Source organism: Pristiophorus japonicus, chromosome 22 (genome assembly GCF_044704955.1).
Source record: "Pristiophorus japonicus isolate sPriJap1 chromosome 22, sPriJap1.hap1, whole genome shotgun sequence".
In the NCBI taxonomy this organism is placed as follows: domain Eukaryota; kingdom Metazoa; phylum Chordata; class Chondrichthyes; family Pristiophoridae; genus Pristiophorus; species Pristiophorus japonicus.
Window position 1 is genome coordinate 7,492,079 of NC_091998.1, and position 137,231 is coordinate 7,629,309.

At 46.3% G+C, this 137,231-nt stretch overlaps 4 protein-coding genes across 6 annotated transcripts in view; 1 reads left to right on the forward strand and 3 right to left on the reverse strand.

Annotated features, from left to right (window-relative positions):
- cdh23 (cadherin-related 23) overlaps positions 1 to 17,352 on the forward strand; it is a 211,165-nt gene extending 193,813 nt beyond the window's left edge. The window contains exons 32-37 of the mRNA XM_070865557.1: positions 1,425 to 1,465; positions 4,794 to 4,854; positions 6,910 to 7,039; positions 7,706 to 7,828; positions 8,524 to 8,628; positions 16,635 to 17,352. Coding sequence (XP_070721658.1) covers positions 1,425 to 1,465; positions 4,794 to 4,854; positions 6,910 to 7,039; positions 7,706 to 7,828; positions 8,524 to 8,628; positions 16,635 to 16,958 — 784 coding nt within the window. The 3' untranslated portion in view covers positions 16,959 to 17,352. The remainder of the gene's footprint in view (positions 1 to 1,424; positions 1,466 to 4,793; positions 4,855 to 6,909; positions 7,040 to 7,705; positions 7,829 to 8,523; positions 8,629 to 16,634) is intronic.
- An 11,326-nt stretch (positions 17,353 to 28,678) lies between these two features.
- LOC139235167 (calcium-binding mitochondrial carrier protein SCaMC-2-like) lies at positions 28,679 to 69,043 on the reverse strand. The gene is made up of 13 exons (XM_070866386.1): positions 69,028 to 69,043; positions 67,547 to 67,641; positions 66,677 to 66,758; positions 63,131 to 63,321; positions 57,959 to 58,061; positions 54,925 to 55,012; positions 51,740 to 51,851; positions 50,414 to 50,569; positions 46,758 to 46,910; positions 39,709 to 39,813; positions 36,547 to 36,714; positions 29,982 to 30,132; positions 28,679 to 28,863 (listed from the first exon to the last, which is right to left on the reverse strand). The coding sequence occupies exons 1-13, from the start codon at positions 69,041 to 69,043 to the stop codon at positions 28,679 to 28,681; spliced, it is 1,605 nt and encodes a 534-aa protein (XP_070722487.1).
- Positions 69,044 to 78,013: 8,970 nt separating this feature from the next.
- bloc1s2 (biogenesis of lysosomal organelles complex-1, subunit 2) lies at positions 78,014 to 86,160 on the reverse strand. Its single transcript, XM_070865558.1, has 5 exons — positions 86,042 to 86,160; positions 83,296 to 83,412; positions 81,043 to 81,162; positions 79,829 to 79,933; positions 78,014 to 78,604 (listed from the first exon to the last, which is right to left on the reverse strand). Exons 1-5 carry the CDS (start codon positions 86,130 to 86,132, stop codon positions 78,573 to 78,575), a joined length of 465 nt encoding a protein of 154 aa, XP_070721659.1. The 5' UTR covers positions 86,133 to 86,160; the 3' UTR covers positions 78,014 to 78,572.
- Positions 86,161 to 89,991: 3,831 nt separating this feature from the next.
- Positions 89,992 to 121,621, reverse strand: LOC139234830 (heterogeneous nuclear ribonucleoprotein D-like). 3 transcript variants are annotated; one of them, XM_070865560.1, is made up of 8 exons: positions 121,287 to 121,619; positions 105,000 to 105,168; positions 98,326 to 98,484; positions 97,530 to 97,661; positions 97,225 to 97,309; positions 95,392 to 95,559; positions 92,559 to 92,670; positions 89,992 to 90,380 (listed from the first exon to the last, which is right to left on the reverse strand). In XM_070865560.1, the coding sequence occupies exons 1-7, from the start codon at positions 121,571 to 121,573 to the stop codon at positions 92,594 to 92,596; spliced, it is 1,077 nt and encodes a 358-aa protein (XP_070721661.1). In that variant the 5' UTR covers positions 121,574 to 121,619; the 3' UTR covers positions 89,992 to 90,380; positions 92,559 to 92,593. The 3 variants fall into 3 exon arrangements, with proteins under 3 accessions (XP_070721661.1, XP_070721660.1, XP_070721663.1); XM_070865559.1 differs by having other exon boundaries at positions 97,216 to 97,309; positions 121,287 to 121,618; XM_070865562.1 differs by lacking the exon at positions 92,559 to 92,670 and having other exon boundaries at positions 97,216 to 97,309; positions 121,287 to 121,621.
- Positions 121,622 to 137,231: the final 15,610 nt, after the last annotated feature.

Here is a 137,231-nt window from a genome sequence, read left to right on the forward strand (position 1 = left end):
TTAAACCTTTGCTAATAAACCAACTAGTTCTTAATAGCACTGTATTGCTATGAATTCTTAAGCAAAGAACCCATGAAGAAATCCCTCCCAAAAACCACAAGGCGGAGACCATAGTGACCCATGATGCATCAGCGGTGGAAGGCAATGACTAGTCCTCAATTCTCATTTCCTTCGTCTCCTCCTCACCCAGAATGCAGTTTCTCTGTTCGACTGGAGACTTGCCCTCTTGGTTAAAATGGTGAAGCAAATACAGCCCCTGGTTATACACCCCGCCCAATCTTCCTCCATCGATGTCAGCGGAAAGGATTCCCCCGCCAAAGTTAAAAGTCCCTTCTTGGCATTTTACGCGAGTGTGTACAACTGTGCGGCGGTGGAATGAGCTTCTGTTACTGTGACAGCAAAAAGACCCAGTTCAAAGGGCGGAATAGTTCCTGGCAACGCTTCTGAGTGGAGCTTGTGCCCATGAAATTTAAACTGTTTTATCTGCGTCACGTAGAGTATGCCTCCAGGATAAGTTGAATAAAACAAACTTTTTTTCCTTTAAGCGTGGAAAAAAACAAGTAACACAATCCCACATGACCTGCATCCTCAATGACCCACAGATCACGTCTCCTGTAGGGAGGGTCTCCATTCAGCTCAGAGGCAGTGGGGGCCCATCCCACAAACTGCACCTGTGTTGAAAGCTGCTTTTACACTGGGTTTAGTACACTGCCGGGGTCCGAGGAGGCAGCAACCCCAGAGTAAACTTGTCAGATTCCCCTCGGTGGGCCGCTGGGAAGAATCGGTCCAAAAACACACGGGTCTTCCTGGCGGTGGGCATCAGCGAATCCGGCAAGTTTACGCTGGGGTCAGGAGTGCGACACTAAATGTCTGTAAACCCCTCTCGGCCCCCCCCCCCCCCCCCCACTTTAGTTGAGCAATTTAGCTTCATCTGTAACACAAAGCAGTTGAGTGCGTCTACGTTAGGAGAATGTCAAGGGCAGGACATCGAGTTTGTTCCTCCATCTCATCCAGACCAGCGTCCAACTGCACTTTGAACTCAACTGATGCCTTTGACCGGATTATTCTACGTTGACAGAGTATTAAAAATATTTGTTGCCCTTTGTGAGGAAGAAGAAATCTAAGATCTGTTTTGAATTTACTTTTTACAAAATTTATCCTCTCATTCTACTAATCTGACTCACCTCAAAGTGATATTCTGGCATTTTAGTAGTTCCATATCTCAATGCGATTCCTCGGAATCTGGACTTGAAGCACTTCTCTAATATCTCTTCACAGCTCATCTCCTTTACACTTGCAGTCAACAGGTCCTGCTCTTTTCTGTGCCCTCCCCAGTGTGTGTATGTCCCGCTTTTGAATGTGGTGATAAGAATTGCGCACTCTATTCCAAATACTGAAAATGTCTCTCTGTTCGTTGTCAACAGACACAAAAGAAAGTTGAAAGCGATTGTAGCAGGCTCCACCGGTAAGTACTGCACTCAGAGAATTGTCAGTGTCTTGAAGCACATTACACGTAAAAAGATTGGCTCAGGTAGGTAACACTCTAACTTCGGAGTCAGGAGGTTGAGGGTTCAAGCCCCACTGTAGACTTGAGCACATAATCCAGTCTGACACTTAAGTGCTGTTCTAAAGGAGTGTTGCATGGTCAAAGGTGCCCTCTTTTGGGTTAGGATTACAAAGGATATATAGCCCAGCCAGTCCATGCCGGCATTTATGCTGCACTCCTCCCATCTTTCCTCACCCAACTCTCAGCATAACCCTCTATTCCCTTCTCCCTCATATGTTTATCCAGCCTCCCCTTAAATGCATCTTACACTATTCGCCTCAACCACTCCCTATAGTAGCGAGTTCCACATTCTCACCATTCTCTGGGTAGAGGTTCCTTCTGAAATCCCTATTTGATTTCTTGGCGACTATCTTATATTGATGGTCTCTAGTTTTATGTACCTGCACTTACAGTTTCAAGGAGCGGTTTGATTGAGCCCCTCGGTTTCTCCGCTCTCTCCACCCTTCTACTCATAGTCTTTGTTTTTCCTTTCACAATGCATCACCTTACATGTCTCTGCATAAAGTGTATTTGCCCCTTGTCCCATTCTGCTAACCAGTCTATTCCCTCATGAAGACTTTTACCGTCCTCCTTGTGTGCCACCAGTAAATTTCAGTATCATGCTCACTGCTCAAGACCAAATCATCTGTACATAAATTGGGAATAAAAGTGGACCCACTGATTCCTGGGATACATTACTGTCAAACCTTTGTCAATCTGAGAAACTCTAACCCTGTTTTCTATCCTGCAGAGGGTTATCAATGTTAGTACGAGATCCTGTCCGTCTGCCCTCTCGGGTGGATGTAAAAGATCCCATGGCCCCATTCAAAGAAGAGCAGGGAGTCATCCCAGTGTCCTGGCCAACGTTCCTTACTCGATCCACACCACAAACAAACAGATAATCTGGTCATTCATTCACTTGTCGTCTGTGGGACCTTGCTTTGTGCAAATTTGCTGCCGCATTTTCCTTCAACAGGCCATTGCTGGTCAAGCACATTGCCGCTGGCAGAGGATATGATAAAAGCAAATTCCTTCTCTTCCTTTCCACATTTTGTAGGGTATTGATAGAAGGCTTCAACAGATGGGTTCGTCAAACAGGTCCTGGTTTCCACATTTAGACACAAAGGGGTAGAGTTTCTGCTTTAGGGCCAATATTGTGCTCGTATTTCAAGGTGAAGTTATGGTTCAAGTTTCCACTCAAACATAAAAACTTCTGTTAACCAGTGCAATCGGGCAGTGTAATCGGGCAGTGTAATCGGGAGTGGTAATGTGGTACAGATTGATTAGTACAACTGAAAATGGGTTTCTCACAAAAAAAAAAGTGCTTTGAATCAGAGGGGCTGAAATTGACGTCCGCCCGAAACGGTGTTGACCGACCGTTTTTGAAGTCCTCTGGCTGCGGCAATAGATGCGGCATCCTATCTGGAGAAATTGGCGGCCTATCTGGAGAAATTCAGCTCCTGGAACGTTTTTTTCCAAGCAGGGCGCAAGTGGCTTCATCATGTGCGAGGGGGGGGGGAGGCGGAGCGAGCGTCTCTAGCAGGGCGCAAGTGGCTTCATCATGTGCGGGGGGGGGGGGTGGTGGAGCGAGCGTCTCTAGCAGGGCGCAAGTGGCTTCATCATGTGCGGGGGGGGGAGGCGGAGCGAGCGTCTCTAGCAGGGCGCAAGTGGGGCGGGACAGAGTCTCCGCTGCTGTCAGTCATCCGCGCTGATGGTGTCTTTGCGCTGGCGCGTCACCACGTCTCCCCCCTTCGGTTATCGAGGAGAGCCGCTGCGAGCTCTGCATCTTTTTCAGTTCGGCCCACCGGGCCACCAGGGTGGGTTTTGGCCGGGCCAGCGGCCTGGCAACCAAGATGAACACTCGAGCACCACTCCCATGGCTGCCGATTTCAGAGGCTTTTGGGACCCAGAGTGTCCAGTCCACCACCTGTGAGTAACCCGGTTGTAAGTAAGAGTAAATGACTTTGAAAATAAACTATACAGAACCATTTATAGACGGGGTGCTAGAAATAAGCTGCAAATTCTGTGAACAGCAATTAAACTCTTGAGTGACCTTATCCTGTGCTTCCTTAATAGCAATTGGACTTTTGAGACCTTAAAGAGACACTGCTCCATCTTAGCAGCAGATTAATACATAGTGTATTGCATGGTATAACATTGCTGTCCTTATAAAACAGCTAATCTTCTGGATTACCGTGAGCAACCCCTTGGGAGGATCCGCTATTTCTGCATTAAAACCCTCGTCAGTGTAATGATCATGGGCATTACTTGATTGGTATCCATCCCACATTTCCCTCCCCTCCCAATGGCACTTCTTGATCACTGGTCTGTGTTTGAGTTGTTGCTCCATTGCCAGCGGCTATGTTGAATGACCCATTGGCAGACTACTATCCACGGTTACCATAGTGACCATTGTAGCACCTTGGTCCAGGCCAACATCCCCAGCATTGAAGCACTGACCACACTTGATCAGCTCCGCTGGGCGGGTCACATTGTTCGCATGCCAGACACGAGACTCCCAAAGCAAGCGCTCTACTCGGAACTCCTTCATGGCAAACGAGCCAAAGGTGGGCAGTGGGAACATTACAAGGACACTCTCAAAGCCTCCCTGATAAAGTGCAACACCCCCAGCGACACCTGGGAGTCCCTGGCCAAAGACCACCCTAAGAGGAGGAAGTGCATTCAGGAGGGCGCTGAGTTCGAGTCTCGTCGCCGAGAGTGTGCAGAAATCAAGTGCAGGCAGCAGAATGAGCGTGCGGCAAACCTGTCCCACCCACCCCTTCCCTCAACAACTATTTGTCCCACCTGCGACAGAGACTGTGGTTCTCGTATTGGACTGTACAGTCACCTAAGAACTCATTTTTAGAGTGGAAGCAAGTCTTCCTCAATTCTTAGGGACTGCCTATGACAATGATGTATCACCTTGTTTAATGTAGCTTGGTTCCACTCTGTTTAACTGGACCATCTTGTTTGATATTTTGCTCGTTACATAGTTTTTCAGTTGAACTCATTTTCCGTTTTATTCAGCGTATCTGTTTGTATTCATGCCATTTCTCCCTCCTCATGACACTCTGGCCACGATGTCCCTCGTGATGTCTATCAACCATTTTCCGTTTCTTCCTCATTGTCTCTGTGCCCGACAGCCTGAAGGATCTAGACCCGAACGCAGCAGTGTACAAATCGCATGCTGACACGTTGAAACACAGCAGGCCTTGGATTCTGATGATGTGCTTGTTTTTCTGCGCAGGTAACCAAGGGTTTATGGACATACTGGACATGCCCAACACCAACAAGTACTCGTTTGAAGGGTAAGTCACGTGGAAGTTTGGCCCAGGTCAAGGGATTGATTCAGTGATGAGGAGGCCACAAGTGACTTGGGGCAGTTGTGGGACAAGCGGCTAAAATCCTAGGTACTTGCAGTGGATTTGTAATCCCAGTCAGTTTCTCTCCTTGCCGACCTTTTCATTCTGATCAGCAACGGGTTTCAGAATGCCATTGGGATCGGAGAGGAATTTTACAAGTTTTTTTCCCCCCCAATTGTCCTTTTAGATCAGGTTTTTGGCCTCTCCCAGGAGATGTGGGTAGGCAGTGTCTCAATCGTGATGCATAAGGTGTCACAATTGTATGCGATAGCCTGAATGGACCAGCTGATCTTTTACTGTCCAACATTTCTGTATGTTCTCCACTTAGCCCATCCTATAGTTGAAGAAAAGTAATTTGCAGGGCTACAGGGAAAGGGCAAGGGAGTGGGACTAGCTGAGAGTTGGCATGGGCTGAATGCTGTAACCATTCTAAGATTCTATAAAGTTGCTTTTGCATTGCTAACCGTAAAATGATTCTGATGCAACAGTAACTAGTGGGGTGCTACAGGGATCGGTGCTGGGGCCTCAACTATTTACAATCTATATTAATGACTTGGATGAAGGGACCAAGTGTAATGTAGCCAAGTTTGCTGATGATACAAAGATGGGTGGGAAAGCAAATTGTGAGGAGGACACAAATAATTAGCAAAGGGATATAGACAGGCTAAGTGAATGGCCAAACATTTGGCAGATGGAGTATAATGTGGGAAATGTGAGGTTTTCCATTTTAGCAGAAAAAAATAGAAAAGCAAATTATAATTTAAATGGAGAAAAATTGAAAAGTGCTGTAGTACAGAGGGACCTGGGGGCCCTTGTGCATGAAAGACAAAAAGTTAGTATAGTACAGAAAATAATCAGGAAGGCAAATGGAATGTTGGCCTTTATTGCAAGGGGGATACAGTATAAAAGCAGAGAAGTCCTGCTACAACTGGACAGGGTATTGGTGACGCCACACCTGGAGTACTGCATGCAGTTTTGGTTTCCGTATTTAAGGAAGGATATACTTGCATTGGAGGTTATTCATAGGTTCACTAGGTTGATTCCGGAGATCAGGGGGTTGACTTCTGAAGATAGGTTGAGTAGGTTGGGCCTATACTCATTGGAGTTCAGAAGAATGAGAGGTGATCTTATTGAAACATATGATAATGAGGGGGCTCGACAAGGTGGATGCAGAGAGGATAATTCCACTCATAAGGGAAACTAAAACTAGAGGACTAAAACTAAGTCTCAGAATTGAGAGGAGTAGGAATTTCTTCTCTCAGAGGGTTGTAAATCTGTGGAATTCTCTGCCCCAGAGAGCTGTGGAGGCTGGGTCATTGAATATATTTAAGGTGGACAGATTTTTGAGCAATAAGGGAGTCAAGGGTTATGGGTAGCGGGCAGAGAAGTGGAGCTGAGTCCATAATCAAATCAGCAATGATCTTATTGAATGACGGAGCAGGCTCGAGGGGCCAAATTCTATTTCTGCTCCAATTTCTTATGTTCTCATGCTGATGACACCAGAATCCTAGGACTTTGGGAGATATCTTCCCCCAAAAGTGACCAAAATAATTCTACCCTCAATGTAGTCTACTTGGTACTGAATTTCAGTAAGCCATTTGAAATTTTCCCTCTCTGGTTGAGGAGGATGAGGATAGGTTGAGCCTATATTCACTGGAGTTCAGAAGAATGAGGGGGTGATCTTATCGAAACATATAAGATAATGAGGGGGCTCGATGAGGTATATGATGAACTTACATTTATATTGCGCCTTTCACAGGAGCGTAAATTAAACAAAACCCGACACCGAGCCACATAAACTGGGTCAAAGAGGTAGGTTTTAAGGAGCGTCTTGAAGGAGGAAAGGTTTAGGGAGGAAATTTGAGAGCTTAGGGCCTGGGCACGGCTGCCAATGGTGGGGAGGTACTGGAGAGTGTATAGGGCTTTAATACCATTTATGGGAGAGTTTCCTGCTGTACACGAGGCACCAGTTACATTCACGGTGCATATGTCTTCTTGCAGGGCCAACCCAGTCTGGCTCGATCCTTTCTGCAGGAACCTGGAGCTCGCGGCTCAGGCTGAGCATGAAGACGACCTGCCAGAGAACCTCAGCGACATCACCGACCTCTGGAACAGTCCAGCCAGGACCCATGTACGTTCACTTGCCACAATTTGTCGTCTGATGTCCCCTTGTGCTGCTTGTTCGTCACCAACCTTCTCCCAAAGTGTCGTTGCAGTGAGTGCTTAGGAGAGCGAGGGCTTAGAGGTCCCTTGAGGATGGACCTACCCTGCAGGAATCTCTGACAAAGAAAAATAATTCCGTTATCTTATTCCAGTTGGCTGTGCATGATCTAAGACCCTGATTTCGTTTGGAAAGGATACAATTTAAAGGTGGGGGGGGGGGGGGAACTTTTATGCCTTCCCGCCCAGCGGGATGGGGGGTGGGAGGAGCATTGGGCCTTTAAATGGAGCGCCACTGCCTCGTTCCTGCTGGCATCCCGTGGACCACAATTTTAGCCAATGGCTCGTTAGCCTGTCGGCAGCAAGTGGGAGTCTCATACATTCTGAGCAGGATGGACAGGATAGATGCCGGGAGAATGTTAATCATGGAGCCCGGTCAACCCACAGAGACCAGTTCCTGAAGGGTGGTGCATGGATGTCACTCTCCTAAAACTGAGTCCCGACTTTGAAGGAAAGTGCTTGCAGCAGTCATGTTGCGTTACCAGTCAACATAGCGTTTACCAGAATAACAACCAGACCTCGCGTCAGATCACTATATCACCTCTGATAACTTACAATTGCAACCATTCCTTTGCAGGGTACATTTGGCCGTGAGCCACCCACCTCCAAGCCGGAAGACGATCGATACTTGCGTGCGGCCATACAGGAGTATGACAGCATTGCAAAATTGGGACAGATCATGCGAGAAGGTCCCATTAAGGTATGTTTTAATCCGCCTCCTGTTATTTTAAGTGCTTGTAAACCATTGCAATGTGTTGAAAAAGATGATTCTATAAGATGGGTCAGGCATGTTGGGGGCAGAATGAAAATCCTATTTGCTGTGGTAATTAATATTTTAGTAAAAATTTGGAAAAATGTAAACACATATTAGCGTAAATAAGGAGAAACTGTTTCCAGTGGCAGAAGGGTCGGTAACCAGGGAATTTTGCCAATGCAAGGTAATTGGCAACAGAACCAGAGGCGGCAGGACAATAAAATTTAAGCAACGAATTTTGTGATCTGGAATGCGGTGCCTGAAAGGGCAATGGATGCAGATTCAATAGTAACTTTCAAATGGGGAATTGGATAATTATTTGAAGTAGAAAAAAAATTGTGGGGGACAGAGCAGGGGGTGAAGTTGGGACTAATTGGATGACACTTTCGAATAGCCGGCACAGGCACAATGAGCAGAAAGGCCTCCTGCTGTGCTGTATTATTCTATTAAATGGTCAAGCTTTCTGAGAAGACTAGATTTCATAATGAAGCCTCCTCTAATTAGCTTCACAATGAGTGTTGTGATATTTACACGGGATTCGGACCCCAGTTGAACAGCAAGATAGGGAGACTGTCGCAGCGAGAGTGTAGCCGAGCTCTCGAGCACCGATGTGTGTTTCACCTGCTGTGCATTACCCCAAGGGCTCCCTCTTGAAGGTGGTTCTGGATGACTACCTGCGGCTGAAGAAGCTGTTTGCAGCTCGGCTGGCTCACAAGTCCACCGGGGATCAGTCGTCTGTGCTGGAGGTATACCTGGTGTGAAAACCAGCCGGTGTGCAGTGTGGTGTGTCACTCTTTTCTTTGATTGCCTGGGAGTGAAAACTGGGTGCGGTGAGTTCATGAGGCTTGCGTTGTGAATCATGGTCCGGCTGGAGGAGAGCACAAGGCACTAATCTAATTGAAAGGTGCAAATTACATCCTCATAAATCGTTCTTTGCATCTGCCACCTCCTTCCGAACTCCCCCAGGATTAGATTGCAGCCTCGAACCTTTACGTGAATCCGTTCTCCTTCAGATTACACCCTTGCAGTTCGCTGCAGCTATCCTTGGTTCATTGTGCAAAGCTCATAAATTCACTGTTTCTTAAAAAAATATGATGCTAACTTTGATTCACTGTCGAGGCTTGTGAATGTGAAATGCCAGTGTGCTCCCCATCTTAGTATCACACCAAATCATTGACTGATGATATGCTCGTTCTGTAGCTCCTTTGAGAAACTGTCTACAGTTGAACGATTCCTTTTTGTGACACAGAATTTCACTGTGGTTACAAACCACAAACGTATCCAATCAATGTCTTCGGGATCAATGTCAAGACATGAGCTGCATGTGCTAATGTTAATATCGAGCACTGCTTGCAGAAAGTGGACGTTATTGCATTAGTTAGTGTACACAGCAACTGACAATTATAGTAAATACATTTATTGCCCATTCACATGGGACCATTATTACACACACCACACGCTATTTGTGTAAGTCATGTTTTTAAGGGATAAATAAGACAATGTAGCATTGCTCGCTGCCTTGTGAAATAAGTGGATCAAGATATTTGCCGTGCAACTAAACTTGAATATTAGCATGTTGCCCTCAACACATTCGTATGAAATTCTTTGGTCCACTATTTTATTGGAGGTGTTAATGTCAGAGGAAAGCAGGCACTGCACGTTCACACAATACTAACAGATTGTAACTCGGAGCGCAATTCTGGCTGGGATTTTCCCACTGGCCACAGGTAGCGGTTAAAATCGCCGGGCCTCATTTAAATGCTACCGATTCACTTCTCACCCGGACCCGGCAAGAAGTGGGGGCACACAGCACAGGGAATCTAGAACTAGGTGCCGCCCATTTAAAACGGGGATGGGGAGGAATTTCTTCTCAGAGGGTCGTGAATCTTCGGAATTCTCTGCCCCAGACAGCTGTGGAGGCTGGATCATTGAATATATTTAAAGTGGAGACAGATAGAAACAGAAAATAGGTGCAGTAGTAGGCCATTCGGCCCTTCGAGCCTGCACCACCATTCAATATGATCATGGCTGATCATGCAACTTCAGTATCCCATTCCTGCCTTCTCTCCATACCCCTTGATCCCTTTAGCCATGAGGGCCACATCTTACTTCTTTTTGAATATATTTAGCGAACTGGCCTCAACAACTTTCTGTGGTAGAGAATTCCACAGGTTCACCACTCTCTGGGTGAAGAAGTTTCTCCTCATCTTAAATGGCTTACCCCTTATCCTTAGACTGTGACTCCTGGTTCTGGACTTCCCCAACATCGGGAACATTCTTCCTGCATCTAACCTGTCCAATCCAGTCAGAAATCTATATGTTTCTATAAGATCCCCTCTCATTCTTCTAATCTCCAGTGAATATTAGCCTAGTCGATCCAGTCCTACTTCATATGTCAGTCCTGCCCTCCCGGAAATCAGTCTGGTGAACCTTCGCTGCACTCCCTCAATAGCAAGAATGTCCTTCCTCAGATTCGGAGACCAAAACTGCACACAATATTCAAGGTGTGGCCTCACCAAGGCCCCGCACAACTGCAGCAAGACCTCCCTGCTCCCATACTCAAATCGAGGGTTATGGGAAGCGGGCAGGGAAGTGGAGTTGTGGTCATGATCTTATTGAATGGCGGAGCAGGCTCGAGGGGCCAAATGGCCGATTCCTGTTCCTATTTCTTATGTTTTTATAAGGCGACACTTGGCTCATTCCTCCCCCCCCCCCCCGCCCCCCACCCCATTTCCATGTAAGTGGCGTATGGGTGGGGGAGTTCAGGAGCGTCCCATGGGAGAGAAACCCAGGATAGGAGCGCTCGAGAGGAAACTCCTTCCTCCTTCCCTCCTGTCACTGACCTGCCGCCCCCCTCTAGCACTGGACGGAATGCCCTCCGGGCCCTATTGACGTAACACAACCCCGATTCGCTTAAATCCATGACGCTCCCATCTCATTTTCACGGTGACCACATCCTATTACTATCGGAGACTATCAGTAAGTGTCGCGACTCAAGTGGGTAAGTAAATCCAGTATGGGTAGGATTAAGATCAGCCCCACCTGTTGTGCATCTACTTTCAGTTTGTTACTTTTCCTTTCAGTACCAGCCCATCTCTCGGTCTCAATCCTGCTCAGAACTCGCTGTCTTTTACAACTTTACTCAGCGCAGTAGTTGGACCGTGCCACAACTATCACATAAACAAACGGACTGTTAGAAAATAAGCATTTTCTTATTAAACCAATGGTCATATATTAAATAATCGCCTTACTATTCCTCCCATGTTTCCTGCATGGCTAGAGGTACAAAATATAATGTTCCTTACTTTCCAAAGCATAATTGTACTTTTATTAAAGGGTACAGAGCCGCAGACTTTTGTCCCCTCCCACAGGCTCTTACCAAAGTCATAAAGTACATCTTCTGTGGCCATAACTGCGATAAGAACCTAACATAAGAATTAGGAGCAGGTGTCGGCCATTTGGCCCCTTGAGCCATTCAATAAGATCATGGCTGATCTTCTATCTCAACTCCACTTACCTGCACTGTCCCCATATCCCTTAATATTCAAAAATCGATCTCTATCTTGAATATACTCAATGACTGAGTCTCCACAGCCCTCTGGGGTAGAGAATTCCAAAGATTCACCACCCTCTGAGTGAAGAAGTTTCTCCTCATCTCAGTCCTAAATGGCCGACCCATTATTCTGAGACTGTGACCCCTGGTTCTAGACTCCCCAGCCAGGGGAAACATCCTCCCTGCATCTACCCTGTCAAGCCCTGTAAGAATTTTGTATGTTTCAATGAGATCACCTCTCATTCTTCTAAACACTAGAGAATATAGGCCCAATCTACTCAATCTCTCCTCATAGGACAATCCCCCCATCCCCGATGCATCATCACCCTCTGCCCTCTCAGCAACTTTGACACATTCCTCTCCTCTGTTGTTCACTGCCCTTGGGATTGCCCTTCAATGGTTCAACTCTTCCCAATGTAACCATAGCATCTTTAACAATGGCTCCTCTTCTCACCCTATATCATCCGTGGAGTCCGACAAGAGGCCATCCTTGGCTCTCTTTCCTCCAGCTGCTCTTCCACGTGAGCTGACACTGGTGTGGTGGTGACGTACAGCTCTGACTGTCCCACCAGCTCTCTCGGCCCCCGCCAGTGTCTCTGTGCCATCAGACTGCTTTCCGACATGAAGTCTTGGAGGAGCCTCAGCTTCCTCCAGTTAAACGTTGAGAAGATCAAGCCAACGGTTTCGGCCTGCGCTACCAACTCTATTTCCCCCTCCACCTCCCCACCCCCTGTCTCAGGCTGACACAGACTGTATGCAGCCCCCGCGTCCTGTAGCTGAGCCTCCAGCTCCACAGCCCTCTCCACCACAAAATCTGTGTACTCGCAAGCACTGTTCCTATCATTTCCTTTACAGTGCCAGTCGTGGCTCAGTGGGCGGCGCTCTCGCCTCTGAGTCAGAAGGCTGTGGGTTCAAGGCCTACTCCAGAGACTTGAGCACAAAAATCCAGGCTGACACTCCCAGTGCAGTGCTGAGGGAGTGCTGCACTGTCGAGGTGTCGTCTTTCGGATGAGACGCTAAACCGAGGTTCCGTCTGCTCTCTCAGGTGGTCATAAAAGATCCCACGGCACTATTTTGAAGAGCAGCGGGGGAGTTATCCCCGGTGTCCTGGGGCCAATCTATATCCCTCAATCAACATCACAAAAACAGATTATCTGGTCATTATCACATTGGCGCTTGCTTCTGAGAGGCAAGGCATACACGTTAATTAGCCTTAGAGGGGAATTTTTGTACATTACATCTGCTACGAGGAGGCAGCCGCCCACCACCTCCTTAACTTCGGTGATGGTGAAGTGGCCTCCCCGCAGCAGAATGCCCAGGCCTGAGGACCGGCAGTCGTTGCCTCCTGACCATACGGATGGTCCATGGGCCCACCATCGTGACCACTGCCGGTAACTGCTGAAGTGCAGCAGACCGCACTCCTGCAGGAACAGCAGGTCTGCTTTGACCTTGGCGAGATACCCCAAGGTGGAAACACATCGCGTCGTGGATTTTACGCCATGCACGTTAATAGATGCAATTTTTAAATCCATATTTATGTTACAGGTTACAGCAGAAGGGGGAGAGGGAAGAAATCAAAAACTGGCGGCCCATTTCGCTGCTCAATGCGGACTACAAGATCCTGTCAAAGGTCATCGTCAACAGGGTCAAGTCTGCTCTTGAGCTGGTGATTCACCCGGACCAGACCTGCGCTGTCCCCGGCAGGAAGATCTTTGATAGCCTGGTGCTACTCAGGGATACGATCGTCTACGTGCGGGACAGGGGGATGGACACCTGCTTAATCAGCTTAGACCAGGATAAGGCCTTTGACAGGATATCGCACACGTACCTGATGGACGTGCTCTCCAAAATGGTGTTTGGGGAAGGTATCCGCAATTGGATCCAACTGCTCTACAGAGACATCAGTAGCGCAGTTCTAAACAACGGGTGGGAAACCGAAAGCTTTCCGATCAGATCTGGAGTCAGGCAAGGCTGTCCCCTCTCGTCTGTCTATTTCAAAGAAGAGCAGGGAGTTATCCCCGGTGTCCTGGGGCCAATATTTATCCCTCAATCAACATAACAAAAACAGATTATCTGGTCATTATCACATTGCTGTTTGTGGGAGCTTGCTGGGCGCAAATTTGCCACATTACAACAGTGACTTAATTGGTTGTAAAGCACTTTGAGACGTCCAGTGGTCGTGAAAGGCGCTATACAAGTCTTTCTTTTCTGTGCAGCCCACACACAGCAATGTGATAAAGACCAAATAATCTGTTTTAGTGATGTTGATTGAGGGATAAATATTGGCCAGGACACCGGGGATAACTCCCCTGCTCATCTTCGAAATAGTGCCATGGGATCTTTTAGGTCAACCTGAGAGAGCAGACGGGGTCTCGGTTTAATGTCTCATCCGAATGACGGCACCTCCGACAATACAGCGCTCCCTCAGTACTGCACTGGGAGTGTCAGCCTGGATTTTTAAAGGGGCTGCGCGGACCATTCAAAATACCGTGCATCGCGGTTTTTGTATTGAAAAGCTGGCCAGCTGGCTGAGCGGGTTCCCTACGGCCCTGCATGGCCGCATAGCTTACCAGGAACATTGCTCGCAACTCCTCACTAGTGTTGGTGTGTACATTCCACAATTTCATCATTTATTCAGACACCGCAAGTACTATCTGCATGAAACTCTGAAGGTGATAAGATAACCGTTATTGGATTCCATGTTCTCAAAACAAATCGCGGTAAACAGACCTGAGACTGTAAATTAAAATGCCATAAATCCCATCTTCAGTAAACCTCTCAGGTATATTGGCTCAGAGATTTTTATTATCAGAAAGAAAGCCATTAGACAAATGCTTGTGCAGATTAGGTTAAATACAAAACAATCTCCATTAACTCACATTTCATGAATAACTGTTAACATCGTCATTATTGAAGCATTAATGCATTTTAGTCGTAAATTGCATCTTACTTTTTCAATGATCAGTTTATATATTTAAATGGCCTGAAAAGGTAATATATTCATTAATTCATTTTAGCTTATTCAATTATTCTGAAATCTGATTTAATACGGCTTCAATGTAGTGTAAAATCAGAACTAACAGTAATATTCCCATTTTAGTGTTGATCTTTCAGTTTAAAAAAAAGTTCTGCAAATCCATCATTGGGTGAAGAAACGAGTTGGGATACATTTATAGTAAACTCTAGCATCACAGTACAGCCTTTCCCATGATACTGCAGGTGCAGTATAACTCTGGGCAGGAGTGGAACGAGACCCTTGAAGGAAGCAGGTAGCACAATCGTCTCTGAGTCAGAAGGTTGTGGGTTCAAGTCCCACTCCAGGGACTTGAGCACATAAAAAATCTAGGCCAACACTCCCAGTGCAGTGCTGAGGGAGTGCTGCACTGTCAGAGGTGCCAGAAAAGTCTGTCTTTTCTTTTTTGCCATGGCAATAAAGAATGAACGAACTTGCATTTATTTAATGCCTTTTAAAACCTCCCCAAACACTTCAAAAAAAGAAAGTATTTAATTGGCTGTGAAGTGTCAAGATCCCACAAACAGCGGTAAGATGAATCACCAGATATTCTGGGGGTTATTTTTGAAGGTGTATAACGTCGGCTAAGACACCAGGAGAACTCCCTTGCTCCTCTTCGAATAGTGCCATGGGATCTTTCAACTTCAGCTGAGAAAGCAGACGGGACCCTCGGTTTAATGTCTCATCCGAAACATCAGGCTGGATTACATGCTCAGGTCTGCCGCTTGGGGCTTGACCCTGCGGTCTTCTGACTGGGAGCTTACTTGAACGTAGCTAGTGCAGAAATCCAGGCTGACACTTCAGTACAGTGCTGAGGGAGTGCTGCACTGTCGAAGGTGCCGTCTTTCGGATGAGACGTTAAACCAAGTCTGCCCTCTCAGATGACGTAAAAGATCCCACGTTACTATTTCGAAGAAGAGCAGGGGGCATTATCCCCGGTGTCCTGGCCAATATTTATCCCTCAAACAACATAACAAAACCAGATTATCTGGTCATCAAATTGCTGTTTGTGGGAGTTGCTGTGCACAAATTGGTTATCACCTCTCAGTTCTGGTATCAACGAACGCAGTGACTGAGAACATCTGTCTGGATTATTCTGAATGTCCCCCTGAATACAATCTTTTTGGGGCTCTCTCCAATGCCTCTCTACTGTTCCTGTAATATGGAGACCAGAGCTGTTCACAGTACTCCCAAGTGTGGTCTAATCAAGGTTCAATACAAATCTAACATAACTTCCCTGCTTTTCAATTCTATCCCTCTAGAAGTGAAGTCCAGTGCTTGGTTTGTATTTTTATGGCCTTAGTGCATGCCACCTTCAGTGATTTGTGTATCTGTATCCTTAGATCACTTTGCTCCTCTACCCCATTCAGACTCTCATTATCCAATCAGTGTGTGGCCTCCTTAACTCTTCCGACTAAAATGTACCACCACACGTATATTGAAAGCAGGAAACCTACCAGCAGTGTGAACCTGGGAGGCTGGTCATTGATGTCGTGTCCCAGGAGGACACGAACCTGCTGCAGGGTGAGGTCAGTGCTGGGGTCAAAAACCCGGCTGTGCCTCCAGTTCCGGTTGCCTTGACGATGATGTTGTAGAACGGTTTGGTTTCTCGGTCCAGGTCCCCGATCAACATTAATGCTTTTATGGATGTAGCTATTTGCACTAGCGAATGCTCTGATAGGCTCTCCGTGATCACATGACCTGATTGGTCCCCGTGGAGGATAAGCCACAGTCAGAAGTTTCTCTGGAATGTGTAATTGGAACTGAACAGCCCAAGTTCTGACTGACTTTACAAAGTCAGTAATTCGAGCCATTCTGACCCCAGACAGGACACAGCTCCCTCCCCCATCCCAGCACAAGTTCCTGACGCCCCGTCATAGATGGAGCATTGTGTGTGGGGTCACAGATTGTTTGGTGAGTGTCATGACTTCCAGATTTCATCCGCTCCAATGATGTCCCGAGAAATTGGGTGTGGGTGTAAAGGGGGTTGGAAGGACGTAATCCGTCTTCCCTAAGTTTCCCCTCTCCCCTCCGATCCCCTCTCCCGACCCCCCCCCCTCTCCCAGTCTCTTCCTCTCTTCCCCCCCCCCCCCACAGTCTCTCTCTCACTTCTTCCCCACCCCCCAATGGTCTCTCTCTGATTATTTTCTTCCCCTTCTCCCCCCCCCCCCCCCTCCCCACTGCAGCTGATTCCCAGCGACATGGAGGACGATGACGAGAAGCCCCCGAGCCGAGGAACACTGCGGTTCAAGCACCGGCACCCGGTGGAGCTCAAAGGGCCCGACGGCATCCACGTGGTGCACGGCAGCACCGGCACCTTGCTGGCCTCCGACCTCAACAGCCTGCCCGAGGACGACCAGAGGGTGCTGGTCAGGTCGCTGGAGACACTGAACACGGACAGCGGCAGCTACACGGACAGGAACGCCAGGACTGAGTCAGCAAAGTCCACCCCGCTGCACAAGGCGAAAGAAAGGCTGATGGACATCCCGCTGGAGATCACCGAGCTTTGACAGCGAGGCCAGTGTGTCGACCTTATAACACAAACGACCGACTGGGCTGAAGCTTAGCGGCACAGGAGTCGGTGACTGCAATGTTACCGTCGCGGGAAGCCTTCAGTACAGACAATGCTCTTTTTGGTCAAATAATGTACTCGGCTTCCGAAACAAACCACTGCCAGGGCCCCGAATGATTTTACTCCTGCACAACGGAAGATGTATGGAATTGTCCAGATGAATAAATGTGACAGAAACACCCATGTGTAAACAGACACCATCATCAGCTTGAACTCAGAAAGTGATATCCGTGCGTGTGTACCTGCGTGTGTGAAAACGTGTTCTGCAACCCCCATTTGTAGTTTATAATTTCAACAACTTGGTTATTAAAGAGATGAGGAATATTAACAAACATTCCAGTTGCAAAAAAAACGCTCAGTACTCAAAATGGGTTAATCGACGCCACTTCATTTCAGCGATCGTATAATTAACATTACAGACACAAAGGGCTAGACTTTCCATTATTGTGCAGATCGCCCAAAAATGGGCGTTATTTCCAGCGTTGGCGTTTATTTGAGACTGCCGATTATCGCCCATTTTCAAAACCCTTAGTTTCCACTTTATAAAATGGACGTTAAGTGGGTGGCAGCGATGCAAAATTTATGGAAAGTCTAGCCCCATGGCACTCTCTTTACTTCTTTCAACTGGCTTAAATAACACACACACGGGCCAAAGATCCAACGTGAGAGAGATACCCGACTCTGAACCAGGTATTACGAAACATACAAAAACACCATCGTCGTGACTCAACATTTCCTGCCCACCGCCTCAGAGCCATGCACTCTCCTGGGAGAGGCCACAAAACCCCCCACACCATCACGGGAAAGAAAGAATCTGGAATATCCGCCGTCCCAGCCAAGAACCAGTCCAGTTCCCTCTTCAAGGTGTGTCAGCACCCACTGCAAACACATTGCAGAAACTCTCGAGAGTAGACAAGCCGTCTATCATCTTGCCTAGTCCTGCTGCTGTGTAGGTTAAACACATGTTCCTGGTCCTCCCCAATCTGTCAAACTGAAATAATCCATCAATTGGCACACAAAGCATCCCTTTCATTATTTTCATACAATCATAGAAATTTACAGCACGGAAGGAGGCTATTTCAGCCCATTGTGTCTGCACCGGCCTAATCCCACTTTCCAGCTCTTGGATATGCACTTGAAGTGCCGTAACCTGCAGGTCTCGGCACTTCAAGTTCACATCCAAGTACTTTTTAAATGTGGTGAGGGTTCCTGTCTCTACCACCCTTTCAGACAGTGAGTTCCAGACTCCCACCACCCTCTGGGTGAAGACATTTCTCCTCATTTCAGTTTTAGTTTTAAATGGGTGGCCCCTTACTCTGAGACTATGTCCTCTAGTTTTAGTTTCCCCTATGAGTGGAAATATCCTCTCTGCATCCACCTTGACGAGCCCCCTCATTATCTTATTTGTTTCAATAAGATAACCTCTCATTCTTCTGAACCCCTATGAATAGAGGCCCAACCTATCCTCATAAGTCAACTCCCTCATCTCCGGAATCAACCTAGTGAACCTTCTCTAAACAGCCTCCAATGCAAGTATATCCTTTCTTAAAAACGGACACCAAAACTCTACGCAGTACTCCAGGTGTGGCCTCACCAATACCTTGTACAGTTGTAGCAGGATTTCTCTGTTTTTATACTCTATCCCCCTTGCAATAAAGGCCAACATTCCATTTGCCTTCCTGATTACTTGCTGTACCTGCATACGAACTATCCAATTTTTCCTCATAGCCAATATTCTCCAGTTCAGGCAACATCCTCGTAAATCTCCTCTGTACCCTCTCAAGTGCAATCACATCTTTCCTGTAATGTGGTGACCAGAACTACATGCAGTACTCTAGCTGTGGCCTAACTAGTGTTTTATATAGTTCAAGCATAACCTCCCTGCTCTTGTATTCTATGCCTTGGCTAATAAAGGCAAGTATTCCGTATGTCTTAACCACCTTATCTACCTGGCCTGCTACCTTCAGGGATCTGTAGACATGCACTCCAAGGCCCATTTGTTCCTTCCTCTGCACTTCTCAGTTAATGTGTATTCCCTTGTCCTGCTGGCCCTCCCCAAATGCGTTACCTCACACTTCTCCGGACTGAATTCTATTTGCCACTGTTCTGCCTAGTAAGTCTCCGCAACGTCTATGCTAAATACACCCAGCTCTTTCAACCTATGGTTCTTTAAGCTAGGAATCGATCTTGTAAGCTCTCTTCTGGACCGTTTCCAAGGCCACAATATCAGCCACCGTGTGAGGGGATCAATACTGGATGCAGTCTAACCAGCAACCTGTACAGTGACAATGGTGCCCCGATTTGTACTGATGGTTCTATCAGTATAACCCAGTACCCTGTTTGCTTTGGCTACAGCCTCTCTGCATTGGTCATGAACCTCAACTGATCTATGCACAGCAACACCGCGATCCTTTACTCTCTTCAACTGCTTTCACTACCATTCCCTGTAAATTATAAATATATTCTGTGTTGGTCTTTCCTACATGCATCAATTACACTGCAATTATCTAGATTAAATGCCATTTGTTGCAAATCTAAATCTTGTTGCAGAAGATTGCACTTCTCTACTATCGCAACACGCACAAATATTCATTTCAGCAAATTTACTGACCAGGTCATTAATAAAAACAGCAATCAGTAATGGGCCAAGGACCGATTCCTGGGGTCACCACAAGTAACTTGCCTCCAAGCTGATCCATAACCGTTGACTACAACTTTTTTCCTGCATGATTGGAGCCAGTTCCCAATATAGCGCATTAAAGTCCCGCTGACAAAAGATGTTATTTTCTTTAGTAACCGCGTGAGTACCTTTGCGATGGCTTGCCGAAAATCCAGGTGAACAATGTCAATGGGATTCTCATCGTCCTGGTAACTGCTTCAAAAAAAACTCAATCACATTTGTAAAACACAACATTCTTTTCCACAGATATTATGGAGTATCTTACATACATATTCAGAAAGTGCTCCTAAATAGCAGAGTTACTGAATTGTGACAAAAATTTACAATGGGACACGGCCCTGTCACTGAAGGCAGCGTTGTTTACATAAATACTATACGCAACGTGTAGTGAAACGGCCCAAAAGATGCCTCACGAAGTGTGAAGACAGAAGTTTATACCGAACCAAAAAAGGAGACATTAGGGCAGGTGACCAAAAGCTTGGTCAAAGAGGAAGGTTTTAAGGAGCATCTTGAAGGAGGAGCAAGAGGTTTAAGTACGGAATTTGAGAGCTTACACCCAATAAAGTAAGAGTCAAATCTTTTTTAAAAAAAAGATCTTTTGAGCTTCACCGGAGCTCTGAAATGATTGTGTAATTTCAAGACTAACATTTTGTAAATAAGTTTTTTTTTTAAATAGATGTGTGAAAATGTACAGACCTGCAAATGTGAAAATTGCATATGTGCATGATCTGCTCGAGTGCCAAGATGAGAGAGTGAGATTAATTGGGACACTGAACCTTGAATTTTGTTTCGTTTGCCTAACCACAAACAAATTGTTTGAATTGTGCATCATGGTGCAGATTCATTTTACCTCGACCTAGATTTATATAATTATTCTTTGCCACAGGCCCTGCGTGAAGGTGAAATTAGGTCAGAGGCCAGGAACTGTCGTTTTAAGCTGCTGTGCTGCTGGGAATGGGACGAGATAGCCATTGATGTCTTTCTGCTTTCAGTCTTTACCAACTTATGGTTCAGGTAAACCATGTCTTGTATGGGTGGCAAAGATGTCATAGCAGTTATTATAGAGGAACAGACAAGTTGCCCCGGTGCCCTGGCCATCATTTCATCGTCAACCAACACGACCAAACACACCAGTCACTCCGCTACAAAACAGACTTCATTGCGTTAAGCACTTTGGGAAGATTAGACATTTTGAGGGGCTAGATAAATTAATAGCATTGCATTGCAAGAAACCCCTGGTGAGAAGCATTGCTGTTACTGAAGCGCTGCTTAGCAATAGGATCGATGGTGGACAAAATTCCACAGATCTCCATCTACTAGGGCTCAACAGGCCCCTCCATCCAGCCTTCCGAGTGTAAGTGGTAGAAGCAGAGTCGACAATTTCTGTAACTCTTTTGGCAACGTTAGTGAATTAAAAATACCAATAAACTATTTATTTTGAAGTAGTGCTACAGATTTGCCTTTTCTATAGCACTATCTTATAAATCTCTGCAGCTGGGGAATTTAAATTCATTGAATTAATTTCGAATAAAAAGCTAGTGTTAGTAATGGTGACTATCTGAAAATCCATCTGAAATCTGCTGTCCTTACCTGGTCTGTCCTATACGTGAGTCCAGACACAGAAATGTGGTTAACTCTTAACTAGAATCATAGAAATTTACAGCACGGAAGGAGGCCATTTTGGCCCATCTTGTCCACGCCGGCTGACAAAGAGCTATCCAGCCTAATCCCACTTTCCAGCTCTTGGTCCGTAGCCCTGTAGGTTACGGCACTTCAAGTGCATATCCAGTGCACTTTTTAAAACGTGGTGAGGGTTTCTGTCTCTACCACCCTTTCAGGCAGTGAGTTCCAGACCCCCACCACCCTCTGGGTGGAGAAAATTCCCCTCAACTCCCCTCTAATCCTCGTGCCAATTACTTTAAGTCTATGCGCTCTGGTTGTTGACGCCTCTGCTAAGGGCAATAGGTCCTTCCTGTCCACTCTATCCACCCTCATAATTTTATACACCTCAATGAGGTCTCCCCTCAGCCTCCTCTGTCACATAGAAACATAGACATAGAAACATAGAAAATAGGTGCAGGAGTAGGCCATTCGGCCCTTCTAGCCTGCACCGCCATTCAAATGAGTTCATGGCTGAACATGCAACTTCAGTACCCCATTCCTGCTTTCTCACCATACCCCTTGATTCCCCTAGTAGTAAGGACTTCATCTAACTCCTTTTTGAATATATTTAGTGAATTGGCCTCAACAATTTTCTGTGGTAGAGAATTCCACAGGTTCACCACTCTCTGGGTGAAGAAATTCCTCCTCATCTCGGTCCTAAATGGCTTCCCCCTTATCCTTAGAAAACAATAATTCCTCACAGCTAAAATTCTCCAGTCCAGGCAACATCTCCCCTCTGAAGTGACCTAGCAAGCCACTCAGTACCAAACCGCTACAAAGCACACGGACTGCAGAGGTTCAAGAAGGCGGCTCACCACCATCTTCTCGAGCATAATTCGGGATGGGCAATAAATGCCGGCCTTGCCAGCGATGCCCACATCCCGTGAATAAATTTTTAAAAACGTCGTCACTTCTCAGTTCTTGTCTTTCAGAGGCCAGTTTTTTGTCCCAGTCTCCACCCTTAACTTCTCTAACACGAGGGATCAGTCTTGTGGCTCAGAGCATGGAGCCTAGCAAACAAGGGAAATTAAGGATGGTGTTAAATCCAAGGAAGAGGCATATAAATTGGCCAGAAAAAACAGCAAACCTGAGGACTGAGAGAAATTTAGAGTTCAGCAGAGGAGGACATAGGGTTTAATTAGGAGGGGGAAAATAGAGTACGAGAGGAAGCTTGCCGGGAACATAAAAACTGACTGCAAAAGCTTCTATAGATATGTGAAGAGAAAAAGATTATTGAAGACAAATGTAGGTCCCTTGCAGTCAGATTCAGGTGAATTTATAATGGGGAACAAAGAAATGGCAGACCAGTTGAACAAATACTTTGGTTCTGTCTTCACGAAGGAAGACACAAATAACTTTCCGGAAATAATAGGGGACCGAGGGTCTAGTGAGAAGGAGGAACTGAAGGAAATCCTTATTAGACGGGAAATTGGGTTCTGGAAATTGATGGGATTAAAGGTCGATAAATCCCCAGGGCCTGATGGTCTGCATCCCAGAGTACTTAAGGAAGTGGCCCTAGAAATAGTGGATGCATTGGTGATCATTTTCCAACAGTCTATCGACTCTGGATCAGTTCCTATGGACTGGAGGGTAGCTAATGTAACACCACTTTTTTAAAAAGCAGGGAGAGAGAAAATGGGTAATTATAGACTGGTTAGCCTGACATCAGTAGTGGGGAAAATGTTGGAATCATTTATTAAAGATGAAATAGCAGCGCATTTGGAAAGCAGTGACAGGATCGGTCCAAGTCAGCATGGATTTATGAAAGGGAAATCATGCTTGACAAATCTTCTGGAATTTTTTGAGGATGTAACTAGTAGAGTGGACAAGGGAGAACCAGTGGATCTGGTGTATTTGGACTTTCAAAAAGCTTTTGACAAGGTCCCACATAAGAGATTGGTGTGCAAAATAAAAGCAGATGCTATTGGGGGTAATGTATTGACGTGGATAGAGAACTTGTTGGCAGACAGGAAGCAAAGAGTCGGGATAAACAGATCCTTTTCAGAATGGCAGGCAATGACTAGTTGGATGCCGCAGGACTCAGTGCTGGGACCCCAGCTATTTACAATATACATTAATGATTTAAATGAAGGAATTGAGTGTAATATCTCCAAGTTTGCAGATGACACTAAACTGGGTGGTGGTGTGAGCTGTGAGGAGGACGCTAAGAGGCTGCACGGTGACTTGGACAGGTTAGGTGAGTGGGCAAATGCATGGCAGATGCAGTATAATGTGGATAAATGTGAGGTTATCCACTTTGGGAGCAAAAACACGAAGGCAGAATATTATCTGATTGGCGGCAGATTAGGAAAAGGGGAGGTGCAACGACTCCTGGGTGTCATGGTACATCAGTCATTGAAAGTTGGTATGCAGGTACAGCAGGCGGTGAAGGCGGCAAATGGTATGTTGGCCTTCATAGCTAGGGGATTTGAGTATAGGAGCAGGGAGGTCTTACTGCAGTTGTACAGGGCCTTGGTGAGGCCTCACCTGGAATATTGTGTTCAGTTTTGGTCTCCTAATCTGAGGAAGGACTTTCTTGCCATTGAGGGAGTTCAGCGAAGGTTCACCAGACTGATTCCTGGGATGGCAGGACTGACATATGAGGAGAGACTGGATCGTCTGGGCCTGTATTCACTGGCGTTTAGAAGGATGAGAGGGAATCTCATAGAAACATGTAAAATTTTGCCTGGACTGGACAGGTTAGATGCGGGAAGAATGTTCCCGATGTTGGGGAAGTCCAGAACCAGGGGACACAGTCTATGGATAAGGGGTAAGCCATTTAGGACCGAGATGAGGAGAAACTTCTTCACTCAGAGAGTTGTTAACCTGTGGAATTCCCGACCGCAGAGAGTTGTTGATGCCAGGTCATTGGATATATTCAAGAGGGAGTTAGATATGGCCCTTACAGCTAAAGGGATCAAGGGGTATGGAGAGAAAGCAGGAATGGGATACTGAGGTGAATGATCAGCCATGATCTTATTGGTACAGGCTCGAAGAGCCGAATGGCCTACTCCTGCACCTATTTTCTATGTTTCTATGTAACTCTTACTTGAAGTATGAGTGTCAGAAGATCGCTTTCTGCTGCAAGGTGCACTCATTGGTCCTCTTTCCTGCTCCTCTTGTTCTGGAGAAACTTAAATGAAAATGCTTCAGTGTTCTGATTCTATTTCAGATTTACAGCATCCGCAGTATTTTGAATTTGCAATAGTGTGAAGTTTAAAAAAAAATTAGTTGCTTCTCATTCAGAATTTGATGGGGGAGAAATTGGTTTAAGCGCTTTTCGGTTGCAACACGTGGTCGTAAATACGGCCCCAAAATCGGCCTCTTTATTAATCTTTAATCTATAATCATAATAGTCAGTTTTTCTCTGACCTTTGTCCTGGGGCGGGGCTCTGGGGTGGGGGAAATGAGGGGAGAGAGGTGGGGGAGAGAGGGAAGGGAGGGAGGGAAGGAGGGAGGGAGGGAAGGAGAGAGGGAGGGAAGGATATTCTATCGATGAGAGAAGGGAGGGAGAGGAGAGAGGGGGGAGAGAGGGAGGGAAGGAGAGAGAGGGAGGGAGTGAAGGACAGAGAGAGGGAGGGAAGGTCATTCTATAGCGTTGATTCTATAGATGAAGATGATGATAACAGCCTAAACAAGTACTGTTGCAATAAAAATACTAATTTGACCGCAAATATTTTGCGGGTCTCTGCTAGTTTCAAATTGAATATATTTAAGGTGGCGACAGATGGATTTTTGAATGATAAGGGAGTCAAGGGTTTTGGGGAGCGGGCAGGGAAGTGGAGCTGAGTCCATGATCAGATCAGCCATGATCTTATTGAATGGCGGAGCAGACTCGAGGGGCCGAATGGCCGACTCCTGCTCCTATTTCTTACGTTCATGCCCCTGCCAATGACATTGCTCTGTCCTTTGGAGCAGTGTTTTTGGCACCAGACAATCTGACCATTGAGGCAGCGAACAGGTTAAACAGACAATACAACTTACATTACAGACTCATGGAATGAAAAGCTTGAGAGTGTTTAGGTAGATTACACCCGATTCCCAGTGAATGAGGGTCTGCCATACAAATTACATACTATTCAGCACAAATTAGAAAGACTTGCATTTAGCGAGCGTCTTTCATGACCTTAGGACTCCCAAAAGCGCTTTACAGCCAATGAAGTAATTTTGAAGTGTAGTCACTGTTGTATTGTAGGAAACGCGGCAGCCAATTTGTGCACAGCAAGCTCCCACAAACAGCAGATAATCTTGTTTTTTTTGTGATGTTAATTTCGGGATAAATATTGAACAGGACATCAGCGAGAACGCTGCTCTTTTTAAACATAATGCCACAGGATCTTTTACGTCCACCTGAGAGAGCAGACGGGGCCTCGGTTTAACGTCTCATCCGAAAGACAGCACCTCCGACAGTGCAGCACTCCCTCAGCACTGCACTTGCGAGTCAGCCTAGATTGGGACTTGAACCTTCAACCTTCTGTCTCAGAGGCAGGAGTGCTCCTCCAAATCTCACAAGGAAAGTCACTCCCATCCCTGCCCCAGACCCCGTTCCTCAACAAACTTTCCTTCCCACAACACCCTCCTCAAACTTCCTACCTACCCTTTACCTGTACCCCTTCCTCGCCCAATTTAGGCAGAGAGTGGGCCGGAGCTATAGAAATTAGGTTGGGGATTTAACTTACCCTGGGCCTGAAATTTAGGCCGGTGAGCGCATTTCACTCCACTGCCCGTCCAAAATCCCATCCGGGTTCAAATTGACCCCTCAATTTCTCCAGACATTCCCAAATTTCAGAAATTGGCACGAGGCAATCGGACTACTGAGGCATAGAAGAGAATAAACACCCTACAACTTACACAGAATCCTATGTATTGATAAGAATATTAGCATAACATGAAGCCATCTTGTGGGGAAAGGTGGTACTGTTGGTTATTTACAGCACATTCGGCCCAACAAAAACTTGCATTTATATAGCGCCTTTCACTACCACTGGACGTCCCAAAGCGCTTTACAGCCAATTAAGTAATTTTGAAGTGCAGTCACTGTTGTAATGTAGGAAACACAGCAGCCAACTTACGCACAGCAAGCTCCCATAAACAGCAACATGATAATGACCAGATAATCTGTTATGTTGATTCAAGGATAAATATTGGACAGGATACCAGGGATAACTCACCTGCTCTTCTTCGAAACTGTGCCGTGGGATCTTTTACATCCACTTGAGGGGGCAGACGGGGCCTCGGTTTAACGTCTCATCCGAAAGACGGCATCTCCGACAGTGCAGCACTCAGCTTAGATTTTTGTGCTCAAGTCCCTGGAGTGGGACTCGAACCCACAACCTTCTGACTCAGAGGCGAGAGTGCTGCTGACTGAGCCACAGGTTGACACTTATACAGGTGCGTGCTTATACAAAAGCAAAACACTGCGGATGCTGGTAATAAAAACAGAAAGTGCTGGAAGCACTCAGCGGGTCGGGCAGCATCTGTGGAGAGAGAAACAGAGTTAACGTTTCGGGTAGATGAGCTTTCGTCAGAACTGTCACATTCTAATGATAGGGCCTCAACCTGCATGGTGCGTGTTTATGCTCCACACGAGCCTCCTCCAACCCCTCTTCATCTAACCCCGTCAACATATCCTTCCATTCCTTTCTCCCTCGCTTGCTTATCTAGCTTCCCCTTAAATGTATTCTTTCACTTTTCACTAGCATTTATTCGATTGATTGCTGAAGTGCAGGCTGCTAATGGCGTCTAAAGCTGCTTTCACAGTGCAGAGGTGCGGCCGATGGGGCCATTCCATGGTATTAATATCTTCCCCGTGCGGGGTTGGGGAGTGTGGGGGGGCGTAATTATGGCATTTAATGGTGAGTCTGTGAATGTGCTCGCAGATAGAGGGAGCCAGTTTGAGGGAAAGCAAACGAGGAGCCTTGACCTCGCACTGATCCAGCAACAGCAGTGTCCGTCCGCTGTCCGCCTGGCGCCCGGCTGTACAAAGGGAGAGCGCACTGATCGGAGGCCACACTCAGTGCGGACTACACAAGCGCCTTGCAATTTCGCTCTTCCGTCTGCAATGATCGGAGGTCCTGACCCTCTTTACCTTCCTCATGCATCGGTCTGTTTCCACCAATTCAGAGGAACTGATGGCAAAATCATTTCCCCACACCCCCCCACAAAGGGATCGAGATCGAAAGGCTTACCCAACCACAGCTTCCAGAAGAAGTTTCTTTTTTAAAAAGTAGATTTAAAAAGTGGGTTTCACACCAGTGATCCTGTAGTATCGGGTTCGATCAGCTGTGTGCTGCCGTAAAGGGAACTGACTAATCAAGACAAATGGCTGCAGATACTAAACAAACAAGCAATTTGTAATTACACAGCGCCTTTACTGCAGTAAAACGTCCCACGGTGCTTCACAGCAGCGTAATCAGACAAAATTTGACACCGAACCACATAAGGACATAATGGGACAGGGGACCAAAAGCTTGGTCAAACAGGTAGGTTTTCAGGAGCATAAAATTATGAGGGGGCTTGACAAGGTGGATGCAGAGAGGATGTTTCACTGATAGGGGAGACTAGAACTAGAGGGCATAACCTTAGAATAAGGGGTCGCCCATTTAAAACTGGATGAGGAGGAATTTCTTCTCTCAGAGGGTTGTAAATCTGTGGAATTCTCTGCCTCAGAGAGCTGTGGAAGCCGGGACATTGAATAAATTTAAGACAGAGATAGACAGTTTCTTAACCGATAAGGGAATAAGGGGTTATGTGGAGCGGGCAGGGAAGTGGAGCTGAGTCCATGATCGGATCAGCCATGATCGTATTAAATGGCGGAGCAGGCTCGAGGGGCCGTATGGCCTACTCCTGCTCCTATTTCTTATGTTCTTATTTTAAAAGGAGGAGAGAGAGGAGGAAAGGGAGGGAGTTCCAGAGCTTAGGGCCTTGGCAGCTGAAGGCACAACCGCCAATGGTGTAGCGATGAAAATCGGGGATGCTCAAGTGGGCAGAACTGGAGGAGCGTAGAGAGAGCGAGCGAGGGTGGGTGGGCACGGGGAATCATTTACAATCTGCTTCGATTGTCCCTCACGCCCGCCCCTCCAGCAGGTTATCTGTTCCTTGGTCCCTTTCCCCCTCCACTATGAATTTAGCACATCAGCGCGCGATTAATACAGAAACAACTCCGGCGTAAATAAACTGTTTCCAAACAGCGAAAAGAAATTAGCAGTTTGTTCATTTATTTTTAACCATTTTTTTAATATAATAAAATGTGCTGAGCAAGAGACGAACCGGAGAGTAGCGCAGTGGCCTTTTTATGGGGTGTCACTTGGCAGTCCTTAGTGGGAGGGGAGGCCCAGGTGCACCTTCAGGTATTCGTACAGCGTGTAGCCGATGCAGACAGATGGAACGGCTTTGATCAAGTTGGCAGTAAATCCGCGGTAGAAGCCGAGAATGCCCTCCTGGGTGAGAATTTGCCTGGCGTATTCCCTCATCAGTGGCTTTTTCAGTCCCTTTGCAACGACTAACAATACAAAAGAAAAAAGTCAGCATATGCAAGGTAGTGAAAGAACATAAGAAATAGGAGCAGTAGTAGGCGATTCGGCCCCTCGAGCCTGCTCTGCCATTCAATGAGATCATGGCTGATCTTCTACCTCAACTCCACTTTCCCGCCCGATCCCCATATCCCTGGATTCCCTTAATATTCAAAAATCTATCGATCTCTGTCTTGAATATACTCAACGACTGAGCCTCCACAGCCCTCTGGGGCAGAGAATTCCAAAGATTCACCACCCTCTGAGTGAAGACATTTCTCCTCATCTCAGTCCTAAATGGCCGAGCCCTTATTCTGAGACTGTGACCCCTGGTTCTAGACTCCCCAGCCAGGGGGAAACAACCTCCTTGCATCTACCCTGTCAAGCCCTGTAAGAATTTTGTATGTTTCAATGCAATCACCTCTCATTCTTCTAAACTATGGAGAATATAGGCCCAGTCTACTCAACCTCTCATAGGTCAATCCCCATCCCAGGAATCAGTCTGGTGAACCTTTGTTGCACTCCCTCTAATGCAAGTATATCTTTCCTTAGGTAAGGAGACCAAAATTGTACACAACACTCCAGGAGCGGTCTCACTAGGGCCCTATAAAATTGCAGTGACATCTTTACTCTTATACTCAAATCCTCTTGTAATAAAGGTGCTATATAAATGCAAGTCTTTTTTAACAAGTACTCATCATCATCATAGGTGTCCCTCGAACGAGCATGACTTGCTTCTACAAGAGTTCACAGATGTTTCAATGAAGGGCCCGATGTTCCAGTCCTGAACTCCAGTTGAAGGGGTGGAAGATATCTGTGGGTGGATTTTTTTAACATGTGGTGACTGTTGCACATCAACCACACGGGGCTCGACAGAGCTCGGCCTTTATCCAGTGGCAAGGGTTAACCAGGATGACTGGAGACCTGCTCTGCTGCACGGACCTAGTGCGCACACATATCGCACAGTGTGGGCTGGGCCCGTGCTGCCCCTGGGCCCTCGGCTCTTCTGGGCCCCGCACCCTCATTTGCCGCACCTCCGCCCAAGTACTAAATACCAATCCAATGGCCGGCCCCATAGTTAAAAGGTATTGCTCGCTGACCCGCTCACCCTCCGCCTGCATGCGAGTGTGTAACAGCATCAGTGGGTAGCTGGCCAACTGCCCAAATACATTGGACATAGCAGCGCTGCCCACCACCATCCAGGTGCTGGGTGCTTCGTTTCCTGCCGCGTATTGCTGTATCCACAAGTTCTTCAGGGTCTGAAAGGACAAAATTAGAACTCTCACAAAAACAGCATTCATGGGCACAAAAAGCAAATTGTACAAGTAAGGAAAACTAAATATGTACTTTATACAAGGCAGTAATGTACAAGTAAACATACAACTTAGTGTTCCAGCAGGGGAATTGGTTTAATTGTAGATAATCTGTTATAAAAAGTGTTATACACAACAATTTGGTTTTATATTGTGCCTTTCACAAAGTGAAACATCCCAAGGCATTACCAAACAAAATTTGACACCGAGCCACATAAGGAGATATTAGGACAGGGCTTGGTCAAAGAAGTAGGTTTTAAGGAGTGTCTTAAAGGAGGAGAGAGAGGCGGAGAGGTTTAGGCAGGGAGTTCCAGAGCTTGGAGCCCAGGCAACAGAAAGCACGGCCACAAATGGTGGAGCAATTAAATTCAGGGATGCTCAAGAGGGCAGAATTAGAGGAGTGCAGATATCTTGGGGTTTTGGAAATGGAGGAGATTACAGAGATAGGGAGGGGCCAGGGCCAAGGAGGGATTTGAAAACAAGAATGGTCAATGCTGGTGTTTATGCTCCACATGAGCCTCCTCCCACCCCTCTTCATCTAGCAATATAACCCATTCTTTTCTCCCTCATGTGCTTCTCTAACTTCCCCTTGAATATATCATCTTCCCCTTAAATGCATAAATAGTGATGATATACTGAAGGTTTAATGCCCCTTTACAGGTCAGCCAAAATGTTATTAACGAATGAAAGTACAGACACATGCAGAATTCAAATCGGCTTTCCAGGTAGAAAATAAATTTCTTTGCAACTTGTCACGCTCCTCCTGTGCTATGTGGGAAATCAGGGACACTTCCAGTGTCCCTGACTACTATATGTGCAGGAAGTGTGTCCAGCTGCAGCTCCTGTCAGTCCGCATTGCGGCACTGGAGCTGCGCATGATTTCACTCTGGAGCATCCGCGATGCTGTGGATGTCGTGAATAGCACGTTTAGTGAGTTGGTCACACCGCAGGTAAAGGTTACAAAAGCACTTAGGAAATAGGTGACCATCAGGAAGAGCAAGGAAAGGAAGGTAGTGCAGGGGTCCCCTGCGGTCATCTCCTTCCAAAACAGATATACCACTTTGGACACTGATGGGGTAGATGGCTCATCAGGGGTAGGGAGCAGCAGCCAGGATCATGTCACCATGGGTGGCTCTGCTGCACAGGACGGCAGGAAAAAGAGTGGGAGAGCTATAGTGGTAGGGGATTCTGTTGTAAGGGAAATTACAGGACTCCAGGATGGTATGTTGCCTCCCTGGTGCAAGGGTCAAGGATGTCTCGGAGCGGCTGCAGGGCATTCTGGAGGGGGAGGGTGAACAGCCAGTTGTCGTGCATATAGGTACCAACAATATAGGTAAAAAGCGGGATGAGGTCCTACAGGCTGAATTTAGGGAGCTAGGAGTTAAATTAAAAAGTAGGACCTCAAAGGTAGTAATCTCAGGATTGCTACCAGTGCCACGTGCTAATCAGAGTAGGAATTGCAGGATCGTTAAGATGAATACGTGACTTGAGGAATGGTGCAAGAGGGAGGGATTCAAATTCCTGGGACACTGGAACCGGTTTTGAGAGAGGGGGGACCAGTACAAACCGGATGGTCTGCATCTGGGCAGGACCGGAACTGATGTTCTAGGGGGAGAGTTTGCTAGTGCTGTTGGGGAGGGTTTAAACTAATATGGCAGGGGGATGGGAATCTATGCAGGAAGACAGAGGGAAGTAAAATGGGGGAAGAAGAAAAAGGTAGAAAGGAGATAAGTAAAAGTGGAGGGAAGAGAAATCAAAGGTAAAAGTCAAAAAGGGCCACATTACAACATCATTCTAAAAGGACAAAGAGTGTTAAAAAAAACAAGCCTGAAGGTTCTTTGTCTCAATGCTAGGCGCATTTGTAATAAGATGGATGAATTAACTGCGCAGACAGCTGTTAACGAATATGATGTAATTGGGATTACGGAGACATGGCTCCAGGGTAACCAAGGCTGGGAACTCAACATCCAGGGGTATTCAATATTCAGGAAGGATAGACAGAAAGGAAAAGGAGGTGAGGTAGCGTTGCTGGTTAAAGAGGAGATTAACGCAATTGTAAGGAAGGACATTAGCTTGGATGATGTGGAATCTGTATGGGTAGAGCTACGGAACACCAAAGGGCAGAAAACGCTAGTGGGAGTTGTGTACAGACCACCAAACAGTAGTAGTGAGGTTGGGGACAGCATCAAACAAGAAATTAGGGATGCGTGCAATAAAGGTACAGCAGTTATCATGAGTGATTTTAATCTACATATAGATTGGGCTAACCAAACTGGTAGCAATACGGTGGAGGAGGATTTCCTGGAGTGTATAAGGGATGGTTTTCTAGACCAGTATGTCGAGGAACCAACTAGAGAGCTGGCCATCGTAGACTGGGTGTTGTGTAATGGGAGAGGATTAATTAGCAATCTTGTTGTGCGAGGCCCCTTGGGGAAGAGTGACCATAATATGGTAGAATTCTTCATTACGATAGAGATGACACAGTTAAGTCAGAGACTAGGGTCCTGAACTTAAAAAAAGGTAAATTCAATGGTATGAGACGTGAATTGGCTAGGATAGACTGGCGAATGATACTGAAAGGGTTGACGGTGGATAGGCAATGGCAGACATTTATAGATCACATGGATGAACTTCAACAATTGTACATCCCTGTCTGGCGTAAAAATAAAACGGGGAAGGTGGCTCAACCGTGGCTAACAAGGGAAATTAGGGATCGTGTTAAATCCAAGGAAGAGGCATATAAATTGGCCAGAAAAAGCAGCAAACCTGAGGACTGGGAGAAATTTAGAATTCGCATATCTATAGAAGCAAAAGCTTCTATAGATATGCGAAGAGAAAAAGATTAGTGAAGACAAAATGTAGGTCTCTTGCAGTCAGAATCAGGTGAATTTATAATGGGGAACAAAGAAATGGCAGACCAACTGAACAAATACTTTGGTTCTGTCTTCACTAAAGAAGACACAAATATCCTTCCGGAAATACTAGGGGATCGAGGATCTAGCGAGAAGGGGGAACTGAGGGAAATCCTTATTAGTCAGGAAATTGTGTTAGGGAAATTGATGCGATTGAAGGCCGATAAATCCCCAGGGCCTGATAGTCTGCATCCCAGAGTACTTAAGGAAGTGGCCCTAGAAATAGTGGATGCATTGGTGATCATTTTTCAACATTCTATAGACTCGGGATCAGTTCCTATGGATTGGAGGGTAGCTAATGTAACCCCACTTTTTAAAAAAGGAGGGAGAGCGAAAACAGGGAATTATAGACCAGTTAGCCTGACATCGGTGGTGGGGAAAATGTTGGAATCAATTATTAAAGATGTAAGAGCAGCGCATTTGGAAAACAGTGACAGGATCGGTCCAAGTCAGCATGGATTTATGAAAGGGAAATCATGCTTGACAAATCTTCTAGAATTTTTTTGAAGATGTATTCGTAGAGTGGACAAGGGAGAACCAGTGGATCTGGTGTATTTGGACTTTCAAAAGGCTTTTGACAAGGTCCCACACAAGAGATTAGTGTGCAAAATTAAAGCACATGGTATTGGGGGTAATGTACTGACGTGGATAGAGAACTGGTTGGCAAAAAGGAAGCAAAGAGTAGGAATAAACGGGTCCTTTTCAGAATGGCAGGCAGTGATTAGTGGGGTACCGCAAGGTTCAGTGCTGGAACCCCAGCAATTTACAATATACATTAATGATTTGGACGAAGGAATTAAAAGTAATATCTCCAAGTTTGCAGATGGCACTAAGCTGAGTGGCAGTGTGAGCTGTGAGGAGGATGCAACGAGGCTACAGGGTGACTTGGACAGGTTAGGTGAGTGGGCAAATGCATGGCAGATGCAGTATAATGTAGATAAATGTGAGGTTATCCACTTTGGTGGCAAAAACAGGAAGGCAGAATATTATCTGAATAGTGGCTGATTAGGAAAAGGGGAGGTGCAATGAGACCTGGGTGTTATGGTTCATCAGTCATTGAAAGTTGGCATGCAGGTGCAGCAGGCGGTGAAGGAGGCAAATGGCATGCCGGGCTTCATAGCGAGAGGAATTGCGTATAGGAGCAGGGAGGTCTTACTGCAGTTGTACAGGGCCTTGGTGAGGCTACACCTGGAATATTGTGTACAGTTTTGATCTCCTAATCTGAGGAAGGACAGTCTTGCTATTGAGGGAGTGCAGTGAAGGTTCACCAGATTGATTCCCGAGATGGCAGGATTGACGTATGAAGAAAGACTGGATCGACTGGGCTTATATTCACAGGAATTTAGAAGAATGAGAGGGGATCTCATAGAAACATATAAAATTCTGACGGGATTGGACAGGTTAGATGCAGGAAGAATGTTCTCAATGTTGGGGAAGTCCAGAACCAGGGGTCACAGTCTAAGGATAAGGGGTAAGCCATTTAGGATCGAGATGAGGAAAAACTTCTTCACTCAGAGAATTGTGAACCTGTGGAATTCTCTACCACAGAAAGTTGTTGAGGCCAGTTCGTTAGATATATTCAAAAGGGAGTTAAATGTGTCCCTTACGGCTAAAGTGATCAAGGGGTATTAGATGTGGCCCTTACGGCTAAAGTGATCAAGGGGTATGGAGAGAAAGCAGGAACGGGGTACTAAAGTTGCATGATCAGCCATGATCATATTGAATGATGGTGCAGGCTCGAAGGGCTGAACGGCCTACTCCTGCATCTATTTTCTATGTCACCGTGAGTCAACTACCTAATCAGAGCTAGGATGTGGGTTACATACCGAAAGCCTGCAAATAACTGCGCGTAATATCAGCGGAAGAACACTTAACACCATAAATGAGATTCCTTTATCCTATGTTAACAAAGTAGATCAAAGCACCGCACTTTAGGAAGGATGTGAAGGCCTTAGAGAGGGTGCAATAAAGATTTAAGGGAATGATTCGAGGAATGTGGAACTTTATGGATAGACTGGAGAAGCTGAACATAAGAAATAGGAGTAGGAGTAGGTAATACGGACCCTCGAGCCTGCTCCGCCATTTAATACGATCATGGCTGATCCGATCATGGACACAGGTCCACTTCCCCACCTGCTCCCCATAACCCCTTATTTCCTTGGCATTGTTCTCCTTGGAATGGAGAAGATTGAGAGATTTGATAGAGGTGTTCAAACTCATGAGGGGTCTGGCCAGAGTGGATAGAGAGAGAAACTGCTCCCTTTGGCAGAAGGGTTGAGAACCAGAGCACACAGATTTAAGGTGATGGGCAAAAGAACTAAAGGTGACACAAGGAAAACGTTTTTACGCGAGGAGTGGTTAAGATCTGAAATGCACTACCTGAAAAGGGTGGCGGAGGCAGACTCTATTTTATCTTTCAAAGGGAGTAGGATGAGCATCTGAAGGAAAAACACTGCAGGGCTACGGGGAAAGGGCGGGGGAGTGTGTCTCGCTGAGAGTCGGCTCGGGCTCGACGGGCCGAATAGCCCTTCTTCCGTGCTGTAACCGTTCTGTGATTCTAGACAGCATGTGGAGACCAGCATGTGGACTTTGTTATACAGTATTCCAGGTGAGTTTTCCCTCGTGAAATAACACCAACCTCATGGAAGGTAAACTAATGGAGATTTTTTTCTTCGGTGAACTTGCCAATGTTGCATTCTTACAAATATTGCACAAAATGCCATGAACTCTGCCCTTCGCCACAGAATACCCAACGTTTGACCTGCTCTAGCAGCCACGTCATTTATGTGGCCGGGTCAGTTGAATTTCTGACCAATGTTGACCCCCAGGATGTTGCTGGCAGGGGATTGGGCGATAGCAATGCCACTGAATGTCAAGGGGAAGTGGCTAGACTCACATTGGAGAAGGTAATTTCCTGGCACTTGTGTGGCGCGAATGTTACTTGCCACTTATCAGCCCAAGCCTGGATATCATCCAGGCCTTGCTGCATGCAGATATGGACTGCTTCATTATCAGGAATTGCGAATGCAATCGTCAGTAAACAGCCCCGCGATTCGAAGAAAATTAGGGACGTTCTCCCCAGTGTCTTGGCCAATATTTAGCCTTCAACCAACATGTCTAAAATAGATTATCTGCTCATTTATCTCGTTGCCGTTAGTGCAACCTTGCCGAACACAAATTTACCGCTGTGTTTCCCTACCTTACAGCAGTGGCTAAACTTCAGAAAGTACTTATCTGGCTGCAAAGAGCTTTGGGGCATCATGAAAAGCACAAAATAAATGGAACTTCATTCTTTTTTTCAATGGTTAACTCAACCGGTCCAATCTGTTTCTCCTCTAATATACCTCGTGACATTTTCTGTGTTAAAGGCACTTATATAAATGCAAGTTGTTGCTCGTTTACTCTTTCGCACCTCCCCCCCCGCAAAAAAACCCACATCAACACTAACCTCATACATAGCCAGGTCTATACCAGCATAGGGGATGATCCCCAGGATATTTGGCACATAGCCCCTGTAGAAGGTGGAAATTCCTTCATATATGAATATATCCCTGACATGGGCGTAGAGTTCTCTCGGGTCTCCTGTCTTCCGCAACATCATTCTTGTTTTCAACATCTGTCAGATGAAAAACCAATTGCAGAGTCATTCATTCCAATGGCGCACGTTATTCAGGTATGTTTCATCATCAGTTTAGCCGTGAGCGCCAGGGTTCAAACAAGGGCACTGCCACTGGTGAGCAGTCAACTCTCCCTCATACCTCACTGAAGTTCAGTGACCAGGTACAGTGTTCACTGGTTCTGTCACCAAGTCTCAAATCTTCCACCAAGCTCATGGTCTACAGGGCTGTAAGTAATACCCGCCCTCCTGTATGGCTCAGAGGCATGGACCATATACAGTAGACACCTCAAACCACTGGAGAAACACCACCAACGATGTCTACACAAGATCCTGCAAATTCCCTGAGAGGACAGACGCCCCAACCTTAGCGTCCTCGACCAGGCCAACATCCCCAGCATTGAAGCACTGACCACACTCGACCAGCTCTGCTGAGCGGGCCACATTGTTCGCATGCCTGACACAAGACTCCCAAAGCAAGCGCTCTACTCGGAACTCCTTCACGGCAAATGAGCCCAAGGTGGGCAGAGGAAACGTTGCAAGGACACCCTCAAAACCTCCTTGATAAAATGCAACATCCCCACCGACACCTGGGAATCCCTGGCCAAAGACCGCCCTAAGTGGAGGAAGTGCATCCGGGAAGGTGCTGAGCACCTAGAGTCTCATCGCTGAGAGCGTGCAGAAAACAAGCGCAGGCAGCGGAAGGAGCATGCGACTAACCTGTCCCACCCCTCCCTTACCCTCAACGACTATCTGTCCCACCTGTGACAGAGACTGTAATTCCCGTAATTGGACTGTACAGCCACCTGAGAACTCATTTTTAAAGTAGAAGCAAGTCTTCCTCAATTCCGAGGGACTGCCTATGATGATGATGACAGTGTTCAACAGGGGATGCCCATTACTGAAGGTCAGGTGATAATTTTTTGAGCATCTTACACTGTGAATGAGGTTTTCCCCCAGCACTGCCCACATGCTGAATTCACACGGGTTGGTCGCGGGCGACATGCCGAATGCAAGTCTGTCCAAAAATATGCCGCAGGTACGGCAACCACTAAAAGTTAGTGGACAGGCACAAAAATAACTTATACGGTAAACGGTATGTTGGCCTTTATCACAAGGGAGCTGGAATACAAAAGGGGCGCAAGCTTTGTTACACTTATGTAAAGCTCTGGTTAGACCCCATCCAGAATACTGTGTTCAGTTCTGGGCCCCGTACCTCAGGAAGGGTATATTGGCCTTGGTGGGAGAGCAGCACAGATTCACCAGAATGATACTGGGGCTACAAGTGTTCAATTACCAGGACAGGTCGCACAGACTGGACTTGTATTTCCGCCGAGTTAAAAAAATTAAGGGGTGATCTTATTGAGGTGTTTAAGGTGATTAAAAGGAGTTGATGGGGCAGATAGAAAGAAACTAGTTCCTCTGATTGGGGGCGAAGGGAACTCCAGAACAACGGGGCAGAACTTAAAATTAGAGCCAGGCCCTTCACGGGTGATGTCAAAAGCACTTCTTCTCACAAGGGTCGTGGGAATCTGGAACTTTTTCACCCAAAAAGCTGTTAAGGTTGGGGGGGGGGGGGGAGCTGAGTCAATTGAAAATTTCAAAACTGAGATTCATAAATTTTTTAGACTATTAAGGGTTATGGAACCCTTAACGCGGTAGCCAATTTGCTCACAGCAAGCTCCCACAAACAGCACTGTGACACTGGGTTACCAGGGCAGGGCAGGTAGATGGAGTTAAGATACAGATCAGTCATGTTCTAATTAAATGGCGGAACAGGCTCGAGGGACTGAATGGCCGTCTCCTGTTCCTGTGCATGAACACTAGTTCGTATGAAATTCTTCTTTTCACAGAGGCATTAGCCCATTTAAAATAAAACAAGTTAATGCCTCCACTAATGTGGCAGAGAAGCGAACTTCAATTCTATTCAGCCTACATGCGCATGTGAGGATCTTAACCAGCTCCTTATAATTCACCCGAAACAAGACAGCGGGGCTATCATTCAAAAGCACAATACCAGTGTCAGCCGTGGCTCAGTGGGCAGCACCCTCGCCTCTGAGTCAGAAGGTTGTGGGTTCAAGTCCTACTCCAGGAACTTGAGCACAAAAAAAATCTAGGCTGACACTCCAGTGCAGTACTGAGGGAGTGCTGCACTGTTGGAGGTGCCGTCTTTTGGATGAGACGTTAAACCCGTCTGCTCTCTCAGGTGGACATAAAAGATCTCATGGCACTATTTCGAAGAAGAGCAGGGGAGTTATCCACCATGTCCTGGCCAATATTTATCCCTCAATCAACATATCTAAAAAAAGATTATCAGGTCATTATCACAGTGCTGTTTGTGGGAGCTTGCTGTGAGCAAATTGGCTGCCGCATTTCCTACATTACAACAGTGACTACATTCCGAAAGTACTTCATTGGCTGTAAAGTGCTTTGAGACATCCGGTGGTTGTGAAAGGCACTATATAAATGCAAATCTTTTAATACTGCTGTTCACTTTCCTCTGTGATGGACATGTTGAGACTTGAACCAAATATTCACGACAGCGACAGCAAGTGGTGAGCTGTGGTTTATATTCTGGGTTGAATTTCCTTTTAGTTCCAAATAAATAATAATTCACAAACTGAACCCAAACCAGAATGCTCGGATTGGCAAGTCTTGTTTCTCATGGTGGGGACTCAGGAAAATGTGAGCTGTTCATTAGCCATCGGACATCGCCGTGAAGGAAAGTCTGGATGGCCGTGTTATGAATCCTTTTACTGTTGGTGGATGGGAGTTTGAAATAAGCAGCAATAATTACATTTTAATTTGTGTTATGCATCCACTTGGCAATGCTAGAGACTTCATAAAGATAACAGGGGAGGACCCCCTTGAAGTTTTAATAAATAGTATTGTATTATCATACCAACCCTCTCTAAATTAATACAAACACTTGCCCCCTCCCCACTAAACATCACATTGAAAAAACACCTGACATAATGCATTATTGTGACGTACCTCAGCTGGAAACGTGGCTGTTTGAGAGACTGCACCAGCCAGTGACCCAGCAAGAAATCGTTCTTTCATTCCCAAAGTTTCTGGTTCACCTATTAGATTCTTGAGCTGCGAACACAATTCAGAAATAAAAAGTTAAAAACCTCAAGGAAAGTATATCCAGTTTGCACTAAAACTTAACACACCATGTGTTACTTCTCCAACCACGTGGGGAAAGAACAAATTATCCCATCCATCAAAACTAATCCACCCAGACTCGATAGAATATATCATGGACTTTGATCCCTACTTTTAACACTAAGTTCATCCCCCTATATCTCCCAGAGGGAGAGGAGGGAAAAAAAATCAAGCATAGGAACAGAAGGAGGCCATTGAGCCCCTCGAGCCTGTTCCGCCATTTAATGAGATCATGGCTGATCTGCGACCTAACTCCATATACCCGTCTTTGGCTCATATCCCTCAATACCTTTAGTTAACAAAATATCAATCTCCGATTTGAAATGAACAATTGACCTAGTTTCAGTTGCTGGTTGCGGAAGAGTGTTCCAAACTGCTACCACCCTTTGTGTGTTTCAGAAGTGTTTCCTAATTTCACTCCTGAAAGGCCTGGCTCTAATTTTTAGACTATGCTCCTAGTCCTGGATTCTCCAACCAGCAGGAATAGTTTCTCTCTGTTTACCCCTATCAGTTCCCCTTAATAGCTTGAAAACTTTGATCAAGTTACCCCTTAATCTTCTGAATGCCAGGGAATACAACCCTAGTTTGTGTAGCACAGTTAATATCTCTGCCATCTTTAATTTGCCTTCTCAACAGGGAACGAGAACAAAGTCAAGTGGTCATGCAGCCTCCTGTATAACCCACAGCATAATGGCTGTCATCTTCATGCGCAAGAACTCTTTCATAATGCTCAGGATAGGGCACAAGTGACTGTCTATTCATGCAAACAGATAAATTAAAGACAACAACAACTTGTATTTATATAGCACCTTTAATGTAGTAAAACATCCCAAGGCGCTTCACAGCAGTGTTATAAGACAAAAAATAAATTTTGACATCGAGCCAGATAAGAAGAAATTATGGCTTGGTCAAAGAGGTAGGTTTTAAGGAGCATCTTAAAGGAGGAATGAGAGGTAGAGAGGGGGAGAGGTTTAGGCAGGGAATTCCAGAGCTTGGGGCCCAGGCAGCTGAAGGCATGGCCACCAATGGTGGAGCGATTATAATCAGCGATGCTCAAAAGGGCACAATTTGAGGAGCGCAGATATCTTGGGGAGTTGTGAGGCTGAAGGAGATTACAGAGATAGGGAGGGGCAAGGCCTTGGAGGGATTTGTAAACAAGAATGAGAATTTTGAAATCGAGGCGTTGCTTAACCGGGAGCCAATGTAGGTTGGCGAGCACAGGGGTGATGGGTGAGTGGGACTTGGTGCGAGTTAGGACACGGGCTGCCGAGTTTTGGATCACCTCAAGACGGATTAATCTCTAGACCCAAACAGTAGCATGAAGAGGAATTTGGAAATGCATTGGTTAGCATCTTCCTCAGATCACTGGATTCGGGAATAATGCAAAAAGGATTGGATGGGAGCAAAGATTAGAGCATATTCAAAAAGGTTCAGGAAGGAATAAAGCAAGGGATACAGGCCAGTTATTAGTGGAGAATTGCCCGTATCTATTACCAGAGTCATAATAGGCTGATTTGTGAAAGATGTTATGTCTAACCCACCTAATAGCTCTTTGAGCTGGTAGCTACAGGAGAATACATGGATCTCTTAGATGCATGATTTAGGACTCTGGGAAAAAGAAAGAAAAAAAGACTTGGATTTATATAGCGCCTTTCACTACCACCGGACGTCTCAAAGCGCTTTATAGCCAATGAAGTACTTTTGGAGTGTAGTCACTGTTGTAATGTGGGCAGCCAATTTGCGCACAGCAAGCTCCCACAAACAGCAATGTGAAAATGACCAAATAATCTGTTTTGTTGTTATGTTAATTGAGTGAAAAATATTGGCCCCAGGACACCGGGGCAAACTCCCCTGCTCCTCTTCGAAATAGTGCCAAGGGAATTTTTACATCCACTTGAGAGAGCAGACGGGGCCACAGTTTATTGGGCCCAAGTTTCGGCCTCAGTTGCTCCTGGTTTTTGGAGCAACTGGTGCAGAACGGAGTATCTTAGAAATTCAAATTCTCGGCATTTAGTTTGCTCCAGTTCTAGTCAGTTAGAACAGTTTCACTTTGGAACAGAATTTTTTTTCAAAAGGGGGCGTGTCCGGCCACGTACACCTGTTTTCAAAGTTTCGGCAGTGAAAACTTACTCCAAACTAACTTAGAATGGAGTAAGTGAAGATTTTTGTACGCTCGAAAAAACCTTGTCTACACTTTAGAAAATCAGGCGTAGGTTACAAATCAGGCGTAGGGTTTAAAGGGAAGTTTACAAACATTAAACACTTCAGTTTTACAAGTAAAGAGCCATCATCAATAATAAATGATAAAAACATCAATAAATCAACCAATAAATCAATCAAAAAAAATTAATAAGAAATATATTTTCTTTTAAATCAATAAATAAAACATTTTCTACTTACCGACTGCAGCACCGGGAGCCCTCCACCAAGCGTGCTGGAATCCACCCCCCACCCCCCAGTGTGTCTCTGTCTGTGTCTCTATCTCTCTCTGTCAGTCTGTGTGTGTCTCTCACTCTCTGTCTGTCAGTGTCTGTGTTTCTGACAGCAAGGGAGGGGGAGGAGGGGGGTAGAGGGAGAGGGGGGGGGCAGGGGAAGGGGTGGAGGCAGAGGGGGAGGGAGGGAAGGGGGAGGGATGGGGGAGAAGGGGGAGGGATGGGAGCGAAGGGGGGGAGAAGGGGAAGGGGGGAGGGAGGAGAAAGGGAAGGGGAAGGAGGAGGGGAAGGGGGAGGAGGAGGGGAAGGGGGAGGAGGAGGGGAAGGAGGGAGGAGGAGGGGAAGGGGGGAGGAGGAGGAGAGGGGGGAGGAGGAGAAGAGGAAGGGGGAAGGAGAAGAGGAAGGGGGAAGGAGAAGGGGAAGGGGGGGAGGAGAAGGGGAAGGGGGGAGGAGAAGGGGAAAGGGGGGGAGAGGAGAAGGGGAAAGGGGGGGAGAGGAGAAGGGGAAAGGGGAGGGGAGAGGAGAAGGGGAAAGAGAAGGGGGGAGAAGGAGTGGGAGAAAAGGAAGGTGAGGAGGGGATCGGAGAAGGGGGGGCAAGGTGAGGGGGGAATGGAGAAGGGGGGGCAAGGAGAAGGGGGGGAAAGGAGAAGGGGGGGGAGAAGGGGAAGGAGAGGGGGGGAAACGGAGAAGGGGGGAAGAAAGGGGTGGGGAAGAAGGGGGGGGAAAGGAGAAGGGGGGGGGGAGGCTGAACGGGCCGGGCCCAAGACTTCGGGCAGGGCCCGTCCCCAGCAACAGATTTACAGGTAGGTGGCGTTGGGTCGGGTCGGGGGAGCGGAGGGAGGTCGGTTCGGTTCGGTTCGGGTCGGTGGGGGGGGGGGAGGAAGGGAGGGAGAGGGAGGTCAGGTCGGGTGGGGGAGCGCGGGTCGGGTCCAGTCTGGGGGGGTCGGGTCCGGTCGAGGGGCGGGGGGGGTGGGCAGCAGGAGTCGGGTCGGTGTCGGGGTCGGTCCGGTCCGGGGGCGGCGGGGGGTGGGGGAAGCGGGAGTCGAGTCGGGTCGGGAGGAAGCAGGAGCTGGGCGTGGGAAGCAGCCTTATGAACGCAGTCCCAGTGAGGCCATTCGGCCAGGGCTAGGGGCTGCGTGCTTCGGGCCCCTCCCACACAGTTTTGGGCGCCTGGAGCTACTGCACATGCGCGCCAACTGTAGCACGCATGTGCAGAGGTCCCAGCACTGTTTTCAGCGCAGGGACCTGGCTCCGCCCCCCACAGCTCATGCTGCGCTGCGCCCAGCTCCAGAGGACCAGCAGGGAGCCGGAGAATCTGTAAGTTTTTTTTAGGCGCACTTTGTGGCGCGAAAAACGGGCGTCCAGGTCAGGGCTGCGCCATTCTAGGCGCGGCCCGAAACTTGGGCCCATTGTCTCATCTGAAAGACGGCACCTCAGACAGTGCGGCGCTCCCTCAGCACTGCACTGCAGTGTCAGCCTGGATTTGATTGATTTTTCGAAGCAAGAATATTGAAGAAAAATGGCATAAGGGAGGTGAATTCTGATTAAGTGTATGAAGAGTTGTGATTATCTTGGCCTGTGCCTTTGATTGGAGAAGTGGTCTAAATAGGCACATTCTGGGGTGGGGGGGGTCAAACATAGAAACATAGAAACTAGGTGCAGGAGTAGGCCATTCGGCCCTTCTAACCTGCACCGCCATTCAATGAGTTCATGGCTGAACATGCAACTTCAGTACCCCATTCCTGCTTTCTCACCATACCCCTTGATTCCCCTAGTAGTAAGGACTTCATCTAACTCCTTTTTGAATATATTTAGTGAATTGGCCTCAACAACTTTCTGTGGTAGAGAATTCCACAGGTTCACCACTCTCTGGGTGAAGAAATTCCTCCTCATCTCGGTCCTAAATGGCTTCCCCCTTATCCTTCGACTGTGTCCCAACATTGGGAACATTCTTCCTGCATCTAACCTGTCTAACCCCGTCAGAATTTTAAACGTTTCTATGAGGTCCCCTCTCATTCTTCTGAACTCCAGTGAATACAAGCCCAGTTGATCCAGTCTTTCTTGATAGGTCAGTCCCGCCATCCCGGGAATCAGTCTGGTGAACCTTCGCTGCACTCCCTCAATAGCAAGAATGTCCTTCCTCAGGTTAGGAGACCAAAACTGTACACAATACTCCAGGTGTGGCCTCACCAAGGCCCTGTACAATTGTAGCAACACCTCCCTGCCCCTGTACTCAAATCCCCTCGCTATGAAGGCCAACATGCCATTTGCTTTCTTAACCGCCTGCTGTACCTGCATGCCAACCTTCAATGACTGATGTACCATGACAGCCAGGTCTCTTTGCACCTTCCCTTTTCCTAATCTGTCACCATTCAGATAATAGTCTGTCTCTCTGTTTTCGAAGATGTTTTCTTTATTGGACCACTCCATCTTTTCAAAAGGGGATGGCTCAGTTCGGTCAATAGTCAGTTCCACAATTCAACCATTGAACTGCACTTCACCAGGATATTGCAGTGAACAGCAGCGAGGTTATTGACAACCTAGCGACATATTACCAGCTCTGGGACTTCGTGCTTTTCTTCGACAAGACTGATCGTTTTTTCATTTGCTTTGTTGCATTAATGGGAAGTAATAATGTTACTAATTGGACCTCAAGTGAAATTCCTATTTCAAAATAGCTCTTTTGAAGTAGTCTTGTTTGGTCTGGCAAACTCGTATCCAAACATTTCCACCCTCACCTCCAACCCCAAAATAAATCCTGCCTGCGCCAGAGAGGCCCGATTGAAGGAAGTTTCTGTGAATTAACAGCCTCTTTTTAATACTTCACTCCTGCCTTTGGGGAGAGAACAGGTCACCAAGGTCAGAAAAATACCAACCCGCGCCTTTTGAATACTTTTAAGACGTTACTACTTTTATGAATACGGTAGTCAAGCCGATCGGGTGCAAATATGACACAAAATCTGCATGTGGCGCTTTTAGAAATGGTATTTTGAAATGCAACAACTCACTGCATCAACAAAGCTCCCGCAGCATTGCCCCTAGTCAAGTCAGATGATGCGGTGATCTATAGTGACCGGACTATTATCCCATAAACCACACACTGTTGAGGTGCTAAATAGCAGCTGTGTTTGACTTGCCCAGTCCCTTCAAAGCGACAAAGTCTCGTTATTGTTCAATAGAGAGAATCCCCACGGGTCAGGGTTTAATTGTTGTATAGAATCGCAGAAATTTACGGCACGGGAGGAGGTCATTCAGCCCATTGTGTATTTGCCGGGACGAGAAAGAGGTCATCCCACTTTCCAGCTCCTGGTCTGTAGCCCTGTAGGTTACGGCAAGCCAAGTACTTTTTAAATGCGATGAGGGTTTCTGCCTCCACCATCCTTTCAGGCAGTGAGTTCCAGACCCCCACCGCCCTCAAGTTCTCCTCAACTCCCCTCTATGGTCGGGGCACTTTGCAGAGTTGAATGTGCTCGTCTGTTTCAGGTTGTAGCTAAGATGTATCTAACATTTTAAGATTGTTTTGCATCTGCTACAAAGTGCACCGTCCAGATGCACCAATATTTTTTAAAAATGTGTTCACAGGATGTGGGCGTCGCTGGCAAGACCAGCATTTATTTCCCCATTAGAAGGTGATGGTGAGCTGCCTTCTTGAACCGCTGCAGTCAGCGTGGTGAAGGTACTCCCACAGTGCTTATTTTTTTTCGTAGCGGTTTGTGACAACTGAGTGTCTCGTTGGGACATTTCAGAGGGGCAGTTAAGAGTCAACCACATTGCTGTGGGTCTGGAGTCACATATCGGCCAGACCAGGTAAGGGCAGCGGATTTCCTTCCCTAAAGGAAACTGGGAGATGGCTTCTTTGTTCTGTTGTGAACCTAAGCTGGCATTGTACTCAGCATCTGGGGAGCGATCATGATGGTGAATCCATTGCACTCCCTGGGAGGAGTCTTTGGAATTCTCTACCTCAGAGGGCTATGGAGGCTCAGTCGTTGAGTATATTCAAGACAGAGATCGATAGATTTTTGGATATTAAGGGAATCGAGGGATATGGGATAGTGTAGGAAAGTGGAGTTGAGGTAGAAGATCAGCCATGATCTCATTGAATGGCGGAGCAGGCTCGAGGGGCTGAATGGCCTACTCCTGTTCCTATTTCATGTAAAGGACATTAGTGAACCAGTTGAGTTTTTACGACAATCCGATAGTTTCATGGCCACCATTACTGACACTCGCTTTTTACTCCAGATTTATTTAATGAACTGAATTTAAATTCCCCAGCTGCCGTGGTGGGATTTGAGACTTTGTCTCCGGATCATCAGTCCAGGCCTCTGGATTACTGGTCCAGTCACATAAACACTACACCACCATACTGTCTTTAATGTATTAGACAGACGGACAAAATAAGCGGCAGCAGCGCAAAGCGACAACAAATGATCGTATCGGACGTACCTCCTCGTATGCCATGAATTTAATGGCAAGCTCAGGCCCAATCTTGATAATATTAGTTAGATTCCCTCTCCACATTGAACTGATGCCTCCTTCCTCAATCATTGCTCTTATGCCACCAGAAATCTTCATCCTATTCTGTCGCGTAGAATAAACCTGGGCAAATGGTACAAAAAACACAACTGTTTATTCTGCTGGGTATTCTGCTAGGGGTCGTATAGCGGGTGCGGACAAAGGGCTGAAGTACTCGCCTCCACGACCCACTGCTGGCTAAAAATCCAACATTGAATGAATGAATCCAGGCTAATAATGTATTACCATTGGAGGACAGATAAAAAGGTTAATCATTTATTCAAGACTGATATTTCATCTTTGTATTAATCTGGCAAATGGTTTTAAATTTCACAATGCTATGAGTTGCATCAACACTGGAGCACAAAACATAATCCCCGGCCCGAGACCGCCCTAAGTGGAGGAAGAGCATCCGGGAGGGCGCTGAGCACCTCGAGTCTCGTCGCCGAGAGCATGCAGAAACCAAGCGCAGGCAGCGGAAGGAGCGTGCGGCAAACCTGTCCCACCCTCCCTTTCCTTCAACCTGTGACAGAGACTGTAATTCCCGTATTGGATTGTACAGTCACCTGAGAACTCACTTTTAGAGTGGAAGCAAGTCTTCCTCGATTTCGAGGGACTGTCTATGATGGTGACAACAAAACACAAGCATTGTTCCCTGTAATCTTTAATAGACTGCGTGGTTGATTCAAAATACCGCGTTTGTGCACTGAAAATCTGACAAGCCGGCTGCACGGGACCCCGGGGAACATAGTACGTCAGTGCAGGATATCAAATTTCCTTGGTATTCATTAAAAATAAACATAACGTAGTTAGATGATACCATATGAGAGGTTATAACCATCAGAAAAGATTGAACAGGCTGGGGTCCTAGAAAAGGGAAGGCTGAGGGGTAACCTGATAGAGGTCTTTAATCTCTTCCAGCCCCAGAACCCTCCGAGATATCTGTGCTCCTTAATTCTGGCTTCTTGAATATAATCGCTCCACCATTGGCGGCCGTGACTGCATCTGCAAAGGCTCAAGCTCTGGAACTCCCTCCCGAAACCTCTCCGCCTCTCTTTGCTCTTTTAAGATGCTTTTGGTCATCTGCCCTAATATCTCTTTATGTGGCTCGGTGTCACATTGTGTTTTATAACGCTCCTGTTAAGCACCTTGGGACTTTTACTACATTAAAGGCGCTCGCCGCAAGATCCTACAAATCCCCTGGGAGGATAGATGCACCAACGTCAGTGTTCTCGATCAGGTCAACATCCCCAGCATCGAAGCACTGACCACACTCGACCAGCTCTGTTGGGCGGGCCACATCGCCCGCATGCCCAACACGAGACTCCCAAAGCAAGCGCTCTACTTGGAACTCCTACACGGCAAGCGAGCCCCCGGTGGGCCTAGGAAACGTTTCAAGGACACCCTCAAAGCCTCCTTGATAAAATGCAACATCCCCACTGATACCTGGGAGTCCCTGGCCAAAGACCGCCCTAAGTGGAGGAAGAGCATCCAGGAGGGCGCTGAGCACCTCGAGAGCATGCAGAAATCAAGCATAGACAGTGGAGGATCGTGCGGCAAACCAGTCCCACCCACCCTTTCCTTCAACCACTGTCTGTCCCACCTGTGACAGAGACTGTTATTCCTGTATTGGACTGTTCAGTCACCTGAGAACTCACTTTTAGAGTGGAAGCAAGTCTTCCTCGATTCCGAGGGACTGCCTATGATGATGATATAAATGCAAGATGTTGTTGTTGAAGAGGTTTGATAGAGTAGGTCTGAAGCAGAGCATCATACAGCACGGCAGAAGCCATTGTGCCTATGCCGGCTCTTTGAAAGAGCTGTCCAATTAGTCCCACTCCCCCGCTCTTTCCCCACATGAGCAAATTGACAGCATGGTTGTGAGGGTTAGCACCGCTGCATCAAGAGATCCCTGTGGCAATTCAGTTAATTGCAGCCCTTTACTAAATGCCCCGGCCAGAGGTCAGTCAATTGATGGTTAATTTCAGGCTCCAGGACAGAAGAACCCAAGATGAAATGCCTGCCTTACTTTCTCTTTAAATATTAACGGGTTTGAAGAGCAAGTAATGGGATTGAAATGGGAGGCCAACACGGATTTTTGGTCTGAAATGGTCTGTCTCTGTGTCGTTAGATTTCTATCACTCAGTATCCAAGTCCTGACCAATGTGATCAGAAACCTTGAACCAGGTTCCTCAGCATCTGCAGGTCTTAATTATCCGAACCTCAGAACCCAAGTCCTCTTGGATTTGCCTTCCTGAGAATCATCATCATAGGCAGTCCCTCAGAATTGAGGAAGACTTGCTTCCACTCTTAAAATGAGTTCTTGGGTGGCTGAACAGTCCAATACGAGAGCCACAGACTCTGTCACAGGTGGGACAGATAGTTGTTGAGGGAAGGGGAGGGTAGGACAGGTTTGCCGCACGCTCTTTCCGCTGCCTGCACTTGATTTCTGCACGCTCTCGGCGATGAGATTCGAGGTGCTCAGCGCCCTCCCGGATGCACTTCCTCCACTTAGAGCGGTCTTTGGCCAGGGACTCCAAGGTGTTAGTGGGGATGTTGCACTTTATCAAGGAGGCTTTGAGGGTGTCCTGGTTGTCATGTATTCAGCTATCATTGTAACCCATGTATAAGCTGACCTAAGTTGTACACCTTGAGAACATTGACCACAAGGGGGTGAACTTGTGAGAGACACTCCTAACCTGGAATTTCAGGTATAAAAGGGGAAGCTCCACCCACCTTCATCACTTGAGGTCTTGGTAATAAAGGTAACTGGTCACAGAGTGACCTTCTCTCAAGTATGGGCCTCGTGTTCATTTATACTGTATAGTAAGGACATATCACTTGTAACGCTTCTGCTGCCCACCTTTAGCTCATTTGGCGTGAAGGAGTTCCGAGTAGAGCACTTGCTTTGAGAGTCTCGTGTCTGGCACACGAACTATGTGGCCTGCCCAGCGGAGCTGGAGAAATACCACCAACGATGTCTCCGCAAGATCCTACAAATCCTCTCGGAGGACCAGCATTAGCGTCCTCGACCAGGCCAACATCCCTAGCCTTGAAGCGCTGATCTTGAAAATAGTCACCTATTGAAGATTTATTTTCTCTGATTTATTCTTTCCAAGCTCGAGAGGGCACAAAGTCACAGGGTGATGAGCACGTTCCCCATTCATAGAATCATCGACTGACACAGCACAGAATGAGGCCATTCGGCCCATCGTGCCTGTGCCGGCTCTTTGGTAGAACTACCCGATTCACGACAATCCAACTGCTGGAGTGAGTACTCCGGTTGCTCACAATGTCAGGAACCAGCTCCCTTAACCCAACATAGCTGCATTTCCGTAGGGCTAGGACACCGGTCCCTGGTACATCTGAGAGAAGGACAGCAGGTGAAGGGGTCTTGAACCTCCTGTAATATAAGCGCACTTCACGACAAACAATGAGGTCAAGATTTTGGGCACGCCACAAGCTTAGTTAGAACTCAATGACTCGAAATTGGAAGCAAATGAAACTGGATCATCATTATTAATGCACTTAGAAAGCACAAACGGCAAGGTTTAAATTGCGGGCACGGGATCAATGAGCGGTCCTACCTGCATCAGCACTCTTAGACGATCAAATGGGGCGGTCATGGTTCGTGAAACACCTCCAGCTGTGCCTCCCGCTATCAGGTGGCCCCACCACTTTTCCGGCTCCTCGTTCTCCAGGAATTCCTCACAATTGGTTATGTCATCATTGATAGAAAAGATCTGCGGGGTGAAATGAGAGAAGTAAACATTAAGGTGGTAAAGTGATTTAAAAAAAAGATATAAGGTTTGTTGGCATTTCCACCACCCTTACAGGTAAAAAAAAAAGTTAGTAAAAATGGAAAGAATTATTGATGTAAAATATTCATTGCAGCACAAAACCTCCAAAATGGCACCACTTGTATTATTGAGTTTATGTCACGGAGCATGCATCATATTTTAGGTCTGAAGGAAACCAACAGCTCATCATCGTAGGCAGTCCCTCGAAATCGAGGAAGACTTGCTTCCACTCTAAAAGTGAGTTCTCAGGTGACTGAACAGTCCAATACGGGAATTACAGTCTCTGTCGCCGGTGGGACAGACAGTGGTTGAAGGAAAGGGAGGGTGGGACTGGTTTGCCGCACGCTCCTTCCGCTACCTGCGCTTGGTTTCTGCATGCTCTCGGTGACGAGACTCGAGTTACTCCAGCCTCGAAAAACCAACAGCTCTATCGGTATCGACAGTAAGGATGAAAGTGACGGCAACATTCCTACACACAAACCTCATCCAACTTTTACATCCTCTCGAATTCTTTCCAGCTTGCAATACCATGACATTGATTCAATGACCCCAGGGCTAACTCCTCTTTCCAACCGATCACAAAGGAATGAGCTTCTGACCCAATTCCTACCATTAAGTCCGGATCAACGTTCCCCCGGAGCTGCGTGGGCATGTGGCCACGCATCGGCCGGGAGGGCCCGCGCGGGTCGCTCACCAGCGTTGCCGCTGGAAAATACCGCGCATGCACGGACGGACAGCAAATTTAAAGGGACCACGCAGGAAAAACTTTTTTTTATATATATAGAGGGAACATCGTTCCTGATCCCTTCCATTTTCAGAATGTGAGCACATCAGCTATTTCGAGGCAACCTTTTTATTTCAAACTTTCTATTATAACTTTCAAAATCCAAGTGTTGGCAACCCTGCATGAAGCAGACGTCGCTGGATGCCAAAGTGATTCGCGGCATGCAAAGCGCTTCGAGACCATCACCGGGAGACAGAAACTACTGCATAAATAAGCGCGTTAGTCTTTCCACACTGCGGACTCTGGATAAATGCACGCTTGCACTAATCATGTCCCCAATCACTCACACTGTATATAACCTGAGGATTCATCTTGCATATACTACTTACACTGTTGAACTGCCAGATGTCAATCATATTTCGCATGTTGTTCTCTACTGTCGTTACGTAGATGCGCCACCACTCGTTCCAGTCGATATCCATATAGTCATTGCTATCCAAGCTGATTAATTACAATAATAGAAAGAGCAGCTTTCGGTTTCTTGGCATCTTCTGTATTGTTTGTAAATACATAAATCTACATACTGAAAGTTTAAACCTCTTGCATCTAATAAACACCATGACACAGTAGGTTCACAAACTTCTGCTTTTCCAAGATCCCATGGCTCTGTCCAAAGTAAGCAGGGGAAGTTCACCTGGCGTCCCTCCAGCATTTGTCCCTCAACCAGTAAGAACGTAAGAAATAGGAGCAGGATTCGGCCATTCAGCCCCTCGAGCCTGCTCTGCCATTCAATAAGATCATGGCTCAATTCCACTTTCCTGCACTACCCCCATATTCCTTGATTCCCTTAATATCCAAAAATCTATGTCTTTGTCTTGAATATACTCAAAGACTGAGCCTCCACAGCCCTCTGGGGTAGAGAATTCCAAAGATTCACCACCCTCTGAGTGAAGACGTTTCTCCTCATCTCTGTCCTAAATGGCCAAGCCCTTATCCTGAGACTGTGTGACCCCTGGTTCTAGACTCCCCAGCCCGGGGGAAACATCCTCCCTGCATCTACCCTGTCAAGCCCTGTAAGAATTTTGTATGTTTCAATGAGATCACCTCTCATTCTTCTAAACTCTAGAGAATATAGGCCTAGTCTGCTCAATCTCTCCTCATAGGACAATCCCCACCCCATCCCAGGAATCTGGTGAACCTTCATTTCACTCCCTCAATGGCAAGTATATCCTTCCTTTGGTAAGGAGACCGAAACTGCGCACAATACTCCAGGTGTGGTCTCACCAGGGCCCGATATAATTGCAGTATAGGGAAATAGAGAAATATCAGGGCAGATGAACAAAAGCTTGGTCAAAGAGATAGATTTTAAGGAGAATCTTAAACGAGGAGAGAGAGATAGAGAGGTGGAGAGGTTTAGCGAGGCAATACCAGAGTTCGAGTCCAAGGCAGCTAAAAGCACGGCCGCCAATGATGGAGTGATTAAAATTGAGCATGCACAAGAGGCCAGACTGGAGGACTGCAGGGATCTCGATGGCCTGTAGGGCTGGGGGTGGTTACAGAGATAGATTGGGGCGAGGCCATGGAGGGATTTGAAAACCAGGATTTATTAAACTAAGGCGTTGACGGAGCGGGAGCCGGTGTGTAGGCCAGCAATCACAGGGGCGTTGGGGGAAACGAGACTTGGTGCGAGTTAAGAAAGAGTTTTGGATGAGCAGAAGTTTATGTAGGGTGGAAGCCGAACGGTGCAAAACAATGTCTAACTCGGGTCACCCTCCCGGGTAAAGATAGGGGAAATACTGCATACCACCTGTGCCTATTCATGCAGATCACCGACAAGCATCCACTGACGTCCAACCATCCATTCATTCCTAAATCTTCATGCTCTAACCTTCATGAAGTGCTGCAAGCAACGGAGCAGCTCAAAATGAAAAAGTACATTTTGTGTGGCCATTTAGACAGCACATTAAATATTGCTCCAATCTTCAATGAAAATGTAATGGTTACATTCCTTCAAGTAGATTTAACTATTCCCAAAGTAGTCAAGGTTTTTTTGAAAGCACCTAAATTCTCATTCTTTTTCAAATCCCTCCATGGCCTCGCCCCTCCCTATCTCTGTAATCTCCCCCAGCCCCACAACCTCCCCGAGATGTCTGCGCTCCTCTAATTCTGCCCTCTTGAGCATCCCTGATTATAATCGCTCAACCATCGGTGGCCGTGCCTTCTGTTGTCTAGATACCAAGCTCTGGAATTCCCTCCCCTAGACCTCTCTGCCTCTCTTTCGCCCTTTAAGGCGCTCCTTAAAACCTACCATTTTGATCAAGCTTTTGATCATTTGCCCTAATTTCTCCTTCTATAGCTCGGTGTCAAATGTTTTGTCTTATAATGCTCCTGTGAAGTGCCTTGGGATGTTTTACTGTGTTAAAGGTGCTATATAAATTCAAGATGTTGTTGTTATTGAGAGGACGACAACATTGGGGTACAAAATAAAGTTTTTGGTAACCTTTTAAAACAATGGATAATTCCCTTTTTCTTTTGTAAGCAAGCCAGAAATGTGCACTATAAAACTATTCGTAAAATTTCAATGTGAATTACTCATAAGTGTCTACTAATCCACCGAACAGGAATACACTGGATACACAAGGTGTGAACCAACTAGGAGCTTCTTCAGTTGTATCTTATGCTTTGTTGCAAGGGAACAAGCAACAGGTTGAATCCCTCATTTTCTTAGGCTCTCCCAGGGTATAACTTTGGAAAATTTGAGTCAGTGGAGTCTAAAACCCAGGAATCTGTGAAGAAAACCCAAATGTTGTGATTTCCTCTTCGGTATTTATCTTGTGAGCTTACTACCTCATCCTTTCTGTGCAATTAGGATTTATTTTATCATAGAAATTTACGGCACAGAAGGAGGCCATTTGGCCCATCGTGTCCGTGCTGGCTAAAAAAAAGAGCTACCCAGCCTAATCCCACTTTCCAGCTCTTGGTCTGTAGCCCTGTAGGTTACGGCACTTCAGGTGCACATCCAGGTATTTTTTAAATGCGATGAGAGTTTCTGCCTCTACCACTCTTTCAGGCAGTGAGTTCCAGACCCCTACCACCCTCTGGGTGAAAAAAGTTCTCAACGCCCCTCTAATCCTTCCACCAATTACTTGAAATCTATGGCCCCTGGTTATAGACACCTCTGCCAAGGGAAATACGTGCTTCCTATCCACTATATCTAGGCTCCTCATAATTTTATATACCTCAATTAAGTCTCCCCTCAGCCTCCCCTGTTCCAAAGAAAACAGTCCCTACTTATCCAATCTTTCCTCATAGCTAAAATTCTCCAGTCCTGGCAACATCCTCGTAAATCTCCTCTATGCCCTCTCTAGTGCAATCACATTCTTCCTGTAACGTTGTGACCAGAACTGTACGCAGAACTCCAGCTGTGGCCTAACTAGTGTTTTATATAGTTCAACTTATATCAGTAAAAATCAGTAAAATGATTCTTGTTCGAGTGGAGCATAAACGCCGGCATGGACTAGTTGAGCCTGTTTCTGTGTCGTATATCCTATGTAATATATTTTTATTGACTTACTGATCAAGAATCCTTTTCGCTTGGTAAATACTAATACTGACATGCAGTGTCCCCATGAAGCGTATAAGCTTCAATGTGCCAATTTTGCCTGCAAACATACATTCACATGTTAACACAAAAGCAAAACAATGCAATACTGGAAATCCAAAATAAAAATAGAACATGCTGGAAATACTCAGCGGGTCAGGCAGCATCTGTGGAGAGAGAAACAGAGATAACGTTACAGGTCAGTGACCCTTCGTCAGAACTTACTAAAATTTGTTTGGGAGGCTGTAGAAAGAGGGGGAATGGCACAATCTCAGTTAATGGTGTGTTGTAGACTTTTTCTTGGCTGTAGGTAACGCTGGCAAAGAGCCATTTATTGCCTATCCCTCGTTGCCTTGGCGGCATCAAGAGTCAACCAGGCAATGTGAGACTGGAGCCAAAGTAGATCAGAGGGAAACTGGTGAGCCAGTTGGGTTTTTACACCAATCTGGCAGCTGTCGGGGTTATTTGGTGCCGGCTCACAAAATGCCAGATTTATTAAGAACATAAGAAATAGGAGCTGATGTAGGCCATTCGGCCCCTCGAGCCTGCTCCGCCATGCAATGAGATCATGGCTGATCTTCGACCTCAACTCCACTTTCCCGCCCGATCCCATATGCCTTGATTTCCCCAAGACTCCAAAAACCTATCAATCTCAACCTTGAATATAAAAAGGCGTGTATTTATATAGCGTCTTTCATGGCCGTCTCAAAGCGCTTTACAGCCAATTAAGTACTTTTTGGAGTGTAGTCACTGTTGTAATGTGGGAAATGCATCAGCCAATTTGCGCACAGCAAGCTCCCATAAACAACAATGTGATAATGACCAGATAATCTGTTTTTGTTATTTTGATTGAGGGATAAATATTGGCCCCAGGACACCGGGGATAACTCCCCTGCTCTTCTTCGAAATAGTGCCATGGGATCTGTTACGTCCAGCTGAGAGAGCAGACGGTGCCTCGGTTTTAACGTCTCATCCGAAAGACGGCACCTCCGACAGTGCGGCACTCCCTCAGCACTGCACTGGGAGTGTCAGCCTAGACACAACCTTCTGATTCAGAGGCGAACGTTATACCCACTGAGCCACAGCTAACACTCGATGATTCAGCATCTGCAGTTCTCTGGGGTAGAGAATGCCAGAGATTCACAACCCACCGAGTGAAGAAATTTTTCTTCATCTCAGTCCTAAATAGCCGACCCATTATCCTGAGATTGTGACCCCTAGTTCTAGACTTCCCAGCCCGGGGAAACATTCTCCCAGCATCTACCCTGTCAAGCCCCTTAAGAGTTTTATGTTTCAATGAGATCAACTCTCATTCTTCTAAACTCTGGGGAATATAGGCCTAGTCTACTCATAGGGCCATCCCTTCATCCCTGGAATCAGTCCAGTGAACCTTACATAAGAACATAAGAAATAGGAACAGGAGTAGGCCATACAGCCCCTCGAGCCTGCTCCATCATTCAATAGGATCATGGCTGATCTGATCATGGACTCAGCTTCACATCCCTACCCGTTACCAATATCCCCTTATCGATTAAGAAACCGTCTATTCCTGTCTTAAATTTATTCAATGTTCAGCTTCCACAGCTCTCTGAGGCAGTGAATTCCACAGATTCACAACCCTCAGAGAAGAAATTTCTCATCTGTTTTAAACAGGCGGCCCCTTATTCTAAGATTGTGCCCTCTAGTTCTAGTCTCCCCCATCAGTGGAAACATCCTCTCTGCATCCAATCGTGTCAAGTCCCCTCATAATCTTATACGTCTCGATAAGATCACCTCTCATTCTTCTGAATTCCAATGAGAAGAGGCCTAACCTACTCAACTTTTCCTCATAAGTCAACCCCCTCATCCCCGGAATCAACCTAGTGAAGCTTCTCTGAACTGCCTTCATAGCAAGTATATCCTTTCGTAAATATGGAAACCAAAACTGCATGCAGTATTCCAGGTGTGGCCTTATCAATACCTTATACAGCTGTAGTAAGACTTCCCTGCTTTTATACTCCATCTCCTTTGCAATAAAGGCCAAGATAACCTTCATTGCACTCCCTCTAAAACACATATATGTTTCCTTATTAGGTAAGGAGACCAAAACTATCCACAGTACTCCAGATGTGGTCTCATCGAATTCAATTGCAGTTTATGCAACGCCTTCTGAACCTTTCTCACAAGGGACCTCGGTAAATAGTGACACAATCCCAGGACCTTCTGTAAATATTGTCACATTCCCAGGACCCCCCCCCCGGCTCCTTCCTATACATAACCTGGTACGGCATTCCAGAAGACAGAGTCAGCATCAAGTGGTGCAACACTGAGCTATACACAACAGGACCAGTGAGTGTTCCCACTCGTGCTTTGTCTCCAGCTGCACATTTGCACGACTCGAGTGCCTGGCTCACACCAACGAGCGTGCAAACGAAGGAAAAGCTCGGGGCTGGATTTCCCGGTCCTTTGCGCTGCGGGTTTCGCCCCGGAGCGGTGTGAAAGGCGGCGTCGAGGTCTCCTGCGTCCCGCCACGATCCTCGGGTCGGGTTTTGCGGAGCAGCACCGGCGGGAAGAGCTGCGCCGGGGTGCAACGCCTCTGGCTGCGACACCGGCAGGAGTTCGGACTTCTGTCCGATCCGTCCGCCCGGAAGTGCGCCCGCAACGACCGCCTGGGAAACCAGAGCGGTCCGGCATAGCCGGCGGCAGGGAGGGAGGTAAGGTACTCCGCAGGTAAGTGCGAGTTTTTGTTCTTTTAATTTTTTCAGCGTGTTGTGTTGTGGGGGCGTGGGCAATGTTTTGGGAATGTTTGTGTTGTTAGTACGGGCCACAAAAAGTGTACAACGCCTCCCTTCGCGCTGCGTCCCCTGACGCAGGGCCCAGTTGCCCAAACTTCCTTACCAAAGCGCAAACTATTCCCGGCCGCTAACTTTCCCGTCTCTGCCCCGAAAACAGAAAATCCTGCCCCATGTGTCAGCGGACCGCCACACTCCAGTCGTACAAAAGCATCTTTAGGCTGGTACCTTACCGCCCTTTTTTTTCTGCGGGAGATTTCCAAAGCCAAGCATCATCTTCATTTTACGTTTCTCAAGGAACATCCGGAACTCTTCAAAGTCTCCACCTTGCAAACCATCCTTTAATAGACATGGGTTTTTTTTGAAAAGGAAGAAAAATGTTTTACTGCTAAAATTTATTCATCATCACAGTTCAGTTCACCTAGGACTAAGGAGAGAGAGACAGACGTACAGAAAAAGATAGAAGCGAGCACGGAGATGCTCATTCCAGTCAGCGATGGATTTGCACCAAGGTCCCAGATCTTATTAAATGGCGGAGCAGGCTCGAAGGGCCAAATGGCTGACTCCTACTCCTATTTCTTATGTTCTTATCTTATATTATGTGAAGAAGGAAAGAGTGCAAACAAAATATACCACCCTTGTCCTCACAGATTTTATCTTTTAATATAATAATGCACAATAATACTGTGGATGCTGGAAATCTGAAATAAAATCAGAAAATGCTGGAATACTCAGTGGGTCAGGCAGCATCTGTAGAGAAACAGAGTTAACGTTTCACGACCACCGGATATTGCAAAGCGCTTTCCAGCCAATGAAGAATTTTTGAAGTGTAGTCACTTGTGGGAAACGCAGCAGCCAATTTGCACACAGCAAGCTCCCACAAACTGTTAGTGACTAATGACTAGATAATCTGTTTTAGTGATGTTGATTGAGGGATAAATATTGGCCCCAGGACACTGGGAATAACTCCCCTGCTCTTCTTCGAAATAGTGTCATGGGATCTGTTACATCCACCTGAGAGAGCAGACGGGGCCTCATCTGAAAGACTCTGTTTCTCTCTCCACAGAGGTTTCCTGGGTTTCCTGACCTGCCGAGTATTTGCAGCACTTTCTGTTCTAATTACAATGTCATTTTTATAATCGCACCACTGCCAAATAAAGCATTATTTTACCCTGGCAATTAAATATGCTTAAACATTTTTTTTACAATTAAGAAAAATCACTAACTTTTTTTCAAAGTTACCTAGTAACAGAAACAAAAATGATGGCAGAGGTTCCTACTTGGGATATTAACGAGTTAACTCTTGCGGGCCATTCCCTTAGCCGACCATTTTAAGAGGCGTTAATCAATGGAAGGCCCATGACCAATGTGTAGCGAAGCTAACATGGTATTGGATTCCATCAATAGAACCACTCAGTGGAAAGTGAAGGACACCATTTTGCCACTCTGTGGGTGGCTGGTCTGGAGTACTACGCCCAGTTTTGGTTCCCACATATAGTGGCCTTGGAAAAGATCAGGAGAGCTGCATGAATGATTCCTAGCTTAGGAACCGCAGCCACTCCGATAGGCTCAAGGGCTGTAGTCTATTTCCTTTAGAGCAGCGTAGACCTAGGTGACCTGATAGAGGTCAATAAAATAATGAAAGGGCTGGTTAGCATTCCTATTGATGGCTTATTCCAGGTTAAGATTATGGAGGACCAGTGGGGGCATGAATTTAAACTACACAAATTCTGAGGGATTCTGATTCTGAGGGGGCTTGACAGGGTAGATGTAGAGAGGATGTTTCCCCACGTGGGGGGATCTGGAAATTGAGAGCATAGTTTCGGAATAAGGGGTCGCCCATTTAAAACAGAAATTTATTCTCAGAGGGTCGTGAATCTTTGGAATTCTCCATCCCAGAGAGCTGTGGAGGCTGGGTCATTGAATATATTTAAGGTGGAGATAGACAGATTTTTGAACGATAAGTGAGTCGAGGGTTAAGGGGAGCGGTCAGGGAAGTGGAGCTGAGGCCAAGATCAGATCAGCCATGATCTTATTGAATGGCGGAGCAGGCTCGAGGGGCTAAATGGCCTACTCCTGCTCCTATTTCTTATGTTCTTATAAACAGACTGGGTGTTGGCTGGTGGTTGTTTTCCCAGAGAGTAGTGAGCCCATGGAATACATTGCCGGCTGGTGGGGTGGGTGCTGACTCGCGGCAGTGCTTTCAAGAGGAGGCTGGACCAGAGATCACATTGTATAGAAGGTCAGTGTCCTTATAGATAACACTTGGTCCAGGTCTGGTTTTGATTACTTGAGAGGGGTGGAAGGCTTCAGAGAGGAATTTCAACAATATTATCCCTTATTGTTGCTGGACTTTTTTATATGGGGTGGGGTGGGGGGGAAGAGAAGGAGTGAGGTGGGAGAAAGGAAGTGCTTTGTCACAATATTCCAACCATCGTGGTGTGGGGAAGGCTTGATGGACCAGCTGTTCATTTCCTGCCCTTCAATTTCATATCTTCGTATGTTACTGAGTAATATACTCAATCACAGTCTCAGAATAAGGGGTTGGCCATTTAGGACTGAGATGAGGAGAGACTTCGTCACTCAGAGGGTGATGAATCTCTGGAATTCTCTACCCCAGAGGGTTGTGGAGGCTCAGTCTTTGAGTACATTCAAGACAGAGATCGATAGTTTTGTTGATATTAAGTGAATCAAGGGATATGGGGACAATGCAGGAAAGTGGAGTTGAGGTCGAAGATCAGTCATGATCTTATTGAATGGCGGAGCAGGCTCGAGGGGCCAAATGGCCGGATATCAATAACAGCATTAAAACATATCAGGGTATATTATTTCCCAGGCCTATTCAGGGCAGTGGAAGTTAGCACTACTGCAAGTACACAATGTACATAAATCATGTACACAAATCACAGAAGGCCCAGTCTCTCAGCATATTTACTTTCACAATATCGAGTTCCAAAATATACAAGGGAGCAATTTATATACCCGTGTCCCTTGGAATCCTGGATATTCCTGTTACCAATATTAGTGCTAAATGGTTAACGCATTTGTAATGGTATTCCTTTGTCTGCAGATGTTAACTTAAATGTGGCACGCTCTGCTAAAATAGGAGGCACACAAACATCATACAAATACAAAAGTAAACGCAAGCTCAAGGAACAGCACCTCATCTTTTGTTTGGGCACTTTACAGCCTCCTGGACTCAACATCGAGTTCAACAATTTCAGACTGTAACCTCTGGCCATCTTTGGCTCCCTTTTCCTCCCCTTCCCCCTCCATCTTATGTTTTTTTGCTTCTTTTTTTTTCTTTGTCTATAATGGCAGCTGGTCATTACCACGCCATTCACACCCTATCCAGATTAACCTTTCTCTAACTTCTGCCATTACCATCTCAATTCGGCCCATCATCCCTTTTGCCTCTAATCTCTCCTGCCTTCCACCCTCTCACAGACCTTCCCTTTTGTTCTTTTCTCCCCGCCCCCTTTCGGTGCTTAAGAATCTGTTCTTTTCAAACATTCGGAAGTTCTGACGAAGGGTTATCAACCCGGAATGTTAACTCTGTTTCTCTCTCCACAGATGCTGCCTGACCCGCTGAGATTTCCAGCATTTTCTGTTTTTAACATCGTACAAAGATTAATCTCACCAACAGTAGTTTCAATAGAGAAGGTTAAGGGGTGATTTGATTGAGGCTTTTAGGATTTTGAAAAGAATTGATAGGTTTCTCTCTACCTACCCTTTTTCGCTGGTGGGGGAAACTAGGACAAGGGGACATTACCCTAGCTTAAACTCTCCCCAACAGCACTAGCAAATCTCCCCACGAGGATGTTGGTCCTGGCGCTGTTGAGCTGCAACCCGTCTGGTTTGTACAGGTCCCATCGCCCCCCCCGAAGTGGTCCCAATGCCACAGGAATTTAAAGCCCTCCCTTCTACACCAACTCTCCAGCCAAACTCTCTGTCCTTCTACTCTTGTACTCATTAGCACATGGCACCGGTAGTAACCCGGAGATTACTACCTTTGAGGTTCTACCCTTTAATTTTGCTCCTAACTCCCTAAATTCTACCTGCAGGACATCATCCCTCTTTCTACCTATCGACGACGAGATCCAACACCGCCTCCAGTGCCAGTGCAGCCTTCGGCCGGCTGAGGAAAAGAGTATTTGAAGACCAGGCCATCAAAACTGACACCAAGCTCATGGTCTACAGTAATACCTGCACTCCTGTATGGCTCAGAGACATGGACCATGTACAGCATGTACCTCAAGTTGCTGGAGAAATATCACCAACAGTGTCTCCGCAAGATCCTACAAATCCCACGGGAGGGCATCAGCGTCCCGTCCAGGTTAACATCTCCAGCATTGAAGCACTGACCACACTCGACCAGCTCTACTGGGCAGACCACATAGTTCGCATGCCAGACACGAAACTCCTAAAGCAAGTGCTCTACTTGGAGCTCCTTCATGGCAAACGAGCCAAAGGTGGGCAGTGGAAACTCTACAAGGACACCCTCAAAGCCTCCCTGATAATGTGCGACATCGCCATTGACACCTGGGAGTCCCTGGCCCAAGACCACCCTAAGTGGAGGAAGTGCATTCGAGAGGGCACTGAGCACCAAGTCTTAACGCCGAGAGCATGCAGAAATCAAGCACAGGCAGCGGAAAGAGCGTGCGGCAAACCAGTCCCACCCACCCCTTCCCTCAACGACTATCTGTCTCACCTGTGACAGAGTCTGTGGCTCTCGTTTGGACTGTTCAGCACCAAAGAACTCACTTCAGGAATGGAAGCAAGTCTTCCTTGATTCCGAGGGACTGCCTATGATGATGATTGTACCTATGTCATTGGTCCTGATATGGACCATGACCTCTAGCTGTTTACCCTCTCGCCCCAGAATGCCCTGCGTTTGTTCTGTGACATCTTTGACCCTGGCACCAGAGGCCCCCTATGACCTCTGGAGTCATAGAAACATAGAAAATAGGTGCAGGAGTAAGCCATTCGGCCCTTCAATGAGTTCATGGCTGAACATGCAACTTCAGTACCCCATTCCTGCTTTCTCGCCATACCCCTTGATCCCCATAGAAACGCCTCTCTATTCAGAGCCAGGCCATTCAGGAGAGAAGTTAGGAAACACTTCTTCACACAAATCTGAGGCCAATAGATCTTTGCTAGACAAGGGATATGGAGCATGGGTGGAGTTAGGTCGCAGATCAGCCATGATCTCATTGAATAGCGGAACAGGCTCCAGCGGTTGAATGGCCTCCTCCTGTTCCTATGTTCAAGACTAAAGAGTTTGTAACCAAGAAGCTAACTGTAAAACTATTAGGACTGAATTATTTACAGGCATGACTGGTGGTTTGTCCTACAGTTTACTGACAAATTGTAATAAGGTGACATTCTCACATTCAACAACACTCTACCTTTGGAATTTGTTCCAATCCTTTCACCAATTCCTTAGCATCCACACGACCATCCTTGTGGACATTTAGTTTGTTGTAAAGATCTTCCCAAACATTCTGCATAGGGAATGGATCATTGGGGGCGCGGAATAGCTCATCGGAGGTGCCTTGTTGAAATAAGTCTTTCAGAAACGGGAACATTGCGACGGCTCCTGAAACACAGAGATACTTCCAGCACTCAAGAGATTTTAAATAAAGAAAGACCTGCATTTATATAGCGCCTTTCACGGCCACCGGACGTCGCAAAGCGCTTTACAGCCAATGAAGTACTTTTGGAGTGTAGTCACTGTTGTAATGTGGGAAACGTGGCAGCTAACTTGCGCACAGCAAGCTCCCACACACAGCAATGTGATAATGACCCAGATAATCTGTTTTTGTTATGTTGATTGAGGGATAAATATTGGCCCCAGGACACCGGGGATAACTCCCCTGCTCTTCTTCGAAATAGTGCCATGGGATCTTTTACGTCCACCCGAGAGAGCAGACGGGGCCTCGGTTTAACGTCTCGTCTAAAAGACGGCTCCAACAGCACCGCACTGGAGTGTCAGCCTAGTGCTCAAGTTCCTGGAGTGGGACTCGAACCCATAACCTTCCGACTCAGCAATAAAGCAACAAGCAGGGAGGAGTCTGCTTCATTTCACTCCTGCCCCCTTTTGTTAACCAATAAATGCCGTCCCTAGTACTTCAATTTGATAACGAAATGTATTCCTGTTAAATAAACAGCACGGTAGCTCAGGTACACAACTGCACAACCTCAAACTTGAAAGGATATCGAGGCAGTTTGCCCCTCAAATTCTCATGGCTACTTTCATCCATTCCTAGCAAGCTCACCCGACAACAGAATGCTGTAGTACGGGTGAACAATTCCATTTGTTCCATTTGCGAAGAGCAAGACAAGTAGCTATCCTGCACCTGCTTCTGGCTATTTGCATCTACATGGACGCCCAGTGTGTGTGGAGGTCGCCCACCTTTGCGTTAGCTTGGCTCAGTTGGCCTTTGGGTCGGAAGCCCACGTGAGCACAGTGTGAATGGACATTCCGGCGCAGCACCGGGGGGGGGGCGGTGCCACATGGCCAGAGGTGCAGGCCTTCAGACGGGCTGTTAAACAGAGGCCTGGTCTGCCACCACAGGTAGACAGCAAGAGCTACAACAGGAAGGTAGATGGTCAGGTTGCTATTGTAGAGATGAAATGGGACAAAGGGGCTTCTTCGTCCAAACAACTTCCGCTTTAATTTCACTGCATTAAAATTACATGGTTCTAAAAACGCACTTAATTTCACAAACTATAATTGCTGATTAATAAATGACAGCACTAAGCTTCTGACCAGTGAGCCCAAAGATCCATTCAAATGTCAGTGCACATTTGCACTCCCAGACCCAGGAAACGTATTGTGGAAAGTGCTTGTGAACTCCTCCGATATGCATGTGTGTATAAAAGGTGCGACGGGTTTTGTTGGCTGCCAATGATAACCACGAGCTCTGCCATCTCATGACACGGTTTCTCCAAGTCTATCTCTCTATACAAAGTTCCCATCGACAGAATACTTCCAATTAGCAGATAGCTTTTTTAGTGATGAAGCTATTCAAGCGTGCGTTTGCAATGCAAGTTCAGCATTGCTGGGAGTGGTGCGAGGTTGACTGGAGAAGGCAGCCTCACATCACTCGGGTTTCAGATCCCCCAGGAGTATCGCCCTTGTGCCAACCCAGCTTTAAAAAGCACGCAGGGATCCGTCGGACCTCCAGGCACTTTGTAAAATTCTCATATCCCTCCAGGGCCTCGCTCCTCCCCATCTCTGTAATCTCCTCCAGCCCCACAACCTCCCGCCTCCCCCCCCCGCAGATGTCTGCGCTCCTCTAATTCTGCCCTCCTGAGCATATAATCGATTATATGATTATAATCGTTCGACCGTTGGTGACCGTGCCTTCTGACGCCTAGGCCTCAAGCTCTGGAACTCCTAGCCTAAACCTCTCCACCTCTCTTTCCTCCTTCGAGACGCCCCTTAAAAATTACCTCTTTCTTACACTCATTTCTATTTATGAGGCTCAGTGTCAAATTTATTATCTCATAATACTCCTGTGAAGCGTCTTGGGACGTTTCATTACATTAAAGGTGCTATATAAATACAAGTTGTTGTTTGTAAATTTACCTAGAATTTATTTACATTGCGCTCTCAAAGTAGTTTTGGGAGCAGGGGTCTGGAAAAAAGAAAGGAGCCAGCAGCGTAAAGGTAGGGCCAGGCCTGAACTTCGATTGTAGCTGACTGACTCTCACTGACCGTTGCACAATAGAAAACAGATTTCCAATAAACTGAATTCCCCATTCTCCCTTTGCCCAAACACACACAAACACAAATGATGAGGGTTTGCTTAAATAACTCAAAAGGGAGTTAGATGTGGCCCTTACGGCTAAAGGGATCAAGGGGTATGGAGAGAAGGCAGGAATGGGGTACTGAAGTTGCATGATCAGCCATGATCATATTGAATGGTGGTGCAGGCTCGAAGGGCCGAATGGCCTACTCCTGCACCTATTTTCTATGTTTCTATAACAAGAAATGACGGAGATACACAGCTGAACCCTCAGCACCCGCCGAAGAGGTTTTGGGTGCAGACTCTTACTTCAAAAATCAGAAGATATTGGGACTCTTTATATGACTAAACAAAAACAAGGGATCCTTTCTTAGTACTCAATAACATGCTGGAGTCCTGATGCCATTACATTTATTCGCATCACACTGTAAATGCTAAAATCTCACCGACTGAAGGTGTCTTCCATTTTATTGTCAGAAAAAAGGTTTTCCGTTGATCTTATGCTGTCACAATGCTGTGGTGACAGCGCACTGGATTCAACCACAGGCAGTGGTTTGTGGAGGGGAGCGGTGGGGGGAACTATGTAAACAGAACCTTGTCGGTATTCACCTTGATCATGATTCAAGTGGCGTGGTACACGATCAGTGTTTATTTCATTTTGATCCCAGTGAATAATGGCCAGCTTAGTTCAATGAAATGAAGACTTGGATTTATATAGCGCCTTTCACGACCACCGGACATCTCAAAGCACTTTACAGCCAATGAAGTACTTTTGGAGTGTATTCACTGTTGTAATGTGGGAAATGCGACAGCCAATTTGCGCACAGCAAGCTTCCACAAACAGCAATGTGATAATGACCAGATAATCTTTATCATCTTCCGCCAATAGGTAGAACTTGCGTCCATCCCCTCCCCAGGCCTTGGACAGATCTCAGTTGACACTGCAGTGTAGTAGCGAGGTGGTGCTGCATTGTTGGAAGTGCCATTCTTCAGACAGGACAATAAGCTGGGTGTTCTGCCTCATCTGTTTAGGTGGAGGTTAAAGGTCCCACAGCTCTTACTCGAAGAAGAGCAGAGACTTCTCTCAGTGTCAGTCCTGGCCAACATTCCTCCCTCCAATTACCAACAAAAACAGATTAACTACCCAGGCACTTCAATGGTCATCAGTTGCTATTGCTAAAGCATCAAGGCTCAACTAACCCACGTGCACCACCTCGAACTTAACATCCACGACGGTTATTCTGTTCACCAAGAAGTCAAGACGCTGTAGCCTTTGAGGTAACTTTATAGAGAGTTGATTGAAAAATCTAAGAACGTCGTATCACAAGGTCTTCCTCAAAAAAGTCACGGTTCCCCTGGCTGGGGAGTCTAGAACCAGCGGTCACAGTCTCAGGATAAGGGGTCAGCCATTTAGGACTGAGATGAGGAGAAATTTCTTCACTCAAAGAGTGATGAATCTTTGGAATTCTCTACCCCAGAGGGCTGTGGAGTATATTCAAGACAGAGATCGATAGATTTTTTGATATTAAGTATTGTGTTCCTAACACAGATGAGACTGCACACAGGGAGGTTAAAGTAACAGTGGCCTCAGTCTTTATTAAGAAACTCCAGAGAGAGGAACAGGCATCAGAGGCTAGCTTATATGCAGTGCTCCCAAGGGATGCTGGGATCCCTTGAGACTTCAGGGGATGCGCTCCCTGGTGGCGGAACATGGGAGTGCATGCTTTACAGATACACAACATTAAGGAAACCGAGGGATATTGATATGGGGGTAGAACAGGAAAGTGGAGTTGAGGTAGAAGATCAGCCATGATCTTATTGAATGACTGAGCAGGCTCGAGGGGCCGAATGGCCTGCACCTGCTCCTAATTCTTACGCTCTTATGGTTCGGTAGGCAAGATCTTTCCTTTCTAAAGCCACGTTGGCTGATATTTTGCTCGATTATTCTCATACAAGAATCCTTATGCCCGATAATTGATTCCATTACTTTACCAGTTGGGTCTGTATTTTTCACTCAAAAGGCTGTTAAACTAAGAAAAGTTGGAGGTTTCCCTGGAGTACAGCCATTACCATTGCCATTAGGGCGTACTGTAGCATAGTGTTCATGTAAACTAGAGGCCTGGAGTAATAATCTGGAGACATGAGTTCAAATCCCACCACGGCAGCTGGGGAATTTAAATTCTGTTAATTAAATAAATCCAGAATAAAAAGCTAGTGTCAGTAATGGTGACCATGATCGTCGTAATAAATGAACTGGTTCACTAATGTCCTTTAAGGAAGGAAGTATGCTGGCCTATATGTGACTCCGGACCCACAGCAATGTGGTTGACTCTTATCTGCCCTCTGAAATGGTTTGGCAAGCCACTGAGTTGTAGAAGGCTGCTCACCACCACCTGAAATGCCTTGCCAGCGACGCCCACAACCCGTGAATGAACACATTTTTTAAAAACCTTGGCAAAGTTTGAAATGGGTAAATTAACACCATGTGGACTGTTCTCAATTTTTGATAGCGCATACCGATTCCTGGGATGGGGGGATTGTCCTATGAGGAGAGATTGAGTAGATTGGGCCTATATTCTCTGGATTTAGAAGAATGAGAGGTAATCTCATTGAAACATACAAAATTCTTACGGGGCTTGACAGGGTAGATGCAGGGAGGATTTTTCTCCTGGCTGAGGAGTCTAGAACCCGGGGTCACATTCTCAGGGTAAGGGGTCAGCCATTTAGGACTGACATGAGGAGAAACTTCTTCATTCAGAGGGTGATGAATCTTTGAAATTCTCTACCCCAGAGGGCTGTGGAGGCTCAGTCATTGAGTATATTCAAGACAGAGATCGATAGATTTTTGAATATTAAGGGAATCAAGGGATATGGGGACAGTGCAGGAAAGGGGAGTTGAGATAGAAGATCAATCATGATCTTATTGAATGGCAGAGCAGGCTCGAGGGGCCGAATGGCCGACTCCTGCTCCTTATTCTTATGTTCTCACTTTCTTTCCACAAACTGTTTTAAGCGTAAATATCAGTTTTAGCTTACACCAGTCAATAACTTCCACTTATGCATCACTCTCCAAACAGGAAGGACTTCTGAATGTTTTACGAATGAGAGTGCACATCATATAGAGGTGCTGAACATGGAAATAGGGACAGGCTGGGTTCGGGAACTGAAAGCCCAGTTCAAGAGGAGGCTTTTAAAAGCAATAATGGAGGTGGCAAGGCAGAGGCAATTTGAGTAGAGTGTTCCCGAGGGCAGGAGCGCAGTGGTTGAATGACCATCAATGGTGGAGCAAGGGGGCAAAGGTTGAGGAGACATGCAGTGTTACAAGGAGTCGAGGCCATGAGCAGGGACACAGGACTGGAAGAGTCACTGAGGTGGCCGGAAGCCATGGAGAGGTTTGACAACAAAGACAAGAATTTTGGGCAGTGATAGCCCGTGTTTGTTGGAAAGGATGAGTGTGTAAGACACAGAGCCATCAGCTGCCTCGGCCCCAAGCTCTGGAATTCCCTTTCCGCCTCCCTCTCTCCTCATTTAAGACGCTCCTTAAAACCTACCTCTTTGACCAAGCATTTGGTCACCTGTCCTAATATCTCAAGTGGCCCAGGGTCAGATTTTGCATTATTACTCTCCTGTGAAGTGGCTTTCAAAGGAGATGAAACAGGATGGAAAGCATATAGGTAATAACTCAACATCGAGTTCAACAATTTCAAACCATAACCTCTGCCCCTATTTTTTCACATGGCAGCTGATGATTCTGCCAGTCCCATGTGCACCCTCTCTAGACTCATCTTTTGTTTCTTTACTTGTCCCATTACCATCTCCTTTTATCTTGCACCATCATAGAAACATAATTAGGTGCAGGAGCAGGCCATTCGGCCCTTCGAGCCTGCACCGCCATTCAATAAGATCATGGGCTGATCACTCAACCTCAGTACCCCTTTCCTGCTTTGTCTCCATACCCCTTGATCCCTTTGGCCATAAGGGCCACATCTAACTCCCTTTTGAATGTATCTAATGAACTGGCCTCAACAACTTTCTGCGGTAGAGAATTCCACAGGTTAAGCACTCTGAGTGAAGAAGATTCTCCTCATCTCATAGAAACATAGAAACATAGAAAATAGGTGCAAGAGTAGGCCATTCAGCCCTTCGAGCCTGCACCACCATTCAATAAGATCATGGCTGATTATTCACCTCAGTACCCCTTTCCTGCTTTCTCTCCATACCCCTTGATCCTTTTAGCCATAAGGGCCATATCCAACTCCCTCTTGAATATATCTAATGACCTGGCATCAACAACTCTCTGCAGAAGAGAATGCCACAGGTTCACAACTCTCTGAGTGAAGAAGTTTCTCCTCAACTAATTGCTAAATGGCCTACCCCTTATCCTTAGACTGTGTCCCCTGGTTCTGGAATTCCCCAAAATCGGGAACATTCTTCCCGCATCTAACCTGTCCAGTCCCGTCAGAATGTTGTATGTTTCTATGAGATCCCCTCTCATTCTTCTAAACTCTAGTGAATACAGGCCCAGTTGATCCAATCTCTCCTCATATGTCAGTCCTGCCATCCCTGGCATCAGTCTGGTGAACCTTTGCTGCACTCCCTCAATAGCAAGAACGTCCTTCCTCAGATTAGGAGACCAAAACTGAACACAATATTCCAGGTGAGGCCTCAGCAAGGTCCTGTACAACTGCAGTAAGACCTCCCTGCTCCTATATTCAAAACCTCTAGCTATGAAGGCCAACATGCCATTTGCCTTCTTCACTGCCTGCTGTAGTACCTGCATGCCAACCTTCAATGACTGATGTACCATTAAACCCAGGTCTCATTGCACCTCCCCTTTTCCTAATCTGCCACCATTCAGATAATATTCTGACTTCCTGTTTTTGCCACCAAAGTGGATAACCTCGCATTTATCCACATTATACTGCATCTGCCATGCATTTGCCCACTCACCTAACCTGTCCAAGTCATCCTGCAGCCTCTTAGCATCCTCCTCACAACTCACACCGCCACCCAGCTTAGTGTCATTTGCAAACTTGGAGATATTACATTCAATTCCTTCATCTAAATCATTGATGTATATTGTAAATAACTGGGGTCCCAGCACTGAACCCTGCGGCACCCCACTGGTCACTGTCTGCCATTCTGAAAAGGACCCATTTATTCCGACTCTCTGCTTCCTGTCTGCCAACCAGTTTTCTATCCACGTCAATACATTACCCCCAATACCATGTGCTTTAGTTGTGCACACTAACCTCGTGTGTGGGACCTTGTCAAAAGCCATTTGAAAGTCCAAATACATCACATCCACTGGTTCTCCCTTGTCCACTCTACTAGTTACTCCCTCAAAAAATTCTAGAAGATTTGTCAAACATGATTTCCCCTTCATAAATCCATGCTGACTTGAACCGATCCTGTCACTGCTTTCCAAACGCGAAAATTCTAGAAGATTTGTCAAGCATGATTTGTCTCTCCAATCTCTCCTGCCTTCCACCCTATCACAGACCTTCCCTTTTGTTCTTCTCTTCCCCCCCACCCCCACGCACCCCCTCCCCCCAACCTTTCCCTTGCCTCTGCACTTGCTTAAAACCGGTTACATCTCTATTTCCAGTTCTGACAAAAGGTCATCGATCTGAAATATTAACTCTGTTTCTCTCTCCACAGATGCTGCCTGATCTGCTGAGTGTTTCTGGCATTTTCTGTTTTTATTACAGAAGGAAAGACTTGCACTTATATAGCTCCTTTCACGACCACCAGACATCTAAAAATACTTTACAGCCAATGAAGTACTTTGGAGTACAGTTACTGTTGCAATGTAGGAAACGCTGCAGCTAATTTGTGCACAGTAAGCTCCCACAAGCAGCAATGTGATAACGACCAGATCATCTGTTTTTAGTGATGTTGATTGAGGGATAAATATTGGCCAGAACACCAGGGATAACTCCCCTGCTCTTCTTCAAAATAGAGCCATGGGACCCGAGAGGGCAGATGGGGCTTTAGTTTAACATCTCATCCAAAAGAACATCTCAGCTCAATGAACGATGCCTTGTAATATCCTGAAACCCACGTTATCCTATAATATACCCGACTGGCTGTACAATACATCCTGTGTTGAGAACGCCACTCAGAATGTGCTCAGTTAGTTGAGGGTTTAACAGGGACTCCATCTAGTGGCCCTACCAAGACTTTGCAAAGTACAACATGGAGCAGCTAAATTTAGTCCAGGGTTTTCAGCTCAGAATTCATTAATCTGCAAAAAGAACCTGGGCTTTAAACAAAAAAAAGTAACGTGGTATAGTTACTCTCCCGGGGCGGTTATTCCATTTAACAGAATACTAAACAAATGAATCTTTTCACTATAATCTGATTTTTAGTCTGATGTTGCCCTAGTATATTATACTAGGATTTTCATTCTGAATGTATGCCAGCAATGGGAATTTCATGGGAAAATCCTCCATGAGTGAGTGAGACTATCTCAAATGGACAGTACAAAGACTTGCATTTATATAGCGCCTTTCACAGCCAAATGAAGTACTTTTTGAAGTGTAGTCATCGTGGGCCGCCCCGAGCTGTGCGGGAACACCACCGCAGGTCGGGGCTATAAATAGAGCTGGAGCGCTGGGCCCTGGAACACCGTGGGTGAAGGTGCGGCGAATGAGGGTACGGGGCCCAGAAGAGCCGAGGGCCCAGGGGCAGCACGGGCCCAGACCACACTGCGATATGTGTGCGCACTAGGTCCGTGCAGCAGAGCAGGTCTCCAGTCGTCCTGGTTCAACTCTTGCCGCTGGATAAAGGCCGAGCTCTGTCAAGCCCGTGTGGTGGCTGATGTGCAACGGTCACCAAACGTTAAAAAAAAATCCACGCACAGGCATCTTCCACCCCCTCAATTGGAGTTCAGGACTGGAACATCGGGTCCTTCATTGAAACATCTGTGAACTCATGTGAAAGCAAGTCATCCTCGCTCGAGGGATCGACTATGATGATGATGTTGGAAACGCGGCAGCCAATTTGTGCACAGCAAACTCCCACAAACAGCAATGTGATAATGACCAGATAATGTTTTTTTGTGATGTTGATTGAGGGATAAATATTGGCCAGGACACCAGGGAGAACTCTCCTGCTCTTGTTCAAAATAGTAGTGTGAAATCTTTACGTCGACCTGAGAGAGCAGACGGGGCCTCAGTTTAACATTGCACCTGAAAGCTGTCACCTCTGACAGTGCGGGACTCCCTCAGCACTGCACTGGGAGTGTCAGCCTAGATTTATGTGCTCAAGTCCCTGGAGTGGGACTTGAACCCACAACCTTCTGACTCAGAGGCACGGGTGCTGCCCACTGAGCCACTATGGTAGTGGAGGCACCGACAAAAAACAGCTGGCTGCTCTAATGATTTGATTTAATCCGTCTACATTGGAGATTAGTCTACAGCACAAAAATGTGCTCCCATTTGATACTGGGTTAGAAAACTACAGCAATGAATTACCAGTACTGGTACTAATACAGTGAAGCCTTTGTTGGGGATTACAAATCCTTGAAAATCTGTGGAATCAGTTTTCTTTTTAAAGCTGTGCAGTTTATTATTCAGTATGGCGGAGTTATTGTTCTGGTTAAGGTCGCTGTTGAGAGTGAGGCGCATCAAATGCAACCTTGGCTGTACTGTTAGGGTTTATACTAATGGAAGCCTATTGCCATTTGGTTTCCTGCACTGTCGATGCCTGGGCACAATTGTGTGTTTTCTGGTGACAAATTTTGGAGGCAGCTCGGGGATCCAGTGCGTGTGTGGCAGTGACTAGCGGGGTGCCCAAGGGCTCAGTGCTGGGATCCCAGCTCTTTACAATATACATCAATGATTTAAATGAAGGAGTTGAGTGTAATATCTCCAAGTTTGCAGATGACACTAAGCTGGGTGGCAGTGTGAGCTGTGAGGAGGATGCCAAGAGGCTGTAGGGTGACTTGGACAGGTTAGGTGAGTGGGCAAATGCATGGCAGATGCAGTATAATGTGGATAAATGTGAGGTTATCCACTTTGGGGGCAAAAACATGAAGGCAGAATATTATCTGAATGGTGACAGATTAGGAAAAGGGGAGGTGCAACGAGACCTGGGTATCATGGTACATCAGTCATTGAAAGTTGGCATGCAGGTACAGCAGGCAGTGAAGGCAGCAAATGGCATGTTGGCCTTCATAGCTAGAGGATTTGAGTATAGGAGCAGGGAGGTCTTACTGCAGTTGTACAGGGCCTTGGTGAGGCCTCACCTGGAATATTGTGTTCAGTTTTGGTCTCCTAATCTGAGGAAGGACGTTCTTGCTATTGAGGGAGTGCAGCGAAGGTTCACCAGACTGATTTCCGGGATGGCAGGACTGACATATGAGGAGAGACTGGATCGACTGGGCCTGTATTCACTGGAGTTTAGATGAATGAGAGGGGATCTCATAGAAACATATAAAATTATGATGGGACTGGACAGGTTAGATGCAGGAAGAATGTTCCCGATGTTGGGGAAGTCCAGAACTAGGGGGTCACAGTCTAAGGATAAGGGGTAAACCATTTAGGACTGAGATAAGGAGAAACTTCTTCACTCAGAGAATTGTGAACCTGTGGAATTTTCTACCGCAGTTCGTTAGATATATGCAAGAGGGAGTTAGATGTGGCCCTTACGGCTAAAGGGATCAAGGGGTATGGAGAGAAGGCAGGGGTGGGCTACTGAGATTGCATGATCAGCTATGCTCTTATTGAATGGTGGTGCAGGCTCAAAGGGCCGAATGGCCTACTCCTGCACCTACTTTCTATGTGTGTGTGTGTGTGTGTGTGTGTGCAACCAGGCCACCTGCCTGTTTTCTCTCCTAGATGTGCATAGCTAAATCTATTTATTGACTGATTGCCTGCCAGCCAGAGGGTGTTCACAAGATCAATGCGGATGAGGAATGCCATTCAGCCCATGCAGGACCCATGAGCTACACTCCCCATCGTCACCGACCTGGCTCAGCAGAGAGAGTACCAGCACTTCATGCAGGGTGAAGAAAATTGTTATTTTTTTCAAAAACAAAAATCTGGTAAGACTACGAGACTCGAATACAAAGCACTCTTACACGTTCCTTCTGCAAGTTTTGCGGCTCCCTTCAATATGGTCAGTGACGGTATCCTAACATTTCAGTTTTAAATGCAACCAACTATACGTATGAAATTAGACAAATATTTTGTAACTCTTTTATTGCAAATCAATCAATCGCAGGGCTGTGCTGAAATAGGCAAACTTTGCCTTTCCCTTAAAATATCAGAATCCTTCAATTTCATTTGTTTGTGTTGATTGCCCTGGTTGCTTCAGGCGACAGTGCTGTAATCATACAATAACAGCGCATGTTTGATTCATCCAAGAATAATGATGACGTTTTGAGAGAATAACCTCTCAGAAACAGCAGCTTAATTCTAAAGCGGAGTTCCAAATATACACACAGCCATAGCAGAATTGCCCAACAAAACAATAGCTGTGTGTGTGTACAAACATTTTATGTACACATACACATGCAAGCAAAATAATTTAAGCCATGGTTTGGCAGGTTATAAGTAGGGAGGTTGTCCGAAAAGGTTACTTTAAAAGGAGAGCACTGGATGACTGGGCCAGACATGGATAATGCACCACTTACCCTCCACACGCCTCACTCAAAGTAGAAGGAGCCCTTTTTTATAGGTCATCTTCATCATCATCATAGGCAGTCCCTCGAAAGCGAGGAAGACTTGCTTCCACTCTAAAAATGAGTTCTTAGGTGACTGAACAGTCCAATACGGGAATTACAATCTCTGTTACAGATGGGACAGACGGTCGTTGAAAGAAAGGGTGGGTGGGACTGGTTTACCGCACGCTCCTTCCGCTTGGTTTCTGCATGCTCTCGGCGACGAGACTCGAGGTGCTCAGCGCCCTCCCGGATGCACTTCCTCCACTTTGGGCGGTCTTTGGCCAGGGACTCCCAGGTGTCGGTGGGGATGCTGCATTTTATCAAGGAGGCTTTGTGGGTGTCCTTGAAACGTTTCCTCTGCCCACCTTGAGCTCGCTTGCCGTGCAGGAGTTCCGAGTAGAGCGCTTGCTTTGGGAGTCTTTTGTCAGGCATGCAGACAATGTGGCCCCCCCAGCGGAGCTGGTCAAGTGTGCTCAGTGCTGGGGATGTTGGTCGAGGACGCCAATGTTGGTGCGTCTGCCCTCCCAGGGGATTTGCAGGATCTTGCGGAGACATCGTTGGTGGTATTTCTCCAGAGATTTGAAGTGTCTACTGTATATGGTCCACATCTCTGAGCCATACAGGAGGGCGGGTATCACTACAGCCCTGTAGACCATGAGCTTGGTGGCAGATTTGAGGGCCTGATCTTCGAACACTCTTTTCCTCAGGCGGTCGAAGGCTGCGCTGGTGCACTGGAGGCGGTGTTGAATCTCGTCGTCGATGTCTGTCCTTGTTGATAATAGGCTTCCGAAGTATGGAAAGTGGTCCACATTGTCCAGGGCCATGCCGTGGATCTTGATGACTCGGGGGGTAGTGCTCTGTGGCGGGGTCAGGCTGGTGGAGGACCTTTGTCTTACGGATGTTTCGTATAAGGCCCATCCTTATGGGTCATCTTACAGGTATGCTATACACGGGCACAAGAGTATTGACTCAAGGTATTAGCACCACACCAGATGTCCCTGTTAAAGACAGCATCATCGGCCCCTGTTACATGGCAATGCTCTTAACAAAACCCAATTTAAAATTTACATTTTGAAATGCCGAGCAGGTGTATGAATTTAAATAGGCGGCAGATTATAAATAATGCCGAAGCATTGTGACAATCTCACAATTTCACTTGTGGTTCCAGATTACATGAGCCTCCAATGTAGTCAACAGATTAAATGAAGTCTCCAAATACGTGGAACTCCAGTGCAGGACAGAAAGGGGGAACTGTCTGCTTCTCAAGTGTAGACACTGACCTGCCGCCTTTCTGGAAGGACAACAAAAGCATCGAATGCTATCGACATTCCAGGCGGGCCTTGGGAGAAACTGCAAAGATCCAGGAAGGAAACCGTGCCCAAAGGTCAGAGAGAAGACGGAGCGTGGCCCTCATGGATTCAAAGAGGCACAGGGCTCAAGAAATGGGAATGCCCTGCAACCGAGAGCCAACCCTGGGCACAAATTACTACGATACAACGCCAGAAACTACTGCCAGAGCCAGAACAATGAAGGAGAAAAATCAATACTAGCAATTAGAACAGCAAGCAGGGAGAAAGAGGAGGTGACCAGCAGTAGTTATCCACTTTGGTGGCAAAAACAGGAAGGCAGATGATTATCTGAATGGTGACAGATTAGTAAAAGGGAAGGTGCAACAAGACTTGGGTGTTATGGTACATCAGTTATTGAAGATAGGCATGCAGGCACAGCAGGCGGTGAAAGCGGCAAATGGCATGCTGGCCTTCAGAGCGAGGTGGATTTGAGTATAGGAGCAGGGAGGTCTTGCTGCAGTTGTACAGAGCCTTGGCGAGACCACACCTGGAATATTGTGTTCAGTTTTGGTCTCCTAATCTGAGGAAGGACGTGCTTGCAATTGAGGGAGTGCAGCGAAGGTTCACCAGACTGATTTCCGGGATGGCAGGACTGACATATGAGGAAAGACTGGATCGGCTAGGCTTATACTCACTGGAATTTAGAAGAATGAGGGGATCTCATAGAAACGTATAAAATTCTGACGGGATTGGACAGGTTAGATGCAGGTAGAATGTTCCCGTTGGGGAAGTCCAGGACCAGGGGACACAGTCTAAGGATAAGGGGTAAGCCATATAGGACCGAGATGAGGAGAAACTTTTTCACCCAGAGAGTGGAATTCTCTGCCACAGAAAGTTGTTGAGTCCAGGTCGTTGGACATATTCAAAAGGGAGTTAGATGTGGCCTTTACAGCTAAAGGGATCAGGGGGTATGGAGAGAAGGCAGGGGTGGGCTACTGAGGTTGCATGATCAGCCATGATCATATTGAATGGCGGTGCAGGTTCGAAGGGCCGAATGGCCTACTCCTGCACCTATTTTCTATGTTTCTAAAAGGAACAGTGCCAACATGTGTTAGGGCAAATGAATATTAAGAGCAAGCTGACAGTGAGGGAAAAGAGATTGCTATATGTAGCTCCAAGACATGCATCAGATAATCAGCAACTCGTTTACTCCAAGCTCCTGATTAACTATTTTCAAAACGCCATGGTATTTCCTCCTCAATGCAGATAATAAGCGTTCTTGGATAGAATTAAGATTGCAGCACAGAACCCGAGTTTACATATTGAAGATGCAACTAATCAAAAGCAGTCGTGAACAGGATATGCAGGTCTACGTTAGTGTAATACTTACAGCAAGATAACCCACCACATTTTGCACTTTTGTCTCAGATGCTCTTTGAATGCTTTCACTCATACTGCAAAGGTTCTAATTTTGCATACACAGAGTTGTCGATTTTTGAGAAACAGAAATTTAACACCAGTCACCAGAATCTCCAATTTGAGAATTTCTGAATTATTGTCACAAGAAAACCCATTCGGTTAAGATTCAATATACTATTTAATAAGCAGTTTTCATAGTTTACCGACACAGTTATTGTTAAACTGCCACGGCCCCCAGATTTGGAGGTTCTGTCCGTGGAAGGGGTAGGCTGATGGAACGAGGGCCCTCTCTCATTCCATTCTTACGCTCTAGTTGGGAGCTATCCAGATGACTCTGCCCCAGCAGTCAGAGCGGAGGAACGACCCATTTAAATAATAAAAAAGAAAAATCGACTGAACAGCAAGAAGCTAAGTTGTTAAGCGGTTTGCTTGGCAAGGGTTTCCCAATGTCCTGGAGAGGTTAGTAGTAGAGACATATCTAGTCCAAAACATTTACTTTGCTCAACCACTCACATACATGTACAGGTAAAAAGTAAAGACTGCCGCAACACATCCATTGTTCAATCATTGTAGATTTGTCACCGCAGAACCCCAAAATAATCTCTTCATTGCCGTATGAAACTTTTATCAGTTCTCTAGTTCTTTACACAATGGCTTGTGTTTCTTCGATCCACAGATGAACGTACGTCATTTTGTGACATCTTCAATGCAGTCGAGGTCATCGTTTCTCTAGTTTCTTAAATTTGGCTTCTGTAAAAAAAAAAATAGAACAATTCAGTGAGAACCTGAACAAGAGGCTTACTACCTGGAACAGGCTTCAATGAGAATTTGCATTTTCATCCATTTGCTCGCAGGAGGTTTAGCCAGATTACATGGGGACAGGGATGGCTGGGCAGTCATATGAGGAGAGACTAGATCAACTGGGCTTGTATTCACTGAAGTTTAGAAGGATGAGAGGGGATCTCATAGAAACATATAAGATTCTGACGTGACTGGACAGGTTAGATGCGTGAAGAATGTTCCCGATGTTGGGGAAGTCCAGAACCAGGAGACATAGTCTTAGGATAAGGGGTAGGCAATTTAGGACTGAGATGAGGAGAAACTTCTTCACTCAGAGTTGTTAACCTGTGGAATTCCCTACCGCAGAGAGTTGTTGATGCCAGTTCACTGGATATATTCAAGAGGGAGTGAGATATGGCTCTTACGGTTAAGGGGATCAAGGGATATGGAGAGTAAGCAGGAAAGGGGTACTGAAGGAATGATCAGCCATGATCTTATTGAATGGCGGTGCAGGCTCGAAGGGCCGAATCGCCTACTCCTGCACCTATTTTTTTATGTTTCTATGTTAGTTTCATGGACCGACCAAAGGCCACACCTGATCACCAAAAGGAACACTGATATCCAAGGTAAGATTACCTAACAACAAGCCTTGGGACATGTCCCATATTGCTCTGCATCCACCCTATGCGGCTTGTATTTATATAGTTGAACCTTCTTATAGCTCGTCACACTATTAACTTGCAACTACAATGACAGATAAACAGACAGTCGTTTTGGACATAGGGACACCCAGGAACAGCAATGAAACGAGTAACCAGTTCGGTCTGTTTTGGATGGGTGTTGGTAAAGGGAGAAACAATGGCCAGGACAACAGTAGAACTCTACGCTCTACTTCAAATGGTGCCTCGGGATCTTGAACATCCACCCAAATATGCAGCTAGCGCCCTCTTTTAACATCTCATCTGTCAAACTGCACTACCTGCCACTTCCTCAGTAACGCACTGGAGTGTGAGCTCAGATCATAAACATCACGGAGCTCCACGTCATAGACGGGAGTTCTACCAACTGATCGCCCAAGAATGATGGTTTTTGCGTGAGTTGTGGACGAGTGTGTAGCTCAAAACATACCAAATTCCCCCAGAGTAACCCATGAGTGCTTGCAAAAAATATTTTAAAACGGGGCATAAATCACACCTAGCTTTTTGGAGTACGCATCCAGTCTGTAGGCTGCTTGCTCCAGTGCCGCGACTTGTTCCTCAATCTGATTGATCTGATCAAGGTATGGATGCAGACCGGCATCTAGAAGATAAAACAGCACGCAGATTTCAATTAACTACTCGAGGCTACACAAAAAAGCCAAATAAATCAAATGAGCTGCGGTAAACTAGTTCTATACCCAGTAGAACGGCAGGTGCAGAACGTCATTACACTTTATTAGAGACAACTAATTTACCAGCAAAAGTCGAAAGTGTGATTGCTCAAGGAAAGCAGAGAGAATGCGCCCAGCACAGCAGTACAGATACAACCCATTACAGGAAACATTTTCTTTCGCCTGCCACACTTTCCTATCCACACACCGTGCCCTTCAACAAAAAAAATGATCTACTTCATGAGCTGTGCTGCTCCAAATTTGAACACCAACTTCCCCCCTGACCTCCTATCCCTGTATTGGAGGCACCCCCATTTGTGGCACCCTTACTGAAAACTTACCCCCGTGACAGTATTTTTCCACCTCCACTGGAGCTTTACCTACTAGCTACGCCCACGGTCTAAAGTACAGATACTGGGTTTCGGTGCCGCTAAATTCATCAACGCGCAAATCGGCAACGGTGCTGGATTCAGTGTAAATCAGCTCCGTAGATCCTCACCCATCTTGGGAAAGTCACGCAGTTTACTTTGTGCAGGGCAACAGTCAACGCTTCCTCTAAGTTGCGCAGCCATGCAGCGGTCTGGAGGTCCCGCGCAGGCTGCGCAACTTTGCATGGAAGAAACCGTGCGTGCACGAAAATTTGAAGCAGTACTGCCAATTAAAGGGACCAAGCACGGGAAAAAAAAAATCAGAGGGAACATTGGCAACGGCACCCCAAGGTTTCAACCCCATCTTCGCCTAGCGATACAAATGTTGCATCTTAGCACCCACCACATTTTGAAGAGAGAAGATATCCAGTTAATCATTGCTGTTTATAATCCGCGAGATAATCGGGGCAGACTGTCGATACAAGACATCAAGTCTAGAGGAACTCCCAATAATTAGCCTTCATTTAGCACAAAACCTATTTAGGCAATCTCCTATAGGGGAATCCAAACAGTGGTCTAATGGGATTAGAAATTCAACATTACAGCCATGCTCCAGCTCACCACAGGAGATCAACTAAACACTGTTTAAAATTGAAATGCCAAATACTCACATTTCTGATTGAGATCTTTGAGGTTGCGATTAATATTAACAGCAATCTCCTTCATCTCTAGGTATTTAAGGCCAGTCAGTTTGTTCATGTTCTCCAAAAGTTTGTAATCTTCACAAGTAGCTAAGGTATATAAAAAGTTTTGAGGCACATCAATAACTGAGTGATGAATTCTTTTTGTAATGTGTAGCTCAACAATAAGGCTGCTAAAGACAGTAACAGGTACAAGAGGGAGACTAGCTTTGTCTAACTTCATACTGTACTGCAATCAGTAAGGCATCAGAAGATGTGGTCCTTCAGTGCATTTGAGCAGAACCTTTAGATTATCAACCGTGACATCTTTCCATTGCAGCATCTAGCTGCAACTCAAATGGGCCCAGCGTCCTGGCCTCAACCACCCACTCCAGGCTGATCACCCGCTGTAAAGAAATACTTCCCAGTCGTACATTTGTCCTTTACAACCTTCAACCTGTGTTTTCTGCTCATCCATCTGCCCCATACTAGCAGACATAAGCTAGCTCCCCATCCCCAATGCATTCACCCTCCACCTTGGCTCCGCAACCTCCCCCACACTTGCTTGCACTCCCGTACCCTTCAATCTTCCCATTCTTGTGCAGCACTTTCCCCCCACCTTTCACACAAGCATTGGTGGCAGACCTTTCAGCCATTCAGGCCTTGCTCTTTGTGACTCCACGCCACCCTTCACCCCTTTTACTTATCAACTCACTCTTCCTTTTAAAGACCTTTTCAAAACCCATCTTTACACCCAAGCCTTCAATCACCCCTCTCAGAATGGTTTCCTCTGCCTTGGGTCTCCCATTTCTCTTGCTTTTACTCTACAATGTCGTGGGTTAGCAACATCCATATAGAAGGCGCTACATAAATGCAAAATGCTGCTGTTCTACTGCCCTGCCATTTCTGAAAGCATCACTTTGGTTTAAAAATCGAGAACGTTTCATCATCGGGAGCCTTGGGTTTAGATTGCTTGGCACATCTGTGTTATTAGTCCTAAATTTGGACTGCGGAATTTTCCAGGGTGTTTTCTGCCAGTACCAAACTGAAAGTTAAGGAACAATGTACCAGCATCTTAAACTAAAGATGTACTGTGTTTCTATCTATAATTGCTGCTCATCACCAGCCAAATATATTTCAAAAGCACTTCACACAACTATTTTTGAATGCAGCAAGTTACGCAGACAGCAGCCAATCTGCTGCAGAATCACCCCACGAGTTGAATGATGAGTTAATGTTTTTATGGTATTGGTTGAGGGTGGAATACAGATCACAAGGAGACACTGACTCCCAGGGCAAAGGATGTAGAGAAGATTAATATACAGAAGAAACTCCCACCGAGACAGCAAGCTCAGAAACTGGCCAATTAATGTAGGGAAACCTGGATATCTGTTGATCTCTATTATAAGATTGAAATTTTAATGGGCATGTCTTGTTGAACATGACTGCTAATAGCAACTTAAATCAGCACTTTACAACTCGTGTGCTTTTCTAAACACTAGTACATCAGTCACATGATTCAGAGAATTGTGCAGGTGACAGAACGTATAGATGATCGTTTGAAATTGCAGGCGAGCTGGAGGCTGCTTACTGCAGTAGGGAGTCGCACATTTGTGCACCAGCTTGCAATGCCACACGGTTTATGAACATGAGTTACCATTTCATCGAATTATCGATCTCTAATTTGAGAAGGTGCAAAATTCAAGAGGAGAAATGGCACACGGGGTGAATCTAAAGGATGAGTCATTGTTGAGCTGCTGTCCTGTACCTGCGCTAGTTGCAACGGCAGAGCAGGTCTCCAGTCGTCTTGGTTAATCCTTGCCACTGAACCAAGACCTAGCTCTGTCAAGCCCGTGTGGTGGCTGGTGTGCAACGGCCACCCCACGTTAAAAAAATCCACGCACAGGCATCTTCCACCCTTCGAGATTTAGTTCGGGACCTGGAATATTAGGTCCTTCATTGAAACACCGCTGAACCTTTGGGCGTGGAAGCAAGTCATCCTCGATTCGAGGGACTGCCTATGATGATGATGAGGGTGGAATGTTGGCCAAGTCACAATCTTTAACATCCACTGAACCAAGAGTCTCTGTTTAATGGTTTGTAGTGGTCGCGAGATCGCTTCAATTGCTCTGAAAAAGGTGCAAAGGACCATCACGCTGGTGTGAAAGGCGAGATGGATGTGCTGCCCGAGTTATAGAGCATTTCTCCGCAATTTGATCACTGTACAACCAATATCAAACTAACCTGTGAGCTCTCCCTGCAGGTAGACAGACATTTTGGTAAACATGTCCTTGCAGAGTTCATTGATGTCTGGTTCGGAAGGTTCGGTGGCTTCTTCTGCTGTTTCCACTCCAAAATCATCTATTATCGGAGTAAAAATGCAACATAGCATTACTGGACGATCCAGTGGTTCTCCAATAGTGGGGGAGATGAGCCATAGAGGGGGGTGCTCAAGACCCACAAAGTTAGTCTTTTGACCCAAGGCCACTCAGATTTTTTTTTTACTACTTTCTAAGATAATGCAATTTTATGGAATTGTCAAAATAATATGCTGAAATAAAGTCTCATGGGTCTGTATTTTTTTTTAAAAAACGGTTCAAAAAAAATTCCCACATTACAACAGTGACGACATTCTAAAGATACTTCATTTGCTGTAGTGCGCTTTAACGTTCGGTTGTCGTGAAAGGCGCTATATAAATTCAAGTCTTTATTTTTCTTTATCACTGATTATAGTCATTCAACCATTCTGTTGCCTGGACCCTAAGCTCTGGAATTCCCTGCCTAAACCTCCCCGCCTCTCTACTCCTCTACATCCACCTTTCAGATGAGACGTTAAACCGAAGCCCCGTCTGCTCTCTCAGGTGGACGTAAAAGATCCCACGGCACTATTTCGAAGAGAAGGGGAGTTATCCCTGGTGTCCCGGCCAATATTTATCCCTCAATCAACATAACAAAAACAGATTATGTGGTCATTATCACATTGCTGTTTGTGGGAGTCTGCTGTGCGTAAATTGGCTGCCACATTTCCACACATTACAACACTTCAAAAGTACTTCATTGGCTGTAGAGAGCTTTGAGACGTCTGGTGGTCGGAAAAGGCACTAAATAAATGCAAGTCTTTCTTTCTTTCCTTAAAACCTACATCTTTGACCAAGCTTTTGGTCACCTGCCCTAATTTCTCCTTATGTAGCTCGGTGTCAAATTTTTTAGATGCATAATACTCCTGTGAAAGAGCCTTGAGACTTTTCACTAACGTTAAAGGCACTATATAAATACAAGTCGTTGTTGCTCGAGTGTCCCATCAGCTGCTTCTCCATCTATAGCAGATCTCAGGCTGCACTTCAGTCCCACTCTCCTGATCTTTGGGCACTCTGTGCGGAGGGGAGCGGGTAGGTCCGAAGGCCTCCTCGTAGGACTGCTCCTGGGCACGGCCAAGGGGGCCATCAGCCGGTCCAGGCAGCGGGCGGTCGAGGGGGTCGTTCAACCTGACTGCCTGCCTCTCTTCCGCTCTTACATCCGGTCCAGGGTGTCCTTGGAGATGGAGCACGCGGTGTCCACCGGTACGCTCGCGGCCTTCCGCGAGAGGTGGGCACCGGAGGGACTGGAGTGCATCATCACGCCCGGCAACCAAATTTTAATTTGATTTTACGTTTTAAAGTTTAATTTGTTTTAATTGCCGGTGTTTTTAGTGTCCCCTTCCCTTTTATAGGGGGCACTGGGGAAAAATTGTGATTTTATTGCCCAAAAAAAAAAGGGAAAAAAAAAAACCAAAAAAAGGAAAAAAAGGGCCTTGTAAATGTCTGGTGTGTCACCCAGGTCGGGTGGCACGGTTTAATGTGTTTTGTTTTGCAGATAAACTCCAAAAAGAGTTTCTCAGTGCCATCACAACAATAACAAGGTTGCAAACAGTGTGGTTCAGCCTGAGAGAGAAGTTGGGGCGAGGGATAAAGCAGGTGGCTAGGGAACTGAAAACAATGGGCCTCAGTCTTCCCATCAACAGACCGGTCACAGGGGGAAAAAAAAAAAGAGAAATAAAAAGTAATAAAATTAATTGAATCGCTGGACAGGGAATGAATTTTAAAGAAAGCAAATAACTTATTTAATTTGCTTCAATTGCTGATTTTCTCATTTTAACAATTTATAACTATGATATATATTTAATTTTGTTTAATGAGTAATCTTATTGTACTGATTTTACTATTGTATAATCCTTATTGGATTATTTTTCTTTTATCGTCTGTGCCTATTCTGCGTGCGCACTTCGGCTGCCGCTTGAGACCCGAGCCTTGAACCTCTTTTTACACTTCCTTCTCCCGCTTTTACTCACTTTCCCTCAATAATCACAAGTCGGCCATTCGGCCCCTCGAGCCTGCTGCGCCGCCATTCAATAAGGTCATGGCTGATCTGATCGTGGACTCAGCTCCACTTCCCTGCCCTCTCCCCGTAACCCCTTCACTCCTTTAATCGTTCAAAAATCTGTCTATCTCCGCCTTAAATATACTCAACGACCCAGCCTCCACAGCTCTCTGGGCCAGAGAATTGCACAGATTTACAACCCTCAAGAGAAGAAATTGCTCCTCATCTCAGCTTTAAATGGGCGGCCCCTTATTCTGAGACTATGCCCCCTAGTTCTAGATTCCCCCCACGGGGGGGGGGGGAACGTCCTCTCTGCATCCACCCTGTCAATACCCCTCAGTCTCTAACGTGTTGTCAAATTGCTGTGAAGCACCTTGGGACGTTTCCCTACGTTCAAGGCGCTCTATAAATAAAAGTTAGTATATTTAATTGGAGAAAATGTTCGCTTTTCTAGAACTGGGGGGTCGGGGGGGGTTTGGTCAGACAAGTTTAAATGGGAAAGGCAATAGGGATTGCCGCAGGCCCGTGTCCATGGCAACGGCAGTAGGCCCGAGACTCCCCGGCCCCGGTTACAGCGGCAGGCCGAGCAAGGGGGTCGGCTGCGGGTGGCCAGAGCCTCGCCCTCCCCGCTTACCCGTCCTCCGCATTCCGCCGGTCTCGGTCTCGGTCTCGGTCTCACTTTCCTCCCCCGGGGCCGTGCTAGCCTCCACGCCCGGCGCCGCCATTTTACCCGCTCCCCCCCCCCCCGCTTCGTCCAGTGGCCCAGCCAATCGGCGCGGCCCGCACGGCCCCACGTGGGAGAGGAGGTTAGTGACCACGCCCCTTTGAGGAAGGGTGGGTTCTCGCTTGCTCTTCCGCAGCGGACCAATCAGGAGGCGGTGCTGCGACACCACATGGGGAGCATCCCCCCCCACACACACCCCCTCTGTCTTAGCCAATGAGAGCAAAGCAGGTGCTCAGGGAGAGCCCTGGAGCCCAGCAACAGGCCACTCAGTCCTTCCAGCCTGTTACATAGGGACAGGGGGCCATTCAGTCCCTCCAGCCTGTTACATAGGGACAGGGGGCCATTCAGCCCCTCCAGCCTCTTACATAGGGACAGGCCATTCAGTCCCTCCAGCCTGTTACATAGGGACAGGGGGCCATTCAGTCCCTCCAGCCTGTTACATAGGGACAGGGGGCCATTCAGCCCCTCCAGCCTCTTACATAGGGACAGGCCATTCAGTCCCTCCAGCCTGTTACATAGGGACAGGGGGCCATTCAGCCCCTCCAGCCTCTTACATAGGGACAGGCCATTCAGTCCCTCCAGCCTGTTACATAGGGACAGGGGGCCATTCAGTCCCTCCAGCCTATTACATAGGGACAGGGGGCCACTCAACCCCTCCAGCCTGTTACATAGGGACAGGGGGCCATTCAGTCCCTCCAGCCTGTTACATAGGGACAGGGGGCCATTCAGCCCCTCCAGCCTGTTACATAGGGACAGGGGGCCATTCAGCCCCTCCAGCCTGTTACATAGGGACAGGGGGCCATTCAGTCCCTCCAGCCTGTTACATAGGGACAGGGGGCCATTCAGTCCCTCCAGCCTGTTACATAGGGACAGGGGGCCATTCAGTCCCTCCAGCCTGTTACATAGGGACAGGGGGCCATTCAGTCCCTCCAGCCTGTTACATAGGGACAGGGGGCCATTCAGCCCCTCCAGCCTGTTACATAGGGACAGGGGGCCATTCAGTCCCTCCAGCCTGTTACATAGGGACAGGGGGCCATTCAGTCCCTCCAGCCTGTCACATAGGGACAGGGGGCCATTCAGCCCCTCCAGCCTGTTACATAGGGACAGGGGGCCACTCAGCCCCTCCAGCCTGTTACATAGGGGCAGGGGGCCATTCAGTCCCTCCAGCCTGTTACATAGGGACAGGGGGCCATTCAGTCTCTCCAGCCTGTTACATAGGGACAGGGGGCCATTCAGCCCCTCCAGCCTGTTACATAGGGACAGGGGGCCACTCAGCCCCTTCAGTCTGTTACATAGGGACAGGGGGCCATTCAGTCCCTCCAGCCTGTTACATAGGGACAGGGGGCCATTCAGCCCCTCCAGCCTGTTACATAGGGACAGGGGTCCACTCAGCCCCTCCAGCCTGTTACATAGGGACAGGTGGCCATTCAACCTCTCGAGCGGAACAGGAGGCGGCTAACTCAGACCCTCTAGCCTGTTACATAGAGATAGGAGGAGGCCATTCATAGAAAATAGGTGCGGGAGCAGGACATTCGGCTCTTTGAGCCTGCACCACCATTCAATATGATCATGGCTGATCATTTGCCTCAGTACCCCACCCCAGCCTTCTCTCCATACCCCCTGATCTCCTTAGCTGTAAGGGCCCCATTTAACTCACTTTTGACTATGTCCAACGAACTGGACTCAACATCAGCCCATCCAGCCTGTTACATAGGGACAGTAGACTCTACCCCTCGCGCCTGTTCCATATGAACAGGAGGACGCCACTCAGCCCCTGCAGCCTGTCCCACCAATCAAATAATTTCTGATCTATATTATGCTTGTGATGTTTGAACTATATAGATCACTAGTTAGGCCAGAGCTAGACTACTGCGTACAATTCCGGTCACATTACAGGAATGATGTGATTGCATTAAAGAGAATAGAGAGGAGATTTATGAGGTTGTTGCCAGGACTGGAGAAGTTTAGCTATGAGGAAAGACTTGATAGGCTGGGGTTTTCTTCGGAACAGAGGAGAGACTTCATTGAGGTGCATATAATTGAGAGGCCTAGATAGGAGTGAATAGGAAGGACCCATTTCCCTCAGCAGAGAGGTCAATACCAGGGGGCATAGATTTAAAGTAACTGGTAGGATCCTTCACCAACACCACCATCTCCAAGTTCCCCTCCAAATCTCACTTGGAAATATATCGCCGTTCCTTCGTCGTCGCTGGGTCAAAATCCTGCAATTCCCTCCCTAACAGCACTGTGGGAGCACCTTCAGTACACGGACTGCAGCGGTGGCTCACCACCACCTTCGAGGGCAATTAAGGATGGGCAATAAATGCAATGCTCACATCGCAGACAAGCTTTGATTTTAAGGTTATGTCCCCTTGTCCGAGACTTCCTACACCAGCGGAAAAAGTTTCTACCTACCCTAGCAATTCCTTTCAACACCCTAAAACCCCCAGTAAAATGGCCTTTTAACCTTCAATATTCCAGGGAATACAAGGCTGGTTTATGTAATCTCTCATAATCTAACCCTTGGAGCTCTGGTAACATTCTGATGAAACTAGACACAGCCCTTCAAAGAAAACCAGCTCGCTACATAATTATTAGACTGCAATCTGTGTTGCAGCCATGTGATCAGTTCCATTTCCTTGTGGTTAAGGCAAAAAATAAAATAGCAATCAAATAAAAATAGTAAAATGCTGGAAGAGCAGAGCAAGGCAATCACTGCCCTAAAGAAGGTGTGTGTTAATATTTCAGGTGGAAACTTATCTGCATTGAAATGTTAACACAGGAAGTCAACGGATGGGAATGGGACTAATTGGATCGCTCTTTCCAAGAACCAGCACAGATGTGATGAGCTAAATAGCCTCGTTCTGTGCATTATAATTCCAGGAGACAATTTGGCCCTTTGCACCTACAATGGTATCAGTTCTTTAGTGGGAGCATTCTGCGCTATTTCCAGTAGATTCTGCTTGTGTCATTGCAACATCGCAGAGAAAACCTCTTGCAAACTGCACAGTATTTAATTTACTTCAATTTAGACAATTCCTTGGCCATCTTGCATGTGAATGCACAATGATAGTCAAATCCTTCTAATGTTGCCATTTGATTGTGAATCTTGTAAAACTGGTTTTATATTCTTCCCTGGGCACTATGCTCCTGCAGTTTTTTGCATTCCATCTCTTCTGCTTTTGAAGTCACTTCCCCTGCTCTCTTCTCCAGCCCCGCCTCCCTCCCTCCCACCATGTATCTAAGCTAAATGTATTTTAATGACTTCCTCTGTATAAATAGTCTCTTTAGTCCTGTCCTGTTTATATGCAGCCCATCTCTTCTGTATCAACCTAGTTTACCCTAGTTATTTATGGAAGCATTTCCACAAGCCAGCTCCTTTAATTCTTGTTGTTGAATCATTTTGCAACACCGAGGATGTGATAAGGTACTATATACATGCAAGTTCTCCCTCTACCGAAGCATGACAATAACCCAGGGTACAATGGTTCCAGAGTCTTTCCATTTCCAGGCTGTACACTTGAATCTTATGAAGGCAGAAAACTTGCCTGATTATTTTTCAGCAAAAGCCTCACCTCTACCCAGTTCCTAACAAACCAGAAATCAAACCTCACTACGAGAACAAGTGCACAGACTGGCATCCCAGTAATGAAAATTCTATTAAAGGCCGCAGATACAGACATTGAGGAAATTCAGTTGAAGTAAGTTATTGCAGTAAACTCACTTAAACATGCCACTTTGCTGTGGGAAAAACCCTGAATGCCATTAACTATGAGCATTCTTTCTCAGTGTCAAAATAGTTTGATTTTTTTTGATGAGGAAGAGGGCAGAGGGGGTGTTAAAATGGAAGAGATGCAAAGAACATGTACAAATGTTTTTATTTAATCACGCAGGAGGAGTTACAAATGGAAATATTTCACAAAGCTCATACAACAAAAAACACATTTTTTCCCCTTAACATCTGCCACACTGATCCACGATGTGCTCACCAGCAGTAAAACTAAATGGTGGTACATTATATTAGTTTAAAAACTTCACACAAGAACTTTGTCCCCTTTACAAAAAAAAATGTCACAGTCAGCAAGGAGTACTTGCATTTAAAAAGGGAGAGTTACAAAGAAAAACATAAAAAGTCCACCCGATCCAACACTGCCCATAATGCAAAAAACAAAATCTGTGACGGGTTTCTCCACTTCTTGAAGGATTTCAAAAGATGTCTACTCTCTCTTGTTATAATAGCTGCTGCCGCCTGGAAAACAGAAGAGACAACAACAAGGTTAAGCTTCTAATTCCGTTAGTTTTTTTTGTGTTTTTTTTTAAAAAGCACACACTAACCGTGTGAAGTACTGGGCTGGCCGAGACAGGTTTACTCTTGGCAATACCGATTAGCAGAAAAAAAATTTGTTTGAAGAGCGAAAACTATGTTTTTGGTTGATTGGTCGTTATCTTCAAGAAATTACCCAAGTCCTCCATGCTCTTGGGCCCAGCCTTCAGTTGTTAAGCCAACTGCATTTTACAATACATAAACTATATTTCACACACACTGCAGACGCTGCAAGAATATACAAGTCCATTAACATTACAGACATGAGTCACGCATCACTACTGAGCTATAGAAAGAAAAAAAGGCAAGCATTATTTAGCAATTGGTAGTACATTATCAAATTACACACTATTAAAAGAAAGCACAATGTGTAAGAGCGGCTTTATCCATTGAAGAAACAGGAGGTCATGGCTATATTACCACTTAACTTGAGCCTGTAAAGAAAATATGACTACATAATTTTATTTAAAAAAAAGGAAAAACAATGTCTGCGTGAATGAAAGTGTATAATTAGAGTTTTTTTTAAAAACTGTCTTTAATCTTTATGGTGAGACAGAAGGTTGGAAGAGACCATACCACAGGGCATCTCGAAATTCTGTCCATAATGTGCAGGCTTGTGCGAATCGTGTGGTCATGGTGACATGGCCTGCAATGAAGCTCCCACTGGCAGGTACAAACATAACGGTACAAGTCAGAATTAGACTGGTAGCATTCTTATCAGGCTGTTGCTCTGATGTTCTTAAAACCCATTATGGTACATTACCTGAGATCTTTTTACTCATTAAGTGCTCAAACAGGACTAGGTTATCCTTACACAATTTACTGCTGTAAATATTTATGTAAAACTTCAAAAGAAAGAGTTAAATGGGAGCAAGAGTAAAAAAGTTATACCCATATTTAATACTTACAATAATGAAGTATATTTGCAGCATAAAGATATAATTGATTTATGAATTTAGATTACTAAGCACAGAGATTAAAGAGCTAGTTCAATCTGGAGGCAAATAGTCAAGCTGATGCACACCAATTCAGTTCCACCAAAGCACTGGGTGGTTTATTTGTTAAGTTTGCAATCATTAGCCATTTTAGAAGTCTATAATTTAAGCTTTTATTTTGCACGCTAGAAGTGTTTTTATACCTATAAAAGAGGGTCTCGATCAAGGAGAATTATGCTCAACGGACATTGAACAATTCAGCATGAAGCAGGGCATAGGCCACCAGGAGTGATCTCAAGTCTGCAGCTCAATGACTGGACTACAGGTTTTTGAACGATAAGGGAGTTGAGGGTTATGGGGGAGCGGGCAGGGAAGTGGAGCTGAGTCCATGATCAGATCATCAATGATCTTATTGAATAGCGGATCAGGCTCGAGGGGCCGTCTCCTGCTCCTATTTCTTGTGTACAGTACGAGTCCTCCTCTCTCTTTCCTCTCAGTCCGCTCCGCACCCCCCCCCCCCCCCACCCCCACAACCTCTTGTACTTGATTGGGATTGATTCTAAACATCCCCTGACTGCCCAAGTGAATTTAAAAACTTCACTTCTTCTCTTCCTTACCCACCCACCCCATTAGATTGGTCAATGAGATTAGAAGAACCAGATCATAGGTTAAGATGATTCTTTAAAATATATCCACAATCCAATTATTCAAAACAGGTGGATTTACATTTCAGCAAAACAGGGTCCAAAGTTACTGCGTGACAAAAACAAAAGCAGCCGTAACGTACTACAACCTACAACAAAGACCATCCTAGTCATTCTACCCGACCGACCGAGGAGAGCACATGCCAAGGGCTATAACCCTAATGAAAGTTAGTGAAATAGTACTTTTTTTTTAAGCAGAAGTAGCTGACCTCCAATCCATAGCTATAAAAAAACTTTTCCACTGCAGATCCAATAATGTACCTTCAGGTCTGAGAGACGGTGAAAGTTTCAAATAAACTTGGGTCAAGAACTTTTTTTTTTTAAGTTAAAAAGTTTAGGTAGCTGGGAGAGAGCTAATGCAAGGGCAATTTTATTAACCATTTTGAAACCAAAGAACATTGAACTAGCTTTTTAATTTCAAATGTGCACATTTTCCTCAAATACCTGTGAAACATGGGCTTTACCTTGTTCATGGAGAGCTTCGGAACAGCCAAGTCATCTAATAAGGCCTATACTGAGTTTGGCCACTTCCTCCTCCTCCTCTCCTAGGAGCTTTACCATAGGTGCCTGGTTGACCTGAAAGTAAAATTAGTTGAAGAAAAGGATTTGTCAACTCTCAAGCTGTTGACTACCTTTTGAACTAAACTTCTGCTCACCCAACACCTTTGTCAGAAGTGTCAGTGTGGCTCAGCTCAGGTGGCACGCTCACCTCTTCAGTCAGGAGACAGTGGGTTCCAAGCCCCTTCTCGGACCCAAACACTGAATCTAGCTTGATGCCTACAGTGCAGCAGAGTTCTGCATTGTCAGAGGTGCCGTCTTTCAAATGAGATGCTAAACAGAAGGTTTGTCTGCCTACTCTGATGGATAGAGAAGATCCCATGGCACTATTCAGAGGCACAGGGAGCTCTAGGGCAACATTCATCCCTCAACCAGCACCAAAAAACAGAATGGCCATTTATCTCAATGCTGTTTGTAGGACCTTGCTGTGTGCAAGTTGGCTGCCGTGTTTGCCTACATTAACAGCAACGACTACATTTCTTAAGTTGGCTGTGAAGTGCATTGGGGCATTCGGAGGATGCGAAGTGTTACAATTGCAAGTCCGTTCTTTGTAAGCCTTCTGGTTAAGATGCGTGCAGTTAAGTTGCAACTCTATCTGGGCAGCAATGTTCCCTCTAATTTTGTTTCGCCTTACGGTGTTGCTTTAAGGGGCTGCACTGGCCATTCAAAATGCCACGCGTGCGCGTTTGTGTTGAACAGCCAGCTGCGTGGGTTCCCCGGAGCTTACAGGGAACATTGCTGATCAGAAAGGTAATTTTTGAAAATGCAGAGCAACATCCAGTTCAATATTCCATTAATCTTTAGATTATAAAGAGGAATCTGCTTCTCGTGATCACACAGATGTATGGGTGAAACCCAGCTTGCCACACCCGATGAGATTCAGCCTGCATATATCCCATCAGGTGTGATCAGTTTAAGCGGAGGAAAGAAGAAAGATTCCTTTGATTTAACCGGTAAGAATGCCTAAAAAATTCAATTCAGGAAATGGTTTGCCTGTTCACAGCAGTGCTCCTTGCCACTGAACAGCAGAGCAGCGCTAACAGCAGGCACTTCCAATTCATTTGAATTTAGCTTTTAGATATTCTTCCAACCAACGTCCTCTTATGGAATGTGTTCTTTTTTTTTTTTAACGGCGTGCAGGCAGTTTCAGCAGCGCTGCGGCTGTGTAAATCTGTGGTGCACTGCTCGGACAGGGTAAAACACCCCTGAAAGTTAAACACATACCTAAAATTAAACTTTAACAGGGGTGCCTTATTTCAGCCCTGCTCAGCGACCAACTTTGGGCGGGTGATCAGATCAATCACTACAACTGGATTCCACTGTGGTCCCCATTTGGTGCAATCCTTTTATGATCCGCCGTCTTGAAAGATCAGCTTCCCTTTTCTTGAGGTGTGGGGGTGGGGGTGGGGGGGGGATTGAGGAAGAGGTGTTTTAAGTAGATCTCAGCATTTCACGAGAGAGATCACAATGGGAAAGCAGGGCAAGCTTTGAAACTATTTTGTTTCACGAGGGAGAGAGGATTCCTGGAATACTATAAACTTTCCAGGGCATAACAGCAAGTTAGCAAAAGTCAGATACCGAGACCAAATGTAAGAGGGGACAAACTCCTCCTCCTGTCTCCCAGGAGCAGCAACTCCTTGCTGCTTTATGGTTCCACGGGCACCAGTGGACCTCCGCTACACCTCAGCCAAGTGATCATACTTCATGTGTGAGCTGAATCTCAGTAGGCTATTTGAATGCATGAGGCATCGCAGCTGATCCTGTTCTCATCCGATGTCTGCAAGCATGTGTCCAGAAGGGGCTGCCGGATAGCCAATCAGGTGCGGAAACCCTGAGCAATATCCCCTCCCCGACCCAGGGGCGTCGAGACCATTTCCATGACATGCTGTCAGCTGTGGCTCAGTGGGTAGCGCACTCGCCCCGAGTCAGAAGGTTGTGGGCTCAAGTCCCACTCCAGGGACTTGAGCACAAAATCTAGGCTGACACTCCCAGTGCAGTGCTGAGGGAATGCCGTCTTTCAGATGAGACGTTAAACCAAAGGCTCTGTCTTTGATCCCATGATCCCATGGCACTATTCGAAGATCAGCAGGGGAGTTCTCCGCGCTGTCCAGGCCAATATTTACCCCTCAAACAACACCTGAAACTGATGCTCTGGCCGTTATCACATTGCCATTTGTGGGAGCTTGCTGTGCACAAATTTGCTGCCACGATTCTTACATTACATCAGTGACTACATTCCAAAAAGTAATTAATTAGCTGTAAAGCGCTTTGGGGCGTGCAGAGGTCATGAAAGGCGCTATAGAAATGCAAGTCTTTCTTTAATACCTACCACTGTCCAAGTGGAGATGAACTAACACCAGAGTCTGGGAATCCAATAGCCTTCCTACTGTATATGGTTCAGCTACTGACAACCAGGTGAGCCATCAGGAGGTCCAAGCAACAAGGTGGTGGGTGAAATTTTAGGAGGTATTTCCATCATCTTCCCTGTTCAGGTTTCTCGTGGCCATATACTTACTGTGGGTAGGTGTGTGACCCACTATCAGAGTGAAGTCTGCCAATGTCACTCAAACCACTTACTAGAGAGACAAAGCAAATCGCTCTCCATTTCGCCTCTCCCTTTGTTGGAAAATACCTCTCCACTACAGATCAGCAACTCAGCGGATTGACAGACCAAGGGACTACTTACTGGATTTTGTCAAGTAAACTATTGAGAAGTGACTCCTGGTCTATGAAACTTACTGTTATAATCACCATAGCCCTGTCCATAACCATAATAGCCATAGTTGTATGCTGGGTAGTCATAGCCACTATATCCACCATAATTCTGGTTATACCCATAGTTATAATTTCCATAACTTGGGTTCCAATAGTTACTGTTGTAGCTTTGGCTCCAGGTCTGGTTTTGTCCTAGAAATGACAAACAAAAAAAAAAGTTAGCAATTCAAAACAGATAGAAAAATCATTCATAGCTAGGCTTCAGACAAGTGAACTTTGCTTTAATATCCAAAACAAAATGCAAGAAACCAGGTCAAAGTAGGTCTCCATGGGCCTGCAGGGAGATCAATATGTATTTTCATGTAGTACAGGAGACATTCCATCCTTACTGGAGCAATCCATTTACTTCATACTTGCAACCAACGTTCCCTCGGAGCTGTCTGCTGGTCCCACGAAACCCGGGACTGGCTTTTCCCAATGTGAAATTTCACCTCAAACCTTTAAATGGGTCACGCAGCCCACTAAAGGGACCGAGCATCCCAAAAAAAGGATTGGGAGAATCATTGCTCTCAACTGTGGGTGTGGGTTTGAAGGATAAATATGGGAGAACTACCAAGGCAAACATCAGAGGGGGGAGGAAGGAAAGCACTAGCTCGGCTGAGTCAGCAGTACTCTCATCTCAAGGCAGAAGACGGAGGATGTGAGCCCTTCTCCAGAACTTCAGCAATAGTCGAAGCTGAAATTCCAGCACAGTACTGAGCTAATGCTCCATTGTCAGAGGTCTCCCCTTTTAGGTGAAAGATTAGGTGGAGGCTCCGTTTGCCTGTTCAGATTGCATGAAAGACCCTGTGACAGCAGGAGGTTTTCTCATGTCCTGGCCAACATTGCTCTCAATCACCACTAAAATCAGATAAACTGTGCCATGCTTCCAATAGTTGTTTGTGGGACCTTGTGAAAAAACCTTGTCTGTGTGACAGTGACCATGCTTCCCATTAATTACAGGCGAGATCACTTAGCACTGCCCGACGACATGATAGAGCTATTTAAATGCAAGCTCTTTCCACAAACTTCAGCAGCCCCCTTTTCCCCAATTGGCTACAGTTCACAGGAAGAAGTGCAGGTAGGTATTCTGACTTTCTAACTTAGGAGGATGGCCGCCATGCCCACTGCTCCAGCTGAGTTCAGCAGAGAGCAAGAATCAAAATGGAGAACAATTTGTACTTTACGGCTCCATTTCACACTACATGGTGCATTCATCTGTCGAGCCAGAGATCAATGGGAAACCACAAAGTAGGAATGTTACATTCATGCAGTTGGGTGGGAGAGATTGGGCCTAAGGAAGGAGACTGGAGCCAAGAACAAAGCATCTTACTCTACGTAGGAGAGCTCAACAGTGATACGAGGTGCCCCAAACAGAGAAGTGGTCTTGAGGACAGTGACCTTGAGGAGCAAATAATGTTACACAAACTTCATGTACACACAGCATTATAAAACAAACGTGGGAATAATTTCAAAATTATAGCTATGCGTTCAGATGACTTTTGCAAACTTCTCAAGTTTTGATCTTATGGCTTTATTTAACCTCTTCTGATTATTCACTTCGTCATCTCCAGGGATTCACCAATTTCTTTATATTGCTCAATAGGTATCCCGACAAAGACGGACAAACGTAGCTGTGGTTCCATCTACAAACCCTATGTTATAAATGCTAGAATTCAAGAATCGTGCTGAAACAAGAGTTCCAAGCAGTAACCTCAGAGCTGTACGGGATGGGGCAGGGGGTGGGTAGCGTGAAATAGGAATAAAAAGATGCCCGTTGCGAAGATCGCAATGCTCCATACATTATACCTCCTCTACCTCTTCCTCTTCCGGTGATTCCACCGCGGCCTCCCCACTGCTGCTGCTGGTATACTTCCTTAGGCTGGGCCAACTTGATTTCAACCTTTGGAAAGAAACACACACGGCAGCCATTACATTTGTGAACCTGTTCGAGAAACTGCAGACATTACATGAAAACACACAGGAACTATAAACAGGGTCAGATGGACAAAAGGTGGAGTTTCACTTATTCCTAACTTGAGGAATTTACGAGAGGTCTGACGAGGTAGTACGTAGTATAGGCGCTCCGAGCACGTGTCACACAATTGCAAAAGGGGCCACACCTTGCTTGTTCCAACATCATGAAACTTCTTCTCCATAATTGTCTTCACTGGATTATCCTCTTTGAATGTGATGAAGCAGAACCCTCTTCTCTTGCTCGTCTTGGTGTCCATAGGGAGTTCAATAGATTCGATCTATGAAGTAAAACAAACTAATTATTTTGCTCAAGTGAAGGTGTGCGCTAATTTTTCTAAATTCCTTGGAAACAGCTTGGCTGCCCTTTAGCATAATCCCATTCTGGAGTTGCAGAACTTTGCCGGCAAAGTAGCTCCAAAAAAATTCATTGAAACCTCGGGAAATAAAAGTTTTTTCTTACACCCTTAAAAGAGACCATAACCCATTTCAAACCATTACCCAACTAACAGGAAATGTGTGACTCCAAACAATATGCCCTACGATTCAATTTTCTGTAGGAGCATGTGCTCATGACAGCACTGAAAGCACTCCATGAGGGGTGGGACTTCAACCAAACTCAGCACTCAAAAAACAGTGGCTTTAGCACAGAGAAATTGACATTTTAAAAAGCAAGTTAACCCACACAGCTCCTCAGTAGCAGCAGCAGCAAAGACCTGGGAACAGTGATCAGTTGGGGAATGGTGGATACTGTGGAACTGGGGTAAAACAATGCAACAAAAATTGAATGCATTTAAAATCTTCATGTATCTGAAGTTATTGAGATCATAATTGATTCAAGTTTCCAGACTAGAAGGCTCATATTTTTTAATGCTGAATACATTTACTGCTCAAAATAAATCTATATATGTACTCTACTAGTCTTCGACTAAGCCAAGGTCTTACCTCTCCAAAAGTTCCAAAATATTCTCTCACTTTTTCTTCTGGACAGTCAGGGTCCAAACCACCAACAAAGATCTTCTTGATTTGCTCCTTCCCCTTCATAGCCTGAGCTTTCTTGGGGTCGATAACTCTCCCATCAAGTTTGTGTTCCTTATTCAATACCTGCACGTTAAAACAAGACTGATTTATACTGCTTTGGTTGAACGGATCATGCTTCAGTCAGCAAGCTAGTATTTTATTTGAACTAGTTAGGATATTAAAATACGAATACTCTTAATTCCAAAAGCCTTGGGTAGATTTGTAGTTTGTTTATTTATTGAGTTAAAAAAAGGTACAAGTGAATAAAACTAGAAAGCATGAGCCCCATCGGTCCCCCATTTCATGCACAGCCACATTACTGCCCTACAGCAGCCTTGTTAAAGACCCCTTTAAATAATTGAAGACCTGCGATATTAACTCATGCTTTGTCACTAATTAAATGTACTTGCATCCTCATATAGCAGTCAAAGCCCAGCATGTAATGGCCTAGCATCCTCAATACTGAACTGTTTCAAAGTCAAAAGGGGCTTCCAATCACTTTTCAGCAATGTGTGTTTTAACAAAATTCACAATTATTTAAATTCATAGATTACAAATAGGGCTGGAATAAAGCCAAATTAAGATTCATTACCACACAAAGCTTCAGCCCCAATTCAAACTCAACCAAACTTGGTTTTCAGTTTGGTTCTGAATATTTAGGCAACAGCCACATCAATACCTCGGCTACAAGAACAGGGCAGACTGGCATCTCTGCGATGAGTGACTCACCTCCTGACTTCTCCACCATCTACAAGGCTCAAGTCAGGAGTACGATGGAGTATTCACCAGTCGTCTGGATGCGAACAACTGCAACAGCGCTCAAGACTCCACACAGCCCAGGACAGAGCAGTTTGCCCGATCGCTTTCCCCGCTACTGAACTCCCATTACCGGTGTGCTGTGGCTGCAGTATGTACAAGCTGCAGAATGCACTAAAGGGCTCTCCAACATTACTTTGACAGCAGCTCCCGGCCCTACAACCATGAAGGACACCATCATTCCAAGTCACAAAGCGACCGGTCAGACATATATTGCCATCCTTTCAGTCCGGTGTCAAAATGCTTTGGAATTCCCTACCTGACAACATTGTAGGAGCACCATAAGGCAATGGCACCCCACCCCACATACCTATCCCACAACTAGGGATGGACAATAAATGCCGTTTTGCCAGCATCGCCCATGCCCTGAGAACTAATATGTTAGTTTGGACTAATGGAGTGGTAGTCTCCACTACTTAAAGATAGGTAGGTAGGCATCCCATGATAGCCAATGGACAATGCCACAATAGAAAAAAATCTAGCCTAACAATCCAGTCGAAACTCAGACTGCTCACTTTCATATGAGAAGTTAAGCCAAGGCTCCGTCTGTCCTCTCAGGTGGACGCAAAAGATCCCATAAGCCCTATTTATTCCTCAAGCAGCATTACACACAATTATCTGGTAATATCTTCTTGTTGTTTGTGGGACATAGAAACATAGAAAATAGGAGTAGGCCATTCGGCCCTTCGAGCCTGCACCACCATTCAATATGATCATGGCTGATCATTCACCTCAGTACCCCATTCCTGCTTTCTCTCCATATCCCTTTAGCCGCAAGGCCCATATCTAACTCCCTCTTGAATATATCCAATGAACTGGCATCAACAACTCTGTGGTAGAGAATTCCACAGGTTAACAACTCTGAGTGAAGAAGTTTCTCCTCATCTCAGTCCTAAATGGCTTACCCCTTATCCTTAGACTGTGTCCCCTGGTTCTGGACTTCCCCAACATTGGGAACATTCTTCCTGCATCTAACCTGACCAGTCCCAGCAGAATTTTATATGTTTCTATGAGGTCCCCTCTCATCCTTCTAAACTACAGTGAATACAGGCCCAGTTGATCCAGTCTTTCCTATGTCAGTCCTGCCATCCCAGGAACCAGTCTGGTGAACCTTCGCTGCACTCCCTCAATAGCAAGAACGTCCTTCCTCAGATTAGGAGACCAAAACTGAACTTTAGACTTGAATGTAGGGGGTATGGTTAAGAAGTTTCCTGTTCACAAAGTGGCTGCCGCCTGCCACCATTACAACAGTGACTACACTTCAAAAGTGCATTGGGGCTACCAGAGGTCATGAAGGGCGCTATATAAATGCAATTAAAAAATGGTTAGTTGCATGTTCTCAGACATAGTATGCATAAACACATAGGTTGACAGGTCCCTACGCATTGAAACCTATGAAAACCACCTGTGATCACAAGATACGTGTAGGGAAAAGGTCCAAACTGTAAATTATTACATTACTAAATGCCTGATTTATATTGTAGAAGCAATTCTGCAATATAACATTCCAAATTCATTTTTTTTTAAATTGCATGGGGGTGGGATCCAGAAAGAGGGCTAACTGCAGATAAGCATCTGGTTAAAATTCCCTTTGTGCACATTTACAGGATTAGTCACTGACCTCCCCATGTATCACGGGACGTGATTGCATGCATGTGTTGACCTGTACACATGGCTTTAGAACGCACCCGTGGCCTGAAGAAAACAGCAGCGTGGTGTTCCTCACTCCAGGGGCATGCAAGCACCTTGTTTACATAGGACTACCACCTTCAGAGGCAATGCTATAATATAGTGGAATACGAGACAAGATAAATAGCACTTTATTTGGGACTTGCTTTCTTCGCCCATTTTAAGTTCAAAAGTATGAAATGGGTGCCGACATATAGCATATGCTGGCAATCTGGTGACGTGTACAACTGTTTGCTATCATACATGCAGAATAGAATACTTAACAATAAAAGTGTTTGCTGGCTTCAAGGCCTAGTGCTTCGGTATACAATTTATTTTCATTGTATTCAACCCATTTCTTCATGTTTTACATCACTCCCTAAGGAAAGGAGCTTGATCAGCAGTATGTATTCACCCTGCCCACCCCCTCAGTTTTGCTGTTGATCAAACGAACACTTGGGTCAGGCTACCGTCAGGATTCAGTACCCGTTTCAAGTTCAGTGGTCATAAGAAAACCCACAGGGCTGCCACATATCAATTTAGAGAGCTGATGTTCCAGAAGAAACTGCCTCCTCGCAAGCAATACTTCATTTAGTTTAAGGATTTCCTTAAGTATATATTCCGTTAACACACGGGGCACACGAGAGAATATGCTCGAGATTGCCATAGGCTCGGTTTCCCTCAATCAACATCACAAACAGATTATCTGGTCATTATCACATTGCTGTTTGTGGGAGCTTGCTTTGCGCAAAGTGGCTGCTGCGATTCTTACATTACAACAGTTACTACACTTCAAAAAGTACTTCACTGGTTATAAAGCACTTTGGGAGGTCCAGAGGTCGTGAAAGGTGCTATATAAATGCAATATTTGCTTGGTCTCCCACACCGTACTCTGGTTAAGCCATCCTGTCCCCACACCTTTGCCACTTTGCTCCCAAGTGTGATTACGATACCCTTCAGTATTCGCTCCAAGGAAGTACCAAGCCAATATAGCTCCTGCTTGTAAAACACTACTGAGAGCAGGGGAGCTGTGATCATAAACGTCCAACCGCAGAACATCAAAAGTTCCAACAAATTAGCCTAATGTCCGCCTGGCTTAGTGGTAGCATTCAACCCCTCTAAAATCACGAGTTCAAGCTCCAATTCAGGCAAACACTTCAGTGCAGTACTGCGGCATTGTCAAATGGGGCGGGGGGGGAGGGTGGAAGTCCTTTAAACCGTAGCCCCAAACACCATTCAGCTGAAAGTAAAAAACGATTGCACCATTTTAACAGTTCACCCTCATCCACCACCAAACACAGATCAACTGGCCACTAGCTCACTGCACAAATTGGCTACCGAGTTCGGCAACATTTACAGTAACTGCATTTCAAAAAGAACCCATTGGCCGATAAATACCCGAGGAAAGATATACCGGCTTTGGAGGGAGTGCACTGCAGATTAATCAAAATGATAGCGGATCTGAAAAGGGTTATATTCGGAGAGATTGGATAAACTTGGTTTGTATTCTCGAGTTTAAGACAGTTGAGTTAATCTAATTGGGGTGTTCAAAATGAAGGGGGGATTTAATAGGGTAGATACAGGGCAACTGTGGGGGCAGTCCAGAATAAGCAGGCACAATCTTAAAATTAGAGCTCGGCTAGCTAGCAATGAAATCAGGAAGCATTTTTTTCAATACAAAGGATAGTGGAAATCTGGAACCATTTCCCCCAATAGGTGTGGATGTTGGGTTATTTGAAATTTTCAAAGTAGGTTTTTATTAGGCAAGGGTAGCCAAGGAGAGAATCATAGAAATGTACAGCTCGGAAGGAGGCCATTTTGGTCCACCGTGGCTGCGCCAGCCGACAAAGAGCTATCCAGCCTAATCCCGCTTTCCAGCTCTTGGTCCATAGCCCTGCAGGTTACAGCACTTCAAGTGCACAACCGAGTAGTTTAAATGTGGTGATAGGGTGGTTGAGGCAGAAACTTTCAGTGAGTTCCAGACCCCCACTGTCCTCTGGGTGAATTTCCCCCGCCCCCCCCCCCCCCACCCCTCTAAATCTCCTACCAATTACTTTAAATCTATGCCCCCTGGTTGTGGATATGCAACCAGGATATATCAATGGAACTGAGGTAGAAATCAGCCCTGATCTAATAGAATGGCATAACAGGTTTGAGAGTCTGAACGGCCTACTCCTGTGCCTATGTCCCGAGCATGCGAGAGACTACTCAAATTCAAGTTTGTTTCTATTTCAATACTTTCTGCATCTTTCGGATATGAATAGGTAGTTATTCTTTAAGTCTTTGGAGAAAATCATGACACTAAATGTTATACCGAATCAGTAAAATCCAACTTATTTAAAATACTAAAAAGTGTTGGATGATGCCTCCAAGAGCATCAGTATATTGCATCACAAATTGGTAGTATGCAGATTCCTACCCGCAATTGCACAAAACTTCAATCTAAGCCTGTGATTCATGAAGGGATTATTCCCTCCCCATACAGAATTTAAACTTTAAAAACTAATTGGTTAAAGATCTGGTCCACAATCCAAATAGTTTAGTTAGGAGTATACAATACCAAACAGGTAGTACTTCTTTTTCAACCTCACACGTCCTGGGGCTAATGTACCTACGCAACTTCCGAAAATCACCTCCTTTTGTGACACTACCTCAGGAAACACTCACTCTTTCAAATGATTACGTGTACTGGAAAGAGACAGAGAAAAACAAGGAAATAGCTAACTATTTCCCAACATTATACTCCCCCGCACTCCCCCCACCTCGAGAATCTCAATTATGGAGGACAGTCTTCTTTTAAAAGAATCGGAGCTAACTACAGGTTTTATGCGGTAAATGGCAGGTCCAAGAAAGAACTATGTTTAAGATTTATTCAGAACCATATCCTTTAGTCGCCAGACCAGCAACTCGGAGCTCACCACGAGGATCATCAGATCTGCCCCTCCCCAATGTGGCAGTGAGAGCAGCTCGGTACTTACAAGACCATCATTTCCCTGTTCGGTAAAAAGGCACGAGTGCAATTTCTGCAGACTATTTTTGCAGGACTGGGAAATGAGATGCTCAGTGAACACAAAAGTACATTCAGGGGAGAGATCGATGGATTTTTAGACTTGAGAGGAATCAAAGGGCGGGAAAGCGGAGTAGAGGTTAAAGGTCAGCCATGATCTTATTAAATGGTGGAGCAGGCTTGAGGGGGCGAGTGGCCTACTCCTGCTCCTGTTCTTCAAACCATGAAAAGCAGCAAGAACGCTGTATGCACAGTCACTCGGAACAAATTGAGACCAACAGGAGTCCAAAACTTGTGGGATCTGAGGAATTCCCAAGATGATTGACAAATGCAACACATGGAAAGAAGTGCCCTCGGGATCCTTCTCAGCTGGTCAGTTTTCTAGTAATCGCGGCACTCTCACCTTGGGAGGCAAATGGTTACGGGCTCATGCTCCACTCTGGGACTTGAGCACGTAACCTGGAACGATGCTCCAGTGAAGTAGCGAGGAAGTGCTGCATTGTTAGAGGGGTCATTCTTCAGATGAGACATTCTCAAACTGCCTGCTTGGGTAGACACTGAAGATCAAGCACTAGCCAAAGAGACGGGAGTTCTGCTGGTATCGTAATTATTATTCCCTCAAGCCACACCAAAATCAGATTACCAGTAATTCATCCATTGCTGTTTGTTGGACCCCGTCAAGAGCAAAATGGCAGCTGCATTTGTCTACAAAACAATCACTGCACTTGAAAGTAAATATAAATGAAGCACTTTGGATGTCTGGACATCATAATGCACTATTGAAATGCAATTCTATAAATCTGATGAACGACCAGTAGGTGTTACAATCATGCAGCTCCAGCGGCTTTGGAAGCCCAGGAGCAGCTTCTCTGTCCACCATGTTGAGTAAAGAATGGTGCTTGCATCAGTAGACCTGAAAGAAGGGAAGGGGAGGGGAGGGGAGGGGGGGGGGGGGGGTGGCAGGGTGAGGGAGAGAAAATAAAATGGAAAACAAAAGCCCTGCTAGTTAACCTTATGCAGTTGTCACATTTGAGGCAGAGTAGTTAGGATTCCTTATTTAACCTGGATAGAGTCAGGTTAAAAACTGGGAGTGAATACCAAATCCTACCTTGTCTACACTTTCAGGATCCTTGAAGAGGATAAACCCAAATCCTCGCGAACGCCCAGTCACAGGATCCATTTTGATTACGCAGTCTACAATGTCTCCATATTTAGCAAAGTAGTCCCTTAAATCTTTCTTGCTTGTTTCCCAGCTGAGTCCACCAACAAACATCTTCCTGCACAGTGATAATATAAAAAAGGAAGTGCAAATCAGTTTTAAACACAGCGCCAGTACAAATATAGTAACTCGGGTCAGGTGGTGGGACAGCACTGCCAATGCTGGTAGTCTCCTCCACTACCACTTCAGTGCAACCTCAACCCTTGGCTATACAAGGTGAATACCACCATTGTACTTCACTGCTCTGGGTCTCTACTTAACGTTACCTGACCAGCCAAAGAGTAAAAGGACATACGTTAATACCCAGTTCACTAATACGCTCAGTGATGGGTTTGCCTCGGGTTATGATCCTGCTACCAAATAAATTCCCTGGATTGGCAAGTATACATCGTTTATTTACATGACTAAAGCTCAGTACCAACAAGGTACGGAAGATTTTTCAAGATGGCTGACGAAAACTGCAGTACAAATGACTGAAATGAAAGAAAATCAACTTTTACTCAGAAACTTGTCTTTTAACTGCGGTTTTGGAATATCAAACAAGAGCTACTGGGCCCGCTAACAGCATGAAGTTTGCCAATTCTATCTTTACAAACTAGTTCAAATGGTGTGATAACCTTAAAACTCAATCTAAAAGTCGAAATGGGTCCAACATTAAACTTGTTCAGAAGAACATAACATAATAAGAACAGTAGGAGGCCATACGGCCCCTTGAGCCTGCTGATCATGGACTCAGCTCCACCTCCCTGCCCGCTCCCCATAACCTCTTATCTTTTAAGAAACTATCTATTTCTGTCTTAAATTTATTCAATGTCCTAGCTTCCACAGCTCTCTGAAGCAGCAAATTCCATAGATTTACAACCCTCAGAAGAAATTTTTCCTCAGCTCAGTTTTAAATGGGCAGCCCCTTATTCTAAGATCATGCCCTCTAGTTCTAGTCTCCCACATCAGTGGAAACATCTTCTCTGCATCCACCTTGTCAAGGGCCCTCCTAATCGAAATAAAGTAAATGAGTTGATGGCACAAATCAGTACAAATGGGTATGATTTGGTGGCCATTACAGAAACATGGTTGCAGGGTGGCCAAGACTTGGAATTAAACATACAGGGGTATCTGACAATTCGGAAAGATAGACAAGAAGGGAAAGGAGGTGGGGTAGCTCTGTTAATAAAGGATGATATCAGGGCAGTTGAGAGAGATGATATTGGCTCTAATGAACAAAATGTTGAATCATTGTGGGTGGAGATTAGAGATAGTAAGGGGAAAAAGTCACTGGTGGGCATAGTTTATAGGCCACCAAATAATAACTTCACGGTGGGGCGGACAATAATCAAGGGAATAATAGAGGCATGTGAAAAAGGAACGGCAGTAATCATGGGGGATTTTAACCTACATATCGATTGGTCAAATCAAATCGCACGGGGTAGCCTCGAGGAGGAATTCATACGGGATTATTTCTTAGAACAGTATGTTACAGAACCTACAAGGGAGCAAGCTATCTTAGATCTGGTCCTGTGTAATGAGACAGGAATAATAAACGATCTCCTAGTAAAAGATCCTAGTAAAATGAGTGATCACAGTATGGCTGAATTTGTAATACAGATTGAGGGTGAGGAAGTAGTGTCTCAAACGAGCATACTATGCTTAAACAAGTGGGATGAGGGCAGAGTTGGCTAAAGTAGACTGGAAACACAGACTAAATGGTGGCACAATTGAGGAACAGTGGAGGACTTTTAAGGAGCTCTTTCATAATGCTCAACAAAAATATATTCCAGTGAAAAAGGGCGGTAAGAGAAGTGATAACCAGCCGTGGATAAACAAGGAAATAAAGGAGAGTATCAAATTAAAAACCAATGCATATAAGGTGGCCAAGGTTAGTGGGAAACTAGAAGATTGGAAAATTTTAAACGACAGCAAAGAATGACTAAGAAAGCAATAAAGAAAGGAAAGATAGATTACGAAAGTAAACTTGCGCAAAACATAAAAACAGATAGTAAAAGCTTTTACCGATATATAAAATGGAAAAGAGTGACTAAAGTAAATGTTGGTCCCTTAGAAGATGAGAAGGGGATGTAATAATGGGAAATGTGGAAATGGCTGAGACCTTAAACAATTATTTTGCTTTGGTCTTCACAATGGAAGACACAAAAAACCATGCCAAAAATTGCTGGTCACGGGAATGTGGGAAGGGAGGACCTTGCGATAATCACTTTCACTAGGGGGGGTAGTGCTGGACAGGCTAATGGGACTCAAGGTAGACAAATCCCCTGGTCCTGATGAAATGCATCCTAGGGTATTAAAAGAGATGGCGGAAGTTATAGCAGATGCATTCGTTATAATCTACCAAAATTCTCTGGACTCTGGGGAGGTACTAGCAGATTGGAAAGCAGCTAATGTAACGCCTCTGTTTAAAAAAGGGGGCAGACAAAAGGCAGGTAACTATAGGCCGGTTAGTTTAACATCTGTAGTGGGGAAAATGCTTGAAGCTATCATTATGGAAGAAATAGCAGGACATCTAGATAGGAATAGTGCAATCAAGCAGACGCAACATGGATTCATGAAGGGGAAATCATGTTTAACTAATTTACTGGAATTCTTTGAGGATATAACAAGCATGGTGGATAGAGGTGTACCGATGGATGTGGTGTATTTAGATTTCCAAAAGGCATTCGATAAGGTGCCATACAAAAGGTTACTGCAGAAGATAAAGGTACGCGGAGTCAGAGGAAATGTATTAGAATGGATCGAGAATTGGCTGGCTAACAGAAAGCAAAAGAGTCGGGATAAATGGGTCCTTTTCGGGTTGGAAATCGGTGGTTAGTGGTGTGCCACAGGGATCGGTGCTGGGACCACAACTGTTTACAATATACATAGATGATCTGGAAGAGGGGACAGAGTGTAGTGTAACAAAATTTGCAGATGACACAAAGATTAGTGCGAAAGCGGGTTGTGTAGAGGACACAGAGAGGCTGCAAAGAGATTTAGATATGTTAAGCGAATGGGCTAAGGTTTGGCAGATGGAATACAATGTCGGAAAATCATCCACCTTGGGGATAAAAAACAGTAAAAGGGAATATTATTTGAATGGGGAGAAATTACAACATGCTGCGGTGCAGAGGGACCGGGGGGTCCTTGTGCATGAATCCCAAAAAGTTAGTTTGCAGGTAATCAGGAAGGCGAATGGAATGTTGGCCTTCATTGCGAGAGGGATGGAGTACAAAAGCAGGGAGATCCTGCTGCAACTGTACAGGGTATTGGTGAGGCCGCACCTGGAGTACTGCGTGCAGTTTTGGTCACCTTACTTAAGGATATACTAGCTTTGGAGGGGGTACAGAGACGATTCACTAGGCTGATTCCGTAGATGAGGGGGTTACCTTATGATGATAGATTGAGTAGACTGGATATTTACTCGGAGTTCAGAAGGATGAGGGATGATCTTATAGAAACATTTAAAATAATGAAAGCGATAGACAAGATAGAGGCAGAGAGGTTGTTTCCACTGGTCGGGGAGACTAGAACTAGGGGGCACAGCCTCAAAATACGGGGAAGCCAATTTAAAACCAAGGTGAGAAGGAATTTCTTCTCCCAGAGTGTTGTGAACCTGTGGAATTCTCTGCCCAAGGAAGCAGTTGAGGCTAGTTCATTGAATGTATTCAAATCACAGATAGATAGATTTTTAACCAATAAAGGAATTAAGGGTTATGGGGAGCGGGCGGGTCCACAGCCAGATCAGCCATGATCTTGTTGAATGGCGGAGCAGGCTCGAGGGGCTAGATGGCCTACTCCTGTTCCTAATTCTTATGTTCTTATGTTCTAATCTTATACATTTCGATAAGATCACCTCTCATTCTTCTGAATTCCAATGAGTAGAGGCCCAACCTACTCAACCTTTTCTCATAAATCAACCCCCTCATCTCCGGAATCAACCTAGTGAACCTTCTCTGAACTGCCTTCAAAGAAAGTATATATTTCCGTAAATATAGAAACCAAAACTGCATGCAGTATTCCAGGTATAGCTGTAGCAAGACTTCGCTGCTTTTATACTCCATCCCCTTTGCAATAACGGCCAAGATTCCATTGACCTTCCTGATCACTTGATGTACCTGCATACTATCCTTTTGTGTTTCGTGCACAAGTACCCCCAGGTCCCGCTGCACTGCAGCACTTTGCAATCTTTCTCCATTTAAATAATAACTTGCTCTTTGATTTTTTTTCTGCCGAAGTGCATGACCGCGCACTTTCCAACATTATACTCCATCTGCCAAATTTTTTCCCACTCACTTAGCCTGTATGCCCTTTTGCAGGTTTTTTGTGTCCCCCTCACATGTTGCTTTTACTCCCATCTTTGTATAGTCAGCAAACTTGGCTACATTACACTCAGTCCCTTCTTCCAAGTCGTTAATATAGATTGTAAATAGTTGGGGTCCCAACACTGATCCCTGCGGCATCCCACTAGTTAGAATGAGACTCAAAATCTTGGGAGACAGCTGACAGACAGCAAGCTTAATTGCAAGTGCACACGCCAAGTTGATAAGCCTGCATTCAATGAGATGCATTGAGGTAACTACCATTCAGAAAAAGCATTAGTGACTCAAAGGAAGAACGCCAGGCCATTAACTAGTGGGCTGGCTGTCATAAAAGGACTGCAGTGATTCATGAAGCTTTCCATGGCCCATTTATTTAGCCTAGATGTGTCCCTGGAAAAAGTACTGTAAATTCTCATGTTTTTGAGTTGAGACCCTAAAACTAGAGCTCAGTCTTCGATTTGTATTAAACTTGTTCCGGTCTCCAAAATAGGTTGTAAAATGTGAGACAGAACTTCAAAGTGAATGATTTAAAAAGTGTTTTTTTTTTAAATAAATGGTTATATAGTACTAGAGTGAAATTAAAATGAATTGAGAAATAAGAAATAGTGGAGAAAAAAGGAAATGGAATGCGAGGCCAAAGTGTTTGATTTTCATGTTGTAGTAAATAATTTAGGATTAATGTATACTAGAGTTAGGCAATGTCCAAGTGGCTTTTAAAATAGTTTTCATGCCCCATATTATAAACTGCCTCAATCGTTCAGAATTCACCCCATTTGTATTGCCCATTATACTGAGGATTTGATATAAGATATCAGAACTGGACATGCACATTTCCAACTGTACACTGCTAGGTACAAACTTCTAAGTGTTTGCAGGTCGAACGGTCCTCTTGGACTAGCATTGCAATCACTGAATTACTGACTTGCACTAGACATGCTGACCATTCAGCCCACCCACAGCCAGAATAAAATCGACAAAACGAGCAAGTGACTCTGGCAGCACTTTGCCCTCAAGGCCACAACATGTAGTCATGAGATGATATTTTCCTTCAAAGAGGGCTGCACATTACTATTTAGTTTATGGGAACTTGATGCACAGCCCAGTACTGTACACTGTAGAGTAACAGATCCAGTACATGGAATCAGAACATAATTGTTTTCATTGCTGCACTCCCAAACGCCACAACAAAGTTCAACTTGTGCAGAGATCCTTATCCCACACAAAAACCACCATCCCTGTTCATGCCAACCCCGACTGGCTCTGTGCACTGAAGAACAACTTCAATATCCACCTACAAATCCCTTTGTGGCCTCACCACTCTTCATCTTTGTAACCTTCTCCAGCCCCAAGGTCCCATCGACACCATCCAGTCTTCCAACGCTGGTCGACTGCATGATCTCTCTCCTCACTCTCCATTGGTGGCAGTTTCAGCTATCTTTCCCCCACTCTGGGAACTCTTCCCCAGCCCACCCACTCCAAGAACCCTTCAATCTTCCTACACCTCTTCGCACCTTCAACTGTGAATTCCCTTGGGACGCATGTTGTTGCTTTCAGTTCCAAGGACCATGAACATAGGGCGATCAAATGATCAAGTTCCATTTAAGATGGTTACTGGACAGAGAACAAATTTATGCCTTGCTTATGGTCACTAAACTTATTTTTATTATACAGTGAATTGGATCCTTCACACATCTAGAAACAGTCAGACCATTCAGAAAATACACCACTCCTACAGTATTTATACTGCAGACTCCAGTCAGGTTTGCAGCCATGCCACTGCCAGCTCTGCGCTCCATCCCCACAAGCAGTTTATAACAGCACATTATTTCCGCTTCCCCATGTCAAACATCCTAGGATCGCCCTGGGCGAGATCGCCAATTACAGCCAAACTAGGGGTAGTGGTGTACTCTGTGTCCATGCCTACCAAGAACTGAACTAAAACTGCCCAAACAGATTTCATAGGATTTTCACAGCCTGCAGACAGAAAATACATTGTCTAATTCTGCTCCGGGGCAAGGGCCAAAGATAAATAACAGTGCAGGGATAACAAGAGAAGCTATTGCTGCACCTGCTCAACCTATGATTCAATAGGTATGAGTGGAACCAAATAAGAGCAGTCCCAATGAGCTGCACAATAGATGAGGCATTGGAGGAGGATGATGTGATCGACCATGACAAAGGCTGCATAGATGACGGGGAGGGATAGTGCACCAGTTAGTCAGAGAGGATCTCAACTGTGCCTTTGTTTAGGGCCGATTCAGAGCTGTTGCAGGAGCTGAAACCTAATCGGAGGGATTCAAACATGGAGTTGCGGGAACATGGCATGGTCATGATGGTGGTTTTCAAGAAAAAAAGCACAGTACCTGAAGAAGGGGAGCTATTTACAATGTTGGCTAGCATGTGGGCCAGGAAGGAAAATTGGGTGGCCAGTAGTGAAGTGGAACGGGATCAAGAGGCGGGTCTCAGGGACAAGATGAGCGCAGAGCACGTTAGGAGAGAAATATGTGGAATTAGGTAGGTGGAGTCTGGGAGGTTGTTTGGGTTGGTGGGCAGAGAGGAATAATCAGCAGCAGAGGCAGTGAACAGATGGGCTCAAACACAATCACAGTCGTCCTTACACATCTTAAGAGAGACTGGAGGGGGCAGGGAAAGGAGATCAGAGAGTAGGCAGTGAGGCCAGATATAGCACATGATGTGGTCCAGCCAGATAAGGTGGCGGATGGCTAAACCAGTTTGAAATTCAGTTTCGCAGCAGCATCCACTTGCTTTCATGGGAGACACCAACTCCAGCTGTATGTGTGCATGGTTCCATACTCGAGCATTTGGTGATCCCTTCCAGCAACTACCATACCAAGCTTCGGTATACTAATGATATCAGCTTTCAGCAGAGTGAAATGACCTATGTAAGTAAGCCTGTGATGTCTCTGCTCATCTCAGTGCTCTAGAAATCCAAGTTAATTGTTGTAAACACTGGGGTTCTGCACCACGCTTAGTCATCAGTATAAGCTAGGTCCTCATATGAGGTTCTTTGTCAAAGAGGCATGTTCACTGCAAACCTGACTTCCCACCTTCAGGGTGTGCAGTGACAGGCTGGTGTGGGCCAGAACCCTCTTTCTGCCTGCCATTATTTCACTTTTTTGGGCAGAAAGCCTCCTCACAGCTCGGTGGCAGATCTTACACGTGCTGAAGGAAGTCTTTCCTTTGTATTCCCAAGATCAGGGGAGCCAAATAGAACACAGGACCCTAGAATTTACAATAAGAGCTGTTTGGAGTCAGCCATGGACAGGATGGAAGGCATTAAACTTCCTACCAGTAGTGTATCCACACCTTTGACTAATGTCCAAAATCGGCAGAAGATTAGTGACGAGCATTAAAACTCAGCAGTTATCTTCAGCCAAATCTGGCCTTACAGAGCAAACGCTCATGAAGAGCAAGGATCGAAGCAACGTGAGCGTATATCAGTTTAGCTTTTACAATAGTCACAAACTGCTCTCATGGAATGTTGTAACTAGTACAATACATGTTATTTGTTCTCAGATTGCGGGTGGCATTGGCTACGCTGCATTTATTGTCCATTCCTGCGTACAACTAGGTGGCTTGCTAGTCTATTTCAGAACACAAGTAATATGGACGAGAGTCAGGCTCTCAGTTTAAAACATACACCTATCATCGTCATAACTTTAAAATCGACAGCAATTGCACTCGACACTGGATTTAAACTTTCCTACCTTCCCTCAAACCTCCTCCCGTTGGCATAAAACAAACATGCTTCCACATGGGGAACATGAAGAACCATCGTAAATGCATTCAGAAACAGGTTTCCATACGGAGCCACCAGCATAATTCTTCTCCACAGTGTCTGCATAAACACAAGTCATGCCTGAGACACTATCCCAGTGAGGGCCAGCAATATAAAAAATCAGCTGGCCCACTCTTGTTCCCAATGCCATGCGTCTCACACAAAGGGTGGTGCTAAATCCAAAATAAACTCACTGAATTAGCCAAGGTTGCCACTGAGAAGAGTCAAATAACTATTCAGAAAAACTCTTTAGAAAATCTGTGTGCTTTACATTGAAGCTGGCTGTAAGGAAACTGTCCCAAAGGAGCTGGCAGTGTTAGCAGAGATATTGTGTAAAATTAAAGCAGCTACCCAGCATTCGAGAGATCAGGTGCAATTAAGCAGATGGGTTAATAGTTGCCAGATTTAATTTTACTACAGTATGTTTTGAATTATGCATGTTGGAATAGGAAGCATTAAACACATGTACCGACAAAAGGGCATCCATTAGCGAAGGTGGAAAAGGAAAAGCAATGTATCGTGATTGTTTCATGTTGACTGGAAATTCAACAGGCGATCGATAAAGCTGATCAAATGGCAGGGGGGTGTATTTTAGTACATTGAAATACAATGTGAAACAAGCAGCGCTGACCTTGTTTACATCCCCAGAAAAACTGCAATTTTGAGGATGTTACCTTTAAAAAGGCATAAGAAATAGCAGGTCATTCATCCTCCAGAGCCTGCTCCAATATTCAGTAAGATCACGGCTGATCTTGGATCTCAACTCCACTTTCCCACCTAATCCTCGCATCCCTTGATCCAGAAATATTTGTCTTGAATATACTCAACTGAGCATCCGTAGCCAAGAATTCCAAAGATTCACCACCCTCTGAATGAAGACATTTCTCCTCATCCCAGTCCTAAATGGCAGACTCCTTATCCCAAGAATGTGCCCCCTAGTTCTGGACTCTCCAGCCAAGGGAAATAACCTTTCAGCATCTAGCCTGTCAAACCCTCCCAGAATCAATGAGGATAATCTTTCATGCTTCTAAACTCCAGTAGGCCCATTCTACTTAATCTCTCCTCATAGGACAACCCTCTCATCCCAGGAATCAATCAAGTGAACCCTTGTTGCACACTCCTCTCCCCAAGGCAAGTATATCCTTCCTTAGTTAAGGAGGCCAAAATTGTGCAAAGTACTCCAGGTGTGGTCTCACCAAAGCCCTGTACAATTGCAATAAAGACCAACATAGCATTTGCCTTCCTTATTGCTTGCTGTACCTGCATGCTAACTGTGTGTTCCGTGTACAAGAACACTCAGGTCCCTCTGAACACCAACATTTAACAGATTCCCACCATTTAAAAAATATTCTGTTATTTCATTCTTCCCACCAAAGTGAATAACCTCACACATCCTCAAGTTACACTCCAGCTGCCAGCTTCTTGCCCATCACTCACCATTCATTGCATTACTCAGAAATAGCAGCGATTTTACCAGAACTTGGGGCTACAAGGCGGGGTGCCCAAGCTTTTGAGGGTGAGCTGCATAGATGCACACACTCGGGACCACCATTAAAAGTTCAATTCACATTTCCATTAACGCGCATACATCTCAAGTTCCTGAAACTAACCGGGTCAGGTGTTCTGATTTAGGATTCTTCACGAATGAGGCAACAGCACCAAGAACAACCCTTTTCAAAATCAGAAACAAAACTGAGGTATCTGTGGACCACAGGCCAGACTGCCAGAGGATGCAGGTGGCCCCAAGGCTCCAATTAGGGCATCCTAATTGAAGTTATACGGAGACATTTGCATAACCAAACCGATTTCACTGAAGAGAAGACTGAATGGAGACACAAACTAGGTCTTTAAAATGCTGATGGGATGGGAAATATAGATGGAAATAAACTCTGATTAGCACAGAGGCTAGAGCTAGGGGACAGAAATTCAAAACTAAACAAGGCCAACAAAAGTAGCTGCTGCGCTATTTACACTTTCAAAAAGAAAATGGCTGTATGGTTGGAATGGGATTGGAGTTTCTATAGACATGCAGAGGCTGCAACAATTAAATATTCCACAGAATACAGTGGGCTGGGTGGGTCAGGAGGAAGTGTTTTCTGCGCAAGGCAGCAAGCCAAGATTGAATAATGATTGCATTGGAATGCATATTCTGGAGTGAGCTCAATCTTCAGGGAATAAAGAAGCATTTGTACAAAAATCTTCCCTTAGATTAAGTAAGCAGAATAGCTTCCATTAAAGGGTAGAGTCGGTGCACGGCTGCTGGAAGCAGGTTTAATAAGCTAAATGGCTATGTTCTTATAGATTCTTGTGATATGGCACAACAGGATAACTCCCCCACAAGCAAAATATTTTAAACTTAAAAGAGTCAGAAAAGGTTAGAACAGAGGTAGCGAATAAAATTAGTTAAAATGAAACTGCAGGAGAAAAGTAACAGGGCAAGCACAGGCAGAACTTATATTTTCATGTTGATGCAAAATTGTTGTTTAATAGTTTAGGGTTGTTGCAATATATGTAATTCCGATATCTGAGTAGCATGATGACTGTAATTAGTACTTTCCTAAAGTGCATGAGCTGAACAAACAGAAAAAAAATCAACACAGGAGATGGAAAGTTCGCTGACCGACCCACCAGCTACACACTTTCAGTAACTCAAAGATCCAAACATGGAGATTATTTCCCCATTCGAGCCCGCATTGGCCTTGATGCAATATTAGCACTTTTTGCAAACTTCCATTAGCATAGCGTGCTTTTTAAAAAGGAATTATATACATCACATGTACACATCATAAACCTTTCGGGAGTAAGGATGCAATCTAATCAAGGAGGTCAAGGCAAGAATAAACCAGTCAAGTCTTCTGTGCAGTTCAGGACATGATTTAAACTCATGCCCAAACAGTCCTACACAATGTTTGCAATATGGCTTCAGAAAGGTAGTTTCCTACACAACATCTGAAAAGTGGATTAGTTAGCATTTTGCTACACCAGCTCGACAATGCAAGTTAGTACAACAGAGCGTCAACTAACTTGAATGACTAGAACTGTGAACTTCAGCATTTACAGCAAAGAACACTTTTAAGTTTGCCAAAACTATGCAGTTCATGGTAAATAACCAAATGCAGTGCATTGCAGTAAGCACTGCATACAAGTATACAAAAGATTCATAAATAGTGCTCTCCACAAAATGGTAACCATTGCAACAAACTTTAACCACTCAAACTTGCAGGGATTACATTGGGTTACATAGCCATCACCCAACATGGCTCCCAGGAAGATAAACCCCACAAAATCTGATATTTTTTTTTGAAGTGGAAACCATTTCAATGTCTCATTATTTATCAGAGCCCTTAAGAAGCTTTAGAGCTTTGCTAAGGGCCTAGCTGCACATTAATCACAGTGCGTGCCTCTCAGACCAGCTCAGTCTGTACTTTTGTACAGCAACAGTGCGTCAGGTCAGCCCTACCTTTACAGTGTAACCTGCAAAGGGAGAATTCCCTCAAGCCGACAATGTCGCCACACAACAGAAGATTTAAGTAGAATGGTACAAGAATGAATGAAAGACTTCAGTTATGTGGAGAGACTAAAGAAGCTGGGATTGTACTCCTTAGAGCAGAGAAGCTCAAGGGGAGATACAAGAGGCGTTCTAAATTATGACAGAATCTGATTAAGAGTAACTAAGGAAAAACAGTTTCCACAGGCAGGAGGGGGGTAACCAGAGGACACAGATTTAAGATAATCGGCAAAAGAACCCGAGGGGAGATAAGAACTGTTATTACATTGTGAGTTATGAAGATCTGGAACGTACTGCCTGAAAAGGCGGTGTAAGCAGATTCAATAGTAACTTTCAAAAGGGAATTGGATAAATACTTGATAATGAAGAATTTGCAGTTATGGGGTAAAGCAGTGGAGTAGGACTAATAGGATAATCTTTCAAAGAGCTAGCACAGGCACAATGGCCTACTTCTGTGTTGCAAGGTTCTAACAAATTTGATTAAAAACAGAAAAGTGCTGTAAGTATACAGTATGTTTGAAAAGAAACGTGATAAATATTTTCTGTTCATGATGTTCAGGCTTTTTCTTCTATTTTTATTGCTAAATTCCAGCACTATTATCCCACACATTGGTCACGAGTCACATGACATTGTGACGCCTTAAAGTGTAACAGGAAGCAACAGAGAAACTTACAGGAAGGGCAAAATATGTGGAAGACTATAAATCTTACAGATGCAAATCTTCAGTCTTCTGTAATTGGAGCTGCAATAGGAAGTGAGCCTGTAAAATCTAGCTATGCACTATTTGAAAGGAACATAGGAGCAGAAGGCGGCCATTTAGCCCCTTGAGACTGTTCCATCATTCAAATGAGATCAGTGATGATCTGCAACCTAACTCCATATACCCACCTGTCCTTTAATACCTTTGGTTAACAAAAATCTATCAATCTCAGATTTAAAATTAACCATTGATCCAGCATCAATTGCCATTTGCGGAAGAGTGTTCCAAACTTCTACCACCCTTTGTGTGTAGAAATTTTTCCTAACGTCACTCCCGAAAGGTCTAGCTCTAATTTTTAGACTATACCCACTAGTTAGATGCCCCAAAAAGCAGAAATACTTCTTTATCTTATCAGTTCCCCTTAATATATTGCAAACTTCGATCACATCACCCCTTAACCTTCTAAATTCCAGGGAATAGAACCGTAAACTTTCGGATAAGACATTAAACCGAGGCCCCATCTGCTCGCTCAGGTGGACGTAAAAGATCCCATGGCACTATTTCAGAGAGTAGGGGGAGTGCTCCCCAGTGTCCGGGCCAATATCTATCCCCCAATCATCACTAAAAAAACACTATCTGGTCATTATCACATTGCTGCTTGTGGGAACTTGCTGTGCGCAAATTGGCTGCCATGTTTCATACAATTGTTCGTAACTACACTCCAAAAGTACTTTATTAGCTGTGTCACACTTTGGGATGTTCTGAGGTCACTATATAAATGCAAGTCTTTCTTTTTCTAGTTTGTGTAATCTTTCCCTGGGAGTCTGTGTATCATTCTGATCGTTCAGGCTACAGGATAGGGGGAGAATTGAAGGTTTTAAACAGCGGGAATAGCACTGAGCAAATCTAACCCGAGGAGTACAAATATAAGAAACGCAAAGTTAGCACACATGTATAGCACGTAATTAGGAAGGCAAATGGCATGATGGCTTTATTGCTAGAGGTTTGGAGTTCAAGGAGGTCTTGCATCAATTGCACAGGGCTTTGGTGAGACCACACCTGGAGTAGTGTGCAGTTTTCGTCTCCATCTCCGAGAAAGGTCGTACATGCCTTAGAGGCGGTGCAACAAAGGTTGACTAAATTGATCCCTGGGATGAGAGGGTTATCCTACGAGGAGATATCGAGTAGATTAGGCCGATTCTGTCTGGAGTTTTTTTTGTCCATGGGATGTGGGCATCGCTGGCAAGGCCAGCATTCATTGCCCGCCCCCAATTGCCCTGGCAAAGGTGGTGGCGAGCTAGCTTTTTGAACTGCCGCAGTCCTTGTGCTGAAGGTACTTTCACAGCACTGTTAGTGAGGGAGTTTGACCCAGCGACGATGAAGGAACGGCAGATATATTTCCAAATCAAAAGGATGTGTGGCTTGGGAAGGGAACGTGGAGGTGGTGGTGTTCCCATGCGCCTGCTGCCCTTGTCCTTCTAGGTAGTAGAGGTCACGGGTTTGGAAAGCGCTGAAGAATGAGAGGTGATCTCATTGAAACGTATCAGATTCTGCGGGGGACAGATGCTGAGAGGTTGTTTCTGGAGTCTAGAACTAGGGGGGGGCAGTCTCAGGATTGGGGGTTGTCCATTTAGGACTGAAATGAGGAGAAATTTCTTCACTCAGAATCTCTGGAATTCCCTACCCTAAAGGGCTGTGGATGTTTGAGTCGTTAAGTATATTCAAGGCCGAGATCAATAGATTTTTGGATATTAACATAAGAAATAGGAGTAGGCCATATGGCCCCTCGAGCCTGCTCTGCCATTCAATAAGATCATGGCTGATCTGATCTTGGCCTCAACTTCACTTCCCTGCCTGCTGCCCATAACTCTTAACTCTCTTATTGTTCAAAAATCTGTCTATCTCTGCCTTGAATATATTCAAATGACCCAGCCTCCACAGCGCTCTGGGGTAGAGAAATCCAAAGATTCACAACCCTCTAAGAGAAGAAATTTCTCCGCATCTCCGTCTTAAATGGGCTACCTCTTATCCTGAAACTATGCCCCCTTAGTTCTAGATTCCCCCACGTCGGGAAACATCCTCGCTGCATCTACCCTGTCAAGCCCCCTCAATTTTCTACGTTCCAATAAGATCACCTGTCATTCTTCTAAACTCCAATGAGTATAGGTCCAACCTTTCCTCATAAGACAACCCCTTAAGGGAATCAAGGGATATGGAGATCGGGCGGGGAAAGTGGAGTTGATCTGATTGAATGGCGGAGCAGGCTCGAGGGGCCAAATGACCTACTCCTGAATTCTTATGAATAAGGGTTTCTAGGTACAGGCTGAACCTCTCTTATCCGGCACCTGCGGGACCTGGCCTTATCGTTCAAAAATCTGTCTATCTCTGCCTTGAATATATTCAATGACCCAGCCTCCACAACTCTTTGGGATAGAGAATTCCAAAGATTCACGACCCTCAGTGAAGACATTCCTCCTCATCTCCCTCTTAAACGGGCGACCCCATATTCTGAAACTACGCCCCCTTAGCTCTAGCTTCCCCTTTGTGCCGGATAAGGGATTTTGCCAGACAAGGAGTTGGGGGGGGGGGGGGGGGGGAGTCACGTTAAATTGAATGGTACAGGTACTTAGCAAGGGTATATCAGGGCTGGCTGGCTTGGTGGCTGAGAGTGGGGCAGAGAAATCGCGTTGGGGGGGGGAGGAAGAGATCGCGTTGGGGGGGGGGGGAAGGAAGAGATCGCGTTGGGGGGGGGGAGGAAGAGATCGCGTGGGGGGGGGGGGGGGGAGGAAGAGATCGCGTGGGGGGGGGGGGGGGGGAGGAAGAGATCGCGTGGGGGGGGGGGGGGGGAGGAAGAGATCGCGTGGGGGGGGGGGGGGGGAGAAAGAGATCGCGTTGGGGGGGGGGGGGGGGAAGAGAAAGAGATAGCGTTGGGGCGGGGGGGGGGGAGAGAAAGAGATAGCGTTGGGGCGGGGGGGGGGGGGGAGAGAAAGAGATAGCGTTGGGGGGGGGAAAAGAGATCGCGTTGGGGGGGAGAAAGCGATCGCGTTGGGGGGGAGAAAGCGATCGCGTTGGGGGGGGGGAGAAAGCGATCGCGTTGGGGGGGGGGGGAGAAAGCGATCGCGTTGGGGGGGGGGGAGAGAGCGATCGCGTTGGGGGGGGGGGGAGAGAGGAGAAAGAGATCGCGTTGGGGGGGGGGGGGGGAAGAGAGATCGCGTTGGGGGGGGGGGAGAGAAAAAGATCGCGTGGGGGGGGAGGAGAAAGAGATCGCGTTGGGGGGGGGGGGGGGGAAGAGATCGCGTTGGGGGGGGGGGGGAGAGAAAAAGATCGCGTGGGGGGGGGGGGGGGGAGAGAAAAAGATCGCGTGGGGGGGGGGGGGGGAAGAGATCGCGTTGGGGGGGGGGGGGAGAGAAAAAGATCGCGTGGGGGGGGGGGGGGGGAGGAGAAAGAGATCGCGTTGGGGGGGGGGGGGGGGGGGGAAGAGACTGCGCGCGGTGGATGGCGGGGTCAGGCCAGTGAGGAAGGACTTGAATTTGTTGGTGTGTCGGGGTGGACGGGAAGGATGCCGGACGAGGGGTGGTGCCGGATAAGGGAGGTTCAATTATTTTCATCTCAAGAAGGGGGCTGTGGGTGTTGAGTCATTGGGTTTATGCAAGTTGGAGAGAGTGAGCGAGATGGAGACTTTTGGAATCAGAGGATTATTAAATTTATGTGGGGTGGTGGGGGCAGGGGTCACGCTGGGGTCAGTTGCACTCCGGGGCCTAGGCCGCAGGCCTCGGCGCTCCCTTGGCTTCGGGAGCCGCCGCCGCCGCCCCCCCCCGCGCGCGCGCTCGCTCACCCGGCCTCGCTCGCTCACTCACTCACCCCTCGTCCTCCTCGTTCTTGCTGGCGTTGATCTTCGAGCCTTCCACGTCCTTCAGCGTCGGCTCCAGGCCGCCGCCGTCCGAGGCCTGTCCGCCCGCACCCGGGCCCGAACCGCCCCCCGCCGGCACGGCTTTACCCACCGCCGCTTCGCCCGCGGAGGCCGAGGCGGCGGGTGTGGAGGAGGCCTCGCCCGGGTCTTCCGCCCCGAAGCTGTAGTACGAGTTGGCCGCCGCCGCCGTCGTGCCCCCGGCCCTGCCGTTTTCCGCCGACTGAACGCCGTCCGCCATCTTGTGAAGCTCCAGAACAAACGGGCGCCCGCGGGCTGTGTGCGCGGGGGAGGGGCGAGAGAGGCGGGATTCAGCCCGGCTGACGGACAGCCCCTCCCCACCAATCGCCGACCGCCCGCCGCGCCGCCCTGCCAATCACCGTCGAGCACGGCCGCCAACGGACCAATCAGCAGCCGCGCGCAGCCTCTCCCCGGTTTGAAAAAGGGGAGGAGGAGGAGGAGCAGGCGGGTGGGGGTGGGGGCGGAGGCACGTGGCCGCGCTGATTGACGTCGCGCCGCCGCCAATCAGAAAAGGAAGAGTGGGGAGCGCGAGGGAGAACAATGGCACGCTTCGGCCAATCGCGTTGCGCGACTGAGACGGACGGTCCAATGGGCGCGGAGCAGGGGGGGGGCGGTGCCCCGACAAAGCTTCTTTGCTACTACACTCCAGACGTTCCATTCATGGTCCCAGTGTTCACTGAGCAAACAGGCCCATCAAGGGTGATCAATAGGGCCTTTCAAACTTTGCATTGGATCTGGTGGGCTTAGAAAAAGGTGCTTTTTAAAAACCCTGGAAGGTGGGCATCGCTGGCAAAGCCAGCTTTTATTGCCCATCCCTAATTGAAAAGAAATACTTGCAGTTAGTTATATAGCGCCGCATGTCTCAAAGCACCTTTGCAGCCAATGAGGTACTTTTCATGGTGGCTGGTGTGCAACGGCCACCCCACGTTAAAAAAATCCATGCACAGGCATCTTCCACTCTTCAACATGCAGTGCTAGACCTGGAATAGAAATACAGAAATATAGAAAATAGGGGCAGGAGTAGGTCATTCGGCCCTTCGAGCCTGCACCACCATTCAATAAGATCATGGCTGATCATTCACCTCAGTACCCCTTTCCTGCTTTCTCTCCATACCCCTTGATCCCTTTAGCCGTAAGGGCCACATCTAACTCTCTTTTGAATATATCCAACGAACTGGCATCAACAACTTTCTGGGGTAGGGAATTCCACAGGTTAACAACTCTCTGAGTGAAGCAGTTTCTTCTCATCTCGGTCCTAAATGGCTTACCCCTTATCCTTAGATTGTGACCCCTGGTTCTAGACTTCCCCAGCATCGGACATTCTTCCTGCCTCTAAACTGTCCAATCCCGTCAGAATTTTATATGTTTCTATGAGATCCTGTCTCATCGTTCTAAACTCCAGTGAATATAAGCCTAGTCGATCCAGTCTCCTCATATGTCAGTCCTGCCATCCCGGGAATCAGTCTGGTGAACCTTCGCTGCACTCCCTCAATAGCAAGAACGTCTTTCCTCAGATTAGGAGACCAAAACTGAATACAATATTCCAAGTGTGACCTCACCAAGGCCCTGTACAACTGCAGTAAGACAGTAATATCAGGTCCTTCATTGAAACACCTGTGAACTCTATTGTGTTCCTAACACTGATGAGGCTGCACACAGGGAGGTTAAAGTAACAGTGATCTCAGTCTTTAATAAGACACTCCAGAGTGAGGAACAGGCCTTAGGGACCGGCTTATATACAGTGCTCCCAAGGGATGCTGAGAGCCCTTGGGACTTCAGGGGATGAGCCCCCTGGTGACGGAAGATGGGAGTGCATACTTTACAGATACACAACATCACTCCCCCCACACAGCCAAAGTGAAAACTATTTACAAGGTGAGGCGGTCGGGAGCCTTTCTTTCCCTGGTGGACCGCCTCGGTACAAATGTCTGTTTTGGTTTGTTGGCTGTGCCCTCGTTGGGCTGGCGTGTTGTTGGCCCTGCAGGGCTGCTAGGTGAGCCTGGACTTGCTGGGCTGTTGAGCGTGATGGGTTCGATTTCCTGGTCTGGCGTGGTGTCGTTGATCCTTTGGGTGTGTGTTGTGGGCTCGAAAAAGGTGGTGTCTGCTGTGGGTTGTTCAGGGCAGTCTGTGAACCGCAACCTCGTTTGGTCAAAGTGCTTTCTGCAAATTTGCCCATTGTCTAGTTTGACTACAAACACCCTATTCCCTTCTTTAGCTATCACCGCGCCCGCGATCCAATTGGGACCATGTCCATGGTTTAGCACATACAGATCATTCAGATCAATTTCCCGTGACACAGTGGCGCGACCATCGATTACATTTGTTGCTGCCGCCTGCTCTCTACCTGATCATGCAGGTTGGGGTGAACCAGCGAGAATCTGGTTTGAAGTGTCCTTTTCATGAGTAGCTCAGCCGGGGGCACCCCTGTGAGCGAGTGGGGTCTCGTGCGGTAGCTGAGCAGTACTCAGGACAGGCAGGTTTGGAGTGAGCCTTCTGTGACTCGTTTAAGGCTCTGTTTGATGGTTTGTACTGCCCGCTCTGCCTGCCCATTGGAAGGTTGGTTTAAACGGGGCCGAGGTGACATGTTTGATCCCATTACGGGTAATGAATTCTTTAAATTTGGCAATGGTGAAACATGGCCCGTTGTCACTGACCAGTATGTCAGGCAGGCCGTGGGTGGCAAACATGGCCCTCAGGCTTTCAATGGTGGCGGTGGCGGTGCTTCCCGACATTATTTCACGTTCAATCCATTTTGAAAAAGCATCCACCACCACCAGGAACATTTTACCGCGAAACGGGCCTGCATAGTCGACATGGATCCTCGACCATGGTTTGGAGGGCCAGGACCACAAACTTAGTGGTGCCTCTCTGGGCGCGTTACTCAACTGAGCACACACGCTGCATTGCCGTACACAGGACTCGAAGTCAGAGTCGATATCGGGCTATCGCTTTCATCATTACTATACCCGGGTATGTGCTGTGGAGATCCGAGATGAACGTCTCCCGCCCTTTTTTCATAGCACTACGCGGTTACCCCACAACAGGCAGTCTGTTTGAATGGACAACTCGTCCTTTCGCCGCTGGAACGGCTTGATTAGCTCTTGCATTTCAACGGGGATGCTGGCCCAGCTCCCATGCAGTACACAGTTTTTTACTAGGGACAGCAGAGGATCTTGGCTGGTCCAAGTCCTAATCTGGCGGGCTGTGACAGGTGATTTATAATTTTCAAACGCTTCCATGACCATCAACAAGTTTGTGGGCTGTGCCACCATCAACAAGTTTGCAGGCTACGCCATTTCCACCCCCGTGGTGGGCAATGGTAGCCGACTGGGAGCATCCGCACAGTTCTCGGTGCCTAACCTGTGGCGGATGGTATAGTTATACGCTGATAGCGCGAGTGCCCACCTTTGTATGTGGGCTGAGGCATTCGTATTCATCCCCTTGTTTTCAGCGAACAGGGATGTGAGGGGCTTGTGATCAGTTTCCAGTTCAAATTTGAGGCCAAACAGGTACTGATGCATTTTCTTTACCCCGAACACACATGCTAATGCCTCTTTCTCAATCATGCTGTAGGCCCTCTCGGCCTTAGACAAGCTCCTGGAAGCATAGGCGACTTCCCCGCAATGGTAGCTTGTTGTAATACACACCCAACTCCGTACGACGACACATCACATGCTAGCACAAGTCTTTTACACGGGTTATACAATACAAGCAGCTTGTTGGAGCATAAAATGTTTCTGGCTTTGTCAAGAGCAATTAGTTGTTTTTTTTCCCCATACCCAGTTCTCACCTTTACGCAATAACAGATGTAGGGGCTCTAAAAGGGTGCTTAACCCCGGTAGGAAGTTACCAAAATAGTTGAGGAGTCCCAGGAACGATCGCAGCTCCGTGACGTTCTGTGGCCTGGGCGCGTTCCTGATAGCCTCTGACTTGGTGTCTGTGGGCCGAATTCCGTCCGCCGCGATCTTTCTCCCCAAAAACTCCACTTCTGTTGCCATGAAGACGCATTTCGACCTCTTCAGCCGCAGCCCTACACGATCCAGTCACTGGAGGATCTCCTCCAGGTTTTGTAGGTGCTCGGCGGTGTCCCGAGCCATGACCAATATGTCGTCCTGAAAGACCACCGTGTGTGGTACCGACTTGAGTAGACTCTCCATGTTTTTCTGGAAGATCGCTGCAGCCGACCGAATTCCAAACGGGCATCTGTTGTAGATAAACAGTCCCTTGTGCATGTTGATGCAGGTGAGGCCCTTCGAAGACTCCTCCTGCTCCTGCATCATGTAGGCCGAAGTCAGGTCAAGCTTGGTGAACGTCTTGCCTCCTGCCAGCATCGCAAACAGATCGTCTGCCTTAGGTAGTGGGTATTGGTCCTGTAGCAAGAAACGATTAATAGTTACTTTATAATCGCCGCAAATCCCGACCGTGCCATCACTTTTGAGTACTGGAACAATCGGGCTGGCCCACTCGCCGATACCCTCGCGTTGCAGACTGTCCAGCTCGATTTCTGCTCTCTCCCTCATCATGTGAGGTACCGCTTGTGCCTCTGGGACCAAGTGGATCCGCACCTTCACCCTGGAAAGGTTTCCAATGCCTGGCTCAAAAAGGGAAGGAAATTTGTTAAGAGCCTGGGTACATGAGGCCTCATCGACATGTGATAGCGCTCAGATGTCATCCCAGTTCCAGCGGATTTTGCCCAGCCAGCTCCTTCCAAGTAGTGTGGGGCCATCGCCCGGGACAATCCAGAGCGGCAGTTCGTGCACCGTGCCCTTGTAGCTGATCTTGACCATGGCGCTGCCCAGGACAGTAATAAGCTCTTTGGTGTACGTTCTCAGTTTCGTGTGGATGGGGCTCAGGGCTGGTCTGAGTGCCTTGTTGCACCACAGTCTCTCAAACATCTTTTTACTCATGATGGATTGGCTAATGCCAGTGTCCAGTTCCATGGCTACGGATAAGCCATTCAATTTTACGTTTAGCATTATAGGTGGACATTTCGTCGAAAATGTGTGCACCCCGTATACTTCAGCATCAGCCTCCTCTCTCTGAGACTCGAAATTGCTTTGATCCACCATGGACCGATCTTCCTCTGCCACGTGATGGTTAGCAGGTTTTGCAGAGCTTGCAGCTCGTTTGCAAGCTTGTTGGAGGTACCCCATTGTTCCACAGCTCTTGCAAACATACCCTTTGAAGCGGCATGAATAGGCTGAATGGAAGCCTCCACAACACCAACAAGGTGTGAATTGCCTTGCATTCATCCTTTGTTGGGGACTCAGTCATCTGGGTCACCTGAGGCCTGCTGGCAGTTACAGACTCGTGGGTTCTGCCCTGTACATTCTGCTCACAAACACAGTTCCAGTTAATTAATGAACATTGCTAGCACTTGTGTGCTGAGAGATTTGTTTGGTGTTATCACTGGTGGACATAAACGCTTGTGCTATCGCAATGGCCTTACTGAGGGTCGGTGTCTCTAGTCAAAAGTTTTCGTAGGATGGTCTCGTGGCCATGTGAGGTACCGCGCAGTACAAAAAAGTCTCTGAGCATCTGCTCCAGGTAGCCATCAAACTCACATTGTCCTGCAAGTCGCCTTAGCTCGGCGACGTAGCTCGCCAATTCCTGACCTTCAGATCGCTGGCACGTATAGAACCGATACCTCGCCATCAGCACGCTCTCCCTCGGGTTAAGATGCTCCCGAACCAGTGTACACAGCTCCTCATATGACTTATCTGTGGGTTTCACCGGAGCCAGAAGATTCTTCATGAGGCTGTAGGTCGATGCCCCGCAGACTGTGAGGAGGACCGCTCTCCTTTTTGCAGCGCTTCCTTCTCCGTCCAGCTCGTTAGCTACAAAGTACTGGTCTAGCCGTTCGACATAGGCTTCCCAATCCTCACCCTCCGAGAACTTCTCCAGGATGACCACGGTTTGCTGCATCTTTGCGTTACCAGTTATTGTGTTCCTAACACTGATGAGGCTGCACACAGGGAGGTTAACGTAACAGTGACCTCAGTCTTTAATAAGACACTCCAGAGTGAGGAACAGGCCTTAGGGGCCGGCTTATATACAGTGCTCCCAAGGAATGCTGGGATCCCTTGGGACTTCAGGGGATAATCTCCCTGGTGGCGGAACATGGGAGTACATGCTTTACAGATACACAACAAACTCATCCCTTTTTGGCGTGGAAGCAAGTCATCCTAGACACGAGGGACCACCTATGATGTGATGACTTTTGCAGTGTAGTCACTGTTGTAATGAGGGAATTGCCCTTGTGGTGGTGAGCCACCTTCTTGAATTTATGGATTTATGAAAGGGAAATCATGCTTGACAAATCTTCTAGAATCTTTTGAGGATGTAACTAGTAGAGTGATCAGGGGAAACCAGTGGATGTGGTGTATTTGGACTTTCAAAAGGCTTTTGACAAGGTCCCACACAAGAGATTGGTGTGCAAAATTAAAGCACATGCTATTAGTGGTAATGTATTGATGTGGATAGAGAACTGGTTGGCAGACAGGAAGCAGAGAGTCGGGATAAACGGGTCATTTTCAGAATGGCAGGCAGTGACTAGTGGAGTGCCGCAGGGCTCAGTGCTGGGACCCCAGCCATTTACAATATACATCAATGATTTAGATGAAAGAATTGAGTGTAATATCTCCAAGTTTGCAGATGACACTAACCTGGGTGGCGGTGTGAGCTGCGAGGAGGATGCTAAGAGGCTGCAGGGTGACTTGGACAGGTTAGGTGAGTGGGCAAATGCATGGCAGATACAGTATAATGTGGATAAATGTGAGGTTATCCACTTTGGTGGCAAAAACACGAGGGCAGACTATTATCTGAATGGCGGAGATTAGGAAAAGGGGAGGTGCAACGAGTCCTGGGTGTCATGGTACATCAGTCATTGAAAGTTGGCATGCAGGTACAGCAGGCGGTGAAGAAGGCAAATGGCATGTTGGCCTTCATAGCTAGGTGATTTGAATATAGGAACAGGGAGGTCTTACAGCAGTTGTACAGGGCCTTGGTGAGGCCTCACCTGGAATATTATGTTCAGTTTTGGTCTCCTAATCTGAGGAGGGTCGTTCTTGCTATTGAGGGAGTACAGCGAAGATTCACCAGACTGATTCCCGGGATGGCAGGACTGGCATATGAGGAGAGACTGGATCGACTGGGCCTGTATTCACTGGAGTTTAGAAGAATGAGAGGGGATCTCATAGAAATATATAAAATACTGACGATTGGACAGGTTAGATGCAGGAAGAGTGTTCCTGATGTTGGGGAAGTCCAGAACCAAGGGACACAGTCTAAGGATAAGGGGTAAGCCATTTAGGACCGAGATGAGGAGAAACTTCTTCACTCAGAGAGTTGCCAACCTGTGGAATTCTCTACCGCAGAGAGCTGTTGATGCCAGTTCGTTAGATATATTCAAGAGGGAGTTAGATATGGCCCTTACGGCTAAAGGGATCAAGGGGTATGGAGAGAAAGCAGGAAAAGGGTACTGAGGTGATGAGCAGCCATGATCTTATTGAATGGTGGTGCAGTCTTGAAGGGCCGAATGGCCTTCTCCTACACCTATTTTCTATGTTTTATGTTTCTATGAACCGCTGCAGTCCGTGTGGTGAAGGTGCTCCCACAGGTCTGTTCGGGAGGGAGTTCCAGGATTTTGACGATGAAGGAATGGCGATATATTTCCGAGTCAGGATGGTGTGTGACTGGGAGGGGAACGTGGAGGTGATGGTGTTCCCATGCGCCTGCTGCCCTTGTCCTTCTAGGTGGTCGAGGTCGCGGGTTTGGGAGGTGCTGCCGAAGAAGCCTTGGCGAGTTGCCGCAGTGCATCTTGTAGATGGTACACACTGCAGCCACAGTGCGCCGGTGGTGGAGGGAGTGAGTGTTGAAGGTGGGGGATGGGGAGCCAATCAAGCGGCTGCTTTGTCCTGGATGGTGTCGAGCTTCTTGAGTGTTGTTGGAGCTGCACTCATCCAGGCAAGTGGAGAGTATTCCATCACACTCCTGACTTGTGCCTTGTAGATGGTGGAAAGGCTTTTGGGGAGTCAGGAGGTGAGACACTTGCCGCAGAATACCCAGTCTCTGACCTGCTCTTGTTGCCACAATATTTATGCAGCTGGTCCAGTTACGTTTCTGGTCAATGGTGACCCCCAGGATGTTGGGGGTTGGGGAGGGAGGTCTTGCCTCCTCTTAGAGCAGAAAAGTTTGAGAGCAGATTTAGACCAACAACTTATATTAACTGCCAACATATATATATATATATATATATAAAGATATATATATGGCCGTGTCAGCCATGGGTAGCACACTCACCTCTGAGCCAGAAAGGACTTCAGGTACTTGAGCACATAAATCTAGGCTGACACTGCAGTGCTGAGGGACTGCTGCACTGTCCCAGAGGTGGTTCTTTTGGATGAGAATTATTTAAGGAAGGATATGCTTACATTGGAGGCTGTTCAGAGAAGATTCACTCGGTTGATTCCTAAGATAACAGGGTTGTCTTAGGAGGAAATGTTATCAGGTTGGGCCTATACTCATTGGAGTTTAGAAGACTGAGAGGTGATCTTATTGAAACATATAAGATTCTGAGGGGGCTTGACAGGGTAGATGCAGAGAGGATGTTTCCCCATGTGGGGGAAATCTAGAACTAGGGGGCATAGTTTCAGAATAAGAGCTTGCCCATTTAAAACGGAGATGAGGAGGAATTTCTTCTCTTTGAGGATCGTGAATTTTTGGAATTCTGTGCCCCAGAGAGCTGTGGAGGCTGGGTCATTGAATATATTTAAGGTGGAGATAGACAGATTTGTGAACTACAGAGGAGTGAAGGGTTATGGGGAACGGGCAGGAAAATGGAGTTGAGGCCAAGATCAGATCTTATTGAATGGCAGAGCAGGCTTAAGGGGCCGTGTGGCTTAATCCTGCTCCTATTTCTTATGTTCTTATGTAAACCCAGGCCCCGTCTGCCCTCTCAGGTGGACGTAAAGGCACTATTTTGAAGAAGAGCAGGGGAGTTATGAAAGTTGGCAATTGCTTAATTGCAATTTCCTGATATGCTCCCACTTGTCTCTTCAAACTTGGCATTGCCCTGCACTATGGTTCTCTGCTCTACAGCACAATGTCTCATATTTTAAAAACTCTGTACTCCTCTGTAAACCTGATTCATCCTGCATGTAATACCTAATTCCAGCCACTCCATTGGTCGGCCATGCCTTCTGTTGCCTGGGCCCCAAGCTCTGGAACTCCCTCCCTAAACCTCTCCGCCTCTCTATCCTCTTTTAAGATGCTCCTTAAAACCTACCTCTCATCTGCCTTAATTTCTTCTTTTGTGGCTCAGTGTCAAATTTATCTGTTTTGTCTTGTAGCACACCTGTGAAGCACCTTGGGACGTTTTACTACGTTAAAGACGCTATATAAATAAAAGTAAATGCATCGATACTATTCGCCTCAACCACTCCCTGTGGCAGCGAGTTCCACATTCTCACCACTCTCTGGGTAAAGAAGTTTCTCCTGAATTCCCCATTGGATTTATTAGTGACTATCTTGTATTGATGGCCCCGAGTTCTGGTCTCCCCTACAATTGGAAACATCAGCTGTATGTCTCCCCTATCGAAACCCCTTCATAATTTTAACACCCTCTATTGTGTCACCTCTTTTCCGGAAAAATGATTCTCTTTTCTGACAAAATGGTCCTTTCTAAAACAAAAACAACGGTCTTGACCTTACAGAGCCCACTGACCTGACCGAGTCACTCAGCTATCGCTGAGTGAGGAATCGCAGAGCTAGCCCACGTCTTGTGACACAGCGCCCGAAGTTTACAATCTTTTTTACCTTGGCAGTGTCACATAACTGTTCCCTTTTCACGATACTGAGTAATTTAGGGCTTCAATGTCCCATAGTTAATGGGGTAACTGCACCGCTCTTTTTGTTAACATTATTGGTTAATGCAAAGGGCTCATCAATGTAGGTAGAGTGGATAGGAAGGACCTATTTCCCTGGAGTCCCCGGCCAAAGACTGCCCTAAGTGGAGGAAGAGCATCCCGGAGGGCGCTGAGCACCTCGAGTCTCGTCGCCGAGAGCATGCAGAAACCAAGCGCAGGCAGTGGAAGGAGCGTGCGGCAAACCAGTCCCACCCACCCCTTTCCTTCAACCACTGTCTGTCCCACCTGTATCGGACTGTTCAGTCACCTAAGAACTCACTTTTAGAGTGGAAGCAAGTCTTCCTCGATTCCGAGGGACTGCCTATGATGATGATGATTTCCCCTAGCAGAGGGGTCAATAACCAGGGGGCATAGATTTAAAGTAATTGGTAGGAGGTTTAGAGGGGATTCGAGGGGAAATTTCTTCACCCAGAGGGTGGTGTGGGGCTGGAACTCACTGCCTGAAAGGGTGGTAGAGGCAGAAACCCTCACCACATTTATAAAGTACTTGGATTTTGTCATGTATGTACACGCTTTTTGTAGCCACCAGATGGTGTCATTGTTGGAGGCCACTAAGCAGCAGGCACATGGTGCTGCTCGGGTATAAAAGGCCAGCCATTTTGAGAGTCAGGCACTTTGGGACGAAATAAAGCACAGGCAAGGTTGTACCTTGTTTAGTACACAGTTTGAACCTTTATTGCATACATAACAGACATGCACTTGAAGTGCCGAAACCTACAGGGCTACGGACCAAGAGCTGGAAAGTGGGATTAGGCTGGGTAGCTCTTTGTCGGCCGGTGCGGACGCGATGGGTCAATTGGCCTCCTTCTGTGCTGTAATGTCTATGATTTTATGTACCACAGTACTAATGTGTGCCACAGCGCCACACGCGGTCTGTAGTCAGGTACTGCAGCAATACGAGACTTGAACAGGCACGGTCACAGTGACAAGAGCTTTATTCACCTGGTCCTCTTCAGCTAAAGCTACAACAAGCGCTCGTCCCTCGTGAGCTATCTGGCGGGTCATTCATCGGATGTCACAGCCAACCAGGTTCCACAAACAGCAATGAGATAAATGACCAGTTAATCTGTTTGCTTTAGATAGAACATAAGAAATAGGAGCAGGAGTCGGCCACACGGCCCCTCGAGCCTGCTCCGCCATTCAATAAGATCATGGCCGATCATCGACCTCAACTCCACTTTCCCACCCTATCCCTTGATTCCCCATGACCCCCAAAGATCTATCGACCTCGACCTTGAATATATTCAGAGACTCAGCATCCACAGCCCTCTGGGGCAGAGAATTCCAAAGATTTACCACTCTCTGAGTGAAGAAATTCCTCCTCATCTCTGCCTTAAATGGCCAACACAGCAACAACAGCTTTTATTTGTACAGTGCCTTTAACGTAGTAAAACGTCCCAAGGTGCTTCACAGCAGTGTTATAATAAATAGGAGGAGTCGGCCATACGGCCCCTCGAGCCTGCTCCGCCATTTAATACGATCATGGCTGATCTGATCATGGACTCAACTCCACTTCCCTGCCCGCTCCCCATAACCCCTTATCCCCTTATCGTATAATAAACTGTCGATTTCTGTCTTAAATTTATTCAATGTCCCAGCTTCCACAGCTCTCTGAAGCAGCGAATTCCACAGATTTACAACCCTCTGAGAGAAGAAATTTCTCCTCATCTCAGTTTTAAATGGGCGGTCCCTTATTCTAAGATCATGCCCTCTAGTTCTAGTCTCCCCCATCAGTGGAAACATCCTCTCTGCATCCACCCTGTCAAGCCCCCTCATAATCTTATACGTTTCGATAAGATCACCTCTCATTCTTCTGAACTCCAATGAGTAGAGGCCCAACCTACTCAAACCTTTCCTCATAAGTAAACCCCCTCATCCCTGGAATCAACCGAGTGAACCTGCCTCCAAAGCAAGTATATCCTTTCGTAAATATGGAAACCAAAACTGCACGCAGTACTCCAGGTGTGGGCTCCAGGTATAGCTGCAGCAAGACTTCCCTGCTTTTATACTCCATCTCCTTTGCAATAAAGGCCAAGATACAATTGGCCTTCCTGATCACTTGCTGTACCTGCATACTATCCTTTTGTGTTTCATAAGAGGCCCAACGTCGGAGGAGTAGCGGCAGTTCGAGCAGCGCGAGTCCGGGGTGCGTGGCGAGGCCTATAAGAGGCGGAGCTTGTGCAGCTCCAGCCAGGAGAAAAAGCAAAAAAGTAGGAAGAAATCAAAAGGTGACGTCACAGCCAAAGGGGTAAGTGATTGGCTGGTGATTGGTGAGTAGATTTTCTTTTTCTTTTTTATATCAGTAAGTAACCTGTTAACATTGTTATCGCCAATTTAAGTTAATCTAAGGGTTAAGTCATGGCAGGAGAGCTCAGTCAGGTGATATGCTCCTCCTGTACCATGTGGGAACTCAGGGAAACTTCCGGTGTCCCTGACGACTACGTGTGCGGGAAGTGTATCTGCCTCCAGCTCCTGACAGACCGCGTTGTGGATTTGGAGCTGAGGGTGGATTCACTCCGAAGCATCCACGATGCTGAGAATGACGTGAGTAGCACGTGTAGCGAGTTGGTCTTACCGCAGGTGAAGGGTCCACAGCCAGCTAGGGAATGGAAGACCAGCAGGAAGAGCAGTGCAAGGAAGGTAGTGCAGGGGTCCCCTGCGGTCATCCCCCTGCAAAACAGATACACCGTTTTGAGTACTGTTGAGGGGGATGACTCATCAGGGGAGGGCAGCAGCAGCCAAGTTCATGGCACCGTGGGTGGCTCTGCTGCACAGGAGGGCAGGAAAAAGAGTGGGAGAGCGATAGTGATAGGGGATTCGATTGTAAGGGGAATAGATAGGCGTTCCTGCGGCCGCAACCGAGACTCCAGGATGGTATGTTGCCTCCCTGGTGCAAGGGTCAAGGATGTCTCGGAGCGGGTGCAGGACATTCTGAAAAGGGAGGGAGAACAGCCAGTTGTCGTGGTGCACATTGGTACCAACGACATAGGTAAAAAAAGGGATGAGGTCCTACGAGATGAATTTAAGGAGCTAGGAGCTAAATTAAAAAGTAGGACCTCGAAAGTAGTAATCTCGGGATTGCTACCAGTGCCATGTGCTAGTCAGAGTAGGAATCGCAGGATAGCGCAGATGAATACGTGGCTTGAGAAGTGGTGCAGCAGGGAGGGATTCAAATTCCTGGGGCATTGGAACCGGTTCTGGGGAGGTGGGACTAGTACAAACCGGATGGTCTGCACCTGGGCAGGACCAGAACCAATGTCCTAGGGGAAGTGTTTACCCGTGCTGTTGGGGAGGAGTTAAACTAATATGGCAGAGGGATGGGAACCAGTGCAGGGAGACAGAGGGAAACAAAATGGAGACAGAAGCAAAAGACAGAAAGGAGATGATTAAAAGTGGAGGGCAGAGAAACCCAAGGCAAAAAACAAAAAGGGCCAATGTACAGCAAAATTCTAAAGGGTCTAAGTGTAATAAAAAGGCAAGCCTGAAAGCTCGGGCCTCAATGCGAGGAGTATTCGGAACCCAGGAGAGGGCTCTGAGCTAGTTAGAGTGGGTGAGAGCTCAGATGAACAGGACCCCAAGAAAGAATGCAAAAGGCAGGAGACAATAGAGCAGAGTAGCACTGGGGTAAATGTAAACCACAAGGTGATAGGAAGGGACAATATGTATGAATATAAAGGGGCTGCAGGAGGGGTCAAAACTAAAAATGATGGTTTAAAAACTAGTATTAAAACACTATACCTAAACGCACGCAGCATTCGAAATAAACTAAATGAGTTGACGGCACAAATCATTGCAAATGGGTATGATTTGGTGGCCTTTACAGAAACGTGGTTGGAGGGTGGCCAAGACTGGGAATTAAATATACAGGGGTATCTGACAATTCGGAAGGATAGACAAGAAGGGAAAGGAGGTCGGGTAGCTCTGTTAATAAAGGAGGATATCAGGGCAGTTGTGAGAGACGATATTGGCTCCAATGAACAAAACGTTGAATCATTGTGGGTGGAGATTAGAGATAGTAAGGGGAAAAAGTCACTGGTGGGCGTAGTTTATAGGCCCCCAAATAATAACTTCACGGTGGGGCGGACAATAATCAAGGAAATAATAGAGGCATGTGAAAAAGGAACGGCAGTAATCATGGGGGATTTTAACCTACATATCGATTGGTCAAATCAAATCGCACAGGGTAGCCTGGAGGAGGAAATCATAGATTGCATACGGGATTGTTTCTTAGAACAGTATGTTACAGAACCTAGAAGGGAGCAAGCTATCTTAGATCTGGTCCTGTGTAATGAGACAGGAATAATAAACGATCTCCTAGTAAAAGATCCTCTCGGAATGAGTGATCACAGTATGGTTGAATTTGTAATACAGATTGAGGGTGAGGAAGTAGTGTCTCAAACGAGCGTACTATGCTTAAATAAAGGGGACTACAGTGGGATGAGGGCAGAGTTAGCTAAGGTATTCTGGGAACACAGACTAAACGGTGGCACAATTGAGGAACAGTGGAGGACTTTTAAGGAGCTCTTTCATAGTGCTCAACAAAAATATATTCCAGTGAAAAAGAAGGGTGGCAAGAGGAGGGATAACCAGCTGTGGATAACCAAGGAAATAAAGGAGAGTATCAAATTAAAAACCAATGCGTATAAGGTGGCCAAGGTTAGAGGGAAACTAGAAGTTTGGGAAAATTTTAAACGACAGCAAAGAATGACTAAGAAAGCAATAAAGAAAGGAAAGATAGATTACGAAAGTAAACTTGCGCAAAACATAAAAACAGATAGTAAAAGCTTTTACCGATATATAATACAGAAGAGAGTGACTAAAGTAAATGTTGGTCCCTTAGAAGATGAGAAGGGGGATTTAATAATGGGAAATATGGAAATGGCTGAGACCTTAAACAATTATTTTGCTTTGGTCTTCACAGGGAAGACACAAAAACCATGCCAAAAATTGCTGGTCACGGGAATGTGGGAAGGGAGGACCTTGAGACAATCACTATCACTTGGGGGGTAGTGCTGGACAGGCTAATGGGACTCAAGGTAGACAAGTCCCCTGGTCCTGATGAAATGCATCCCAGGGTATTAAAAGAGTTATAGCAGATGCATTCGTTATAATCGACCAAAATTCTCTGGACTCTGGGGAGGACCATCGGATTGGAAAGCAGCTAATGTAACGCCTCTGTGTAAAAAAGGAGGCAGACAAAAGGCAGGTAACTATAGGCCGGTTAGTTTAACATCTGTAGTGGGGAAAATGCTTGAAGCTATCAATAAGGAAGAAAGAACGGGACATCTAGATAGGAATAGTGCAATCAAGCAGACGCAACATGGATTCATGAAGGGGAAATCATGTTTAACTAATTTACTGGAATTCTTTGAGGATATAACGAGCATGGTAGATAGAGGTGTACCGATGGATGTGGTGTATTTAGATTTCCAAAAGGCATTCGATAAGATGCCACACAAAAGGTTACTGCACAAGATAAAGGTACGCGGAGTCAGAGGAAATGTATTAGCATGGATCGAGAATTGGCTGGCTAACAGAAAGCAGAGAGTCGGATAAATGGGTCCTTTTCAGGTTGGAAATCGGTGGTTAGTGGTGTGCCACAGGGATCGGTGCTGGGACCACAACTGTTTACAATATACATAGATGACCTGGAAGAGGGGACGGAGTGTAGCGTAACAAAATTTGCAGATGACACTAAGATTAGTGGGAAAGCGGGTTGTGTAGAGGACTCAGAGAGGCTGCAAAGAGATTTAGATAGGTTAAGCGAATGGGCTAAGGTTTGGCAGATGGAATACAATGTCGGAAAGTGTGAGGTCATCCACCTTGGGAAAAAAAACAGTAAAAGGGAATATTATTTGAATGGGGAGAAATTACAACATGCTGCGGTGCAGAGGGACCTGGTGGTCCTTGTGCATGAATCCCAAAAAGTTAGTTTGCAGGTGCAGCAGGTAA

Coding starts and splice junctions, on each gene's coding strand:
- bloc1s2 (XM_070865558.1), bottom strand. CDS start 86,132: ATGGCGGCGCCGGGCGTGGAGGCTAGCACGGCCCCGGGGGAGGAAAGT. Junction 83,413..86,041: donor CGGCGGAATGCGGAGGACGG/GTAAGCGGGGAG, acceptor CTCCGATAATAG/ATGATTTTGGAGTGGAAACA. Junction 79,934..81,042: donor CAAAGATCTCAATCAGAAAT/GTGAGTATTTGG, acceptor TTTATCTTCTAG/ATGCCGGTCTGCATCCATAC.
- LOC139234830 (XM_070865559.1), bottom strand. CDS start 121,573: ATGGCGGACGGCGTTCAGTCGGCGGAAAACGGCAGGGCCGGGGGCACG. Junction 97,310..97,529: donor ATGATGTTGGAACAAGCAAG/GTGTGGCCCCTT, acceptor TTCTTTCCAAAG/GTTGAAATCAAGTTGGCCCA. Junction 92,671..95,391: donor GGGCTATGGTGATTATAACA/GTAAGTTTCATA, acceptor TTTTACTTTCAG/GTCAACCAGGCACCTATGGT.
- LOC139235167 (XM_070866386.1), bottom strand. Junction 51,852..54,924: donor GCGAAAAGGATTCTTGATCA/GTAAGTCAATAA, acceptor GTAATTAATCAG/CTTGGATAGCAATGACTATA. Junction 36,715..39,708: donor CAGCCACGTTTCCAGCTGAG/GTACGTCACAAT, acceptor TTCATCTGACAG/ATGTTGAAAACAAGAATGAT.